The sequence below is a fragment of the Scophthalmus maximus genome, chromosome 18 (genome assembly GCF_022379125.1).
Source record: "Scophthalmus maximus strain ysfricsl-2021 chromosome 18, ASM2237912v1, whole genome shotgun sequence".
NCBI lineage: Eukaryota > Metazoa > Chordata > Actinopteri > Pleuronectiformes > Scophthalmidae > Scophthalmus > Scophthalmus maximus.
The window spans coordinates 4,201,628-4,311,485 of record NC_061532.1 but is presented as its reverse complement, the minus strand read 5'-3'; the positions used below and the strand labels follow the sequence as shown (position 1 = coordinate 4,311,485).

The window sequence follows — 109,858 nt, the reverse complement described above, 5'->3', positions numbered from 1 at the left end:
TTTGAGTTGAGTCATCCCTGAGTGAAAGGTTTGTTTTTGAGCCATGAATGCTCCACTATGTTCACAATCAGCTACTGTTTCCCCCCAACTTTGTCTCTCATTTGTTTTGGCACATGATGTGTTGTTTTTTTTACAGAAAGTACAGAAAACAGGGGCCGATTAACCAAACACCAAATCCGAAGACTGCTAAAAGCAAATCACTGAGCTCTGAGACGCTAAAATGCACTGGAGAGCCGAGAGCAACAAATGCATGAAAACAACTTTTGCTGACATCAGCAAGCAGCATCACACAGCTGTTAAAAAAGAAGGAAAAGAACGGCTGCAGTTTATGGGGGATTGAGCCGTACGAAGCATGATATTCGTATATGACGGTGCAAAAAGATTTGCAACCAGATGTAACCATATTTGGAGGAACGGGGGGTGGGCCTGACTGAAAGCTCGTCCACTGCACGTCCACCTACACCTGCAGCCGTGCACCTGTTGGACGGCACCAGCTGTCAATCACACCGCAAAAACATAACCAAACAGCAATTGAACAATGAAGATTACTGATTAATGTTTTTGCAGAACATTATTAAGGCACAGTAAAGTTGACCTTAAACCTTTTGGATATAAAATGTCATCATTTTTCGAATGGGATTAATCATTTTTGGAGCAGTTATATGGACCTATTTCAAAATATAACCTTATCAGGACTTGAGGGAAAACATTAAATTACATGGCCGCCTCAGGTGTTTGAAGTTTTAGGCGATGAACCATGAAACAATCCGGGTCACCTGTAATCGGCTCAGGTTTCTTCGGGACTAGTCCTTCATCCTGGCAGCAGCCACCAACGGTGGGATTGTGCCACTGTCCCATATGTGTCAGTGGAGCAAACCTGGAGGCCTGGAGCCAACAACTCAGTCATCTGCTCTGAGCAGTCAAGCTGTCGTCTATCCGGTTACCAAGCAGGTGTCGCGGAGATACCCAGACACAGCGCGAGCAGGGTTTTTTGGCCCGTCAGGCAGCCGTCGGTAAACAGTCTGCGTACGCACAAGCTTGCCCAGACGTTACCGCAAATAGCAGCAGCTGATGAAGGAGTGGAGCACCATCTGCCCTGCACGCGGCGTGGAAAAGGAGTGGACAAGGCGCGAGGGAGTGAGGGAGAGGGAGGAAGAGATATAGGGATGAAACGTGCTGGTGGGAGGGCGGGGGAGGGGAGCATAAGTGGGTCAGTGACTCAATCGGATAATGGGAGAGGAAATGAAAATCCATCAAAAGTTAAGAATGAATGCAAAATGACTGCTTTGGAGTGTTTGTCCACTAAATGTGTGTATCTGCTGTGACTGCCTGCCCACAAACTGTCAAAAAAAAAAAGACCACCCTGATGTTTTTTTTGTGAGCTGGCTAAACCCTACAGCATGGCTCTGAACCACTGGTTCAGATTTCTCTCCCACTCTCATGTCACAGTCGGACTCTTTCGGGGGTAACCCCGCCTACAATCGGAGAATCTCCACTTCTCTGGTGAAGGGGCGAGATATTTCCTTCACATTTTGAAAGCGGTTGACCAATCACACACAGACTGGGCCAGCCGGCCAATCATAGCAGACTGGGATTACCAGGAGGCGGGGCTACAAAAAAATCAAGGCGTTTTAGACAGAGGGTGAAAAGAGGAGCTGCAGGAATGGGCAGCATGAGAACACTGATGCCTTTTCTGAACATTAGAGCATGAGAACCTTTTTTCAAGCGGTAATCCAAATAAAAAGTGTGCACCTGAATATGAGCATAATATGTCACCTTTAAATATTAGGACCCACGTGCCACTGGGTGGACACTGTAATCACTGCAGTTGGAGTCTCCTTTTAAGGATAAGTCTGGTTTATTACAACTTGGGTCCATTAGACTTTTCCTACTGACACTAAAACAAGTTAGGGTTGTGCAGAAAAGGAGGTTCCCTGAGAGGTTTGTGCGTGAACTCGATTCTTTCCGCGTCTTGTTTTTATAAAATGCTCGACCTCCGCCTCCGACGACCCGCCACTCGAGCAGATGGCCAGGGCCAAGCTTCTGAAGTTTAGAAAGGCTTCAGCAGCAGCTGTCGCACGGAGTCTCCTGGTTACAGACCAAAACTCAAACTCCAAATGCCCAACGCAGGAGGCCCGGAGGTGGCCGAGAGGAGACGCCGGACAGACTCGTGTCTTTTGTGTTCACCAACCCCGGAACACAACACCACATTATGACTGTCCGTCTGCCTATACCCCGTTGCAACGGGGTATAGGCAAAGCAGGCCCAAGGAGAGTCGATAACGCGCCCCTCACTTACTCATGTTAATAGTGTAACCTTAGTCACAATGTCAGCAGCAGACATTTTCACTTGTCATTGTAGGAAAAAAGCCCAACTGCTACTATGTAACACAAACGGCGGCTCTGTTCTATTCAGATGTCCCGCTGAGTCAGGGCAGTGTGAGTATGAGTGAGCCAATGTGCACAACAGCAGGACACTGAACCGGAAGCAGCCAAATGGATTGCAGCCATTTTACATTTCATATTAAAAAAAACAACAACAAAAAAAACAACGGCGGGTTATCTAGCTGCCCATGCCCATCGCGATACTGTAAGGTTACATGTTGGTATTCCTTTTATTGCTGTTATGTATGAGAGAGCGAGATGGTTTGAGTACTAAAGAGAATGATCAATTTGAAACAATGATAGGCCTTCATTACGAGGCATTCATCAGTTTGTTTTTACGTTATCATCATTATTATCGTTATTATTATTATTATTATTAATAGATAAATTACAGGGTTCTACAAATGTGAGATGGAAAAGTCGATGTTCAAATCGATTAAGTGTCACAACAATAAAGCTGCAACAGTTAATCGATTAATAATCCCTACTAAATTAATCAACAGTTATTTTGATTATCGATTAATCGGTTTAATGTAGTTTCAAAATTCTCTGATTTCAGCTTCTTAAATTTGAATATTTTCTGGGGTTTTTTTTCTCCTCTGTGACAGTAAACTGAATACATTTGGCGTGTGGACAAAACAAAACTTGATGTTGGGGGTTTGGGGAAACACGATCAACATTTTAAACCATTTTATGGTCCGTGTCATGGACCAAACAACTAATCGATTAATCGAGAAAAAATCAGTCGACAGATTAATCGATGATGAAAACAACCATTAGTTGCAGCCTTACACAACAACAATACTGAGGTTAGCCTGAACTCTGCTGGAGAAACGTGGCTATTGCAACTACAATACGGCCCCAGTGTATTCTTCCCACAAATCTGGGTGTAGTCATGGGCTCAGACCTGAACTTCAACAGCCACATTCAAATGATCGCTTACTCAGCTTACTACCACCCGAAGAATATATCAAGGGTTAAAGGACTTATGTCTCAGCAGGATTTGGAAAACACTTGGCCATGCATTCATCTTCAGCAGACTCGACCACTGTAACAGTGTCCCTAAAAACGGCTGCAGTTAATTCAGAACGCTGCTGCTCGAGTCCCCACCAAGACCAAAAGAGTTGATCATATTACTCCAGTCCTCAGATCTTTACACTGGCTTCCTGTTTGTCAAAGAATTGACTTCAAAATACTGCCGTTGGTTTACAAAGCACTGAATGGTTTAGGGCCAGAATGTCTGATCTGCTGCTCTGCTACGAACCATCCAGACGTCTCAGATCATCTGCTCTCTGTCCCCAGAGTCAGAACTCAACATGGAGAGGCAGCGTTCGGTTTCTATGCTCCACAGATCTGGAACAAACTCCCAGAAAAACTGCAGGACCTGCTGCAACTCTCAGTTCTTTGAAATCAAGACCGGAGACTTTTCTGTTCGCCGCTGCCGTTCTGTTAAATAAACGATCTGTGCATTTCTTGTGCTGCACTGTAACTTGTATCACCTGTCTTATTCTGCTTTCAAATGTCTATATTTTCTTTTTTTTATACATTTTTTAGTGGTCACGATGTTTAGTTAAGTTTAATCAAGAACAAACAGCAATGCAGCCTTTTCTGATGATTTTCTTAGAAAAATTGAATACTGTTTGAGCTACTGCTTCAAAATGATGGGGACAGAAATGAAGCATGTTTATGCAAAAAAAAAAAACACCACCAAAGCAGTTATTAAATAAATGCACATCCTTTCTGATAAGTGTATATTCAGTAAACGCAGAAGTTTTTTTACACCTGGTAACAGCTTAATAACGTGTTTATGCTGTATTGAATACATTGTTTATAGGTTTGCACGTTATAATAGTTCTACGAAGATATCAGGTCATTTTAACGTACAGTATTTTTCCATAATTGGAGCTTTCCCTACTAAAACATATTAGATATCATTTAAACCGAGCAGCTATAGTCTTCACCTATTGCGTTTTATACCGATCAATGAAATGTTTTCATACGCATTATAAATGTTGAACGCTGTGCGTTGCCACCATTTTTTAAGGTCTCCTAATATCCACCGAGTGTTTATTAGCTCGGTTGAAACAACTGAACCGATTTGGAACCAATAAGAATCGCGATGTTTTGCCTTTCCTTTTCCCTATCGCCACTGAAAATCTTCAGCGTTGCAGGTCAGCCTGTCCGAGTGACCTCTGGATCAGTGAGGAGCATTTTTTGTTCTGCTGACCTCGCTATAAAAGCTCGGCTGTGCGTAAACAGCTCTGATGTATGAACGCAGAATAAAACTCAGTGAGCTGATGTGAAAGATTGATTGCAGTTTCACGTTTGAGCCACCAGGTGGCTCTGGATTACACAAACTGCACCGAGCCACCATGTGAGCAACAGGTGTTTGTTTTTACAGACACTTGAGTCTTAAACTTACAGCAGATGCTGCAGTCAACACATAATTCCTTGTTTCTCCACACTGCACCGCCGTTGTAAATTCCCCTGATCAAAGGCTCTTTGATAGTGACCTTTAACCTACGACCAGTCGCTGCAGTAATATTGCAGCGAGATCTATGGAAATGCACAAGTTGTTGGATTCAGTCGTACGGAAAAAAAATAGATGCTTCTTTGAAATGACGATGCACCCAAATAAATGATCAATCATTAAGCAAACTTCTCTCTATATACTGTATTTGGATCTGTATGCATTCATTGTAAATGTATAATTGGCCCAGTGTCTCATTACAGTCTTCTATTTGGGAAACTTGTCAGGGAATAAAAAAATAAAATGAAGAATTACCCAAGAATACAGTTTTAAAAACTAATAAATGAATAGTTCATAAGAATTAACGTGGCTTTTTAAGTAAGAAGTTCCTATTGTCTTTACGATTACAATAGCATTAAGCTGCACAGTCCTTGCAGAAAATGATGGAATAAATAAAATATGAATTGTATATCTCTCTATATAATATTCCTATCTGCAAGTGCACGTCAAGGGCTATCACATTCTCCCATTCGCACACATTGATGCAGAGAGTCTTGCCCAAGGACACTCGGGCATGCTGACCGGGGGAAGCGGGGATCGGACCACTGACCTTGGTTGGTGGAGGTCCGTCTGTATCTCCTGAGCCACAGCCGGTTTTGACCTGTTCTGTGTGTGTGTTGAATTTTCATTTCCACATTTCTTCATGTCAAGCTGACCGCTATGCCCCAAATGAGGAGGTCCAACGTGGGTTGGCTCTGTCGGTCCGGACCTCTTTCATTCGGACAATGTTTCTGAAATTATGAACCCATAGCACCGGGCATAAAACATACTACACAGTCACCATTGGTGAACTCAGCAGCTTTCAAAATATTATTAGGTGAAAGCAACATGCTTTTAGTCAACTCAAAACCTTAGTCAAAAACAGAAATCCCCAGATGTTTGGCTCACCCGTAATCCACTTGGACAACTTGTTTCCCACTGTGTCATTCATACTGACCAACAATGCACCGTGAGTGTGTGTGTGTGTGTGTGTGTGTGTGTGTCCGTGTGCGTTTGTTTGGCACGCGCTATGCGGTCAAAAACATTTGCATAGAATTTGTGTTCACGTTTCTCTGTTGACATTTTGCTTAAATGGCGGCTGTCAGGATGAACTTGGCCTCAATGACTTCCCCCTTTTTCTTCTTTTTTTCTCCTTTTTGTACAGTCCATTCTCTGGTGTCACTGCAGCATGGCACTGAGCCCACCGCGGCCGGAGGCGTCACGACCGCTGGCTTGGCTCTGAACAGCCGAGTGAAAAAAATCTACTTCGGAACGGGGCTAAACCAAGTCTCTCGTCACAAAATGACGAGAGACTGCGAAAGTATTTAGGCGAATAAACACAAAGGGAGGTTTGAAAAAAGGGTCGATACTCGTTTGAGGCTGATTATCGCAAGTCGCAATCATCAAAGTCACACTATGCGCCCAAAGCTTCTTTTTTTTTTTTTACAAAAACATGTTTTCGTCATATTCTGAAGTTGGTCAGGGACAACTTCGCACATGGCTCAGCTATATTCACTCCGCTTCCTTCCCGCGCAAAACCGCCAGCAGACAGGAAGGGGCCCTATTGTCCCTTTTCGTGCCAAACTGTTTTTGACGTTTCCAAAAAACTCATCTTGCATCAAGCAAGATTTAAATCAGAAATACTGAGGACAAGAGAGAGAGAGATACCAAGAGAGAATGAAGTCCACTAATGCCTTTTGGTTTTGTCATTAGCTTCTGTTTTTTTCATCGCATGGTAAAATAAACTGCGGCGTGCTCCTTTCGTTGACTGGTGACTCTCGCCCTGACCACCACAATCCTTCGCACCTATCTTCCTCTCAGACCTCATGACACTGTATAAGCCCTGCATGCGCTGTTATGTCATATTGTACTAGCAGACCATATTGTATTAGCAGACCTGTTTGTTCGGCCCTCGGATCCTTCCTTATTTTTCAACCTAGAAACTTCGCCAAAACATCAAAACGTTGAGCTCAAATTAGGACATTCCGGTTTGCATTCAGCTTCTTTCACAACTTTCCTACTTTCCGAAATATTCAACCTTTTCTCGATCGTTCCTCATCCAAATTCAAGCCAGCAATCCGGGGTGGCGTCGGCCTTTCCGCAGCCGGCATTCATGCCATTTACGAGTTATGTTTATCCTACATATTTTACCTAGTTGCTTCTGAAACAGTCCTGCCGTATATCGATCGCGAAGACGGGTGTTTTTCTATCATTTTGCTCGACCCATACAAATCAACGACGGCACGCTACACAACAGAATACAACTCCACAGCAACACATATCCATCCATACACAATGTGTCTTCACACTTGAATCGACAACTTTCTGAAAATTCTGATCTTTGTGAAGAAGAAACGTTGTATTAGAATAGGCCAGTATTAGGGAAAGAGAACACAAAGCCTTTACTGCAATTGCATTGTAAATTAAGAGTGCTACTTCTGGTTGGTGCAAAGAACATGTTGCGCACTAAATATTGAGCTCCCTGTATATTTCACATACTGTACAGTATTTCCTTTCCATTGCACATTTTCAATTTCTTTAGCTTTTCTATGCCTGTGCGGTTTTGCCTTACTCTTACTTTTGCGCTATTTAGAATTTATTTATTGCATATATCACTCATCTTATCTTTGTTTGTTTTTTGTTTTGTTTTGTACTGTTGCACCGTGGGTCCGAGATAAACGGGGTTTCAATTCCTCTGTATGTCTGGTACAATATTGCAGGCATTGACAATTAAGTTGACTTGACTTGAAAAAAACCCCAATTAGATATTAAGTGGTTATAATGAGTATTTTGTTAACTGTCAAATTTGAAGTGGATCCTCATTGCAGAATCCTGGAAATGAGTGAGCGATTAGAATGAACTCATAAAGTGTCAACAAGTAATTGGGAGGAGCCGGAGCGAGTGAAGTCTCACAGGCAGGCGCCTACAGGAGTTACTGTACTTGCTGAGTGGGCCAATAACAGGGGGGGGGGGGGGGGGGGGGGGCAACATTCCATCAAACATTCCTCTCTCTCTCTCTCTCACCCCCCTCTCTCTCCCTCTCTCTCACCCCCCCTCTCTCTCCCCCCTCTCTCTCTCTCTCTCTCACCCCCCCTCTCTCTCACCCCCCTCTCTCTCCCTCTCTCTCACCCCCCCTCTCTCTCTCTCCCTCTCTCACCCCCCTCTCTCTCCCTCTCTCTCACCCCCCCTCTCTCTCCCCCCCTCTCTCTCTCTCTCTCCCTCTCTCACCCCCCTCTCTCTCCCTCTCTCTCACCCCCCCTCTCTCTCCCCCTCTCTCTCTTTCTCTCCCTCTCCCTCTCTCCCCCTCTCTCTCTCTCTCTCCCCCCCTCCCTCTCTCCCCCTCTCTCTCTCTCATCCACCCCTCTCTCTCTCTCCCCCCTCTCTCTCTCGCGGGACCGTCCTGCCCCAAGCATCGCGAAGTTTCCTGCCCTCCAGTGTGATTCGGCGGCCGGGCAGCAGTCAGCAGTCAGCAGGCGGCGACCCGCGGAGCCGAGTCGAGTCCAAGAAAGGTGGAGACTCCTGGTCAACTTCCTGCACGATAATCGTGTGGCGCCGCCGAGAGAGGAGAAGAGGAAGAAGAAGGAGGAGGAGAAGAAGAAGAAGGAGAAGAAGAAGAAGAAGGAGAAGAAGAAGAAGAAGAAGAAGAAGACGACGACGTCGGGAGGCGGGCTGTGCTGCTGCTTCTGCCGCCGCCGGGCTCGAGACGAATGGATATACGGCTCCTGTGACTCCTCTGACCGGCGGAGAGAAGACACCTTAGCGGGTCGATCGCAGCAGCAGCGACCCGGCTAGCCGCGTAGCTAGCACGCGAGGGCGGCTCGGATACGACGTTCCCCAGCGGCCGACGGCGACGGGGCGTCGCGAAAGCGGGCAGGAATGGGTGAGTTTTCCATGATGTGGCGCTTGCGGGTTTGTTTTCATACGTTCCCCCCCAACACCACCTCCACCACCACCGACTCGACTCGACACACACGAAACAAAGTCCAAGTGACGCGCGGAGCGTTGGCGACCCGGTGTCGGCGCCTCTCTCGGCTCTTTTCTAATTTTTTTTCTCTTTGACAGCGAGCGGGTTTTTAAAGTTAGCCCCCCGGACGGTTAGCTAGCGGTTTAGCCTAGCCGGCTAGCTCGGGCGGTTAACCGGATAACGCCGCCACCGCTCCATCATCCATCCCTGGAGTCGGCTGCATGTTGTTTTCTTCTAGCTAACGCTAGCACGAAGCCGCCGCGCCCCCCCCGGACCGGAGCCGATGTCGTCACGGCCCCGACGCAGAACCGCGGCGCTGGTGTTTCCCCACTGCCCCAAAAAGTTAGGAGTCATCGGCGGACGTGTGTATTTGTTGGAACAGCCACTGACGAGCGACTCCTCCTGACACCAGGTTAGCTTCTCCTGGGCAGTGTACACCCCCCCCCCCTTTGCCAGTTGCTCAAAGCCTCATATATGTATGGAATATGTATTTGTTTATGAAACGCACTTGTGTCGTCACGCACATTCTGGATTCCATTTAAGCCCCCCCCCAAGGGCCCTGACTATGACCTGTGACCCTCCCTGAACCCGATCACATCCGGTGAGGGGAGTCACTTCTCTCTCTCTCGACGTCTTTGATGTCACGCGCACGACGTTTAACACCACAGGTGTGGTGCCAAAAAGTGGAGCGTCTGCCAGAAACTGATTTTACGTCCCCTTTTTTCGGCAGGCAAATACGCTTGTGTTCCATGGGTTGTATCATTGGCCCATGTAAAGGTATATTTTTTAACAGGGGTGACAAAGTGTATGGGTTATGACAGAGCGGGTGAAATATAATGCAGCCATAAGGATCATTTTATAAGGAGAAAAAAAAACCCAGTACTTTCTTTATTTTATACATTACCCATTACCATATATAATATTAATTTTATTACATATTCGAAATAAACATTTTAATCAATCAACCAGTTACAGTGTTGTAATAGTAGCCATACAAACCGTAAAAACAATAGGATCCTATTTCCCGATGGCGCTGTAAGCGGCAAACACCCCGGCCACAATTGTGATCATTCGGTTACAAGAGACGTCCAAGTGTCACAAAGACATATGGTTGATATTACTACGGACATTAAGTTGTGTCATGTGCCCGTTTTGAGAGTTTGGTCCAGATAAAAATTGCTTTTTGGCACACAATCACTTTTTTGGCAACACACCAGATGAGGCGGGCGGCTGTGATCTTCATGGCTGCCTGCAGATGTAGAGGAAACACTCTGTGTTACTGTATCAGGAAACCCGCCCATGGTGTCTCTGTGCAGTCTGCGGGTTGCGCGGTTATGTGGTAGGACTCGTTCGAGAGTCGTCCTCGCTATGTTGTAAAACAGGTTTCGACGGCACTGCTCGGCCCTCCTCGCATCGCATGGTGTGCAAGAGCTTTGCAGCGGTGTTGTTGCTCCCACGGTCTGGATGTCAGAGAACCGCCGAGGACCATTTTGCATGAACTCCTGTTAAACTGGTGCTTTAAGCCTGGTCGTCTGGAATACCAGAGTGCGGATGCAAAGAGAGGTGTGACACGTACACTAAATTGCACAGGGAAGAACAAAGCTGGGCGCTGTTCTTGAACAATGTAAAATAAATGAATAAATACATTTTAAAAAACCCTGGAGAAAAAGAAAACTGATCCAATCCACCACACATGCAGACTTCTAAACCAGAGTCAAGACACTGTGTTCACAGTGTGTAACGTGTCTCCCTCGTCTTTGGTATGTCTTTCTTCAGGTAGCACTTTGCTCAGGGTATGTCAGCTGTGTTTGAACATGTCCTCTGTGTGTGTGTGTGTGTGTGTGTGTGTGTGTGTGTGTGTGTGTGTGTGTGTGTGTGTGTGTGTGTGTGTGTGTGTGTGTGTGTGTGTGTGTGTGTGTGTGTGTGTGTGTGTGTGTGTGTGTGTGTGTGTGTGTGTGTGTGTGTGTGTGTGTGTGTGTGAGAGAGTGAGAGTGTGTGTGTGAGAGAGAGCCCCTCACACTCTGTGTTTGCTTTTCCCTTTGCTTAGGCTACACAGCCAATGAAGTAAAAATCCACAAACTGTGGGCGAGCCCCCCCCCTCACCTCTGTGCCTTTATTTTGACAGTGGAGAGCATTGACAGTAGAGCTGCAACAGTTAATTGATTAGCAATCAACTACTAAATTAATCTGCAAATATTTCGATAACCCATTAATCGGTTCATGTAGTTTTCAGCTCCTTAAATGTGAATAGTTTTTGTTTGCTCCTCTGTGACAGTCAACTGAATATCATTGGTGTGTGGACAAAACAAAACATCATCTTGGTTGTTCGGGAAACACGATTTACATTTTATGGACCATACAACTACTCAAATAATCAACAGATTAACCGATAATGAAAATGATCCTTTAGTGAGAGGGTATGAGGATACAGAGAGAGAGAGCTGGAGCTGACATAGATCAGACGTCCCTGGCTAGATTTGTCGTCGGAACATGGTGATCCCATCGACGACAACTACTCCCAGGACATCAGGACGCCACGGTTCCTCCTGTATTCTACCAGTCAACTTCACTGTAGCATTCCACAGAGTCGCCCACACAAAGGCTGGACACGTGCCACCGCGTCTGATTGAACATTAACCTCACAGGCCTCAGTCAACACTTACCAGAATGTGCCTCATGTTGATTCCCCACCTCGGTCAGTTTAACTAGCTCGGCGCTTAAATGTTCATTATTTACTATAAATACAACACAAAATACATTTTGACACTTTTTAAAGAGGACATCTGCATACTGTACTTACTGTAATTCAGTACATTGTTTCTGAGAAAAAAAGGCTTTGCTTAGCAAATCTGAACTGATCACTTAATAAATGGCCTGGTCTTCAAATGTGATTCGGCGCTGAGGGAAGTCGGGCGTTCGATTTGACGAACGACCCTGAACAAATTCATACATGAATTTGTCGTGCCTTGTCTGAATGACGACCACCCGCTCCTGACTTTTCCCTCTATGGTGAGCTCGGCGTCTTTCAGCTTCACCGCCACTTTCAGTTCGAGTGGCGACAACGTTAGGCCTTGCAACTGACATAATTGTCATTATTGATAAGAAGTAGATGGATAAATTGTCAGATATGAACCTTTTGCAGCTGTAAAGGCTCACACATCTGGATTACAGAAAGGGCAGACTAGGTTTGACGTAAATAAGCAGCAGTGTCAGAGCACTGACCAGCGTGAGGTTTTTTTTTGGTTGACAAAGAAATTATAGCAAAAAGTTGTGTATTTATGTTTTAAAACAACATTACTATCCATTAATACACCACTGTCAGATTTTTAAACCTCCCAAATATCAATATCAGTCACAGCGTCAAAATTCTACTATTGTTTCGGACCAACATTATCCATTAATCTGCCTGTTTGTGCTTTTGTAGCGATTTAAACAATGATTCACCTGTCAGAGTTGTTGACACTTGTATTTTCTGTTGATTGATAAACAATTTTTTTTAGTAATAAAAGAAGCAATTTGTCAGTATTTTACCTTTGTTCATTCATGAGGACAACAGAAGCCTTGTAGAAGTAGAAGTTTGTTTCATGGATACTTGGTTAATCTAGAAAAAGAAAAGTGCAGTCACAGTTGTAGTCCCTCTGTTTCCTCATAGAAGTCGTGGTTATGTAATCCTGTGAATCTGGACAGGTTTAATAACCTGAATAACAGTGATTGTCTAGTAGTGTGAGCGTAGCCCCCAGGCGCGCGCGTGTGTGTGGGCGTTGGTAAGCACATGTTGGTTATCATTATTACTACAGTAAATAAAGGTGAGCAGGAGAATTCAGAGGGTAGCAGCAGCTTTCTCTTCCTCCGCCTCACTCGATTTCTTCCAGCGGCACGTTGCCCTGCGTATCAACCACCTCTCAGACCGGTGCGAAGGAATGCAGTTATGGCTTTCCTCTCCTCTGATTGTGTGTGTGTGTGTGTGTGTGTGTGTGTGTGTGTGTGTGTGTGTGTGTGTGTGTGTGTGTGTGTGTGTGTGTGTGTGTGTGTGTGTGTGTGTGTGTGTGTGTGTGTGTGTGTGTGTGTGTGTGTGTGTGTGTGTGTGTGTGTGTGTGTGTGTGTGTGTGTGTGTGTGTGTGTGTGTGTGTGTGTGTGTGTGTGTGTGACTGAGAGAAGCACAGAGAGCACACTGATTTGGACAGCCTGCCTGGCAGTCGGCTTGCCTGCGTGGCCTTGAGCAACCCCCCCCCCCCCCCCCCCCAACATCCTCCTGTCTCTCACTAGCTTATATAACACCCACATTGTGCAAGCCGTTTACCTGGAAGCAGTGTGTGAGCAGAGGAAATCGATAACCTGGAAGCTGTTTTCTGTCTGCTGCACCTTGACCCCGCACAAAGAGAGGAAGTGTGATCGCTTAACTTTGAGGAGCTCCTACACTTGAAAGAAAAGATATCACAGACATGAATAGTGATAAAAAGTCTTATAAAGATATGAAATATATATGGTGGAGACGGCGGTACCGGCCATGACAGTGAGCAGTATCAGAGTCACAGTGTAAGTGTAGTTTATTGACACCGAGGCGAGAAGAAAGATGGATTGTGTCTGATAAGAGTAACACAACTTGAAGCAAGACCAGGCATGATGGAGCTATGCTGGAGAGGCAGTAGACACGCACGCACGGACGCACGCACACACACATACACACGCACACAAAAAAAAGCAGCATACGGGCACTAATACTCATTTTATACTTTTCACATTCCTTAGTTATGAAGTTATGTTTTATGAGTTTTGCAAATGTGTAAACTAACAACAGAGTTGACTAATAATTAAGTAATTAAGTACAGTAAGCGTGAGATATTATTATTACAGTGGATCCACTGTTATCTTTTCTGTCACATTTTCAGTGTAAGTTCTTCATTTGACTTAAAGAGCATTATTTTCTTTATTATAAATACAAACAACCACAACTTACTCTTACACTTACAGCTGAAACTGATGATGACGGTAAAAACCCATCTGAAGGCCTTATTAAGTTATTGTGAAAAGTGAAGAAATGCATCATTTAACTGTGGTGGGAAAAATTAGACCATGGTGGTCGGCCACAGTCTTAAGTTATTAGTGAAATACAAGCTGTTTGTGGGACCACTACAGGTTTTTCACTTTTAAAAAGTTTCAACAGTAGCCCAGAATGGACAATTCAAACACTGGCTCAAGAGAGGGCCTTTTGCATTTTTGTGTCACCTACAAGCAAAGTAATTTGAATATAGTTTTATGGAGTATTCAAAAAGAATGAACATAAATATAATGAAAATACAAATGAATGTCAAATGACATTAAGAGCCATTCAAATGTGTTTGGAGCATAGCACGGTTTCCGTTGGAATGGCGTCCACAACTTGGCAGCGAGTTGTGGACGGCGCGCACGTCTGCAGAGGAAACGCTGCATAAAAGACCGCAGAGTGAGCAATGTTTCAGCCCAAAGTGCCGTGGAGTGACTCCTTCAGCTGTTTGATCGTCCAACTCCTCCTCCCCCTCGCCCCGTGTCCTCGTCTCAGCCTTAAGCAGATATGTCCGGAATCCTCCTCCAACCACTCCCCAGAGCAGAGGTGTCGTGCCACACTGTCGATGAGAAACATTTCCTGCTGTGCGTGTCTTTGTCCCTCTCTCTTAGCGTCTTCTTGTCTTTTATCACTCACTTTTCTGCTCACATTGTCCACACAGGGGATAGTTGACTTTGCTCCCTCTCTATGTTGCCGGTGGCCCGTAAACCTGGAGGCCACAGCAAATAATGGGGAAGGAAGTGTGGTGGTTAGTGTTAATGTAATGATGTGGTTAATTTTCAATAGACATCCTCCCTGTGTAACAGCCAGGCCCTGTTCTTTATCTCCGTATCGTTCAGTCAAACAGCGTTTAGGCTCATGAATGGAAATCTAGTTTCTTCAACTCATATCTCAGTCCATATCTCATAACCACAAAGCAATCTCTGGAGGGAGGGAGGTATGGGGGCGGGGGGGGCAGGGGTTATAACACATGTCTGTATAATTTGTCATTTCTGTCTAGAAGCAGCAAGTCGCAGGCGGCCCGGCCTGCTGTTTTGTCTTGTAGATGTCTCACTGCTTATTTGAGAACTTTGACACATATTTTGCTCAGTGCTGCTAACAGTACCTTTTGTTAAAGGGGCAGTAGCCCCCCCCCCCCCCCCCCCCCCCCCTCCTCTTCATGTATATTCATCTCGTTCCCGGACAGTCTTTGGGCTCTTGCTCCACTCTCATCTTCTTGACAGCACACCATTTAGCGCATTCACTTTTGGCCGCAGCTCTTAGCCTTTTGACCCATTTCTGCATTTCTGCCAGGACGACTCTGCGGGAGCCGTGGCGGCTGCTGCTGGTTCCTTGTGATGTCGTTTGTAAAAAAAAATAGCTGTTCATGTCCCGATATATGCCATGTAAGCATCGCATCGTACTTCTGTGTAGTCTGACATGACGCACACACGAATGAGACAACAGCAGACCTGCTGACCCACATCCACACTGCTCCGCTAACACAAAGCTAACCAGGGAGACTTCCTGCTAAGGCACTGAACACTGGTGGCTTTAGCATTCCTTTAGCCTCTTAGCAACTTACAGTGAGTGCAACCTGCATGGACACTCAAAAAGACATGCCGTGTACTTACTTTGGTTGGAAAAGCTTAATGATAAGCCAGTATTAATTTCACAGTTTAATGCTCTGTAGCTTCTCCCGGGACAGTCGCCAGGAGTGGACGAACAAAGTCTTCCTCCAACCCAGAGGATAAACCCTGATTCAAGGCCCTTATGTGATTTGACCTTGGATAGTTGTTGTCCAGGTTACTCGGTTGTTATTGTTGTTTTTCCCCTCACTTTCATTTGTCAAGATACAGTCTCCGTTTTGCCCTTCGGGCCACTTCATAAGTCAATAGAACTATTTAGGCCAGAAATCCCCTGCTGCCGCCTGACTGCAGCAGACTGCCAGGAAGTTGGCTCCTTACAGACGCCCACGCAAACGCACACACACACACACACACACACACACACACACACACACACACACACACACACACACACACACACACACACCACCTGCATGCTGAGGGTTTTGGCTGTTTTAATGTATTTAGAAAGGCATTTCCTCTGTGGAACAAACCAAGAGGACTTTGTCCACTGTCCCGCTCCTGCTTTTTGACCGGCCCACACCTATCACTCACCGCACTCATTCAGGAGCAGAGGCCTCAAGTCGTAGTGGGAAAAAAAGTCCTTGACTTCTACAGAGATCGACTTTGCTCGGCCACACCCCCAAAAAGCTGAGAAACCAAAAGTCCCCACAGGAACACGAGTCAGGTCAGTCCCTCAAACGGACGTATCAGATACAGAAGAACCCAGCTTGCAGGTGAACGTAAACTACCCACATTTTCTGTGGTTACGCATATACCTGTGTAACAACACTATAATAAGGCTGCAGCCAACTGTCCTTTATCAGTTAATCTGCTTAAATTTTAGGTCGATAACGTAATAATCGTGACAGGCCTATATCAGAGGAGGATGAGGAAACCAGAAAAGGGCTACTTAAGATGCATGAAGCAAAGAATGTTGGCATTCTCAACAAAGCATCATCCAAATGATGGAAATATTGCTGTAAAGAGTGATTTTTGTGACACAAAGACATAGACAGACAGTGCGTAATGAAATGATAGATGTTGTTCGCTCATCACATGATATTAATCGTCACACCACGCAGCCCTGCTCCCAGGTTTTCATGCCAGCATGGCACTCTCATATCATATGACTGAGATTTTCTGACTGCAATCATAGAACCCACAGATGTCAGGCTTGATGAAGCCCACTTGTGGTCATTTAGTCGTGTTTGCCTTTTCAGTCGTCACCCATGTGAAAAAAGAATCGGACACACAGTGAGGAGACTTCCATATTTCATACGGAAAGAAACAATGTCAGCTAGAGCAGTGGCGAAATAAGGTTTCAAGAGCTAATGAAAGTCCCAGGACGAGACATTTTTTTTCAAAAACAGTGCCGCCTCAGTTTTACTAAATGTTATGCTTGTTGAAACACCAAATTATTGATTATAAAAATAACTGTTTGTTAAGAACCTTGTGATTTGTGTTAGGATTCAAACCTTAGTGGATATACTCCATGACATTCAAATGAGAAGGTACTCTGTTGAGTTTTCCTGCTAACAATGTGTATGTGTACTTGAGCTTTAACAAACATGTCTAATGTGTTTCCTTATTCATTCACAGAATAAAATTGATATATTGATGTTGCTCAATATATCTGATTTGACTTTATAGGTAAGGTGGAAAAAACCTTCCTGTATGTCAGTTTTGTGACGTCCTCCATATGAACTGGTTTTTCCCCCTAACCCTTTTCTCATAAACTCGTTTAAAGGCAGTTTAAAAATAAGAAATATGAAAAAATGACCTTAAACTGTTTCGTGATTCATATTTTGATGATGGTTTCCCCTCTATTCAAGATCATAATAACAACAATTTAAGTAACACATTATCGTCTGGTAACTTAAAGATAAGTCGAGTGGGACAAATCCAACACAAGTACGTCTATAGCAGCGTGTGTGTGTTTGTGTAGAAGTGATTTAATGGGCACTGAATTGTCTGGCCTGCGGTCCTCAGGCGGGGCGTGTTTGTGTCGTCGCTGAGACACTGTAATCTGTGCGGTCGCGCAAAAAACGTCCCTCTGCTCCACGTCCCATCCTCTGGACGGCGGAGAGCCGCCCCTGGTGTCGCGCGCTGCTCGGCAGAGTACGACTGCGCCCGCCAAGCACTGCCTCTTGTTTTGTTTACAGCGGCTGAGCAGACTGCATCTCTTCCTGTGGTTACACGGGCAGATAGTCCCTGATGGCTGTCAGGGGGCCCGGGCCTTAGCTGTTTATTGGTGTATTGCTCGGCCTGTGTGGTGTTTCACTCTCTCCGCCTCGTGTACTTAGACTGTCGTGCTTATAGCTGACTACTCTCCAAGCTTGCGTCGTCTTATCCGAGGCTCATGTGCAGTGCTGCTGGGTGAGAAAGAGAGCGCAGAGGGAGTTCGGGGTTGTAACCCACGACTGGGCAGCAGCTATACTCCTAACGTGTATCCTGAAGGAAGGGGAGTGTTACTCTCCTTGAATGGTAGTAAATAGTTTCCACTACCTGATCCATAAATGTCTGCCTGGTTTCCATAAAACCAGAGCTGAAGAAGTGATTCATACTGTCCTGCACCACACGTATACAGGATTCTTCTTATGACTGAGGCGGGACTCCCTGTGACCAACACCAGTTACTTTGTATGTGCCTTAACTTAACTTAAGCCCCTTTCACACTGGCCAAAAAACCCGTTTATAAACCCGCTAACACCCGGGATTTTCTGCAGTGTGAAAACCCCCGATTCAGTCCCGGGTCAAATGACTCAATAGACCCGGGTAATTATCGGCTTCACCTCTGATCGGCAATGATGTGAATGTCACACCCGGGCTGAACGCGCTAAATTGAGCGATGGCGGAGGCGACGAAGGCTCGACTCCTCCGTCGGTAACTTCTGCGACTCTTTGCCATCTCAGCCCCAAATTCCGTCCGTCTGCGTTCAATCAGCCCTCCAGCATGGTTCAGTCTGCGCTGAGTTTGTATACTTTAAAAGAGTGACAAAAGCACAAGATATGCCTTTGCAGCTCTAGTCTCTCGGCGACGTGAAGAATCACAGTAATCAACCCTATCCACGCTGTGGTTGACACTTTCATTTGTCTGTTAAGTGTGCGACCTCCGGTGGAGAATGAACCTGCTCAGAGGCTGCCAGTGTTCCAGTAAGACGGTGGAACTGGGAGCTGGGCTGCGCCGGCACATTTCACTCCCTCATCTGTCTGACCGCCCTTGAACTTCAGCGCTCTTCTCCTCCTCTCAAAGTCTTGAACACGGAGTACGACGCGGAGGGGGAAGCTCAGAACGCTGTGGTGTTTGGGCCAAGGTCAGTGAAGTCAGAGGCCTGCACCGATGCAAACACAAACACATGCTCCAGTCACGACTGAGCCAAGTTGTGCAGCCGTTGATCGTGTGTTGCCTGACCAGTGTAGTTTAGTGCTGCGTGACTCTGCCCAGGTTTTTCATTACTCTGTGTCTGCGCGTGTGTGTGTGTGTTTGTGTGTGTGTGTTTGTGTGCGTGTGTGTTGCAGCGTACCCTGCATCTTTTTGTTTTGGGTGTACGCGGTGTGAAGCCAGCCGTGCCAGCCTTTGTCAAAGGGCCGCGCCACAGAATAAAATCCCTCACTACCAGTTCGTCCTCTGCAGCCCGCTTATTTTTAGAGGCTGCTCAACCTGCTGCACTGGAAGCAGTCACCCTGCCTGCTCACCAACCTCTCTTGTGTACTGCCCGAGCCAAACACATTTTGTTTGGCCGTGTCTTCAAGTTTTGTGACACAGGATATATATTTATATCAGGTTTACTAGGTATGCACGATCATTTAATCCCAATTTTTAACACTATCAGTCGAGGTGTGTCGCGGTAGCAGTATAGCACATGCTGTTATTGTGATGATGCTTATACAGAATATTTGCAGTCTACAGTGGGATTTTTTTCTGTTATGTTGAATCAGTATTCATGTTCTTCTTTTCTAAAATTGTCTGATTCACAAAATTCAGCAGAGAAGAGCTTCACCAACCAGTGACGAGCTCCAGAAGCTTTTTATTGTTCGTTCAACTATTGTGGCTGTTGGAATCTTTTTCAACTGTTGGATTACTGACTGCAAACTAACCGGAGCCAGAAATACAAAAGGCAAAACAATATGACTTTAAACATGTTCTTTATCACATCATCAATATGATGTTTCGTTAAATCCTGTTATTGTTTCCCTTATCTCCCCTTTCTTTTCCTAAACTTCCTTATCTTCTCTCTCCCGTCCTATGGGCGTCCTCCGTCTGCCTCTCCTTTCTTCTGACTCTTCCTTGTTTCTCTCGTTTTTTCCTCCTTGGTTGGCTTCCTATCTTTCCCGCCCCATTCTTCCTTTTCCTTCCTCTTTCTTTTCCTCTTCTTCGGCCTTATCTTGAGCAGAGGTCGTGGTGGAGTACGAGTACGAGGCGCTCCACGAGGACGAGCTGACCCTGCGACCTGGCGAAGTCATCAAGAACGTGCGGTACATCGAGGAGGACGGCTGGATGGAGGGCGACCTCAACGGGAAAAGGGGGCTCTTCCCCGACAACTTTGTGAAGGTGAGAACTCAGAAGGTGGTGAAGTTTATCTCCATTTCAGAGTATGGCTGTTCTACCATGCCGCGTGCATCACGTGAGATACTGACTTGTGACGGAGTTAGCTTGTTGTGACCGTGCACATCCTCAGAGCTTTTAAATGCTCTTGTTGTACCATTCCTGGCGGCATCTGGTGGTTAAGTTGCAAACCGCAACCAACTGAGCAACCGACAGGGGGCACTTCCATTTCCGGTTTCCGGCAGTGCTGAAAATTCAACGCGAATGCCAAGTGTTCTGGACCGCTTCATGCAACAACCTTATCCAACACGACATAGTAAACAGGGCGACTTACACGGAGGTCAGGTCCACCTCATGTAACTATATTTAACTCATTCAAAGTTGACGAAAAGACATCAGTTCTTTGTTGCAGGTGATTAAGCATATATTAACACATAGTTATGGAAAATATTCAATTTCTGTGAATGAGTTCTTCTAAATATTACACACTGTAGCTTTAAGAATAATCCTCGACGCTGTGAGCATTATCAAAACCATAGCGGTGTGCGGAGTGAAAGGCAAAGGCTGCATCAGTTGGTCGTGGTCCACTCACAGATTTGTCAGTCAGCCACATCTGCGAGCGCCGTGAGTTTTACGTATTCCCTTGTGGAATTATGTGCGTGAACGCCATCTAGACAAAGTAAAGAAACTGATGAAATCCTGATGAAGTTTAAAGTGAGATGCAGAGCCGTTTATTCTCTCAGAGTTTGTGAATCTGTGAATCACTACAAAGTGATACGTCTGATGTGAGTTGTAGGGATGGATCGGTGTGCCGGTTTCACGGTAAACCAGGGTGAGATTCCTGACGGTTAGTTGTACCGTTGTAAATTTTTATTCTCATTAAACCGCGGGTGATTACCACGGAAAATACTCTCCAGCTCTCCCAGACGAATGTGTGCCAGCGCAGTGGTTTTTATTGTGAAGCAGAATCAAACACAGGCACATCTGTGCACTAAATGGAGAAAAAAGAATGAAAAGAGCAGTTGAAAGGCTTATGTAGCAGTACTTTTTGAACATTTTCATCATATTAAAAAAAAAACCTTGATAATACTTGATAATTTTGATCACTATAACCGTGATGTTAAATTTTCATACCGTTACTACTCCAGCCCTTATAGATATCATTTATTTATTATTTAAAATCAGCTCTTCACCTGCCCTGTGTTGTTCCCCTTTTGGCCTACAAACTATTGATAACACTGAGCTAAAAGCACAGGGTTGGTGCAGTGTGTGATGCTCGCCATGAATAATGACTCCACTGTCTCTGCTCTTGAAGAAAACTAGATTTTAGAATCACCCAGCTCTACACGATTGTCTTCCATTCATCATGACGAGGAGGAAGTGGTCAGAGGAACACCGTGGCTAAGCTGCAGATCAGTAGATGCACAGGATCTGTGTAGAGCCGAGCTCAGTCACAGTCATCTTTTGTTCCGACTCAGTCGAGCACTGGATGCACCCGAGGTGCTCCGCTGTAGAATCTCCCTCTTCTGTGCCGGGCTGTTTACAGAGCTAACACACTGTGAAATGAGTCACCACCGTGCCGTTGCCTCTCCACGCTCCTCGCTCCTCGCTCCTCTCCCCTGTTTTCCCCCGACCTGTAATCCTGTGTAGTGAGATAGGTAATCTGCTAAGTAGCCTGGCCCAGTCACTGAGCTCCGATAGCTAATCCTCTAAGGAGCCTGCCGGCTGTTTGAACTTTGCTCCCGACGACGTTACAGTCATCTGAGATGTTGCATTTCTGCTTCCTGCTGCCTTTTAATAGGCGTTGTAGCCGAACGATCAGGGGACATGAAACATGCAGCAGGCGGTAAGGATTATATGTTTGTTTCACTGTAAACTAGGATTAAATGACATAGGTTTATCTTGTTGATGGAGACTTTTTCAAATGATTGTATTTTCAGTGGAAGATTTCCATAAAGTTGTTGTACTTGTGTGCGTCCGTGTGTGTACAAGCATCCACTAAATCAATCGTTTTTACAAAACATAATTAAGAAAAAAAATGTTTGGGATAATCAAGAAACTGCGTCGCATTGTCACATTGTTTGTCCAGCAGAGTGCGCTCCGACGCCATTGTTTAAGAAGTACAGGGAGTACAAATTACAGCCGTGCAGACGGTGGGGCAGAGTGAAGCGCCGTCTAGTTGCCATCTAGGTTGTGAAATACATTGCTGGAACGTTAATAAAACGTCTGAGAGCATTAACAACTGAAACCCACCCATTAACACGCTGTAAGAATTGTGGGTAGAGCGATAATCGGCACCGACATTCACCATTTTTATGATTATCTGTATTTGTCATCGTGGCGAACATCCTCGCCGCCCTGGGTCACCCAACACACACCGGACCAACAGCCAACCGGTAACTCTTTTATTCAACACAAAACTCAAACATACATAAAGTGAAACTCAGTGTGACTGGCTTCTGGTCCAGTCATTATCAGGTTATCGTTCCTGCGGTAATAATTCATAAAAAACACTGTCTTTTTAATAATGCCTTCCCCTCCGCTCCTCTTCATACTCGCCCCCGTGTTAGTGATAGAAGGGGATTTTTCATTAGATGAAGTCATTAATATAACTGCTGCCTCCTGGTGGGTCTCGTGGTAATTATAAACTGTACAACTGCCACGTTAATACTGGTGTTGCCATGGAAATCTTCCGGTCCAAGCACACAACACATATCTACAGATTGATATAAAGTTTGCGAGGCTGTTGCATGGTGTGTCTTAGAAGTGAAATGTGTTGTTGTCGGCCATGTTCACTACTACAACCATAAGATTGTCATGAAGGACAAAAGGACCCATGACAAACGGAGAAGGCGTCTTTGTTATGAACACGCTGGAAGAAGAGACGATACCCATATTTAACATTCCTCACTGAATGTGCAGCCTAATTAACACCCTGGATGTATGACAACAGTGAGTGGAAAACAGTTGGTAGGCATTTTTTATATACAGTATGTGGTGGTGTGTGTGGTCCCGCTTAAGACCCCTTCACACACTCTTCAGCATTGTCAGTGCACTACACACAGATACCTTAGAGGGGGAGAAACTCTTCAGTGCCTTTTTATTCCAGTTAACACACACACACACACGCACACGCACTTCCTCTCCAGTGAAGTTGCAAAGTCAGCGTGTGTGGATCAGGAAGTGGATGGTGAACTTGGTTATTGTTCTGACACACACACACACACACACACACACACACACACACACACACACACACACACACAGCTGGAGATGAAAAATTGCTCCTAGGTTTTGTGTGAGTGGCTTGTTTGATATGCAAAACAGCTTTGAGTGCTCCATTTATTCATTAGTTCATTCATTCTCTGCTTTAATGATTCAATAGACTACGGTGCATTCTGCGACAGAAGCATTGAAGGGATACTGCTGTCCTGATGTCAATGGGGTGCTCGTTCCACCATTGAGGAACCAGGAAAACAGACAGGATTTATTTAAGCGGAGGCTGCCCACCACTCGCAGTGAGGGAGTAGCAAGCCGTTAAGCAGTAGCAGAGCAGAGAGGACGGGCTGGGGGTGTAAGATTTGACCATGTTCTGGATGTAGGAAGAGCCTGAGCCCCTTGCACCCTGATAGGCGAGTACCAGCGCCTATAATCGAATTCGAACCACCACCAGGACCCGGTGCAGCGGGGCGGTGTAGTGCGGGTGAAAGACCAGCCGGGCCGCTGCACTCTGGATGAGCTGGCACATGCCGGCAGACCAGCTAGGAGGGTGAAGCAGGATAGTCCAGAGTGACAGAGTTGGGAGAAGTCAAAAGATTATGTTTAAATGTGCAGTTTGGGTCGCTTGGTTTTAGTGGAAGGCGTATTTGGGAATTGTCTCCTTAAAAATGAAGAGAGGCATTGTGCATGTGTCATCAGCGCCAAGAGAAAAGAGATTACCAACATTTGTCTGTCGCTCTTCATTTGTCAGACATTTTATGCCATATTCGTGGTTATCACATAGCTTTACATCTTATTTGTATGCTCTCTAAACATTAGCCTTGGACACAATGCTACGTTACCACTCAGAGAGCGACCCCGTCCTCTGTTGCACTCGCATTCCCATCCGCTCCGAGAGCTCCGGCTTCGGGGCGTTACAGGGGCTGAAGCTGAGTTAAAGCTCAAGATTACCACGGCCCTCCAACACACTTCAGGGGAATCCGGAGGGGAAAAGTCCTCTACTTCTAAAGAGCCCGTCTGTGGCATAGGTGACACAACTCTACAGTTGATAGCAGCCTTTGAGGATGATGATCTCTTTTCCCTTCTTAGAATAATCTGTGAGCTGAGCACTTGGCGACGAGTTCAGCGCGAGGTCTTGGATTTTTTTTTTAAGCCCACGGGGGCCACTGTTGTGCCGGAATTTCCTCACTCTTGATGGTTGGTCCGACCGTGACAGGTTGTCACCAGCGTCGTTGTGTTTGCAAAGGGTGGTGGCAGCAGCAGCGCTGCACGCAGCTCCGCAGTGAAGCATCAGCACAAAACACTACGTTAGAGATCATCAATGTTATTATTAGAAGTGTAAAACAACATTTCGGATCATTCTGAAGCTTTGGTGGGCCGCTACAGTTGAGGCATTTAATGGCAAACACTGCTTCAGTCCTCCATGCTGTGTGACCACGCTGAAGATAACGAGGAACCTAAAATGGATGGATGGATCTTCACATTCAGGTTGACACCCCGACATGAACGCATATAACCGTATATACATCTGTGTGCTCTCCAGACCGTATGGAGTGAAGGTGTGACGTGGACTTTGTGCTGTTGTCAGGGAGTTTCCCAGGCTGCAAGAATGCGGCAGTGGTTTTCACCGCCTGACTGTGTGACGTGACAGGGATCGTTAGCGACAACTAGATTTAGCACGAGTGGGCTGTAACTATAGTGAACTGCTGCGCTGATGCACGTTTGTGATCAAGAACACCGATCATCCCACACATTTGACTTCCCCCTATGTTATGTGAAAATAGTAGACCGTGTCTCACATTCCTCTTTCCAGCCAACCAACGTCTTGATAATGTTTTGAATATGTCCTCAAAATAAATGCCGTCTTCTCAATTTTCTAAAAAGCTAGAAAGAATTAGATTTTGATGTAAAATTGTTTCATCTGTTATACACATTATTTAGATATTAAAAATGTTATTGTTCTTTATTGGCAGTATGCATTAAGTATATATGTGTACGTGAGATGTTAAGACTGGAAACCACATTTGTGAAATATGTTGTTTGACATCTTGTTGTTTTAATTGTCTTTTAGAAGTAGTGACACACTGCGTTGAAGCCGTTGTAAAAGAAAACACTACTCACTTAATGTGTCTCATTTAATTTCTTTCGTGCAGGAGGTGAAGAAAGAGTCCAAAGAGGTCAAGGAAACAAAGAGCGAGCCAAAAGAGGAGACGTCTCAGCCCCAGAGGAGAGAGAAGAGCGCCGGGAACGTGGCCAACCTGGTTCAGAGGATGAGCACCATCGGCATCCCCACTGGTGGCTTCCAGCTTCCACCACCACCACCACCAGCAGCTGCAAAGAGTAAGATTGTGTTTGTGTGGACAGTAATCATTTTTGGTGTGGTTGTTGGGACCAATGCCATTGAAAATTCTACAATACTCGCTACCAAAGTTGGTGCCTTTCGCGCACGCACCTCCATACAGTAGGTTCTAAGCACTAGTTTAAACTAACTAACATGGTGACAGACTAAAAGTGTTAAAAAAGTTTTTAAAAAATTGTTTTTGACAGACTGATCTCACTAACTTTATGACAACACCATGAGCTCAACAACATGTTAGCTTTCGTGAACGTTGTGTGTGGGGGAGCACACGACAACAGTAACTTTAAGAGATGCAATATCTACTCAGTTTGAGGTGTGTCCTCCTTTCGTTCGAAATGTCCCTGGATCATCTTCTTTTTTTCCCCACTGCAAGTCATGAGCTGTTGCTCCACGTGTTGTCGTTATTGATGTGTATCAGCTCTCCTTCTTTCCCTTTGCTCTTCACACTAGACTACGACACTTACGTGTAATGTTTCCCCCTGCAGACCCTGAAGAATCACATCTCCAGTACATCAAAAAACCTCTGGTGACTTCAGTGTCTGTGTTAGGAAAACCATGACCAGAATTTTAGCATCCATTTTCTATATTCAAGTATTTTTTCCTGTTCCTTTTTTACTGCGTGTGAGCTCATGCGTCTGTGTGTGTGTGTGTGTGTGTGTGTGTGTGTGTGTGTGTGTGTGTGTGTGTGTGTGTGTGTGTGTGTGTGTGTGTGTGTGTGTGTGTGTGTGTGTGTGTGTGTGCGTGCGTGCGTGCGTGCGTGCGTGCGTGCGTGCGTGCGTGCGTGCGTGCGTGCGTGCGTGCGTGCGTGCGTGCGTGCGTGCGTGCGTGCGTGCGTGCGTGCGTGCGTGCGTGCGTGCGTGCGTGCGTGCGTGCGTGCGTGCGTGCGTGCGTGCGTGCGTGCGTGCGTGCGTGTGTTGCAAACCTTCACCCTGTCTAGTCTTGTTCAAAGATCCTATCATGACAGCAGTCTTATCTTCGTCTTCTCCATCTTAACCACTGTAACTATGTTTGTATTGTTACAAAATGGCGCGCCCAAAGTACAGATCTCTTGAGTTGCGCAAACAAAAGCACCTGTTAAAATCTGCAAGAGATACACAGATACTCTGAAACATTAAGGCAGACACCTGATCTCATATTAACACCTACCGAGCATGGAATATTTTGATAAAAATGTAAAAGTCCAGGCTTGTGCCAGATCCGATCTTCTATTGAATCCTTCAGAGCCATGCGTGGCTCCCAAAAACACCAAATTCCTCCATTGCATCGAACTCAGCAGTGATCCTGTGCATAAAAGTGTTTGCTATGTAGATGCAGATCTTTTGAGACACTCTGGTTTGTTTTTTGCTTCAACAACAACAGAAAAAAAAGAGGAAAATGTTTTTTCTCCAGGCGTCATGCACACTAAATGTAATGATAGTGTAATCTAATTTTCTGTACTCTAGCTTGCACTCTGAAGTTTTTTTTCACACTCTTGTTTCTTTGGTTTTTAATCTCCCTCGGTAGCTGTGTTTGATCGGCAGGGCGTGTCTGCTGCCTGCCAAAGGAATCACCTTGTGGCGCAGTCCTGCGTTTGGGGGCGGGGCTCTCCATCTGCCCTCCCACTTCCTTGATTCATAGCCCGCTCGCCTGTCACCTGTCCCGGTTCCCACAGCACCCTCCCCCCCTCTGACATTCTAGCGGAGGCCACAGAGAGACGTGTACACACTCAACAGCCAGGCTTGATAAAAACAAAAACACAGACTGGCTCGCACATGCACACGCGCGCGTGCGCTCGTGAGACCACACAGCAGGTTGGTTGACTCACTCACCGGTGTTTCTCGGGCCTCTTTTGTTTTTCACAGAGCCCAAGAGGAGACAGTGCAAGGCGCTGTTTGATTACCAGCCGCAGAACGAGGATGAGCTGGAGCTGAAAAGCGGAGACATCATAGACGTCACCGAAGAGGTACTTTTAACTCTGTCGCCGACTGTTACGGTTCATAAAGGTTTGATGAATATGACCAGGTTAGTTTGGGTGCACCCTTCTGATCTAACTGGTTCCTTTTGGAAAGCAAATGTGAGTTAAAGTTCAAGTGGTATCTGCACTGCCGTTTGGCCTTTCTTTAATTGCCGGGCCTCAGTGTAATTTTTCATATACTGTACGTTCTGCTCCGGACCACTGAACATACACTCGACTGTCGACTGGTTATTTGCGGCGTTAGCAAGTCAGAACACGTGAGAGGTGTGAGCAGCGGGGGAACACTTTCAGCATTTGTACAGTTTAGAAGTGCGCGTGTGTCTGCAGGAAAAGTGAAAGTGTGGGTAGTGAACTTCCCAGAGCAGTAAAAACAGATCATACAGTGTGATTATTGTGGATCAGTAGGTTTTAAATGTCCTGATAAATTTCCTCAGGGTTTCAGTTTTTTTACTTTGTTATTGTCAGAGACAGATTTTTCTAATGCAGTTCAGCATGCTTTCTTTAATTTAATGTCATTTTTGATATTGAAGAGGGTTTGACTTAGAATCATATGGTGAGCAGAGTGGGGTTTGAATTAGTGTGACTGTTGACGATCTGAGGATAAGAGGGGAAAGAGAGACATGTTGACACAATACATCAATACATTTTCCTCCTCCCCGTTTGCAGGTCGAAGAGGGCTGGTGGAACGGCAACTTGAACGGCAAGTCGGGACTGTTCCCGTCCAACTTCGTCAAAGAGCTGGACGCCATGGGAGAGGACGGCGAGACCATGGACACCGCGGCAGACGAGACCGGTAAAGACAGAAACGGCAAAAAAAGACAAGCTGGACATCATTTCACGTGAAGGGTGCAGGGTTGGTTGGCAAAAAAACAAACCAGAGGAACACTGGAAGTGTTTCATGTTTATTCAGAGACGATGGCAAACAAAGCTCGAGGCTGCTGCAGATCGTTTTTCTTGTTCTGTAATTATACTGAAATTCAAAATGTGGTTGCCAGTCTGCGTGCGGTGCCTTTTAAAATGCCCTTAATGTTCAGGTACACTGTACAAGAACAAGAGTAGATGTTTTTTTACCAGTTGAGCCCAGTTAAAGGGGGTAGTAAGCGATCCTAAAGCAATACACGTTTTGCAAAAGAATCTGCGAATATTTCCTCATCGTCCGTTTTGTTTTGTCCACACACCAAAGATATTTAGTTTACTGTCATAGTGGAGCAAAGAAACCAGAAAATATTCACATTTAAGAAGCTGAAATCTGAGAATTTTGACGGTTTTTTCCATAAAAACTACTTGAAACGATTGATCAATTATCAAAACAGTTGACATTTAGTAATCGATTAACTGTTGCAGCTCTATTCACAACAATAAGAAAGAGAGAAACAAGCCTCAACAAGAAGGGTTGACTGAGGCTTCACTGCTTAATCCCCTGTCTGCGTGTCCTACAACCCGAGAGGGTTTTGCACCTGGGGCTGACATATTGTACGACTGCCTTTGAATGTGCTTAATGAATAGATATTTGTGCTCTAATGATATTTGTTATGGCACTGGAACTATGGTAAACTGCAGGCCTTCCTGAGAAGTGCTGCAGAGTTTTTATGGGTGGATCTTTTCCTACTGTAAATCTTTGGTTACACACAAACACACCAACAGCGCTGTCTGGTGGCCGAAAGAGGGATAACACGTGTCTCATCAAGGACAAATGTTGCATGTGTGCTGTGTATCATTGCAGCAGGAAGTAAAAAGCAATATGATGTGACACTGGTGGATGTGCAGCATTCAGCCTCTGTTGTCTCTCCTCCTCAGATGGAAGTGGAATGGAAAGCACCGCCGCCTCTACGTCGCCCCAGCCCGCCCCAGGGAACGGAGTCATCGCTCAGCCCAAGAAGATCCGAGGCGTCGGCTTCGGAGATATTTTCCGCGAGGGGTCGGTCAAACTCAAGGTCCGCCTTCCCAGCCCCGACACGGAGGAGAAGAAGGAAAGAGTAAGTGAGATGCAAACTAAAGAATCTACATGTAATACATAAACAGTACAGTCTGCAGAATTAAAGAAAGAAAAATGTGTGGATTATCACTGCACGTATACATAACATTGCAAAAAGTTGAACGTTCCCCAGTATGTCTGTTTAAAATGAACGATCACTTTGAAGATATTGACCATCAAATATTAAATAAGTTTTTTCTTAATATTTTCTTTAGAACAGTTTTATTGTATTTGAAGATGAAATAAACCAAGCCCTAACAGGTTTGTGCACATAAAAAAAAATAGATTACATGAAGTAGGACTCAGTAAGGTAATACATTGGAGGTTAGAACTGGTTTTGGCAGTTTATTAATATAATAGAGACAGATGAGAAAACGTCTGTAAGATTTTTTGATTTTGCTTCCTGGTAAGTTAATTCCAGTCATTGTCGTGACCGCAATAATCGTGACAGTAATTTGCTGCTGTCTTAAGTTAAACGTCTCTCTGAGTCTGTCTGTTAGTCCGACAAAAATTTATCTTTAAAGGTGTGTTGACACTGAGGGAACGAAACCCAGATTCACGTGAAGGTTCTATTTGTTGTGAATACACTTGTTGTTTGTTTTTCCTGCCATCAGCAAATGTAGATGATACAATTCAGATGGGGGAAATGCTAACATCACCTTACAAAGAACTTTACATTAAATCTTTCTTCTGTCAGGTCTCATTTCATCCGGTGTGGAACCAATCACTCTGAATGCTGAATATTGGATTTTAAGTTTTTTTGAACTCTTTGGCTTGCTCTTTTGATATTAAAGGAGACATATTATGCTGATATTCAGGTTCATAACTTTGATTGGGTTATTACTTGAAAAGGTTTCCATGCTGTAATGTTCAGTAAACACATCAGTTTCCTCAGATTGTCCACTCCTGCAGCTCCTCCCCAGCCTCTGTCTGAAACACTTGGTTTTAGCGCCGTCTCTTTAAGGACCCGAAGCCTGTAATCAAGAGGAGTTTATGGTTCAGTCTCTAGTTTCAAGTCTTCTTCAAAAGAGCATGGTGTTCATTTAGTAAATCGTGGTCTCATTTAGAGTAAAATAGACGACAAGGCACCGTAGCCTGGAAACAGCGTGATTGACAGCTGGTCCGTCCAATTGGTGCATGTTTGCAGGTGATGGTGGGTGCATAATAGACGAGGTCTCAGTCGAGAGGAGCTCCCTTTTACCGCACACCTTTGGCCTTTTTTAACTTTGCAGAGCTTTTATAAAAACCAAATAAACTATTTAACACACCAGAGCAAAGGGAAACACCGAAAAAGCATAATATGTCTCCTTTAACATAGAAGATACACGTGAGGATAGGTCCCTGGTGATGTGACCAAAACCCTAACGCCGGCTCACTGCTTTATTAGGTTAGCTCTGTTCTGAAATGCTCCCCTTGTTTTCCCCCCTCTCTCTCCTCTTCCCCCACAGCCCCTCACACCACCACCACGTCGCATGCTCTCCATTCGGCCTCGGCCATCTCACACTATCTACTTACCACTGTCCCTCTAGTCGTTATACCGAGGACATACGACATCCTTCTTGTCATTTTCATTGTGTGGACTAATATTTGTCTTTTCATATGTAGCCTCAAGTTGTAAGATCGAGCATTCCTCGCAGGAAAGGTGCAAGCCCCCTGCGTTTCGCTGTTTTGGTTGTTGTTTCAGTAATTGCTCTTATCACTAGAGCTCATACTTTGGCCAAGACCTTAAATTCAATCAAGCTGCACTAAATTTCACGCGCATGGGTTTATTCTTGACCCGTTTCCTGGAAATCTGTTGAGAAGTTTTTGCATAATCCTGGTGACAAACAACAAACAAACAGACATCTTTGATACCTCTTGGTGGAAGTAATTGGCGGCATTATTTTATCAGCAGTTATCTTCACTAACAACGAGAAATGGTGTCAGATGGTTCAGATGATTCCGTTACTCCTCCACATGAAGTCCATATTTCACACCCATGCCCAATGAGTCATTTCCATATGTATGGTTTGCTTCATTTTAGCCAGTCCCATCATTACCATCTGCCGCAAAGCCCGCCCACCCCAACATGACAGACTTGCAGCGAGCAGACGGAGACGGCAAATCCAAAGGTAAAAGGCTGCGAGAGCACTGGAAAGGAAACTTGTGAACAGCAGATCGTTGCTGAGAGAGAGAGAAACTGTTTTTCTGTTTGTCCTTTTCATGCTGTGTTAGCTTTTGTTAGCCCTTTTTACATCTACCATTAGTTCCAGCTCCAGATAGATAGGGGAAGAAAAATCTCTTTCAAATGATAAAAAAAACAAACATGTCAAAGCCAGCTTTCAATTGGAAACGCTGTGTTGTATATATCTTTGGGAGATATGATAGGATCTTTATATGCCTTTGAAATATACTGAATTTCATAGATCCCAGTTTCAAGATAAGCCAAGATCATTTGGCAACACCAATGTTTTTATAGTAGATACAGAAGCTGCATATAGAGTCCAGATGTTTTTCCTTATGTGCTTTGTGCATGTCAAAAATCCCCGAAGTCTGCGGCTCCACTGTAATAGATGCCAATATTTTCGGTTTCCTCAGCTAAGGAGTACTGCAAGGTCACGTATGCCTTCGAGGCCACGAACGAAGACGAGCTGAGCCTGAGAGAGGGCGAACTCATCCACATCCTGAGCAAGGTAAAAGCCTCCAGCCCTCTCGTGCACTAAAAACTGTGATATTACACAGCTGAACTGACATCGGGTGGGAAGGGCACGGGGTTCCCCTGGGTCACCACCAGATTTGAACCGGAGAAGATGAAGGACGCACCGAGGTCTACTCTCAGCTCGTCGTCTGTCGGCTACATGTTTCTCCTTGCTTCACCACGGCAGATTTGAATGTTAAGTTGGCTAAAAGTCGCCCTGAATCAACACTTTCGATCGAAGATTATTTTCCTCCACATGCTCTAGTTTTCTTACTTCTTTCTTTCTAGGTTGACTGGGAATAATAAGTGATGACGGCATGCCTTATTTTCTGAACTATAGTACAATATGCTGTTGTAACAACTGTGCCTTTTAAATGAATGTGTGTCTACACTATCAGCTGACTACTTACAAGTGGGAACAAGTGGCCACTACAAAGCACATTCAGGGAGAACACAACCACTAAAATGATGTCTGTAGCTGAGGGGAAATGGTGTCAAAGCATTTTAGACATTTAGCCAAGAATCTGCACCTACTTTTGAACTCACGACAACATCTGATGTAAACTTGAACACTTCATACAACCCCTTCCCCCAACAGTCCCTCCTCAAGCTTCTCCTGACAAAGACAAATGATGTTTCCTTTTCTCAGTGCTCCTTTTTAGTTATCTGTGATCTACAGATTCAAAAAATGGACTTATGATACAGACGGTACAAGCGCTTAGTTAGCTGTACGGATCAGAATATAAAGTTTGTAAGATAGCATCAGCTCTCTGACACACTGTGGGTCAAGTCAGGGCTTTTACCCAACGGGACCTCATGGTTGGATAAAAGGTCACATGTTAAATTTCAGGTAAACAGAACAGACTTGTGGCTCCTTTTGTACTGAAACAGAAAAAATATATGCTGGGTTCATGCGACTGATCATTCCAAATATTGAAGTTACTAACTAATACACAGCTTAACCTGTGCCACAGTAGCTTTACAGCTTGTTTCTCAGAGACGAGTAACAAGATTGTGTATAGTCTCTGGCTTAGTATCCATTTTTGCCGGCCACCTTAATCTGTCTCTGTTGACTGATGTAATCCAGAGGACTGGCTGTCTTCTCAGCTGACACAAAGACCAGAGACTCCGCTGGCTCAGCTCAGCAGCCTCACATATGTAGTAGAGGTGGGATGTCTCAGGGGCTGCCAATCAACCACGATTCCTTGTTCTTTTTTTTTCTTTTTTTTAAGCTTCTGCCATCTAGTGAAAACTGTACAGAAATGATTGTCGAATGAGCAGCAGTGCTTGTTAGGAGCAGTTTTTTACTGCACTGTACTGCACTGTACTAATAGAGCCTTCACCTGGACTTTTTTAAAGAAGATACAGTATGTATCTTGACATGTAAAACATTTTCCCTTCCTCCATTCCACGGTAGACTGGCATGGACATTATATATACAGAAAAAAACACACGTAAACAGGCAGAGACACAAGGCCACAAACTGATTCCTGAAGACCTTGTCTCCATTCACTCTTTTTTTTTTTCCCCTCCTGTTCGTTCTCTGACAGGACACAGGCGAGCCCGGCTGGTGGCGAGGGGAGATCGGAGGCAGAGAAGGCGTCTTCCCCGACAACTTTGTGTCCACGGTTTCTGAAGCAGAGAAAGAGGTGAGATCAGAGTCGGAGAAAATAACCAAAATGAACTACGGGCAGCTGCTTTGAGAGCTGATTCACTGTTAAATGCACATTTTCTGCTGCCTCTGGGGGGGGGGGGGTCTTGTCTTGTCTCCCCATCCAAACAGCAACAACCAAACATGGAGTTTGGTGACATGAAGTATTGGCAATGGGAACGTTTCTCTTTGCTCACCTTAAATCTCAGTGAAATAGTTTGTATAATTTGTGGCGGCACATGAAGTAGTCGTGGTCCAATATGCAAATTGTGGTATTCAAACGCTGTACTCATTGGACACTCACACAAAGTAGATAGATTTTCCATTGACGTAGGAATACGGTCTGGTGGCAAATATTTGCATATTATCCAAACGATTGCCTGAAGCGATAAAGAGTCTTTTTTTTTTTAAAAGGTTTAAATGTGTTTGAGGGGATGTTTAGATATTCTGTGCATCTGGAAATGGTGTGCGGCTGCAGTGGGTGTTTGTGACAGGGAAGGTGGGGCCTAGCACTGGATTATAAATCTAGCATAAGCACGTTAAGCTGTTTTTGCCTGTTTGATAAATGTTAATCTACTCTCTTGATTCTTGCACTTTTTGGGTAATATGTTCATGGTTGAAGGCGCTCTGGACAAAAGCGACTGCTAAATTAGGCAAGGCAAGTTTATTTGTACAGCACATTTCAACAACAAGCTAATTCAAAGTGCTTTACATAAAACATTAAAAGCATTGGGAAAAACGTATAAAATCACATTAAAATGCAATTATTAAAAAGAGAAAATAAAAACGTAAAAAAGTTCATAATATGTAAAATGCACTCTGTATGATGATTGCATATTGGCAGGTGATCAGTGTGAGACGAGAGAATGATCACAACGAAGCTGCTCATTTTTATTCAACTAATCTGACATCTGGTGTACTGTGCCTTACATCATCTAATTGATATTATGGAGCGATAAACACGGCTTAACTTTTTCACATAACAAACGCAGACATCCTGTCTGATTTGTCATGGGGTAATAAGGCCCGTTGATAATCAGCCAGATGCCTTTTAGGGTTAAGAGCTTATTGCTGGGGCGCTCTTTATTATTAAGTGAATCAGCTTTTGACGAGGATCTTCACGTGGCGTTGACGGTGTTTGAGCCGACTGTGGAAGTGTGCGTCTTTTGTTTGAAGACTGATGCGTCTAATTCCTCCTCACTGTTCATGTTAGGGACATTTTAAAGTGAGGAGAGGTATTTCATAGGTTTTTCCCTGTTTTCATTTTCAGTCTCCCTCGCCAAGAGGTTCGTTGAAGTCATCGCCCAAGCAAGAGCTGGACGAGGTAAGCTGCTTGCAGTGCCGCTGAAGAGAGCAGATAAGTAGGATGATGGTTGCTCTGCTGCTGTGGAGCAAAACTGTTTGATCACACTTTCAGTGAGTGCCCACGACACCTGGCACCACTTCACCAACAAATCCTCTGTTACCCCAGCGGATGGGCTCACTGATTCAGTTTGAGTATTATTGTATGGTTTTGGGGGTTATTTGGGGACAAAAATAGATTTGTTTCAATTCAATTTTAGTTTTAGTTCAGTTTTAGCCCAGAATTCCTTTTTACGTTTTCATTTTGTCTTTCATGTCCTCTAAGCATTTTGAGGCCACAATCACCACAGTAACAGGTGTTCGCATCTGTTGGAATTTTATTTTTTCCATGTCACTCTGCTCTGCAGTTAAAGTTCACCTTAATTTTCATTCACCCACTCATACAGCTGAACGAAAGCGTGCTGCTCATGCGCCAAAATGCAACTAAACACGCAACATAATAAATGTAAGATGCGACATGAAGACAGAACAAAACTACAAAAGTGCATGTCACACATGACTGCCGGTGATGAAGGTGCTTCTGGCACTCCAGAATGTAAACAGTTAAAAGACGCCACGATTGCCAAAATAAATAATGAATACTTAACAGATAAACAAAAGTTGTCAGCAATGAAGTTCTCCCCATATGGTATGTATTAGGAATTTAACAATTCATATATAGGTAGTGCAATTGCCACTGTGCCTGTGTGTATATAAATAAATTTTTAGTATATGTTTGTTATTGGAGTGGTAGTAAAATAGTCATAGTACAAATAGTACAAGTGTATTTAAAATAGTATAATATAAGTATAAGATAAAAACAATGATGGTTTAGTTGTTTTGTAATAGAATAATGACAACATAACAATGATGACAATAGTAATTGTAAATAATCATAATAGTTATGATGATGATTATTCATATATATGGTCTGTATTATGGTATATGGATATATGGCCACTGTTATTATACTTATTACAAATAGAGATCAGTTATACAGCAAACAGACAGACAGACAGACATCTCCTCAGTAAGATTAGGTATCATTTCTGTAATGACTCTTTTAGCAAGACCACTCGCACTCTGTCCTCCCCACAGCTGCCTGTTCTAGTAAGTCAACAAGAGGCTCGTTTATTAACTGTGGTTCTCTGTCTGGATTTGAGAGGGAACTCTAAAACATCAGATAACATAAACGTCCACGTGCTGCCTCGATGCTGTTGTTTTTTTAAAAATAGCTTTCCCAGCTGTTTTGATGCAGCTTTACCCTGTGGATTTGTACAAGACTCTGTTTCTTCAAAGAAGCAGCAGAACATCAGATAACATCATGGAACAGCGAGACAGAACGTCAGTGAATGCCACATGCTTCTTATCACTGCTTGTGCAGCAGGCCAGCAACATCGAGCAGTGTCCACCTGGTGTAATATAGGGTTTGGTTGATTTGCCCACATTATCTGCTAGTTGTCACAGTGTGGAAGGAAGGTCGAAGGGTTGTAATAGTGATGTGATCTATCGTCCTGATATTGTCGCTCACTGAGCAGCTCCTGTGGCTTGAATGCCCTAGGAACATTTACGTGTCACTGTGTTTACTGCTTTGCCTAAAGGAGTGTTCCACAGATTTAGCATTGCAATCTTAACATAACACAACATCAGACTCAGAACTGACACATGTAACAACCAGAAATATTGCCTTGTTTTATACGACAAATTCTTCTTCCTTCTCAAAACCTGTTGCCTACGTTACCAACGATGCTACGTGACAGTTCAGCCTGAGATTCTTTGTAACCTACCCAACCGTCACAACACACTGACAGACTCAGGTGACAAGTCTTGAAGCAGTGTATCATATACAACACAATGACAGAGGAACTCAGTTGCTGTGAGTGTGTCAGGCCGGACCCACTGGGCTCACATAATATGATTGGATTTTAAAATCACTTGATTATTTTCAAAAGTCAGCTAATCCTTGCTGCTTATTCACCCTGCAGGCTCTCTGACTATTCCCTGACAAAGGTGATTTACAGTATTTTTTAGGGATGTTCCTAACGACAAATATTCTGATTTATGAATTCAATAAAATTGTAATTGAGACCAGTCCTGACCTGCCCACATGTCCCTCTTTCTTTCTCGAATACAGCATCCGCGCATAGAGAGGGCACTCTGCTGTCAGCTGGGGATATAGCCCTGTCTCTTGGCTTATCTCTTAATGTCTTAGACACACTTATCCATAATATCCATATTGCACCACTAGTGGTTGAGGCCAATGTTTTTGGCCGTCTAGGCTAAAACCAATTCAAATTCAAACAAGGCAGGTGACACTTCTCTAAGTCTCAATTTCAGGGTCTTGAAAACACTGGAGGAGTGATAAATGTCTCCAATGTGATGCGTTGTCAAACTACATCTAATACTACTAACACACACCAGAAAGGCCAATATTTTATCATCGATGTTCATGTAGATGTTCTTTCGAGACCTTAAAAAAGAGCAGTCTCTGTGCTGTGGTGCGGTCTGATTGAAACCCCTGACTGTTCATGGCCAAGGAGGTCTTCAGCTATTGGAAAAAAAGCCTTTTTCATGGTTTTAACTTGACCTCGAAAGATCAACCGAGACAGGATTCTGTCATGAGGTACAGAAACAAAAATGTGTAATTCTACGAAGCAGAAGCAGCTGACTGAAAGGAACAGAATTTTTTGTTCTGAGACTGCAGACTCTGTGTCGCTGTTGCCACTAAACCAATGGATTAGTCTGGATAATAAATATATTACCCAGGAACTAAATTTAGACCCTGGTTCCTACTATAGTTCCTTGTTCCTGTGTGTAGTTCCTGCAGTGGATACGCGGCTTTAGTCTGGGACCTCTCTGTTCATTTTCGATTTCCAAGAGGCGTTACCAACGGACGCAGAGCAAAAGGCCTCCTGCCGCAATTGGATAGCAACAAATCATGTGACGTCTGTTGAGCGACGCGGAAATGTCAACAGACTAGAGCAGAGAGGAGATGCCTGTGATGATGATTCCACAATGTCTGTGAACGAGTGATACCTTGCCTTGGTTGTTAACAAGAGTCGCTTTCCCTCCACGTCGTGGTATAACCCCCGCCCAATTATCAGGTAATCGCTTGCGATTGGACCGTCAAGTGCTCTGCTGGAGAGAAATCACTTCCCAATGGAGGTGATCGAGACCGAGTCTGGCAGAGCAAATGAAATGAGCTCCCAGAAACAAAAAATGAGAAAATAAGACAAATTTAAATTACTGAATTGGCACAAATCACAAAGCAGGGTCAAAGGGATGTTTGTTTGCATGCATCATTTTGTCAATCTTGTAGTGAGATGATATTCATATAGTTTGTTTTTCCCTTGCCATAAACATTCCAGGTTTTCATTTCAGATATTATTAGATTTTCCTTTCTTTATTTTTTAGACCAAACCTTACTTGTTGTACATTTCTCCTTCCCTCCAGGTCAGGGTTTCAGTGTTTCAGATAGCAGTTGGCAGTGTGCGTTAATGAGTCGTTGTCCACTTAAACGTCACAGTGACCTACTTTTCTTCTCCCTCTCTTCTTCCCAGAAGCCGAAGAAGCCACCTCCACCATCAAAAAGCATAGGTAAGGAGCGCTTCACAGCCTCCACCTCATTACAGTGTGTGGGAAGTCCGCTACGTAGATGTGGAGGTGCACTGATGGAATCCGTAATTCTTGTACATGTTGCTGCTGCTGCATATAATTTAAGAGCCGATGCTGGTTTCACATATGAACTCTGGAAAAAGTCTAAAGACCCTTTCGTACGTGCAGCAAACAAGATGGACGTAGTCTGTGTGAGATGCCTTCGCACCCACTGGAAATATTCAGCGTGCTTCAGGAGAGGGGACAATGACCGGCACGTGGGTCAAAGTCCATTTGATGTTTAATGTCCGGTTCAACTGATCGGGACGTATTCGTTCACGCATACAGCTCCTCCGCATAATGTTTCTAAAAAGGTGGGGGCTGCAGTGCATGTGCGACAGCTGCTTAAGACTGAGAAATGGATACAAGAATAGTATGAGCAGTTATCCAAGAGCAGTGTCAATATAAACATAGCTCAGAGAGTCAACAAGGTCGGAAACCCCTGCCCCTAACTACACAAAGGAACCAGTGTATGTTGTTTGCGTCGGGTCAGAAATCAGTTTACTGCTGATAATAGTCAATAATCACATTACATAGGTGCATGTAAACACTCTAAAGAGAATTTCTTTTTTCTTTCTCTTACAACATCTCATGTGCAGGGACTAAAACTTAAATGCTAAGATTTGATTCAACCCGATTCTGGTCTAAAAAGAGAATCCCTGTTATAGATTACCATGCGTTGGTTAAACGCTTTCCCCGCCTACCAGACATGCAAGTCAAAGGCACCAGCGCCTTCATTTTTTTTTCATGGTGGTTCAAGTATATGTGTACATGCAGTGGTGCCTGGCATCGGCACGGACGAACCTACAGTGTGCAGAATGCACACTTGCATCATTGTTCTCCTGTCTGCACAGGAAGTACCACGGATGTTGCATTTGTGCCGCTTCCCGTCTGTGTTGAGATTCGTCAACATGTCTCCCACAAAACCACAAATGAATGCATAGTGGTGCACTTGAACATTACAGTGTGTGCGCGTGCCAGTCAGTGTCAGAGAGGCACGTTTTTTTGGGGGGCGGGGGCGGGTGGAAGTGTGTGTTCCTTGTTGTTGTTGAGTCTTGAACCGGTGGGGTCAGACGGATTATGTGACTCTCTGTGCACCATGTTTTGTTTCTCAGCTCTCAAACCGGAGGTTCCCAGTGCCGACAAGAAACCTCATTCCATCAGGACAGAGGACAGAGGTACGGTTGGACTCCCCTCTAATTTCATTCTTCTCCCTCTCAGTCTCCGCTCATCCTCTCGTTTCCTTACACACACAGCTTTGCCTTCTTTCGCACATTTCTCTCCAGGTTTGGAACACATCGTTCCTCATACCATTGGTCCTTGTCACCACTAACTACACTCTCCACCTTGCCCACATTTGCATTGTTAATTTCGTTCACGAAAACCATGACTACAAATGTTCATCAAAAATGATGATGAAATGTATGTTTTCATTTCCGTTGACGAGGCGAGATGGGACGGAAATGTTAAGTGTCAAGATTAAATTATATTTTTCCCCGCCGTGCATCTAGTCCAGCAGTGGCGAGCCTGCGGCTCATGTTACTTCTGCAGAGCAGCTCTAAGACTGCAGCTCTCGCACTGCACCAACGCTCTAACGCGCGGATAACATACTGTTTCGATGTATCTCGACTTGGTTTACAGAACCCTGAACCGGAGAATCAGTTGTTGTTGCTATTGCCGTGGTTATGGTGGACAATGTCTTTACTTATCTTATCTTAATTTCTTTGAAGAAGAAGACTAAGGTAATGAATCCAGATATTACACGACTGAAATGTGACTAATAAGCATTTTCGTCTAAAACTAAGACTTAATCTAAAATAGCTGGCAACATGAACACTGCACATTTGTTTCCCCAAAATGGCCTTTTTTTTAAGCCTTGTTTCTGCACTTTCTTCTGCTCCTTTCACCATATTCATCCTCCTCACGTTTGCTCCTCTAAGCTTCGGTCCTCATCTGTGCTAGCTCATGCTGCTCTCCCTCCAGATATTTTTTTTCTGCGAGGAGTAAAGCCCACAGTCACATTGAGACAGTACACAGATGTCTCTGATCCAAGACGCCGCTACATGTGCACTGCTCACAGTTAACTCCATCCACATTGCGTCTTGTGACTCCGGTAATGCTCTTTTGAAACTGGCTTAACTCTGCATTCTGGTGCAGAAATGACAAAGAATTAACACGTTTAAACCAAAGTCACATGAAGCACATTTTATATCCATGAGGAGGAAGCGTGTTAACTATAGTCTATCACCACAGGCTGCAGTGGAGTTACTCATAGATCATTTTCTCTAAGTCACCGCAAAGCCCTTAAACTGCAAACAGGTTAAGGATTTTTGGGGGCGATACCGATGTCAGGGAGTTAAAACAATTGTGTCGATGTCCAACAATATATATATTAATGGTAATGATTCCTAAGATGTTGTTTAAGTCAAAGAGATGTAATCGAGGCTCAATGTTTGACAGTTCAACCATAAACTTTATCATAAATAACTATAGATAAAAAGAACTATAAAGAAAAAATTAAACATACATTTAACCAAATATATAGTCCTATAATTCCTGCATTTTTTGATTCTGTAGAATCAGAAGTTTTCATGTCGGCAAACATGCAATGATGTCTGTGACAGGCTTGAATAAGTACGGGTGAAATATTTGTCGCCTGGGGGGACAACACTCGAACAGCCGCCTGACCAGTAAAATACTCAGCGATATGTCTATATATCTACATCCATACATTAATATCTATTTATCTATTATTGAGGTCTGCCGGTTTTTCTGATTTAAGCACATCACATGTTGAGGCGAGCTCTGTCAAGCACTTGTTGGTAAGGTAGACGGATGTGCTGTCAATGCAGTAGGCACTTTGTCTCGTCCTCACTTTGTGACACAACTTTAAAACTGTATGAGAGTTAAGACCTCAAAGGGTTGAAGGTTCGAGGTAGAATTGGGTTTTTGGAGTCGGGGTGCGTGAGTGGTTAGGATAAAATGTTCCAGATAACTTGTTTGTGTAAATAATGAATATGACATCTATTTTCCTAATTTCTCATTACTGACATCAGAACTGATAACGTTGGAGCTCACTACAGTCTTTTATAATTCAGTCCCGGTGCTCATTTAATACCGGGTGTCAGACTGTCCAATTATTTTGTCTAAAATAATGCGGGTAAGGTTCCAGTTACATAAAGTGTCTAAAGCTTCAAGCCTTAATCTTCAAACGTGTTTCTCATTTCCGTGGGTGCAGCCGTCAGTCACAGCAGAAAAAAAAACATCTCCCTTTTTATGTGTCTGCTAATTTGTGGTTAAGCCCCAGCAGCTGTTAGAGCACAGGGCCAATGAAGCAATGTAAAGCTTGATTTTCTTTTCTTTCTAATTTATGTAATTTTCTTCTTGCTGTGCACGTGATGTCACTCATTTCAGAAGAGTCGATCTCCACATGTGAAGAGTGCGCGCTGAGCCTCCCTTCCAGATACAAACTACACGCGGCATTTGGAGCATAACATCAAATCAGAATCTGATTTGACCAATTTGTTGAGTCTTAGATACAGCTGAGATACAGCTGAGTTGATTTAGACAACTTCTTTTATTGAGCAAAGGCGAATTAGATGTTTAAGACTTGTTAAGACTCCTAAAAACAGTAGCAGTGAATTTGTTTATTTGGGTTGAATAAGTGTCAATTCACTGAATTCCAGAAATTAGTCTTCACTAAATGCGATCTCAAAATTGAAAGTGAAATGTATTGACTCATTTGCTGTAATGCCTGCGTGGTGTTTTCTAGTCGTCAGTAATTTTTTGTTTTAGTAACAGGTAGATTTCACCACGGGCGAGCCGATCACTGGGGACAGAAACATGATGTGCCCACTCGCTCTCTGTTTCTCTCTCCGTCTTCCCTGTCACCTGAGTTAGCGGGTTCATCCACACTTGATGCCTCCGTGTCTCCGTCTTTGTAACATTTATTTTTCGTGCAGCTCTGTGGTTCCATTTGCTTTTTCTTCTGCTTCCTCTTTTCTCCCCCTCCGCTCGTTTCCCAGGACGTCCTCGGGGGATGTGAGATCTTTTCTTAGATTCCCACAGGACTCAATGGAACAGACTTAAGTTGAGTGTGAAGGGACCAGCAGATAAACAGGGAAGAAGACTTCACACCAAAGCTGTGCTCTAAAAAAGCAGCTAATTGCTGCATTTGCTGACTGTTACATTATTATATTATACAACAATAACAGCTGTTTTTGAATGAGGACTGCAGATGGGTTGTAAACAGGAATGGACTATATTTGGCATCAATCCAATTCATTATAGTGTCATATTTAATTAAGTAAAACACCTATATCAAGTGAGAAAAAAACAATAATTAAAGAATATAACCCTATCAAAGTAATCCTCCTTTAAAATGGAATTACTTAAACACTGCTATCTTTTCTAACTTCTTCTAATCCCCATAAGAATCTGTGAGTAATGAGTTATGGCAATAATGCATTTTTCATAACGATGAGGTATGATTGGGTAATCTAAACGAGCTGTAGATCGTGTCTCTAATCGTATTGGTTTCAGGTCGTCTATAGTCATATAGGATGCAGAGATGCCTCGAAGAATGCATATTTAAATGATGCATTATGTCATTTTATGACTTCTCTGATACTTTTTCATGGCGTCACTTATTATATGACATTGTTTGATGTCATCGTCATTGAATCATTCTCTGATCAATATAAACTTTAGGTTGTCTCTATTATTTGCGGAGAAATCTTAGAAAATGTGATTTTTGCTGACCATATTTTTATTGACTTTGACATTTGCTCCAAAATGTATAATCTGCAGAAATCCCACCAAATTTGGTCAAAATCCATCCATGCATTTAGTCTCTCCCAAGATGAAAAATTATATTTAGTCATGTCGGTTTAAATGCTTTCACGGAGATATGGTTCCTTTTGGCTGTCCAGAATTAGGTAATATTTCAATAACCACCTTCCCTCAACTCTTCCCTATCCGTTTGCAGTTGAAAGGCCCACGCCAGATCACAGACCATCCAAGCCTGCAGCGCCAGTGGTCCCGCCCAAGAAGCCGATCCCCCCTCCAGGGAAAGGTCGACAGGGAGGCGTCCCACCAAAGAGGCCCGACAAGCCTCTCACTCCATCGCCAAGCCTCAAGTAAGAGTTTTATCTGTGTGCGTCTCTGTCTGCCACCTCCTGTGTTTGTCGATCTATCTGAACACAGCTACATCTTTAGCGCTTTTCTGTCCACACAGCATTAGTTTATGTACTTTTACATGACAGTATTACAGGAAAGAGAAATTCTACAGAAAGGACATGAGTTCACTCATTTCGTGTGGTTTATTTTGCTTACAGTCCGGTTCTTTTCCATTTCCCCTCTTTAACTGTTAACTGCAGGCACAATGGAGAGGTGCCTTCCACGCGACCAAAGTCTGAGTTTGAGCTATTAATTCCCACCAAACCCAAAACGCTGTCTGGAGACTGGGGGGACAAGTCCTCCGATATGGGTATGTACCATACAGATTATTATATAATGGTGTTTGTTTGTCTTGTTCGCTCTTAGCTGCAGCAGACTCCGGGGATGAAATATTGTATCTGTGGTCTCTCTCATTCTAAGAGTGAGCTGCATCCAGATATAAAAGTAATTTTCTTCCCACCCTGTCTGCTGGAGGAGTTCTTCACCCTGTGTCTTTCGGCACACAGTCGATTTAACAAAAGTCAAAAATCATATTTTGCCGCTAAGGTCAGCCAACTCAAAACTCAACACACCTCTGGTCAGCAGAATAATAAATGTCTCTCCTCTGTGCTAACACTTGTAGCACACAGATTAGAAGCAGGCTTTTGTTTTGTTCCATCCTTTACTCAAGAACACGGATCAACCTCTGTTTTCATTTAACCAGTGATGCTGTTCTGTAAATTACACTATTATTCGTATGCAGACCCCTAATTGTAAGAGGGATTCAAATAAATGCAGATTATCCACCTTTATAAAAAGGAAATATATAATCTCATGAATTGCTCTGTATTTACTGGTGTAGTCAGACAGTGACCTTCCAGATTTTTTTGTCTGTAGATGTTCACTGTGTCAGATTAGATGATTGTAAAATCATAGCTTCTTGCCATGTTTTGTTAGCGAGACTTGACAGACTTCCTGTTGCTCTCTGACCGATCACCATTTGCTGTCTTTTACGTGCACAACGTTGCTGGGAAGGAAGCACCAGCATATCTCGTTTTTCTTTTTTTTCACTTGGTGAACCCTTCCTCTTTTTCTCAATTACACCTCCGGGCACCAACAAAATATTTTTTTTTCTATTCCGTCGCAATTTTTACATTTGTATGCACCTCCATCACCTCCTAGAGAGCGCAATCAGCTGTGCTCCTTTTGTTCAAGCTCACAGAGGTCACAGAGGTGATGAAATCCGTCGTGAAAGGTTAAAGAAAAAAAGATGCATCGTCAGTCATCGTGCAATGTGACAAACACTACACAAGATAAAATGATTGATTGTTGCGCCCAATGCCCATTGATTATTTCTGAACCCAGCCGACACTCTACCTCATCCGTGTCGGGCTATAATCAGGCTGATATTTTGTAATCTGAACACCGGCACTGATTAGCATTCATTTTAGCAGTGTAAAAACCTGAAGTATTTAAAAAAAAGATTTAATCAAGAGCCTTAATTAAGAGTATCACAAGTCGATTGAACTATATGATCTACTGTACGTGTAAATGAAATAAGAAATTAAAAAAAGATTCATAGGCTGGAGGTTGAGTGCTCACAGAGAAAAGACACAATATGGATTTCAACTTGAGGTCAAGGCATTCCACTGGAGAGTTGTGTGTTTGTGACAGACGTCTTTGTAGGTGGTGAACCGCTGAACCAAAAGCCACTCTGATGCACATGGAACATGAAAAGTCCATCAGACAAAATGCAATCACAGGCTCAGTGGTAGTTTGACACCTGGTTGGTGCAAAGTGCTGTTACATAGCAGCCGGCAAAGTTTTTCACTGTGAGGATGACTCATTCTTTCCTTTACGTGTGGGCTCCTGTGCACTCCCTCGTAAACAAACTTTGGCTTTACTTCAGCTTCGAAGTTCGATTTCCACGAGGCGTTACCGACGGACAGAGACGAATCATATGACGTCTGTTGAGTGACGCGAAAATGTCAACAGACTTGAGCAGAGATGCCTGTGTTGACGATGATTCGAGTGTTGCCGTTATTGTGGGAGAAATGTGAAAATATCCGGGACTTTTAGTCAAATGCTTGTTCATCAGCGGCAGCCTTGGTCGTTTACGAAAGTCGCTTCCCTCCGCATCATGGTATAAACCCCGCCCATTCTCAGATAATTGGTTGTGATTGGACCGGTGCGACTCTGGATGTGGGGGGAAAAAATCACCACCCCGACTTCCAGGGTCCGAGTTCAGAGCGGTTCCCCTGTCGGATGCTCAGTTGGTTGCGGTTTGAAACTTTACCACCAGATGCCGCCAGAAAAGTACAAAAATTACACAATTTAAAGAAAGAATACAAAATCTTGAATCTACCCCCTTTGTCCAGATCTGCGCAATAAAAAATGAATGGCTTCTTTCTCGGTCGATGTCTAGGGTTCCACTTAAAAATCGAAAAGACATGCATGTCCTTGGCGAAGCATTGCGATAATCCACTTGACCATGTTCACTTAATTGAAGAAATGTTCACATGATCCTGTATGTGTTCAAAGTTCATGCTGAAGCCAAGCATAAGGGCTAAGGACTAAAGAGAAAGAGTTGAAATGGTTGATGTAGGAGGCACTACAGGGACAAAGAGGAATCTCAGGTCTTCAGCAGACAAGTGGCCTAATCAGGGGGAAAAACTCTGCTCGGTTCATTCACAATCAGATTGGGTTTGTTTAGTGTGTCTACAGTGTCTATTTTTCTCAATGTGGCTGATTTAAAAGAAATGCAGAATTGTTTTTGTGTCAATTCCCTAAAATACTTCCCAACCACACTATTTTAACTGCAGCTGTTGTCTGCTTGAAGGACATATTTGAGAATCCATAGTCATGGCGTAATTTTTCTTCCTTCCTTCCTCATCTCTGTGGTTCTGTCGCCTGTCCTCAGCAGATCTGATGAGTTTCGATGAGCTGTCGTCTGCGTCGGAGAAGCTCTCTCACCCCACCGTTAACAGACCAAAGATGCCTGGCAGGAGGCTGCCTGCACAGTTTGGCGGAGGACAGTCGGTGAGGACACCTGAGCACTCTGCATTATTCACACAGACTTTCACCGGAGCATATGTCAGCTACAAATATCCATCCATTATCTATAACACTTATCCTTTGAGGGTCAGGGGTGGGGGGGGGGGGCTTGCCAGATAGACACAGTTGGTGGGATGTTTGGAACCCCCTAGAAAAAGTGCAATTTTTTTTTTTTTTCCCATTTTGCATTTTACTGCAGGCTTGTTTTAATGCACCATCTCTTAGTTTAGCCATAACATTCCTAACAGGCTGTTGACATGGCTAATGAAAATGAAAAATCTGGTGCGATCTCATCAAACAATATGTTTTCCAGACATTTCTGTTCAGACATTTTATGCCACCTTTTTTATATCCTTGATAGTACAGACACATTTGTGCGGTAACAAAAAGCACTGAAAGTGCCTCTCTGTGTTTAGTCTGCATCAGCCGTCAGCTCTCAGTTTTCTGAAAACCAGAGCCTCCCGCCCCGTCTGTCATGATTACTTTTACTCAAACCGACAAGGTTTTGTGAGGCGGCAGCAGCTTCTCTCATGTCTTCTACGGCAGCACAATTTGTCAGATCCCGGATCCACAATTTCTACTTTGACTGCCACTTCCTGACCATATTGGACGCGTTAAACGCCCACGCTGCCCTCCCACGCTGCCCTCGACACACAGGCGTCTCCCCGCCTACCTTCCTCTTTTCAAATCACCGCTCAGAGCAGTGACTTGTGATCAGAAATGTCAGCTGCACTGGTCCAAACAATTGTGCAAGGTCAGCTGTCAGGCATCACTGTGGATTGGCCTTGGCCGGTGGAAGACTATTATTTTACCTCTTTTTGTTAGGGTTAGGGTAATTGTTTGTTGTTGTTATTGATGTTTGTCAAGAACAGAAAATCAAATGAAAAAACTAATCCCTTGCAGCCCAACAAGGAAGTGAGTGTGGAAAAATCCTTTAAGGTCGATGAAGAGGATGCGGCCAAACCGAAGCTAACGGAAACCAGAAAGGTAACACACGTCTTTTGTGATTATCAGAAATGTTCAAACACTCGTTTACCGAGTTGAAAAGAACCGTTGGCTGTTTACTCTTAAGCATGCGTTGTAAACTGCTGTCCAGACACGCTGCCAAAGATTGTTTATTAGAGAGAGAGAGAGAGATGCCACTATGTAGCTTTTTCATATCTAACACGTCAGCAGTGGTTTAGTCTTTTTGCTGGTCAGAAAGATCGACAGTGAAAATTGCGCTCGTAGATGAACAACCCAACGTTAGCTTGACTGCATGCATCGTCTGTTTGCGCTGGAAAGGTTTAGCAAGATAGCAGTTGAACACTGACAAGCAGCTAATGCTAACGTCATCTGTTAGCATGAACTGTGGCGCGCTGACCAAAAGCAAAGTCTAGAAGGTAATAGAAAAATAATAGCCAAAATGATGCCTACAGTGAGACATACAGAAAAACAACTTCCCTCAAATAATTACACACACATATAAGAGCATTCAATGACCCTGTTCAGACCTGGGTCAACTGTCCTGAGTGGTCCGATCACAAGTGGACTGCTCTTTCTTCGGGTGTGAACGCACCCAAGGGCCTTTGAGGACCCGGTGGGAGTTGGCCTGGGACATGTGTGGCCACATTCTTTACGCTGTGAGAGCTCAAATGTGTACTGGGCCTCACTGAAGGACTGGCAAACATTTTTACTCTCCTATTTTCTTCATCTTTTCAAATAGGTCAAATCATACTTAATTGCAAAGTTCTGCACATTGATTCACTCAGCCCCTCCCGAGTAGGGAGGTGGTCTCAGGTGGAGACACGTTCAGGACTATTTTTGGAGTGAAGAGTCAAACTGACGGATGTTGATATCCGGTTCAAGCTGGGTCTAGACGCAGGTTTCCGCTTCTCATGTGAGAATTAGTAAAGCGACATACACCTCCTGCATGACCCCTGTGAGCACTCAATGAATCACAACTGTCAAAATCAATCAGTCGCCCGGAAAGTAAATTGCCGATAATTTTGTCACTTTGTGCAAAAGAGCACAACATAGTATGCGAGCCCTCTGGGTCAGGAGGAGTTGCGGCAATAGAATTGCTTGTTGATCCTGATTAACTGGAGCAGCGTTGGTAGAAATGAAGTGTCATAGTAACTTACATGTAGATCTTAAGCATCTCTTCTCAAATATGGGTATTAGCTGGTTTTCCTTGTAAACCTAATCACTGTCCCAGGGAATTATGATGAAAACAGACGACTTTTGCCATTTTGTATTTACAAAGAACAAATGACTACAATTAAGAAATCTAGGAAGACAAAAATAAAGCCAAATTAAAAAACGAGAAGCTAAAGTATGGGAAAAAATAAAATAAACAAATCTAAACAAGTAATTTAAAAAGAATGGGGGGGATTTAAAACCTAATAGTCCTTTCAACCTTAGGGGCTCACCACCCACATAATATATCGTGTCATCAGATTCAAGACACACTTTATCCATTTTATTTCTTTTTTTTGTTTGCATTTTGAAAGCCGAGTAGATCTTCAAGTTGTGCAGAGGCAGACGGATGAAGTCCCCTAACCCACTTTGTTATTCCACTGTGTAACGGAGTAACAGAGGACCCTGGAGTTCACACGGCCCTCCGGAGGGCAGAGGATGTAGTGTGTGCAATTTATTAGGGCAATATCAACAAGAAGAAAACGTTTTTTACCCACAGACTGTGCAGGTCAGTTAATTGGCACCTGAAGAACGTTGTTCGCAGCACGTGTGTTTGTTTGTGACGGAAGGCAGCCTGGAGCGAGGGAGATGGAGAGAAACCACCACCTGCCGTCCAGCCTTCCAGTTCAGCACTTCATTAATTGCCTTAGATGCTATCTCGTCCGGATTGGTCATGGTTTACCAACACTAATTGGACCTGAATGTTCGGCTGGGGGTACGCAGCATCAGTTAAAGATTTCTGTCCACACACACACACACACACACACAAACACACAAACATGCGCGCACACAGATGCAGACAGAGCAGTCAGAGTAAGCCGGTTTGGAGCTCTCATATCCCAACGGCTCAGACTAGCAGAGGTCAAACTAAGGGGCATGAACTCTGTGCGTCCTTCCCTTCGTCCTCTCGTATCGTCTCAAAATGAGAATCTGACCCTGGAAACCTTTTCACTGGTGGTGAAGGTGAAGGAAAGGGGAAAGTATGCGAGCCCCCCCCCCCCCCGGGCGGAGACGCACCAGCCACTGAACTCTTTGTTGAGACTGTCGAACTAAGATGGAATGAGAAATCTTCCGTGAAAAAGACATTTAAGCACATTTTCAAGTTTTTACACGAAGGCCTGCTTTTAACCTAACAAGGCAGCAATGGCAACGTTCAGCGTTCAAACAGAAACACAAGACGAGAGAACAACCGGACTGTAGGTTCAGAGTAATCGAGGAGCCGGATGATGCTCTGGCATTAGTGCAGCACAGACCAAAAAAAAACAGAGCAGGTGGTGGCAGATCAGCAGCATGGTCATCGGGATGTGATGGAGAGGGACAGAGAGCAATCAGTGCATAAACTCCGTAATGCTGCAGTGAGTTTGTCATGGTAGTGTGCCCCCGAGCAAAAAAGGTCACTGCAAAGCAATTATCTCCATTCTGAGTGATCGCCTTCATTCAATGATGAAACATCTCCTTCCTGATGGAAGTGATTGCCAGGTGAATGAGACTGGAAATCAGTCAGGGGGTCTGTTAACCAAAGAAAGGTTGTTGTGTTTTGAAAGAATGATTTTCATCCCACACTCACAAGATCTATAACTCTGTCTCAAATGTATTTTCCTTTTTCTTCTTTCTTTTTTCCCCCATCCACTCAGCCTGCAACAAACACATTATCCCAGTCGACGTATCTCCACAAGCCGAACGCGGCCAGCAGCGAGCCCAAGCCGAGCCCCGCGGCGGGAGCCCCAAGCTCAAACAGCATCGCCCACAGTGTCCGGGGCCGGCTGGAGCCCGAGGAGCCGAGCTCCCAGCTGGACGAGCTCAGGGGCCAGATGAAGGAGCTGCTGCTGTCCGTGGAGCTGCTCAAGGCCCAGCAAACGTAACACGACTCCATATTGCATGACAAGAGGGTTTGAATCGTAGACTACCTATGTATAAAGATGGACGACGCGTCTCCACTTCCTGCAAAAGAGGCTAAAATACCTCGGATACAGGAGCTGCCATCTTGCAGTCAGCCTCAGCTGTCAATCATGATGTTTCACCCCCACATTTATAGCATCATATAGCTTATTGAAACCAAACTTACCATAAACATGACCACTACCTGAAATGAGAGAAACCATCCTTCACAAAAAATATATATTTTGAGTGTACTTAGACTTTTTGTTTAATTCCCTGTCCCACATGGGAGGAGGCGGGGGCCAGCAGTTTAGGGCTATCCAGATGATTTGGCTTAACCTTTTGAGCGCTATCACGTCGTCCATCTTTCTTTTACGCTGCTCTATGGTTTGAATGTGTTACAGTGAAGAGGAAATAGAAAAGTGAGATTGCGGAAATATGTCGTTTCTTCTGGGTTTGGAGTTTCTGTTCACATTCGTACCAAACTCGCGTCACTCCGAGGCAGTGATAGAGCTCAGTTCTGCCAAGCACTTTCATTCCCTGAGGCATTTTTTTCTCCCCCTTTCTCATATTCCCTTGATTTTTCACATCAAAGTGATGTTGGTTGCTTAATGTTATTCTGTATCGTTATATATCAGAAAGCACTATATACAGTATAGGCTTGCTTGTGGGTCCCTGAGCATTCATCACACGTTCCGTTTAGGTGATTGGCAGTGAAACGGCGCTTCATGCTGATCTGTTTTCTCATAATTAGAATCACGCTCCCATTCGCTTTTGTTTGTGGAAATTTAGCACTGCGTGTTTAACAGATTAAGCTTCGTTTTATGTTCAAAGAAACGCAGCCCTGGCGCTTGTCTTTTTTAATCTTCAAGAGCAGACAGTGGTCAGAAGACAAATGACTGAGGCTTTTTAAATATGCTGCAACAAGTGTGCACATGCTAATGACTGCATGCGTGTGTGTGCGTGTGTGTGTGTGTGTGTGTGTGTGTGTGTGTGTGTGTGTGTGTGTGTGTGTGTGTGTGTGTGTGTGTGTGTGTGTGTGTGTGTGTGTGTGTGTGTGTGTGTGTGTGTGTGTGTGTGTGTGTGTGTGTGTGTGTGTGTGTGTGTTTTATTTCCAGGAAAGAGATAGCGGAGCTACGGCGAGAGCTGGATGAGGAGAGGATAAAGCGCGTGACCCTGCAGGTAACATTGATCCCCATAGAAACACACGCTGGGCTGTCGACATGCATTACTCTCATTAGTTCAGCCAAATATTGATGCTGGGTTTTTTTTCCTCACACGGAGACCAGAACGAGGATGTGGACTCAATTAATGCAGCACACGCACCAGCAGGCGCATACAGCATTGACTTTTTACGGCCGACCACCAGCAGTAAGAGGCTGATGAGACCTCGGTGGGGAGTCACTCAGGACTGCTGCAGTTCATAAGCCGTGCTGTCGGACATCGGACGGGTTTATAGTCTTCTCAAACAGCCACACTGGAAATTATATGATATTGTTTGAAACGGGAGAATGTCACACATCGTATCTCCCGTCACATGAAAAGTGCCACTTAAGTATTATAACAACCTGATACTTAAAGAAATCACCTTCAGTGAGGCTTTGTAGGTACAGTGAAATACAGAAACTGTAGCCTCTGTGCCTGCCCCTATATTAAAACTAGGGTCAAATTTGACCTCATCATTGTCTTTGCAGGAGGCACAGTTTTTGTTCTTTCGGTGCTTTGGGGCCCTCGAGGCCATGTGCTCCTGTTTTTCGGTCTGAGATTCTCAGCAGAGGATAAAATGCAGCGTCTGGAAGCATCCGGGCCTCGTGGTCCATCACAAATTGACTGTCCCTTTTTCAATGCCACGAGCAGATTTTTTTTTACAAAGCCCCAATAACAAACCAAACATTCCCAACTAAGTCTGATATCCAGTTATTAGAGTTTTCGACCTTCTGAAGTGTTTTGTTTTTTTTCTTCCTAAATACGTCACTTGCAGATTTGTCGAGACTTGTCCTTTTGTGGACATTTATCAGACTCCACACAGCTCTCTCTCTCTCTCTCTCTCTCTCTCTCTCTCTCTCTCTCTCTCTCTCTCTCTCTCCTGACTCAAATGCTTCATACAACCTTTTGGCTGGACAAGCCACGGTGCAGCGCTTCATCCACGAATGTCCATGACTGACTCAGTTAGTGAATGACCAGTCACACCACCGGTCAGCCGGCTGAGTGTTGGACTTTTCCCATTGTTGCTCAAACAAGGTTTTTGCGCAAACATTGACTACGTCATGACGGGGGTGTGACCCGTTTCTTTTGGCTGCTCCGATACTCGCGCCTCTGGTGTCATAACTGGGTCATGATCTGAACAGTGTAATGATTTGAGATTTGATGGTGGCAGAGAGTTCCAGCGTCGTGGTGCAGTGCAGCTGGAGCCTCTGGCAACCGATAGAGCTGAGTTTAAATGTGGGGATGAACTAAAGAGCAGCTGAGGAAGAGCATGGAGCTCGAGAAGGGCTGTAGGGATGCGACAGTTGTGGGGGAGCCAGGTTATAGAGGGCTTAGAAGGTAAGCGGTGGCTTTTTGTAGTTATCCTTTGTCAAACTGGAAACCAGTGGTGCTGTATGTGGAGTGGTGTGATTTGGTCAGCGGACGTGGTGCCAGCGATATCGGTCAAAAACAACTGGCGGCAGCCAAACATGCCAACTATGAAATTGCTGGAATGTGGAAATACACAGGTTTAAGTCAACTGGTGCGCTGATGAAGATCGTGTGTTGTGATTAAAAGCTCACCATCAGTAGCTATTTCTAAAAGGTGCAACACACCAAGGCCACGGTCGGACGTCTGTACGTCGATGAGTATTGTTAGTCCAATTCATGGTGGTGTGTTCCGCACCGTCGCAATCGCTGGCCCTCTATACTCGTCGATAGGCTGCGTTCAGAATCATCAGAATCACCCTGATTGGCTGTTCAGATACACAGGAAAAAGGTTCATCTTCATCTAACAACTTTGTTGGCCAGAGCACTGAGCAGTCACATCACGCTCACCTGAGCCGTCCCTCAGGGGTACCCTTCGCCGCAGTGCTCACGTCCAGCCTCCTCGTGTTGTGGCGTGACCTGGAGTTCTCCGGGGAGACGGCGCAAATGACATCATAGGAGGAGAGAGCCCCTGCAGAGAACCACACACACGATCACAGATCAGTTTAAACCCCCGCTATGATTAACTTTTTCCTCCGTGCGAACAGTATGTTGGAAGAGATTACAAAGCGGGACCATCTCACTCTTCAGTTCTGTCCTCTGGGCTCCAGCTAAGTGAAGCTGCATGTTTCTCACAGAATGTGTGATGCAGCGTGCAAAAGACACGTTCGGCTCCGGTCTTGCACATAGGCGGGGGGGCTAATGACTGATCTCCGACATCATGAGTGAATTGAGTGATATTGAAAAGGTGTAATCACCTTTTCAATATCAATTGAAATCATTTTGGAAATCATCCGCCGGTTTCATGAAAACATTGAGTCTGTTTTGTGTTTCTTTTCAACAACTTCCCGAGTCTGTATCTACATCACATAATCTAGAAGAGGTGGGTAGAAACTTGTTCCTGTCAACTGCCACTTCAATTTAAAAAAATATCCACACTAAATTATTGAACACATATCACACTCACCTCTCTGATGGGATGGCTGGAACTGCTTCTCTTTGGTGAGGCCCCTGATGTCCGATGGTAGTGATGGCGATGACGATGCTGTACGCAGCTGGATTTAGCCGAAACAACTCGCGTATGTCTGTTCAACACAGGCCAGAGGGAACAACAGGACATCTCTTCCAGTGTCCGTCGGGGTTTCTTCAGCATCCTGTACCACATTAGCAATCTGCTCTGCGATTGCTCTTTGTCACAAGCTGACACTTTGGTCCACTGTAGCAACATGGCTTCTTCACATATTCACCCTCTGAATGAGGCTTCAGCTTCTTCCCCGTAAAATCTGCCTGCAGAACATTGGGTCTCATGCAAGAAGAGCCGTTTAACTCATTCAAAGTTGACGAAAAGACACAAAACAAAAAGCCCTTTGTTGATACATATGAACACATAGTTATGGACAATAGATTCCATTTCTGTGAATTAGTTCTTCTAAATATTACACACTTTGGCTTTAACTAAAATGATAAGAATTTATACAAACATATAGATTTCCATTCAGTCTGTTGACATTATTCTGTTCAACTCTTCGAATTGTGATATAATTCTACATATACCTGTTAAACGTCATCTCGTAATGGCAAGGGGAGGGCACATCTTTGGCAGATGGCATGCGAGTTGCACACGGGCGCACGGAGTTGCAGGCTTGACATGTCAGTCGTTGATTGTCCTCATGCAAACTATTTTCCGATCATCTACCTAACAAATTGCTAACAAATTAGCTTGTGACATGTCTAGTCAACCTAATTTTTAACATCCTGCATATTGTATAATATTGCAATGATCAAGCGCCAGCAGAAAACCTGCCTGTGCAACATCACGTCAGTTATTGTTTCATCCATAACGGTGACAAAGTTTTCACCTCGACCTCCCTGCAGTCATCGATCGCCTCGCTGTGTTGTTCTTTTAAAAGTCATTTTCATATCGATGCATTTCATCTTAAATTCACTGACGTGTGACTCAGTATTAACTGCTAAAAGACATGTCCCCAACCTTCTGAATGTTAATGTTCAGTATGTGCCGTTTGAACATACTAAAGATTTGCTGCTCCAGCATGTGGCTCTATTGTCAATCCAGTCCTAATCCCTTTCGCAGCGGGGAAACGTCCACCAGTGAGCTTCACAGTCGGGGACGGTGTTGGCTAAACCATGAACACATCCTGCTGTGGCAGATTGAGCGCCGCATATTATTTCACGTTTTCTTTTTTTTTTCTTCGCTTCTGAGTGTATGTTGTGCTTTTGTGTCCCCAACAGATGGAGATAGAAAAACTCAAGCGGACGGTCCACTCGACGTGAAGCTGGCAAGCTTCGAGGTCAGCTGCTGGTCTGTCGACCAACCAGAGAGCAGGAGGGCGGTGACGGGACAGACGGAGCGGACGGAGAGAGGGTGGGGGGGGGGGGGGGGGGGGGGGGGGGTTGGGGGGAGTCTCATGAACCACCTGGAGCACAATCCTTTTTTTTCCAGTGATCTACAATAATAAACTCTCCCCTTATTTGTAAGATTTACATTTTGCACATATAAATTTTTTTTCAAGCTAGATGTAATTAAGTTACAGATGTATATGTTTCTCTTTTTCCGTTTTTAAAAAAGCATTTTTTTGCCAACACAAGAAAACTGAGGCCTTACTTCAAACTACTGCGCTGGACTCTGTAACTGTTCCGTTCGCGCTCTCCCTCTCCCCCTCACTCCGGCGTTCCTGGAACTCCTCAGGGAGGAGCTTCACTCTCAGTACTACTGACTTTGTATAAAGCAGGGGGCGTTCATTTTCTTTCTCCCAATTCTTTTTTTTTACAATGCACAAATGGTTGATTTTTTTTAAAAAACATGAGAAAATGTTTGATTTCAGTTAAGGACCTTGGATCCTCACCGCAGATCATTTTTTTTCCCCGTTCTCGTAGTCCACTCCACGGCCGCAGGTGCTTCAGAGAGAACACTGCGGCCTTTTTTTATTGTTTTTTTTGTCTTTTATATGTTTTCTATCATTCCTATCCAGGGTAACACAACTGTGCCTGTTAAAAAAAAACTAAATTCTATTACGTGTTTGTACCGGGAACTTATATTTACCACAATGGGGTCTGGAACATGTGCAGCATGATGATATTATATATCTATATTTTTTAAGTCTACTGACACGCCTAGTCAAATGCTATATATATATATATATATATATATATATATATATAGAACGGCCTCTTCTGGGCCGGTCTCTTCTATTTTTGTGAGGATTGCGTTGGGAAATGTTCTCCGAACTTTATCCAGAAAAGTCTGCGGCTGATGCAGACACATTCAGAAAAAGAGGAGCTGTTACTGCATTCTTCCATTATCGAGGTCGCCGACCGGCGTGTTGGCCGGTGGATTATAAAAGGCCGCCTCGCGTGTTTTTAATCTGGCCCTCATCCCTGTGGTCCCCGTGGCGGTCCACCTCACCTCTTCCTCTCCTTCCTCCCGTTCCCTCTCCGACTCCCCGTGTGTGATGTGTGTTAATGCACAAGCCTGCACGGCTCCTCGTACATGCGTCTGCCTGTACACAAGTTAAGCTAACTGGAAGCGCACGTTAAGAGTGTAGTGATTAAGATGAAATAACCTCACTAACTCTCCTAATCCTAACTCTTGTGAGAGGAGCAAATAGTAAGTACTTTTTTTTTTTGTTGTTGTGTATACAATCCAATGTAAGACATTCAAAAACAATCACATCGATGCAATCTACGTGCCTGCCCGAAAGGTCTTCTTAGCCAGGCCGGCCTCACAGCGGTGGAGGCGGCCGTCACTGTTCGCTGCTTTGGTCCAATTTGAAATATGTATAATATCCAATATCGATAAATACGCAGAAGTGCGACGGGTTGAAGGAAAACCCATCATTAGATCTCTGAGGTGTGGAGCCCTCGGGTCGGCTCCTTCAGTGCTCCTCCACATTGACTTCTGATGAAAACCGTTGGAGGGATGAACGGCTTCCATGTGTCGTTTGGATGATGGCCGTGGAGACCCCTGTCGAACACTACGCTCGGAGTGTTCGACAGCTCGGATCAGTTTTTTTTTCCGGCTCAGCCCCGGCTCTTTGAACTGAAAAACAAATAAAAACTGTGTGCAGTTTGTAAACATCTCTCCTCGACACCTTAAGAGACGTGCCAGTGACAGACACCACGACTGCGGCTTTGGCCTCGTGGTTAGCGCGTCGGTGTCCAGTGTCCGAGGCTGCGGGTTCGAGCCCCCGACCAGAGCGGTCCAAAAAAACCCCCCAAAGCAACGACAATCGATCTGTCTCCAAAATCGCTTCCTGCCCCTTTTAACATCCTGTCTCTCTGCTCATTCTATTCTGCATCTTTTTTCCCCCCCCCCTTTCATGTCTCGCCCACTCCGCCGGACGGATCGCCAACAAGTTTTGTACCGCTGATAATCGTCCTTTTAACTCGGGAGGCCTCCGGGGGCTGTGGCGCGGCCCCCGGGGGGCTGCAGAGATGCGGAGCGCGGTGTGAGTGGAACCAAAGCGATGCGGGAATGCGAGTTTCCCCTCAGTAGCATCTGACCTGCAGCCCTGAGCCTCTGAGCGTATATATATACTGTGTACAGCTCCGTGCTGATAAGCAGCTCATGCCGGTGCTGGGACGCTTGTGAGAATGTGTTACTCCCTCTGGCCTCAGTGCGGGTTGCAGTCATATTTCAGCCCCAGTTACTGATCAAAATATTGACGGCAGCCTCCTGTTCCAAGTCAAAAATGTTTGTGTACCACGAACACATATACTGCTTGTTTAAAAAAAAAAAAAAAAAGTGTTACTTTACTTTTGAATCATCCTCAGGCTTGAGCTCAATGTGTCCGGTGCGTGCGTGCGTACTTGCGTGTGAGTGTGTGTGAGATTCTTTTGTAAGTCCCTGGCTGCGAGGGTTGAGCCCGTATATCTCTGACCTTCAATGAGCACGGCCCTCACGCGCAAAAGCATAAGTTCTCTCGGCGCACGACTCTTTCACAATGTGGCCGGGCGATGAAATAATTACAATGTGGGAAAAAGAGGGACCGGGGGTGGGGGGGTGGGGTTTGGGGTGACAACTTCCTGTGTAATATCTGTAATGCAGCTTAACTTCCACATATTGTACATTCCAGAGTTTGACACCAATAAAACTAAAGAAATCTGTGCACATTTATAACATATTTTCAAGTGATTTTGTTTACAAGAGCTGTATCCTTGCATGAGCTGAGATTCTTTCCAAAAAAAAAGAATAAATATCTTAATTTACTGTCACAGACTACTCTCTTTTTTTCCCCCCTTTTGTTTTTATTGAATAGTACGTCAGTCATCGCTCAAGTTTTCACAGCCTCATAACGGCCTCAAGGCTCTTTCATGCCTGAGTCCTCGAAAAAAAGCATTCTTGGAATTATTGAGTTGGAAATATTGACTGTTCAAAGCAGAGCACGAGTTTCTGAGGAAGTGCGGCCCACTGAAATCAGCCCTGGGATATGTGTTCCGTCTATTATTGTATCTGACATGCGTCTGTCTCGCCCGCTGTTCGTGTGCATACAAGTGTGCACTAAGGGAACGAGATACAAGCTAAAAGTTCACCTGTGCCGTTTATTTCACAAGAAAAATTATAAACCATGTATAGAAATCTGGTCTGAGACATCCAGTCTGATCCACGCTTGACTCTTGAAGGTGGTGTTCGGCATCTGTAGGACATTTTGATACAGTTTCAATGACTGTAAATGAATATGGACGATGCAACTGAACAATATGTACATATATATATATGTCAAGTTGCTCAGCACATCATTTCTTTCTTTCGTTCTCCAGAGGCTGTCAGAGGTCTTTCCTGACATGAGGGGAATGTGAATTAGAAAATAATGGGTGTCCTGGAAGTCAAGTCTTCTCATTCTATTTTTTCTTAAGAGCCTGAATCAAGCTTGTGCGCGTGATTTGTGGCATGTTGCAAACCAGGAATTCCAATCCTTTTGAATCCCAAAAAGACTTCCCGGAATATCTCCGTTCTGCCACTTTCTTTCCCGTAATTCAATTTCCCGTCGCTTTGGCTTCTTATCAACACCATGTGTCATTTGGGACTTTCATCGGCCTCTTTTGGTTTTGTGTCCCCACATGCTGGACTGACTGGTCGCAGCTTCAAAACAACAACCCCCCCCCCCCGCTGGCAGCTCGTTTGGTAATTGATAATAATTCAGATAGCTATATGTGTGATATTGTTGTTAAGACTAATAATCAGAGTAATAATGACAGCGGAGCTGCAGAGCCAGGTCTGGATCCTGCAGAATGAAGACAGTGAGGAAACAGGACGGAAAAGACATGGAGTAAATGAGTGTGATATATTATTATGGGGGAAAGGGAGAGAGAGGGGAGTGCTCAGTGCATCATGGGAACCCGCCCCCCCCCCCCCCACAGCAGCCCCTGGCCCTAAAGCAGCATAAACAAGCGATTGGATTCACTCCTGACTGACCTTTGTTTCTCACTCACGGCCTGTTAACGTGGGGCGGCAGCAGCCTGCACGAGGACATTGGCTGTGCGCAGGGAAATGCTTCATGTCAGGGGTTTCATCGCACAGGGCGAGTGGAAAAATTGTCCAGATTGGAATGATTAACGTGGCGATGTAAAGACTTTGCCTTCACCTAAGCCGGGTTTTAAGGGATAACATGAAGGAATTTGGCTTCATACTGTAAAGTCCATACACAGCTCGTCTCTTCCTCTGCCGCTGCTTGCAGGAGGGACGGGGGGTCGAGTCGAGCATTCCTGTGCACAACGCTGCCAATGTTTATTTCGCTGCACAAAGTAACAGTTGTTTTGTGCAGTTGCTGATTTTCATACCAACAATTTCACAAATGGCAATGTGAGAGCTGCGTGACAGTGTGCAGGGGCTGCTGAGCCTGCAGATGTTGAAGCGTTGAGGTTCGAAGAAGAGTCGACAGAGGTCTGAGATATGTACTTATACATATTTATACCGTATCCTCCATCGGCGAATACGTGCAGCGCCACACGCAGCTTGGAACGTAACACCAATAATGACGCGAGTTATGATGTCTCGCGATGTTTTTGCGGAACATTTTAGTTTTCCCCGAAGTGTTAGACGCGGTTATCGTCGGCCCAAAGTCTTGGCCAAGAGTCTAACTGACCGCCGAGACCTTCCATCACATCTACATTCTTCTTCATGAGGTCCTATACTCTCACAGACAGGTCAACATCATATCCTCCCACAGACGACTTGGGAGCTTTTCTAGTGAGTTGTAGCTCGTAGTGCAAAAAAAAAAGGAAAAGCTAAATTACTTAATGCAAGTGAAATGATCCGTCCGAGAACAGACTGCTGCAAATCTCCTTTTTTATTTTAATTTTATACTGCCGCTGCTTTAAAAAATAAACTCATATAAAGACAATTTTAAAACCGAGCCAAATATGTGAGTATCAAGCCTGGGGATAAAAAAAAAGTACCTGAGTGTCCACTTTGAGACAAATATACCGTGAATTCAAAGATAGAAACAAGTAAATCAACATTTAAAATAAGACAATTCATATTTTCAAAACCTGAGATTTTAAATCTTGGCAGGCACCGAACAATTTGCAGTGATGACTGTTTGACCTTACAGCTCGACTCAACTCCTGTTATCTATCACTTTTTGCCTTTTGCCAAATCGTCAACAAACAATTTTTCAAGACATCTTATAGTCAGCTGTCCACAAATGGCTCAACACGTACTCATTGCTCCACATTACAGCGTGCCGGCACACCCGGCGGCATTACCACAGTTAGCAATATCACCTGGAAGTGTATCTCCACATGATTTAATGATGGAGCTAATAGGTCAACAAAAAAAATTGTTCCCATAAAAACACAATTTCACAAGACATCTCCACAAATAATACACACTCATCAGAAATTATTCCCGTTCATATGATGATATATTATGTCATGAAGAAGTCAGAAAATCGCATCATGTATAGAAATTGCTCTGCATCCTTTAGGACTATAGACACGACCTAAAGCATATTTAGATCAAATTAGTTTTTTTCATATGGTAGGATTGATGTCATCATAATCACTAGTCACTATGAAGGCAGACAATTATGTCATATTATTGGCAGACCAATAAGATTAGAGATGAGCAGTCATTCATCGTCAAACCATGTCATTATGAAATTGTCACTGCACCAGGAACCCCCCGACATATTGATGCACTTGCACCTAATGTCACCTCGGTCATGTCGGATCGGCTGTGACCAATCGCAGGCGAGCACACGTCACAGTAATTGCTCATGGGATGATTACACTGAAACAGAGTGACATTCCATGATGGAAGCGCAACAGGTACTGACACTCGGAGTCTATTATCATAATAGATGTGAAAAGGTCAACGCGGGCAGACCTCAATGCGTCTCTGGGGACGATTATATCATTTAATTTACCGCATGCATACAGCATTCGCATGCTGTTCGAAATGAAGCACGTGTGCCGTTAAGCTCAGAAATGACAGCCGAGGATTACGCAAAAAGGACTCCATGAAATTATGGGGAGGGGTGGGCTGTGACCCAAGAAGGGAGCCTTTGGATTTATTTTTTTTTGTAGCAGATCTGGATAAACAGGCGGATGCAGGAATTTTTCCCAGGGAACATGGGCATTAGCCTTGGTGGAGGTATGTGTTTTACATGTAATGTTGCTCAATGGCCTTCATTGACATAGTCCAAATAACCCTCCAATGGCAAACCACATACATCTGCAAACACAGTGGAGCAGCTCAGCCATTTCGAGGCGGCCGGGGGCTTTTAGATCCTTGCCGCATGCATCTCGGTGTGAGTCACTCCGTCTCTTTGCCTGCCCTTAAGCACATTATTCCTATTCAAGGACGGCCTCTTTTGGTGGTCCCTGCCACCTCAAAGAGACATCCGCCTTTGTGAGAACTAAGAATATGTCCTCTTACGCTGCACTCTTTCCTTTGTGGAGTACACCATTTTTAGAAAAGACATTATCTCCCGTCGTCGCTACGCAGACGACACCCAACTGTGTCTCCTGCTGAGACCTTCGGGATCTATGCACTGAGAATATCGAATCGTCCCGGGCCAAAAAAAGCTTCCTTTACCTGCGCCGTGGATGAAATCAAGACCTAAACACAACCAATACTCTCGGGCCCCTGTCATTGAATGGCATCTCCCGTGTGGGGGGAAACCTTGTCATTATCTTTGATTCGCGTTTTAAAATTTGACTAACGGATCGGCTCCATTGTCCGCGAGGGCTTCTTCCATGTGAGACCACTCCCAAGGACACTAGAGTTCATGCTTCTATTTCCTCTCGCCCCAGCTGCTACAGTTCTCTCTTAGTCGGAGTCGGTCAGTCAGGCGCACTTTATCTCACCTCCCGCGGTGACACTCCTCCCAGGTCCCAAGGCCCCCTCTCTTCACTGGTTACTGATGAGGTGCGGAATTGTTTTTTGTTTTTTTCATTTCTTTTTTCAAACACAGCATGGATTGATACCAGGTTACAGCCTTGAACCCCTGGTACCCTTCTCTGCTTCCAGACCCCTTCCAACCCCCCCCGACCCGCTCTTCACCCCGTGCACCCCATTAAAAAAAGATGATGGAGCATCCTCAGTTCATGACCCTAAATTGGGGTTTTTCACTCACTATTATATCTTCCATTGACTTACTTTAGATCCACAGCTTTTCCTAAACTTTTAATAGTCATCTTGAAGACATGACAGACTGCTCTTTATCTTTCCTTTGTATCTTATATGTTTTTTTTGGTTCTTTATTTGATCGTGATCATCATAATCAATCAAATATTGCCATCATTTATTTCCCTGTATTCCATAAATGCATTGACTAATTGTGAGACTAATCCGAATCCCCATCATCTGGGGACCTTGAATACTAAGCAAATGAGGGCCGTTGGGAGACAACGGGGTCTGTCCCCGACCCGACTTGTTGTCAAACTCATTCCCAGGCATTTTGTGTATGTGTGTGTGTGTGTGTGTGTTTGTGTGCGTGCATGCGCATGCGCTTCACATTAAGACACGAACACATGGGCGGCTGTGGCTCACGCGGGAGAGTCGTTCCTCCGATCCCAGCGTCCGCCAGTCCACAATGCAGATGTGTCCTTGGGCAAGACACTTAAAAAAGCAATAAGTTGTGTTAAGTAAGTTGCCTCTGGCGGCTCTTCCGGCAGTGCATGAAAAAAGCGTGTTGAATAGCAGCGCTGTGTGAATGGGCCTTCCCTGTGAAGGACCTTGACTGGTCAATATGACTAGAAAAGTGCTAAGTAAATACAGTCCGTTGCACATCCCCATGTTTTTCATTTCTATGTAGCTCTCGGCACAGAGGTCATGGGGCTAATAGGACCCACTTTTCTGCCCCACGGGTATAAGCAGTGTCCGTCACGTAACCATGAAGCTCTGTTCAGTTGCGTGCGCCCCGCCTCAAGCACTGGGAGTAAACGCGTCGGATTCGACTGCGGCTCCAAGCTCCAGTCGGCATCTTTTTAAACTCACAGATATATTGTTCGTTCACAACCACGAAGCAGCCATCGGCAACTGGACTCTTAGTGTACATGCCCATACATTTGTCAGGCGAGACACTTCAAACATGTATTATCACTTACAGTTACTTCTATCAAAAGAAGAGCAAAGTAAGAGTCACTTCACCAATTAGTGCATTACAAAGTAGTTACTCGAGAAGGTAACTTGTGAGTTTCTTTTTGAGTGACGTGTCATCGATCATTGATCACCCATTATCAATTTGATAAAGTAAGTTGTGGAGCGAATTGACATCTTGGTGGATGGATTCATTTCTCGTGGCCTCGACAAGTCCCGAAATGTAATGACAACTGTTTTCTCAGACGTGTGTGTGTGCGGCCGAGGATTCGAAATCACTGTGTGGAGGAAGTCCAGTTTGTCTTGGTCCTTGAGGCCCTTTGGCCCATTGTGTGGGGGGGAATGCCGGTCGATCCGTTCATCGTTCTGTGACTGCGTGAAGTCGGGCGACAGCAGCGTGTGTCTGCCGTCGCCTGAGGTCTGTCCATTTCCTGGCGGACGGGTAACGGGTGAAGAGCTTGTTTTGAATCAAGCAATCGTAGTTTGAATCGGGACATTTGCGACTCCTGAGCGCGTGCTGCCATGTCACACGCCGGCCCCCCGCACTGCAGGCGCGCCTGTCCTCTGGTTCCAAGCGAGACCCCTGACCTCGACGCGACCCTCGGCAGTGATTCAGGCCACAGCACGTCGGCGCGTACCAATCGCGAGGCCAGATCCTGCCACGTCGCTCTCAAGAGCGTCCTTGAGTGATGCCACGCTTTCGCCGGTTTGCATTGAACCGGGCGAGCGTGTCGTCGCCAGTGTGTGAGGTTTTCAAACGGCGCGCCAGGAGGAGCGGAGTCTCCCTTTTACACAGACAAAGGTCCGGCTGTGTGACTGAAAACTAAAAACCTTTTCGGGAAGAACAACCAGCGTTGGTTTGGACTGGAGTATGTCAAATGCTCTTGTGAGGACATTGACAGACCTTCGAGGACGAAGCCTGATGACTTGGGTGAGCCTTGACTTTTCCTCCAGTAGCTCAATGTTACAACTCAGCGCTGTACGAATGTGTGTGAATGGGACTTGTGGTGTACTGCGAAGCGCTTTGGGTGGTTGATAAGCCTAGAGAAGCGCTATATAAATACAGTCCATTTCCCATTGCAGATAGATATGTCTCATCATCGTTGCTCCACAAGAGGCCTGCCGCTGTTGTGTCGTCAGCAGACCGGATCTACAATGTAGCGCGGCTGTATGTGAGCAGCGTGGAACGGGAGTGGGCCGTGCACACACGGCCCCGGGGGACTGTTGGCTGGAGTCGGCGGTGTGGCGCCGGGCCCGGAGCGACTGTGTTGACGCTCAACTCAACAGCCTCGCGCTCACGTGCTGCCGGGAACAGCGCTGCATCAGGACCGGCCTCTTGCAGCGCTGTGCCGAGACAGATGTGAGTGGTGAGTGACGGTGGATGATGGTGGTTGACTTGGGACATGGGGAGTCATGGGTCAGAGGTGGGGCTCCTTTAATCTTTTCCTCATCAATAATAAAAAATGGCAATAATATGCAATACCCAGTAGGTGGCATAGAGATAATTCTTTTTTGAATGTGCTGTTTCCTGATCTTTGACAAAGTTAAGCTGATTTGGTGTCTTACGTGCAAAGGCCTATGTCACGGAGGAGTAGCCACAGGTCGTAAAGCTGATAAATGGCACTTTGAGTCGGTGTCACTTTACGGTCAGGTTAACCCCCCTCCCACGAACCTGGATTATGGAAATGTTCGTAATAAAGTCGAGATGTCAAGAATGGAGTCAAAATGGTGAGAGTAAAATTTTGCCAAATCAGAGGATTATTATTTTTTTCCTTTCTCTGGTTCATCAAATCCGGTCGGCGGAGCGACTGACAGGCGTGTCCATCTTTCCAAGATTGCGAGGTTTCTCCTGAACTGACAGCACAACGTGATTACCACGCCGATTGTGGGGTGAAACGGAAAGAATTTCCTTATCATCAAAACCGCCTCTGACATCCACTCTGACCAATTGATCTGCGCATGACATTTTGGAGAGGCAGTCATATGAGCCAAAGTTAGCAGTTATCCACATAAATTCACTTTCATCTTAAACGTTCAAGTTTATTCTGGACATTTCGATAGTCAACATTTATATTCTTAATATGTAAAATTGGAAGAAAATGAAAAAATACTTGAAATGAAATGCAAAATACTAAATAAATACTCATTGCTCCTAATACTCTTTTCTTCAATGGGTGTGTATGGGGAAAAACACATATTTGGGGTCCGTGGGCACTACACAAAAATCACTTCACAAAAATCTGAGCTCCGCTGGAGAACTGGGCGTAATGAACACAGTCAAAATGTGCAGATCACGTGAAATGCATTCTGTATGGCTTTTTTTCCCCATATGCCAAAATGGCCGTATGCCTGAACGTCAAGCTTTTCCCCTCACGTGGAGATATTTCACCGCGGGGGGCTGCGATCTTTGATCTGCGATGAACTCCAAGCGTCTTGCTTTCGCGCTAAGTGATGAAAAAAAAAAAATGCTTATGGCAGTGATCTATAGGGTGAAAACAGTAATTACTCTCACCTCTTACACCCGCACGATAGCATATTTGTACTCTGCATCTGCTCTGGCCGAATCATGTTGATTTGGTCTTATATTCTGCAGATTTAATGTTCAACTTGTGCACTTCCCTGTCTCTGGCACAGAGACGCTCTCTCAACGAGGAGGCCGCTCAATCGGACACACCGCTGTGGTGCAATTTACGTACAAAGCATCACCCCGGGAAGAGGAGAAATTAGTGTTCGAGCAACTGCAAATCCCTGCTGGGAGCCTCAAACCCACCGTGGCACGGCTGCTATATCGAGGGGCCGAAGAAGAGAAAAGAGAAAAGATCTATCTCCTGAGTCGTCCTCTGATGTTTTCAGTCAGCTGACAGCCAGTGTGCAGCTGACCGATGCCTCTCATGTCGTCGTGCCACGGAGCACCATTTGCCACGCGTGGGTGAAAATTAAAAAAAAAGTCAGGTCACGCCACGGTGAACGCTGTAAGTGCAAACAAGAAGCCGATGCTGGGTCCACATTGGGCCGAGACAATGGGTCTCCGTTTGGATTCAACCGCATCCTTTGTCTCAAGATTCAACTGATCATCTTTACGAAATGGTATGAACAAGTACACCAGACTACACGAGATCAATTGTTAACATGGAGGAGGAAATTTAAAAAAAAAATGAAACCTTTCCAGACCCACTGCCACCGTGACTCCGGGGGGGGGGGGCCGTGTCTGCAGCCTCTCCTCTTGAAGAACACGGGGTGCCGACGTGGGAGCGAGGTCACGTAGCCGCACGGATGGGCGGAGAGATGAGCAGACGGTCAGCGGCAGGCTCCCCGCCGCCCCCTGGACGTTGTCAGGCCCCAGATGGATGCTCACAGCTCAGTCAACAACGGATCAGACAAACACCGAGTCGCCCGAGTGAATGTTTTCTTTGGCTCGTGTCTCGGCCCTGGAGCGGGCGCGCGTCCCGACGGCTGGTTTATGTAATCCCCGCGGCCGTTGCCATGCAAGCCGAGTCTCTGCCGTGAGCACGTGGACGCATGTTTTCGAGAATGTGCCGCGTTTCATCTCCGCTTCACGGGCGGCTGGAAGGGTGCGGGCGATTGGCTGGGAGCCAGCAGGGTGTCCGGCTCCTCATGTGAGCGCACCGGAACCTTCACCTCATCCCGTGACCGTGAGCTGCTTTTGAAATGATTTTTTTCTTTAAGAAAGGGTCTTCACCCGGAGTGGTGGGGTTTTAAAAAAGGCACTCAATTACACAACAGGAATTTCCTGACTTCGGGGATTACTGCATGTGTGAAACCACCGCCTGACACCAAGTGTCAAATCAAATGATCCAGGTTTTTCCTCACTAATTCAGTCCCATAAAAGTAACGGAGGGAGATTCAACTCAACGGCGTCAGGAGACTCGTGAACCGCGAACCTTCAAGGCCAGTGAGGAGTAGATTTGTGATATATGGAAAAGGAAGTCGCTGTATAGCTGAGATCTTTAGCTAAATATTAAAAGTTATCACTCTCCTTGGCTTGTGGCGCTGTTACATAAGAGTTTAGCAATATGCAATCGTCCGGACAAGAGGTTGTCAACGTGTGACACGTGGCCCTGGCAGCACATCACCCCCCGCCCTCACTCACCTTCCCTGGCTCACCCACAAAATCCTCCTCCTCACCCATAAATCCCTCCGTGCTCTTGCCCCCCGAAATTCCTTCTGGACCCTTCTCCATCCCTACACCGGACTGCGGACTGTTGCAGCCCCCCCACCCTCTGGAGCTCAAAAGACTCCTCGAAAAACCCATCTGTTCACCGAGGCCTTTACAATCCCCCATGACTTTTGTCCGCTTTTGTGAATCGTAAAGCGACCATGGGTCCCCCGAAAGGCGCTATATAGAATTGAGTTACTATTATTATAATAGTTATTATGCTCTCACCTGGGAATATTTCAACTCTGGTGAGCATTCGGATTTTCCAATTGTGGAAAACTCCCCTCGGAGCCACAGGGAGGAATTAACAAACGGACAGTGACAGGGTGCCGTGGTGAGATCAGCCCGGTCTCGGTGGAAGGCTTTTCTGGGTCATTTACTCTCGGAAAAAAAAAATCACAAAATACATCAAGTGACAGCTCTAATGCGGCATATGGATGATTAACCTGTAGGATTTGAGCTTGCACCTCAGTAAATGGAAATGTGTTTCCATGTCTGCTCGCTGGCCACACACTCCTCTTGATTGCTCCGCGGATGTCTCGGAAGCAGCTTAACATCTGGCGCCACCTGAGCCTCGGTGCCGCTGAGCTGGTTGGCCGGGGAGCAGCTCGTGGGGACTGAAGCCCACACGGATGATGTGCAGCGGGTTCACAATCTGTCGTCACGCACGCACGCACACGGGCGGGCCATGTGGATTCGTTCTGGCCTTCGCAGTCGCGCCGCGTATTGCTTTCTTGACAGCGCGCTGAAGTGCAAATCCAGAGGCGCACCTGTTGGTTCCATTCTGGGCCCCTGTCGGAGCCGCCACAGTGTTGATTAAGATAGGTGCAACCCGCGGATGAAACGAGGGTGCAAGGTTTGTAGAAGCGGGGAGGGAGCGGAGGAGCACAACATCTGTGCATATGGGAATGTGAGAGAGGGAGAGACTGTGTCCCACCAGTCCTCGGTGGGACACATGAGGAACTTTTGACTGCTGGCTTTTTTTTCTGTCCGCCTTCGGGTGTGGCCCTTTTTGGGGATCTGGTATGAACCATTTTGATTTTCCTACTTTGGTTGGACAGCACATCTTGAGGACTGGATCTGACAGACCCTAACCCAGCAACCCTTCCCTCCATGCCATCCATTACAAATGCAGAATATACATTTTGCAGGGTGTATAATGTGCCATGTGACATAATAAAATAGCAAATAAAAAATCCGAATTCCCGCTGCTTGTGCTGCTGGAACACATCCAGCTTAAACTGTGACAGGATCTGACTGACAAACTGGTTCACACAAATACAGTATGAATGCAGTTTTCTGCACACCGGGCAAGACAAATTCCTTGGAAAGTGTGACACAACCACAAACTGCGTATGAAAAAAAAAACATAGTCACCGGGTCCGGGAAAAAAAAAGAAGTCTGTTTCCATAGAAGTCTATGAGAAAAAGGACTCCTCGCTTGATTTTTGAACAGTAAGCGACGATAGTGTGTGTGATTGACAGCTGGTCCGTCTAATCACTGACTGGCTGCAGGTGTAAGGTGGACGCGCAGTGGACGAGCTCTCGGTCAGACCCCCCCCCCCCCCCCCCCCCCCCCGATTCTATGTCGGGTTGAAAAGAAACAACAACATGGGGCTGGGTCAAAATGCGAAACTCGAGGCTTCGAAAACGGCAGTTCACACTTGGACACAACTCTCTGTCACTCTCAGCCTCTGATTGTGAAAAAATCGAAATACAATTTTGGGGCAAAAAAAACCCCCCTACAGGTACTGTAGTCAACCCTCTTTCACTATACCATCCCTATAGCAGTAAAGTAGTATAGCCAGCAAAAATAAGAATCAAAAAGCAAATGAATCTTATTTGGTTCTGCCCAGTTTGGAAATCTGCCCAGGATTTGAAGGAAGAAAAAACAACAAGCCTGTGATCTTAACTCAGCTTTTTCCGGAGGGTGTTTTGTGATTGTGTCTCATCTTCAACTGCTCTTCTCTGCGCTTGCAATCCCAAGGATGGCTGGATTTCGAACGAGACCTTCATCCGGCACTCTATCTCGGCTCTTTTTGCCAATTTTTCCCAAAGTCGAGCGGTGCTCTCCCACAGTTCACAGAGCCGGTGAGAAAGCGCAAAGCCCGTGGCGCTGACCCGAGACCGAAAAACCCCTGCAAGTGTCCATTTAAAGGTGTTAAAGCATCGATGGTGCACACGGAGCCGAATGGCCCCATCCGCGGCGCGCCAGGTCTCCTGTGTATTCATGGGGTAAAAAGACATTCGGCCAGTTAATGGCACCTCGAGACGGAAGAAGTGACTCACAGCGTGACAGAGAGGTACACTAGGAATCTTTTTTTTCCAGAAGCAAGTTGCCGTCAAGATATAAAGCGGCTTACAAATGTATTATGGAGCATACCCACTGCACCCTTAGTTGTGTCCATTGGGATGAATGGCATGCACTTGAAATAGAGTGGTCACACTGTGTCTCTGCATTTTATATATATCTATATATATAGATATATATAAACAACCGCTAAATGTTTGGTATCACTGGAGAAGAATGGTACTCCAAATTCGGCGGCGTGTTGGCCGGGAAGTACATCCCTGTGCCGTTTGCGGAGTCTAATTTCTGAGTTTACTTTTGAGCCGGAGAGCACCGGGGAGCACTTCAGCCATCCCTCCCTTTAATCGGCCCGACTGTCTGCACAGCCTGTGCAAAGTCTCCCGCTCGTAAACAAGGCCTGAAACGCTGCCAAATCTGAGAGCGCTGGCAAGCTGACTAAATACTTTGCTGAGATAAAAATGTTTGAAATGCGAAAGTACGATGTAAAACTTGCCCCCGAGATACACTCAGTGGCTCCTCTATTATGGACACCTGTGCAACCTGCAATAAATTCACTTTGAGATCAAAGTGGACTGTATTACATTTCTTTCTTCTCTCAAAAGTCACATAGGTTTACATTAAAGGTCTCATTATTCGGAAAGTTCTAAAATACACCCTAAATTGGGATTGACCCCTGGAGAGGGTCTGTTTTTTCGAACCCCTAAGTGGGTCAGCATTTTTATTACTTGAGGCCCCGATGCAAACTTATAATGTAGTAATTGAAACAGTGACAACCAGCAAGGTCACATGCTGAGTCGGTCCACAGTTATCACGGTCACGACACAGTTCTCTGGTCCCTCTGTCCAGGGGTTTGTCAACAGGAATGCTAAAATCGACGACAGCAACTACACAGTCAAAGTCAATGCGGATTATTGACAGTATAGTTCAGCAAAAAGGTTGCACGGCAATGAGGTGGCCTGCGCATATTGCGGGACATGCCTCTGGAGGGGGAATCCAACTGGAGAGCCACACATAGGCAAAAGGTTTCCTTGAGATGTCTGCTTGCAAAGGACCCAAACCATAATTCGATTCCCGGCCAACAAACAAACCTCGGAGCGGTCACTGCAATAGCCTTCACGCTGTCAAAAGGCATTCTTATCTGCAGCTTCTTGGCAGCCTGTTATGTCTGGAGTGGTCCAGACACTCAGAGCCTCATTTCACACCACAAGACTGTGATCACAAAAGACTGTGATCACAAAATGATGTCATTTTGAACCAGTCTGACCGGGTAAATGGTAAATGGTCTGTATATATATACGGTGGACCAGATGGCTGTGTGTGTGTGTGTGTGTGTGTGTGAAAATAAGAAAATAGGGCAGAGGTCGCAAACAAAATCGGTGAATGGGAAACAAAATTTATCGAAAATATGTCGAGGACGTCCTCACATTCCAAATGTGGTCTGAGTGGTCTCAAATGAGTCCTCGATGAACGTCGGCCGCGTCGAAGCCCATTCCAGCAGCAGCTATCGATTATTTTAGTAATCGCGTATTCTACCGATTATTGAATTGCATGGTGCGCTGTGGAACCGACGCGTTGGCTGCATTAATTATAGGACACCAGCTGTGACATTTACTGCACATAGCATGCACACCGCTCACAACAGGAGCCATGCCACTCGGGACAACACAGCGCGCGTTACAACGTCAAGGAACATTGATCAAACAAAGCCCCGAGGCAACAATAATTATTTTAGCTTCGATGATTTTTAGTAATCGAATTATTGGAATTACTCGAGGAATCGCTTCAGCCCCTAGTCCGGACAGAGGTGTCCCGACGGATGTGCGCAGCTTCAGCGTCAATGAGCAGTGCACCAGTGGGTGCTGCCGTTCAGTAAGAGTTACTCACAGCTTCTCTGGAACCGATAATGCAGAGAAAAGGCGAGAAATATTTAGAAGATCTTGAAATTGAATATATTATTATATAATATATAATATATATATATATTGAACATAACTATGTGTTCACATAGGTATAATCAGCCGCAACAAAGAACCAATGTTTTTTTCCTCGACTGTGGATGAGTTAAATATGCTAACATGAGGTGGACCCGACCTCCGTGTAAGTCGCCATGTTTGCTACGTGGTGTCGAACACGGTTGTCGCACAAAGTGGCTTCCGAATGCGTCGCATTCGCGTTGAATTTTCAGAAGCTGCCAGAAACCGTGAATGGAATCAGCGGTGCGCCGCCATAAAGGTTCCCCTGTCGGTTGCTCCGTTGGTTGCCGTTTTCAACTTTACCGCCAGATGCCGGCAGAAAACTACAAAAATGGCCACACTGGGGCTTTAAGTACTCGTATAGGAGCTCGGTGTCGGCAGGTACCCAAATGTGAGTACTTGTACTTGTGCTCGGTCTGCAAAAAAGTGGTATCGGTGCGTCCCTATATGCACAGCCCTATAAAGCAGGGAATTAAAGATGGAACAAATGCCATAAATGAAACCTATGTTGTGAAATACCAGCTGTCCGTCAAAAGTTGTAAGACTGGTGGCCGGGTCGGCTCAGTGGATGGAGCAGGCACACGTATACCTCGACGCAGAGGTCCAGAGTCCGAATCTGACCTAGCCCCAAAAGCCCCAAAAAGATAATCTTCAAAAAAAAAAAATAAGTCATAAGACTGGGACAGAGAACGCGCTTTCTCATAAAAGGTGGCTATACATTTAATAGGGTTTTTGGCCTAGGAAACATATATACATAACATAATGTGTGCATTTTGACTTCTGGGATTCTACTCAAAGACTGCTAGATTAACTGAGTATATTTACTTTTCTGATATTGGCCTTTTTTTGTTTAACTGTCTACAAATAGCACTTGAAGCTGTTTTTTGTTTTTTTGGCCTATTTGATCAATGTTTATGCACTTAATTAATTCTTGCACTTTTAAGCAATATCTTTAATGGTCGAACGCACTTATTGTAAGTCGCTTTGGACAAAAGCGTCTGCTAAAATGAATGTAATGTAATAATCAAAACATGCAGATGTTTTGGCAAAAAAAAGACAGACTTTTTTTAACCTTTAATAACCTGTGAAACACTTCCCCGAAGAGGAAAGCCCTGATCTTCATGAAGCCATTCATCTGTTTCATTACCCCATCTGTCTATGTATCTGTCCTGTTAGTCCATATCAATAGAGGTCCATCCATCGGCGGAAGAAGAAGTAGTTCCAGTCCACCCGGTGTATTATTTAGCGCGGTTGCTTTGCGCCGTGCGCCCGTCGGTGATGAGATGCACGTTGGGCAAATATCCTGACTGAGTTTGAACGTCGAACCTGTTTCCTTTGAGAGTGTCGACCGTCCGGCGGCGACGTATCGGTCCGCGCGCTTCTGCCGCTATATAAGACGCAGAGGAAGAGGCGCGCGGAGTGGATGCGGAGCGCGTCTGCGGCACGGCGCTCGAGTTGGACAGCGCGCACGGACTACCGCCCCTGGCTCGTCGTCGGGACCCCGAGTGCTGAAGTCGTTCGTTCCCTTTGATTTATCTCCTTCTTCTTCTGCTTTTCTTTCTAACGGTGGAACAGGTCATCGTTAGTTTCTTCTTTGGAAGGGGGAATATACTGACTGCGCCCGCGAGGACCGATGAGCGCCGGTCGAAAGGTGAGCGACGAAGATGATGCTGCGCCCTGACGCTGCGCCATTTGGCCAGATCGTGTGTCTGCGTAATGTCTCCTCATTGTCCTGTCGCGCCTTCACACACCCGAACCGACATGGGGTTAAATAAACACTGGCACCACCGATTTTTCCCTCAACAACAATTCAGTCATTTGTTTATTGCACAGGTATCAGAGTATACTTTTATCAGCCTCTCCTTTTGTGTGTGTGTGTGTGTGTGTATATATATACAACTTGCAATAACAATTTGCACAGTCAAAATGTTTTGGATTACCCATTGGTCCAATAAGTAATCCATTATTAATCCAAGTGTTAAAAGTGACAGACACACACACACACACACACACACAATTATTGAAATAGTTTGTGTTTTATGGGCTATTATATGTAGGGACTTTGTTTGCCAGATTGTCATTTGCAGAGCAACATTGTGCACTATATAGAATGTAATTCTGCAGAGTGATGTTGTTTCAGTAAGAGCCTTGGGGAAGTCCAGCTCCCTCTCGAACCTCTAATAGATACATTGTAAACTAAACTAGAGACCTCCTCTTGATTTATTTGCCTTCTGGGAGGGTGGGGGGGGTCATGGTTTGTTTCACAGACTCTTGTCTGAGTTGTCTGTCATGTTCTGTGGCAGGCTTCCAAATCATGTCCTCAGGCTAAAAACATTTAAAGGCGATCCTCTTAAAATCAGGGGAAGTTCTTCTTGTATAAACCGTCTAACACGACGCAACGTGTGATGTTTGTCCCCGGATGCAGCACCTGGGTTAAAGTAATAAAAGAAGACGTTACAGTTGAACATCAGTGTAACCTAAGGCGATGGAAAGACTATATATTCAAAGCCTCGGCTATTTGCTGGTAATTCTCATTGGAGCTACAAAAAAAAAACTGGCACTGGGGAGAGCCCTAATCCAGATACAGTATCTCAGGCCACATTTGAAATTCTTCCAGGAGATTTAATGTGCTTTCCATCTCAACAAAGTGGACCATTTCTATCAGTTAATGTCGTATATGAAAATACATAATATAGAATGTTACAACACCTCAGTCCTCCACCCAACTCCTCGGCCCTACAGATGATTTACAGTAGCTCTCTTCTTTTTTTCTATAGAGTCTTCAAGGCTCACGATTGTGTCTGAGGCGTGTACTTGAAAAGGAATGATAAGTGTCCTCAAAATGCACCTGATGACTCTAATGGTGCATGATTTTTATGTATGGATCATATGTAACAGGGGAAGAAGGAGCAGACCAATTGCCACTTTGAGTGGTACAAGAAGATGTCAGCCTTGTTATCTTGAAAAGAAATCCGTCGGCGCTGTGAGAAGACTGCATTCAACCAGCTCTCACTACCTCCGCCGGGGCTCGACCTCGGTTTGTTATTTGGAGGAGTATCACTCCAAAGAGTTATTGTCTCGGGTAAAAGGTGGCTACATTTTTCGGATGGTTACAGCCGGGAGTCCTGTGAAGGGTTGCAAGACGGGGCACAACCGCTCGGCCTCGGTGGAGGGCTGCGCTCTCTGAGTTGCTCGAGTTTCATACCATCTTGTGTGAAAGGGGCCTTAAAAAGTTGTTTAAGAGATGAGGAAATGAATTTGTATTAAGGGCCGAGAAGGATAAGAAGGGACATTCATATTCTAGAAGGAGATCACGCTTTGTTGGAAAAATCACAGTTGTCATATGGACGAGAGTGAAGAGCGCAGTGTACTCCCCTGGAATGTAGTGGAGTGTGAAGTGGCGTCAAACAGAAATACTCTAGTAAATTCAATTTTTACTTCAGTACAGTACTTGAGTCACTTACTACTACTGCGTGAAGGCTCTGAAATTCACTGTGACGCAGCAGCTCCCGAGGAGGACTCTGTGTCTGATTCGGACCCGCGCGCGTCACATCTTATTTAGAAGGGGGGCAGGTGGGAATCCTTGAATTTTTTTGTATTAAGGAGGCTTCCATTCGTTTTCACTGACTCCATTCATGTGAGCTACAAGTCTTTTTTGTTTTCTTTCCTTGCTTTTGGTTCGAGTTCTGAGATGTCATCACCGGAGCGGGTACTTTCACTTGCGAGGCGGCACAATGACGCCGCTTCATTCTTCTGCGAGCTTGAATAGTTAGTCTGCATTGAAAATGGCGCTGGGAATGAAACCTCTTTCGGTGGTTTCAAGCATGAAATGTTTGGATTCGGAAACTATAGCAGGCGCGTCGCACCCGCGGGTGTCATGGGTGCAGCGACACCCACACTTTGACAGTTTTAAGTGTTTGGGCATTTGGGCATTCAATTTCTCATATTCATTTGGCACTTGCACTTCCATAATTTCGCTATTTATTTGCACTAAATTTTTTACACATCATCCACCCTCTCATGCCTGTTACTGCTTTGTTCTGCTTGTTTAGGATAGGGAATCACATCAGGCATCAACTTCATTGGGAGAGGATGAAGGTCACTTTGCACGGGTGAGCAGTCTGATCGAATTAGTTTTAGTGAGGTGTGAATTATCTCCTTAGAATTAGAAGAAGAAAGAAACTTACCTGAACCCCAAAGGGATACTGTGTTTGAATAATAAAGAGGTATGAAAAAAATCTGTGTAAAAATAAAAATATGGTGTCTTGGAGTAAACTCAGTTTATTTGCACAAAGAAAACATAGAAATTGATGGCAGTCATTTTTATTGGATCTTTTTTTGATGATTTCATTAGTATATGATTGATGTTTGACTAATTTGAAATATACATTTCAAATCACAACAATTTAACATTTCAAGAAAAGCACCTCCTGCTCGGTATTTCAGTCTCTCAACGTACAGCAGAGTTCAAGGAGAGTCGGTGTGATGTGCAAAGTAAGTAGATATAATTAAGATTGATCGGGTGTACTTAAACATGAAGTTCTGAACTCAAGTAATAAAGTTCGTCAACACCAGGTCACGTAACCAAAGGCCCGCTAGACTGTGTGACCAGACACACGCACCAAAAAACAAATCTGTAAAACATTCTTAACCACATTGGTTACTTAACGTTTTGATTTGATATGTCGGTAAATGATATCGTCTGTCAAATTGAATCACTTGGACGAAGATATACACCCCTTGGCTTCGTTTAAAGCCCCCTCCACACCGCACCGCAGAGGAAGACAGAGTTCCTTCTGAAGGAAAAGTGGTCGACTCAAACGTGAGTCTATTGACTTAAAATGTCCTGGAATCATACGATTGCAAAAATCGCAGAATGAAAACATCCCCCAGGTGAAATTCCCCAGTTCCCCCAATAAGGTTTCTTTTTTTTCTTTTTTTTAAAAAGGGAAAAAAATGGAGATAAAGCTTGCCCTGGTATGTTATTAATTTGATTATTCTAATTAACTCTGCATGGAACTGGCATTGTGCTAAGTTTGTGCTCTTTCTGTGTTTGTGTTTGTGTGTGTGTGTGTGTGGGTGTGTGTGTGTGTGTGTATTTAGTCTAGCTTCATTGTTAAAAATGCTGAATCCCAAAACAGCAGGGAAGGGCTATTTATTCCTTTTTTTCTCTCACACATTTGATCTTGCAGCCGAGGTGCTACAAATCGCGTGCATTGTTCGTAATTGCATTTGAAAAATGTTGCGATTCAGCATCACCTTCCTTGTTTTTCACCGTCGCGTCATATCACTGTGTTTTTTAATCAGTTCCTGTTTCGGCAACATTCGCCGTTTGACCACACCGAACAAACTGTGTGAAACAACAATCGACTTGATCTCCTGGTTGAATAATCGGCTCGATTCCCTGGAAAGACCTGGAGGAAATCATGTGACAAATTCTCACAAATGATGGATAACTGTACAAGAACCGTTGCTTTATTCAGCTTAAGTCAACAAATGAGGGGTAACGTGAGTTTCATTAGTGCTACTGGGCGTTGCTAAGGCTGCGCATGTAATACTGTGTGTGGAAATAAGGCTCAGGCAATGGCCGGACCACTGACAGAGGATCAGAGTCAGTTGTCCGCTGGGCGGTCGTCCGGAGATCAGGAGCAGTTGTCGATTGGTTGGCCGGGACCCCTGGGGCAAGATTAGAAGGAAGGTCAGCGGGGACGGCCAACGCTGGCTCGGGTCCGAGGCGCGTGCTGGCCGCTGGGAACCTGGGGCGGAAGCTTTTGGACATTTCCTCGCCAGCGTTGCTTGATGAGTGCCAGATCGGATTCCAGGGGGTGACTACGGGCCGCAGCTATCGGTCATTTGAGCAGTATCCCGCCCGTCGTCGGGGCCGCAGTCGGGGGACTATTGTCCCTCCCACAGACACACACGGGGGGCACGCGGAGACTTTCGCGGTGGAGCCGAAGGCACGGCTGCGTTTATTGTTGGACATCAGCGGTGACATTTACTGCACATCTGCTGCACGCCGCGCACGCCGCGCACGGCCCCATTCACAACAGGAGTCCCTCCCCTCGTACAACAGGAGCAAAAGTAAATATACAAGAGAGTGCTTTCCTTTTTCCCGGGAAAAAGCAACATTCTTATTGCTTGAAACCGCCGGCTTTTCATCAGCTTGAATTGATGGCAAACTTTGGACAACTTTCTGTCGCTTTCTTCCGCCCATTCCGTTGTTCTTTTTCGCTCTCCTCATCCGTTTTGTATTCCGCGCCGACCGTGTCAACATTAGAAGGCCGCTGTGCGACGGTAATGCGGAGGTGAGCGGTACGACGTCAGTAACATTGATTGAAACGAAGCTTTCGAGGCAAATTGTTTTAGGAAGGATTTGCTAGTAATCAAACGGTTTCGAATTATCCGAGCGATCGTGTCAGCCCTAGAGGTCACGGTATCTGGGAGTGGTATTCTTCAAAATACAACCTCTTTTGCCGCAGCCTTGTTGAAGAATCCCCGTCTTGGTAAAAGTTAGAGAAGGCATACATCAACAACTTGCGCGTCAAGGAAATCGGTCTCTTTTCGATGTACCGTGCGGTCGTGACGGAGCCTCGCATGAAAAGGAAAACGATCACGTTCATGTCCTTCTCTTTGGGGAAATCAGAGCGAGGTGGACACTTTACGACAGGCACCGACAGTGCCCTCCTCACCGTCCATTTCACGGGAATTAGAGAATGCACGCTGCCCACGGTGGTGGGTCGCTTGCAGTGCCTGCATTTTGCTGGCAACATTTCATCTCAACAGTGTCTGCCTCCGAGCAAGGGAAAAAAACAAAGTGGACAACCGACGAGATTAATTGAAAACCCGCTATATGGCCCGGGGCCGTGTGCGAATGTGAGCAAAATGAGTCAAACGGCAGCGCATGACATTTGTGTGCAGCAACAACACATCCTGGCGCAGGCGAACGGCTCGAGCGGGAGCGGCGGAGATTTGCGCGCGAGCAGAGGCTATTTGAGAGAGGGCGGGTCCTCCTGAAGGAAGCGAATACGAATAACTGAGCATGAGATGAAGAAATAATGCGCTCAAAATGAGGCACCATGCTCTTGAATGAGGATCAGAAAGGACTTCCATACACATGCTATTATGCATTGTTCTCCGAAAAACAGTTGCACAGGGGGAACTGGGATAAGTGGTAAACATCATTCACTGACATAACCATGACTTATGTCCCCGTTGCAAAAGAGATTTGTGTCCTTGTTCTTCAGCGTAACATAATAACCCCTTGTGCTGTGATTTACGAATGTCACTTGACACCTTGCCCCGGGCGGCGTGCATGGGAAACATTTATGCTGCAAATAATACTCGAAAGGTCTTTTGCTTAAGATACCAACACAAGGAGGATTTATTGTGCTACTACCTGAGGCCTGGTTTGCGTGAACTGCAGAGAGTACAAGTGGTTGTTAAGTTGGTTTGGAATGAGTTGGCAGCTCCGACATCATTTTTTTTGAACCAGGAAAAGATTCACAGTATGCGCCTACTGTACGTTCAAGCACTTGCCCTTCATCTAAATCTACCCCGTTCATAGTTGTTCAGTGTCTTGCCTACCGAGATTAACTGCTTAGGAACCTGCCACTTGACTGTGAGGAAAGTAATGTGACGATGCTCTGTATTTACTTCTGGATCAAGAAGAGACCTCTGGAGACTTCAGAAATGCGGATTCACACAGCCAACGTCAACCGCGCAATTTAAGACAAAAGGGCTCGGCTCGGCTCGGCGCCATCACCGGCAACTGATGAATAACCGCCTAACAGTGGATGTGGACTGTGATCGCACTCAGAGCCTCCTCCAACGTCAGCCGCGCACAATTACGTGAGCTGAAAGACTGATGCGCGTCGGTCTCGTGATCTCTCCGAGTCCCTTTCGTTCGGCGTGCGCGGGATGCCAAAGGCTCGTACTTCCGGCTTGGTCATCAACTTCTTCAATTCGATCAAGGCAGATCTTGTTCAGTACACCAGCCATCGGATTCCTGAAACCTGCAATGACCACTTGGACACAACACTGACATGCTCGCCCCTTTAAACTCGACATGCCAAGCTTGTACACCCCCAGACAAAGAGCGGCATTAGCATTCAACTGAAGTCATTTCTTAGGCCAAGTTCAACGTTCATGCTCCTCTCAGCTCTGTATTGTCTGTACTTAATTGCTAGAGTGCATCACATACATTGTCTCGCTCGCGTAAAGTGCGAGTGTGTGTTCTTTGAGCTCTGTTTGTGGTCGACACTGCCTCCCGAGTACAAGTATTGGTATTGATTGACAGCGAGCGTATTCGATTTAAGTGGTATTTGCCTTGTACTTCACGCAGCTAATGGTTTGTTAGCCGGGGCATTAGTTGTTAGGGGAAAACAGGAGGCCTGGTAACGTAACATTACTCCCCCTGAACCGCGTTATGTCAGACGTGGTAACCAGAGGCCATTACGTACACTCCGAATGCCCTGCGTGTTGTGCAAGGGCCTTGCAGTTGGAATCTGTCTGATGGAGGTGATAAAATGAATTATAGTATTGCTGTCGATACTTTACAGGTGCTATGCTCATGATTGTGATAGATATCGGGACTATCAGCAAGTAATAACTGCCAGGCAGCAGAGCCAGAGATCAGTGTTGTCTTTCATTATTTTCCACATTTCCTGTTTAGTACACCTCTCATTTATGTTTATAGTGACGTTCACTTATCTCGAGATTATCCGTTCTGTAAGTTGCTCTATTCAATCGATGTTGTGTGTTTATGCGTCATTCGGTTCTGTATGGATTTGTTCTCTATCCCGGACATGATGGAGGGAGCATAGGGTTTTTAAGGGAGGGGTGGGTTGTAGTGGGATCTCTGGGGACTGGGCTTAAGGGGGTCAGGGCCGGCTCTGGTGGTAACAGCACTCCCAGTAACCTGGTTGACAAAGCATGGTATGTTTTCAAAAACAGCATTTAGGTGTCTAAGATGGGTTTCTTCGTTGTCATGGATGCAAGCTGTGCACTGGACCAATTGACTTGAACATTTCTCAGGGGGGGCGGACCGCATTCTAATTTCATTATTGGATCAGTCTGATTCTTATTTCAAAATTGACTTCTATAAAACATGTAGCAAAGCACACCAACGAAACACTCCTACATCTTTGTTCTGTTAATGCCCTGATACTATTTCCAATGTTGCCCACATCAGTATTCATTACACAAGTGTCTAGAATACATGAGGGCAATATAGCTGAGAACAATATGGCGGAAACAAGCGGTGTTGTGCACAAGCTTCAAAATAATGTGCCCAAAATAAAAAGGGTTTCCAACATTTTTGAGAGGAAAAAACAAGCAAAAGTAAGACTGAGAATAATAAGACAAACATCCTGACAACAAATATTATTATCACGTCGGAGCCATAGTCATTTGGTGGGAGCCAACTCTGCAGCTGCGGCAGTGATGTCTGTTCTTTGCACAGATAGAAATAGGGGATTTGGAGCTTTCAAAGAATGTGTAATTTGTCAAGATTGTGTGAACACGGCGAACGTCAAAAGGATTCATTGATATTTAAATATCATAACACATTTCTACCGTACAGCACATCCTGTTACCTTGTGTATACATGAGGAAGGAAGGGTTGATTCCATCTGCATCCTGTAATTTTTTAAATGCGCCACAGTCACACACATCCTCTGGTATAAACTGTGTGGACTCGAATGCTGAAATGCTTCCCGCGATAGCACGCTCCATAGGAACCTCTGCTTATACACGTCAGTTGTGCGGCACACGACGAGAGTCGTAACGTTCGGCGCCAACGCAGAAAGTGGTGCATCCTTTACGGATTGAGGTGAAGGGGAAGATCAGGCCCGACGCCAGAGACCCCAACGACTCTGACATTCACCACACATTAGGTGGTCAAGCTGTAGTTACAAATGCAAATGTATTGAAATTATTTTTTTAAAGTCATTTGTAGTTTGGAGCTGAATCGGCCAACATCACTCCAATGATGGGGTTGCCTGTTTTATCTTTCCAGAGTCTTGTTAACAGCTTCATGATATTATTGCCTTGATTAATGTGCAGAAAAACAACGTTTATCCTGTTAATAAACAACAAAACTGTAGGCTACTGTTGCCAGCTCAAATTTTGACAATGTGGCAGCGTGTTCTATGTGAGTTAAAGGCTTTGACCACAGACTGCGAAAGACACATTTGCAATCACAGCGCGTTACAAGCTGCGTGCTGCATCTGCTGCTGCTTCTGAGTCGGACTATTCTTACATGAGAAGGACAGATGAGAACGAACATATGCCGTCAGCCGCTGAACTCACCTGCATCAAAAACCGCGTCGAAATCCATAGGGACCAGTGTGTATCTGCGCTGGATACGACTACAGCCCCCTACACTACCAGGCCCCTCTCCTCAGCCTACTCTCGTGCCCGGATCAGGGACAGTACTCGACTGCCTTAAATGGAATCCAGAGGAGTGGAGGGCAGATGGAAGAAAACTAGCCTCACGGTCCGTCTCCACCGCCTAAAGGGATTGATGTGCAGGCTCAACCAAAACAAAGGACATGTAAAATCTTTTTAAAAAAAAAATAATAATAATAATTTGAAACGTTATATATCAAGATTGTTTGATTAGGTTTTGTGCTATATTGGTGGCAGATTAAAAAGAATAAATCCATAAGCTGTTGGACTGTACTAGTTTTGAACTCATCTAAACAGTTTGTCTATTTGTTTAATTACTTATTTATCCATCTCTCCTATGGCCAGACTGACACACACACACACACACACACACACACACACACATCCGCATACACCCGCATACAACCGCATGTTGATTTTTTTTGTTTTTGCTGTCCTGTCACTGTTCTCTCATTTGTCTCGCCAAAAAAAATAAAATAATTAAAATGCCAAAGATACATACTGTGATCAGTGACTAGGAATCTTTCACCTGAACTGTGAAACTCCGTTCACTTCTCGGAGGGAGGACACATATTGATTCTTAACTGAGAGAGAGAGAGAGAGAGCTCACTGGACAACAGGACATGAAACCGGTCAGACGGACGGTGCCTTTTTGGGGAATACAAAGCGTGGCCCATTGTGTCGACAATTACAGATCGAACATATTTGACATTTAATCACATTCAGGTAGTTTAGAGCTCAATTGTAAAGCAAATCATCAAATCAATCGTCGAGGTCATTGATCCGGGCAATCAGCATGATTGCTGCCAAATGTCCCGTCCACAGACACGGCCCCGCTCCTGCCGTCAGCAGCCTCGCCGCGCGGCTCTCGTAACCACACTGCGGGTGACCTCATCGCTGTTTCTGGGATGCACCGGGAATTGCAGCGATATTTCATCACGTCGCATGTAGATGCAACGCCGAACATGCTGTCGCGTGCCGGCCCCCTTCCTTCTTCCGACCACTGGGAGAGGCGAGGGGTTTGCCGTGGGGCGACTCCCTGATTGCGTCGGCGCCTCCGTAAACAAAGCTCTTACACCAAGTGCTATCGTGTTTGCCACAAAAGGTAAACCCGAAAGGCGGCGTTCCTGACAAAAAATTTAATTTTCCGCTGTTCTGTAAGCCATGCACGGGGTGTTATCTGTGGGTGTTTTTCTTCGGTTGTCCACTTGGTCATTTTTAGATATGGGTGTGTGTATGTACTCTAGTGTGTGTTTATTGTCCATAAGTAGGGATGATTCCATTACTATATCCTCTTCGATTGCCTGTCACAGACGTTTATCATAGGGATAATACACGAGTTATTACTTTAGCAAGAAGGTTTTTTGAACTGTACCTCAAGTGTTATTGTGTGCAACAAGTGACTAAAATATACCCTTTAGCTAAACATGTCAAATTACGAATTCAGTCAGCTGCGCAAAACCCTTCAGCGACCTGACCTTTGGCCGAAGACTAAACATTCTCACAGCCAGGGCAGATTTTTCCCCAACAACACACCCTCGCTCTTCCTATCGTGGACAAAAAGGCCTAGGCGGGTTTCTTGAAGCTGCCCAACTGAGTCAGACCTGAACGCGGGAGCACGTTCTCGCACCCATCTCCTCACCGGTCGGGAGAGCTGCAAAATGTGACGTTGGATCTGTGTCAAAGCCTCTCACGGGAGTGACGCAAGGCGACCTCCTGTTGCAGCCCGCGACATCCGATTCTGATCGCCGGCTCGGGGGGACGCCGTGGTACGGAGCATGCAGGTTTGTGAAATGTGTAGGAGGCTGGCTCATGGATAAATGGGCGCATATTTGTGTTCGCATTTCACGCGCCGCACGTATAGGCGGGTTCATGCGGTTGTGCGTCCTGTTTGTGTGACGACTGTGCGTGAACGTGAGTGTGTGTAGAATTTGACGGAGCCGCCTGATTGTTTCAGCCTTTCCCTGCACTTCACAGGACATTCCCCACTGACGGCGGTGATGGAGAACGCGACCTGGCCCGCATACGCCTCCCATCATCGGCTCCGCGGTGACCCTTTCGCTTCCAGACTCTCCAGAGAGGCGGATATCGTTGCAGCGTTTTACATCTGTATTATAGGTTAGTCTCTTGCTGTATGAAAAAAATTGCTCCATCTCCATCACTTCATGAATAGCGATCTAATCTTTTCTGTGTTGATGCAATCGGACTTAATGTCGACCCCTTGATGCCCTTCAAGCTGCCTCTTGAGTCTCCCGTCAAAACGAATTTCCCTGTTTGATTTTCCTTTCTCACGAGCCGCGTATGCTCCATTAGCCCACTCTTGGCAGACGGCCTCTCTTTCCTGTTATTACTTATATTCATTCTCATAAGAATGTGTGGAAATGAGGAGTTGCACAACATGCATATTATGTTATACATTCATTACATTTGCCAATTTTACTTCAACTGTCCTCACATATAATTGGAGTGAATCATGTTTACTTAGCAGTGAAATGAGATGCCCGTGCAGATCAAACAGGCTGAATGAGAGGCGGCGTACAGGGCGGCACCTTTATGACTGAAAGTTTGATTGTTGTTAAAGCCGTGACCAAGATTTATTTCATTTTGAAACGTGCAAGAACGTGAAAAAAGGAGAAGAGATGTTTTTCTCTGCTGCTGCTGAGCTGGTCAGTGGACACACACTGATGGTGACAGTGCTCTCGCGTGGGAAGCTCCTGGATAAAACAAGAATGCACCTGCGTTAAATGTCCTCAAGACTTAAAGGGGCAGTAAGCAGTTTTGGAGAAAGCTCGTCTCCCTGTTGTTGTTGTTGTGATTTTGCCGCAGCGAACCCGGGACTTGGGCTATGGGAGGCCGACGCGCCAATCACAAGGCCAAAACCGCAGAGTTGTGGCGGCACCCGCTGGCAGGTCTCTCAAGGTGTCGGCGAGTGACGTTTACAAACTGCACACACAGTGCTGGGTGGTGCGGACCGCACCATCCGTTCGCTTTCGTGTGCGTCTTGAAATTGTGCACAAACGTTGACTTACATTCAAGGAACGCGGTAGATTCCAGTGGTCAAAGGTCAAGGGTTCGGTAAGTATGACTCAGAACAGCCCACTTTATCTCGCATCCGATCAAACTGTATGCGTACTGTGTGAATGTGCGCGTGTGTTTCTTTCACCCCCGTGGGGGGGGGGGGGGGGGTTCGGTTCTCTGAGGCCTGGTGGGACCAGAGTCGTGCACAGCAGCTAAGCCGTTTCTAGGACTGAGCTCTTCTGGAGAAACACTACGGGTGTTGCACCTGGTATATCTGCTGGAGCCACTCTCCCAGTTTGGGGTGTAACAGGCCCTAATGATCCTATTACCGTAAGGGACCACTTTGGACTTCACCTCCCACATCTATCCAGTTTTTTCAGCCCCCGGCTCTTCTCCTCTTGCTCCTTCTCCCTGATGTTCTTGTCGGCTGGGATTGTCACATCTTATGACCGCTGCCCTCGAATGCTCCTTGTCAACCACTGCTATGTTTGGTTTGGTAAGCCAGCAGCTGTTTTGTCAGGCTGAAACATCTTTGCTCTGTTCTCAACCACTTGGGACTTGGGGACTTCCGATCCATACTCGGCTAAGAAGTCCCTGTACACTGTCCCAGCCACTTGGTTATGCCTGTCAGTGAACACTGTCCCAGTTTTTCATCTTATCTTCTGCTACTATGTGCTGGACTGTCTCTTTGGCTTCTTTGCAAAGCCTCTACCTTTGGTCTTGTTTGTTGCGGTAGACCGCAATCTCTAGAGATCTTGTGCTTAGGGCCTGTTCTTTTGTTATATATACACACACACATACACACGTACACACGTAAACACAAACTGTTGCATTAATAGACGCAGACGGGAATGCCAATGGGAAAGCCAAGCCCTCTCCTTCTTCTTCCGGTCACGATACAAATAGCAACTTGTGTCAGAAAGCTCTGGGTGCCCAGACCCCCCATTTCTGACACGCCGTCAAGGCATCATGCAAATATTAGTTCGGAACATTCCAATATTTTGACTGGAGTGAAGCGAATGGCACGCATTTCGTGTCCACTAGCATCTTTGCATTGACTTTGTATGTAATCACACCATTACACCGCCACGCCCGCTGAGGAACAACTCCCATGAAAGAAAAACAAATGGTAGAAGCCTTGCGCATGTATCATCTCGCTCATTTTTATTGTGTTTATCAAGGTTATTAAGCAATAATATTTAAAGATTGTTTTCCACATTCAGCTTCCGTTTCTTAATTAGACCTATAGGAGTCAACTCTCACTCTGGATCACAGTCAGGACAGGGGGCCAACTGTTCCTCTGGTGGTCCATCACAAGCTTAATGGTTTTGCTGATAATGAGCTGATTGCAGTTGCACCATGTGACAAAGACTTCTATCAGTCCTCTGTACTCCTCTGTAAAAAAAATAGTAAGTAAAGACAGCATGTTCCTCTGAATACCTTCTTTTGAAAGTCTCCACTATATCTACGAGTCTGGTAAGATTTGGATGCAAACTGCAACTGCAACAGGCTGGCAGATTCACACAACCATGTTTTTTTCTTTTGCAGGTGCAACTACTTCTTGCAAGTACTGCAGAGGATGAATATGCCCATGGTTGTGGCTTTGTAGCATTTCAAGAAATTCAGCAGCGCTTTGTAGCATCGGGTAGTCTTGGCAACCATTCAATTGTTTGCAAATCACTTTTTTTTTTTTCATTCACACTTCCCTTCTCCAATTTTCAAAGTCCAATTTTACACTTCATTTGTTCAATCGGGCTAAACCCCGTCGGGTTCACTGTGTCAGTCCACATTAGCAGTGTGGATGCATAATGGGGATGAGGTGGGGGAAATCATGCTGTCATACTTCTCTCCCTCGCCACTCTCCTTTTTCTCTCGCTCATTATCACTCAGAGTCTCTTGTGCGCTGGAAATGTCAGGACCTTTTCCATATTTTCCCCCTGTTCAGTGATGATTATGCTGCTGCCTGTGGTTGTTGGCTGTCTGGTTTGAATGGTGAAGCCTGAAGCTTTGACTTGTCATGTTTCAATCATGCTGGTTTTTTTGGACAGAACAGGACAATCTGTCTCGGTTTATTTGCATTTCATTTTCTCGATTATAACATTGCCGAGCTAGTTTCAGACATCAAAATTGCTTCCACTAGTTTAGAAAAGAGATAATAATAATAATAATAATAATAATAATAATAATAATAATAATAAATTTCATTTATAGAGGGGAATTCAGTGGCCAGTGTGCTCCACCTGAACTGCTTGTTGGATACACACTCCCACACACATGTACCCTTCTTGATGATGCAACAGTCACAGGCACTTCACACTGTCATTGGCCAGCAGTTTGGAGGCTCAAAAGTATGATGCTGGGTCAGGGCTTTTCATTTTGTGTTCAAGTGTTCCTTTAAGTGTACAGACAAGGCATGAACACTTTTGATTTCAGAATGGTCCACATGTCGCTCACAACGCACCTCTTTTCTGGTGTAACCCAGTCCTTATTCTGCAACAGCTACACCTACTGTGCACACGTCTTCAGTTAAAACCACTGCTCCGGTGGAATTTGAATGGAGTAAAGTGACTAAAAACCTGACTTTAAAGTCCATTTAAACGTAACAATTCAGATGCAACTAGAATCCACTAAGTTGAGCAAATACCTCTGCCAAGGCACAACAGTCCCCTTTATGAAACCACTTTTAAATCTGCTAGATCCAGATTTTAAATTTCCAAATTGCACACACTCACACACATCAGTCCCTTAAATATGCCTATTTTGTTTTTTAGCACCAGAATAGAGTGAATGGACCGTCTGTGTTTCACTTATGAAGGGTAAGATGTTTAAATAATTTGATTTTATATTATCAGCACATCTGAATCAAATCAACATACGCATTAAAGCATTCAATTATTAATTACATTTTTCTTTAAAAAAACCGTATTGACTAACTACATAGACAAATCACATGGGCATGTCGGTCTACTATATTGTAAATCGATACATTTATTGATAACTAATTACCAAAAATCGCAGTTCTGTCGCTCTGAAGAATGGATTCGAATTGTGCGCCAAGAACTTCCGGGAACTATCTGAAGGCTACGTGAGTCACGTGACGTGCAAACATTTTCGACTTCCTTTGTGGCTACTCTGTCTCGCATCGCCTCTGGCTATTGTTATTCACATCTTGGGAGCAGATCTAAGCTACAATTCACGCTCTAACTGAATACTTGTTTATCGCCGAGGTACAGCTGTCTAAAACATAGATAAAGCATTGAATTTGAGATTTACAGGTAGCTATGTGGGGGGTGGTGTGTTGTTTGGGAGGTCGGTTGCGATTGTGCAGGCAGTGAGAGGGATCAGCTGATGCTGGCAGTTGTCTCCTTTGGATACGCAAAGCGCACTCTGTGAATACAGGCCGTCTGTTTACTCTAACTGCAAGTTAAAGACTTGTGGCCTCGGTCTACAATTTAGGTTTTAAATGTTCAAGTAGTAGTTGAGCTTTGGCAGCCAAGGTCACAAAGAGAAGCCTGGAGGTACTGCAGCAGGTACCGGATGGGAGGATGGGAGCAGGTCTGTCACCTGGGTTAGGTTGGGTCTCATCTCGTGAGTTCGAATTCGCACACAGGTGAGATTGCTGGTGTTTGACGGGGTTTTGTGCCGTCTTACTAAGCTTGAAGATTTCCTTGAGACATTCATTACGGTTCTGTAACGACTGCAAAAAATGTCCTTGGATTTGGTTTGTATGCACTGTGACTGGAGCACCAACGTTCACCTAGTGTTGTTTTTTTATTTGTATCAAAGTAGTTCACCTGATAGACTGATCTGCACAGAGAAGAAAACCAACAGATTGATCTACCCCCCATGTTGACGTCTTGCGATAGAACAGCACCTGCACCGACATCACTTGCATCAACATGCTTGTCAAACAGCGGGGAAGCCAAAACTGGGGAAATGCTCAGGAGAGGCCCGTTAGGGTTAGGAATTCTAACTGACACTAAGCAGCCCAGACAAATTGGACCTGAGCATTAAATAAGCTTGTTTGTGGAGGTACAACAGTGGAAAAAGTATTGTTCAGATTATGACCAAGAGATTACATCTGCGAGCCCCTCCCTGTGAGACTGATATGGGGCTACACACAGCACGGCAAGGCTGCAATAAATAAATTCAAAAGCACACATTTGCCAACCAAAACGTCTCACCAGACTAGGCCAGGCATTTCTGTAACAATGCCAAACACCGACCAGCACAATTTGAAAGACAAAAACAAAGTAGCACTAATAAATCAAGCAATATCTGTCTGTCTTCCCATCTGTCTGTCTGTCTTTCTCCACACCCCATTAAAATATAAGCAGAGGCAATTGTGAGTATAGTGTCTCAGGTGTAAATTGTATCTCCTCAAACTTCCTCTCTCTTTCTCTCTTGCAGGGATATTGTCTGCAACAGGGAATGGCTACGTCATTTATATGACCATCAAACGCAAGACCAAGTTAAAGCCTCCTGAGCTCATGACTGTTAATCTAGCCATTTTCGACTTTGGCATTTCAGGTACTGTAATACAATTTATAAGCACAAGACTACCATTGTTTCACTGTCAAGTACAAACGGCACCAATGTACTTAGTATTACATGATTTGTATTGCATGATGAATATCAGTACAAGTGTTTTTTTTAATAAAATGGTCTGTCATCCTTTTTGCTGAGACATGATTTATAGCAAAGTTATTTGGTAACTGCCAAAACCACCACATGAACAATACCTTAACTTTAAGTTACAACGGTATGGACCTTGACAGCGTCTAAATGGGCTCGTGTTCTTGTTGCTTGGTCACCAGTGTGAATCAACACTGTCTCAGCCTCAAAGATGTGTCAAAGATGGAGCTGATTAGATCTCAGATAAATGGTACAACAGCTTGGTTCACATTCTGTTTGATCATACGAGTTGAATTTGCTGGAGAGTGCTTTCTTCCTGAGAGAAGGAGTGATATGGCCAGGTATGATTTCAACGTGATAAGCTGTTGGGAAGAACAGACAATCAGATCCATCCATCCATCCATTTTCTGCTGATTCAAATTTGGCTCACGGCGGCAACAACTTAAGCAGACGTCCCTCTGCCCTTATATGTAGATTAAGGTGGGAATGGTAATATGTAAATATGTTCTTTGATAAAAAACAGTTTGATCTGGTGCCTTTCTGATGATTTTTGTATCTACGTTGATGAGAGTGATGAGAGGGTAACAAGATGGTAGGGTTGTGTCTTTGTTAGGTTTTTGGAGAAGTCACAGGCTGCGTTCATGTTTGCTAGATGTCCTGCGATTTGTTTTGAACTGCCACAGAAAGTTCTTCTTGTGTTATTGATGGATCATCCATGTGGATTTGGTCTTTACTACGTTGAGGCTAGTCGATACTGTTGAGAAATGAATTGATATCGTCTTTACTTGAGTGTTTTTCTGTTGATCATCTGCTGTAAGAACTTCAGTACGTTGTAATGGTTTCTTGAGGTCAGTGTTTGTGCTTCCTTGAAGGTTGAGAGGGTTGTTTTGTTCTTTGCTTCATATCATTTTTTCCAGTGTAGTTCTCCTTTTTTATACGTTAGATGAGGTTACTCTTTGCATTTTCTTTTTTATCCATTTATTCACTCGCCACTAGAAAAGAGGCTCTCTGTGGAATTCAAATCATTTTCATTTCCATAGTTGTTTCCTTTATAAAATGGGGCTGTAATATGTTGGCTGCCCTTCCTTTAACCCATGCATTGTTCTTCGATTTGACCAACTGTACTCATTCTCTAGCATTGCATCTTGAAATGTTGTCGTCCCCATTTAATTCAAACCCTTAATGCCTGTGATTCACTGGCCCGGGATCTATATAAATTGCTTTTAAGTTGATGTTCTCCTTTCATAACTTTGGCAAAGTGATGTCTTTCTTTGACTCATTGGTTACTTCACACTTCTAGCCTCAGGAATGCTCTGACATTAAGATTTATATATTGTCCCCTGCCATCACTGGACACTGTCACATTGTGGAGACCGTTGCTTAACATGTTTTTCCTTCAGCTACAAAAGTATTCTGCATGCAAAGGTCACTTGTTGCCAGGGGGAGCATTGAGTGAAAAGAGTTGAATAATATTTCTTGTGGCTCAGTAGGAGCTTCTTTAAGCCCACTGTGGGCCTGGAAACAAGTGAGTAGCAACTATACAGCAAAGTTACGTGGGATATAGCGCAGGATCCTGGGCTCTGTTTTTCTGAGCGGTGCTGTGACCACTGCAAGGAAGGCTTAAACAGTTTTGTACTTTCCTGACCTGAAAAAACCCGCCCTGCTTGTCCACCTGTTGAAAGGACAGACACCAACAGGTAGGAGGCTCATTCAGACGAGGAAGAGCAAAACGAGTGGAGATGGCAGGACAGATGTGGCACCACTTGGTTTTGCCATAGTGTTCGATCATAAACCAAGTAACTCAACCAGCCGAACGTTTGACTCCATGATGGTGCAGAAGGGGAATTCTGGAAAACAGAATGTGCCTAATTTCGCAGCAATTCATTCGTTCCGCTTGTAAGTATAGCGCAAGTGGTAGTCTGGCAAACCAACGGACGGCAGTGAGCCGCGTTGCTATTGTGGATAGTGAAAAATTCAGCCAAACAGTCGCCGTGACCAGATACATAGAAAGTAAGGATCCATTCGCCTCATCTGTCATATTGTAAACTTTGAGGGAAAAGGGATAATGTTTTTCGCAAGTGTGTAAGCCAGCATGATATTTGTTTAGAACCTCTCATTCATAAGTTGTAGCTCAAAGGCTGTTACATTCCATCACAACAAATCAACCAGTGGTGAGAGAAGGGGGGCAAAAAAGTCACCAACATAGGATGTGGTTTCTGTTATACTCTTGGCTGACGAGGTGACCGCTATACATATGAGGGTTAAACTCAGTAGACACAAATAAGATGAAATACAGAATGTCAATTGAGTTATTTTCAGTGTACTTGTGATCAATGTGTGCTACATCTAGTTCGGATTAGCCATGTACCCTTTTCTAAAGTAAATAAATCTTAACTTCATTCGAGTAGGCTTGACATATTTTTTAAGGTAATGGTTGAAGAAAAAGGTTTTCCACCTTAAATTGTTCCCTGTCAAAAGACAGTTTATCAAAATGCAGTGAAGGAGGCCGTGCCGGACAAGCTCTCAGAGTCGTCCAAGTCGAGCGCACAGCGGCACTCACATCTGTAAATCCCTGTGAACTTCAGAGCACTTCATCGACAAACTGCTGCGAACCATCTATGTCATTTGATGATCTCTTTGGTCCGTATCTATCCCGGTGTTAGTGCAGTTCAGCGCGGGATGATGACCTGTGTTTACCCTCTGTGCGCAGACAGAGCCACTCAGTTAAAGAAGAGTCATAGAAGTGATGTCATGTGCGTGTCCTGAAATCGAGCTAAGCTGAGTTATCTGCCCATGTGTTTCCCCCCTAGCTACTTGAGCAGTTGACCTCGGTCACAATAAATGCTATCATAAAAAAGTCTGCTTGTTATGTGAATGATGAAATGGGCATATTGAAAATAAGTCAAGAGATAAATTTCAAAATGCGTCATCCACCACTTAAGCACTGGCATCAAGGTCCCAGCCATCCTGGTACGCTGGTGTTTCTAAAATTGTCCGGGACAGTCGGAGTCACGCTGTGTTGTTTTAAAGGGGTGTAATGACTTATGTGAGTGGACATTTTCATTTTGCTGCAGATTGTTTCATTGCCCATGGTTTGAAAGGAAAAGTTCAACAGCGCTGAAACGGGTCAGATCCTTCACAGGATCAGTGAAAGTCGTAGCTGAGGATAACATTATTCTGTCCATTCGTGGCACAGATCAATCCAGAACTGACTGTCCCGATCAAGAGAGGGGCCAAAATACATTATCATCGTGATAATCTCCATTATTGATATTAGTTGTCATTGCTGATGAGGTTTTTCCGCTGGTTGACGGAGCTGAGTTTTTCCATCAACACTTTTGTCAATTGCAAAATGCATGCTCATTTTAATGAAATTCATTTTGAATATTGATGATCATTAGAGGTTTTCATAATCCTATCATTGGTTTGGAGGCAACGGGCATTTCCCCTGGGGCACCAGCAGGCAAAACATTTAACACGAGATTACGAAAGCCCGTCGCCCCATCGAGTGGCTCCGAGTCTAATTATTCCCATGCTCTTGGTGTCTGCCATTGTTACTTCTTGGTTCTGTTGTACAAAGTGACAGCTTCTGACTGCACCATTCACCCTTTTATGCTTTTGTGGTCCAAGGACAAGGCTGTACGGAGGTGGAGCCTAAATTTCCGGCTGCTTTAGTCAGTGCAGTGCTGTTAGCTTCACACTGTGTTTTTTACTCATCTTAAACATTTGAAATATGTTGATACACATATACTGCTTAAAAAGAAGAACAACAATTGAACACTTCAATCTCACTTCAAATCTTAATGAAGGGAGATTTCAAGTTGAAAATCTTGACTGGTGTACATTGTTTGATTTACTGAGAACAAAATGACGGCCAATGGAAACCACTGGATTCAAAATCACATATAATTCAGATCACAGGCTGATCTCAACTTGCGTGAATTTTATCAGGGCAACTCATAGTGTGACTCAGCAGTGTGTATGGCCCCCGCGGGCCTGTATGCACTCCTGACAACGTCTGGGCCACTGGTGAGGCGGCGGATAGTGTCCTGGGGGAGCTCCTCCCTGACCTGGATCAGCTGAGCCCCTGGACAGCCTGCGTCGGTACTTGGCGGCGTCGGATGCACGATAACGTCCCATAGGTGCTCCATTGGATTTAGGTCAGGGTAAGAGGGAGGGGCAGGCAACGGTCAACTGTTTCTGACACTTTGGTCCGAAAGCAGCATGACGTTCACCACGCCGTCTCCAGACTCTTTCACGCCTGTCACATCTCATCTGTGAAGAAAACAGGGCAACAATGGCGGACCCGTGCAACACATGCACACCAGAAGTCTGCTGGAGGTCATTTTGTTGGTCTCTGGCAGTCTTCGTCCTGTTCCCCCTTGTGCAAAGTGGCAGATACCGATCCTGCTGCTGGGATGATAGCCTTCTACGGCCCTGTCCCACTCCCCTCGTGTAACGTCCCGTCTCCTGGTATCTCCTCCATGCTCGGGAGACACAGCAAACCTTGTTGTGACCGCACGGATGGATTGTGCTTCCTAAATGGTCAGACTGATACCCCTGAAGTTTAACTGACTTGGTCTTATACTTTGACCATTAAATGTTCAATTGATTCTTTTGAGCAGTGTATATAATCAACGATAAATCGGTCACGCTCAAAAAGATTGATTGTGTATCCAAAGCCTGATACAGCTCTGTATCATACCTACTAAATCTAGGGCTGAAAGTTGTCCATTACAGATGCAGTAATTTGTTTCTATTTGAGTAACTTTCGCTAAAGTTTATAGTAGATTTAGCCTTAATTTAATGAAACTATATATTTGTGATCTATTTTTAAACATCTACATTTTCAGTGGGGGCAGAAGTGGCTGGGACTGAAAGCTATAGACCAAGTAGAGGAGTCAGAACTGAAGTGAGCTACAGTTATACATACATACGTCATCACCATCACGGACACTTAAAATTGCATGTGGGGACAAAATATTTGGCACCACATGCACAATCTAGCTTAAAATTAAATGTATCTGTTGAATCCTACCCCTACCTTTAACAAATCCGTCTCAGGTGAAAAAGAGGACTGTATGCATGCAAGTTTTTGTAATAATGTATTTTATTGTTAACTACACCGTTGCACTGATGTGTGTAATTTATTTCCCCACAGTATTACAGAAAAGATTTGCCTACTGACCTAATTAGAGAAACCATTTAACTCAGTGTAAACTTTTTCTGGGAGTGACAGAGTCAGAACCTACAGTAAATGCCTGTAGGCATCGTGTAATAATCTTCCACATGAGCTGGAACAACAATAACAGAGGCTATCAACCCTCCGAGCATGTGAGCAACCATAAGTCCATGCCCCACTTGGTTTTCAGTGATTCCAAGAAAACTTTTGACTCATCGGGTCTCATGCAGTCCCGCCTCCAGAGTTTTGGATGCTTATCTCTTTAATGCTTCTCGGGCTCGATATTCCACGTGGCTCTCGGCCTGTCTCGCTCTCCAGGAAGATGGCCCACATTTGAAACACACGGCGCTGTCTCACACACAGGGGAGCCTTGTGCAGAGCTCATTAAGCCCCGTTGCGTTTGGATGGTTTTCCCACCTTGGAAGATAAGGCTGGCCAGCAAAGCTACAGTACCACAGCACTCCCTCCTTTAGAGCCATTACCTTTACTACAAGGGTTGCTACTATAACTTGGTCCAGAGTCAGGGGTCTCTCCGTTGTTACCCCGCTTTATGCTGTTCAGTAATGAGGCGCTCTTGTCAGAGCGCGTTCTCAGAGCTGTCACATGTATTTATGCATTTTTTATCTTCTGATCTGAAATACTTGCAAAAGAGAAAGAGGCTTTTGTCAGCAGAACTATAAAATCCTGATTACTTGTATATTACTTGAATCTCACAGCCAGCAAGGGGAATTTTCATGCCATTTCAACAGACCTGCCTTAACTTGCAACGCTCTATTGATGTAGATGCAGCTAGAGGTTAATGTATAGTGTGCTTATATATTTCATAAGGTTTCTTGTTGAGAGGTGGTATTCTTCCTCAGAGTAATAACGGAGTAATGCGTTTGGTGGCCAACAGCAATTATTGATGGACTATGTGTACTACGAGTGTGATGTCTTTCATGACGTGGCTCGACCAGCTTCTTGGAATGGGAGCAGTTTACTTAGTCGTTTACTTAGTCTCAACCAAAATTCATCCTGATTTCTCCAGCATTATGTTTTGTTCTAAATCTGAAAATTTGCTTTTTCTAAATCGGTTTTCTTCGGGGGGGTTTTCCCCATTCTACATTTGGAATACATGCATTTGCACACTTATACTGTACACCCTTTATTCATTTATTCAGAAAATACAGTTTCGTGGCTCACAAGAAAATTGAGACAATGTTGACGATAGGTTGCCATTTGAATTGAATAATTTGAATGTGAATTAACTTGCATGTGGCTGATTTCAAGTATTTCTTGTCACAGTGTTTTCGGACATACTTGACCTGATACTAGTGTTGTATCTTATATTGTATATACCCCTTCCTCTCCGTCCCCCAACCCCACTCTACCTCTCTATTCACTCCGTCCTTCTCGTTCCCTTCATCCTCCTTCTCTTACCACTAATTCTCCTTTTCCTTCCTATGTCTACTTCACACATGTTGTTCGTTTTTTTTCTTCTCCTTCATTTTCCGTCCTTCTCCTTTTCTCCCATTGCAGTGACGGGAAAGCCCTTTTTCGTTGTATCTAGTTTTTCCCACCGCTGGTTGTTCGGCTGGGAGGGCTGCCGTTTCTACGGCTGGGCAGGCTTCTTCTTCGGTTGCGGGAGCCTCATCACCATGACCATGGTGAGCCTGGACCGGTATCTCAAAATCTGCCATCACAGATACGGTATGTCACAGTATGTCAGTAAGCGTCTCGTAAACATTTGAGTGCCATGCGCACCTATGTAGACATGTATTTTTTTGAGAGAAATACCCAAATCTGGATGGACCATTGTCCTGAACCTTTCGGGAGTGTCTGTATGTGAGAACGCAAATGTCAGAGGATGTTGCTCCGGACATTCTGCAGAGTTTCTCCTGCCAGAGCCCTTGTTTAATCTCCGGGGAGATTGTCCGAGTGAGCCCATGAGAGAGTACAGCGGGAGAATCTCTCAAGAACTCGCAGCGAGCAAGTGGGCGTGTTGATGACTGTGACAAAAAAGCCCTACTTTCCACAGCAGAGTTATCGGAGCCTCCTGCTGCTCTACACAGACGCCGCAATTTATTATCTGGAGATCCCCCTGCTGTTGTGACCGGACAATCTCCTGCTGCGTTCGTCATATGCGAACAACAAACTCTGGAGAAAGCCCTGGCACAATTGTGCAGACATTTCCCGGAGTTGATGTCTGAAAAACAGCTTCAGATGCCTGGAACATTAATTCCACAAACTGTGGAATTGTTACACTCCCCCCAGTAAATCAGTTGTTATCACAGTTTGGTTGAAAAGGGTACGTTTTGGTCTCACAATTACCGAGCAATTTATTAGGAACGTACCGAAGGTTAGGGTAGGGCTAGTGTAAGTCAAAGACTGCATGTACAGCTGCAGCCCCCCACAAAATGCCCATGTCTAGTATAGATTGACATTGTCAACCAGCCTGAATGAAGGCCTGTTTGAAAAAATGTCATTATCATGAGCATGTGCTGTTTTACGTTGAAAACACATGATTTGCTACCCTTTGATGCGGTGATGCTATGTGTGGTGTTTGGTTGTGAGTGAGTTTGTGGTACTCTCACTTCATTGTGAGCGCAGAAAACCGGGTCAGAGAATCAGGATTTATATTAACCACACACTGTGGCCGAGGTTAAGGTTAGAAAATGAGGTCAGAGTGAGAAATTTTCACTATCTCCTCATCCTTCCTCTCTTTTCTTTCAGGCACATGGCTCAAACGCCACCACACCTTCCTCGGCCTGGCCTTTGTGTGGGCGTATGTAGCCTTCTGGGCCACCATGCCCTTAATCGGTTGGGGAAACTACGCCCCGGAGCCCTTCGGCACTTCCTGCACATTGGACTGGTGGCTGGCACAGGCCTCCGTGTCCGGCCAGACCTTCGTCGTGTCCATTCTGTTTTTCTGTCTCATCCTCCCCACCGGCATTATCGTCTTCTCCTACGTCATGATCATCTTCAAGGTCAAGTCCTCTGCAAAGGAGATCTCGAACTTTGACGCCCGCATCAAAAACAGCCACAGCCTTGAGATGAAACTCACAAAGGTGGGTGAGAGGCTGGGGGGAAAGTGTCCGAGAGAGAAGGAGAAGGGCAAATGAAGTCCGCTAGGGACCGGAAGTAGAGGGAAAATAAATCTTTGAGTACTGCTGTGATATGAATATTGTTTTGTATCCTCTCCCAGGTGGCAATGCTGATCTGTGCAGGCTTCTTGATAGCCTGGATCCCTTATGCAGTGGTGTCAGTGGTTTCTGCGTTTGGTGAGCCAGACTCGATTCCCATCTCCGTGTCTGTCATTCCCACCTTGCTGGCCAAGTCGTCAGCCATGTACAACCCCATCATCTACCAGGTGGTGGACCTGAAAAACTCCTGCGTGAAATCCTCCTGTTTTCAGGCCCTGAAGAAACGCAGGCACTTTAGAAAGTCAAGGTAAAACTGATTGTAATATTTCATTGAATATTAATTTGACGTTCAAGCATAGCTATCTCTTTGCTAATACGCTCATGCCAATGCTCCACCACCCTCACCTCCTCCTTATCTGCCAAGCTTCAGTATTGTTGTTGTTAACAAAAATTCAATATTGACGTTTATTGATGCGTAATTAGTTCTCCCGGCAGAATCCTTGTTTCGGCACAGATTCTTATGAGAGCTTCGTCAAACCCTAAAGCCATGAGAAGAAATATGCTATAAAGGGTCAATTCCTTGATGAAATTATGTTTCTTTAGTTAAAGACTCCCTCTATTGAAAATCGAATGTTTAACATTGTTATCGTGCCCATATGCTGTTTTTCATTAACACAAGTCTTATCTTGTGCGAAAACATACTGTCAACGCCATGGCTGAGTATTTCCCCCCCGAGAAACTGTTATGAACCAAAAACATTCTGAAACCAATAATTTGCAACACATCATTAGTTTGATAACGCAGTCAAGCTTATGTTATCTATTACTGATACATGTCTAGTGTTGTGGAGAGCAATACATAATGTTAAGGCGACCCCGTAGGTGCACTTCTTCTTTTTTGTTTCCAGTTCTAACTATCACCACTTGCGATTGTGTAACATAGAAAACAATCAAATGAGCTGCTGATGGGTGATAGAGGTGGGTCTATTTTACATATTCATAAACCTGTGGATATTGAATAGGAAAAAGATGCAGGGTTATATCCAAGCCAATTTAAGGCCATGAGGGGATTTTTTAGGTTCTCTGAAATAAAAAAAATCGTGTAATTTTGAGGAACAGGGATTAGGTTTCACGGGTTGTAATCAGTGCCAGAAGGCTTACACGATAACACGATGCTCCCTGCAGGGCCAAGACATATTGTGCTCAAATGGAAATCACAATCCTTAAAAATGTCGTTGACACTGTGTACAATTTTTCACATTGATAGTGCCCGTAATACCCCGTTATTATTGTTTTTATATCTGTGGACATATGAAACATTTTTGGTACCCATAAAATTGAACAGGCCAAATTATGGTTATTCCTGTATTGCTGTGAAAATGACACTGGAAATAATGAATGGCACAAACAGGGTCAAATGTACTGTGGCTGCTGAAATGAAAAGTTCAGTGTCTAAAAATTTACATTGTGAGGGTTTTTTTTACAATTATTAGTTTTTGTCTGCACCTACTATACATAGTTCCACGATGGCTTGAGAATTATTTTTCAAACTAAAATGATCAAGTTTTGAATCAAAAGGGCTTTAAACTTTAAGCTGATCAAAAATTATCAATAACTGAAAATATGAATATTCCTCTTTGTATTTACAAAATAATAGCTTAATATTGTAGCTTAATCAAGGCTTCAGTACTTAAGATAAGGCTAAAATAGGGGAAGTGAACAAACAACAAATAGAACAATTCGTACGCTATGACAATGCTGGGCTCTACTCATGTGTTGCTGCTGTCGACAGAAACATAATTCAGGGCGTTTCATTGAAAACCTCAAATCAGTCTCATTATCATGGGCATCATGTGAGATCTTAGCAGGCCTCTAGCAAATAATGTAATCATTTGCTGATAATGTAAATACCAATAATGTAATAAAAATGGCATGTAACTTCCCGTTACTTCAACAGGAGGTTATTGCATTATTCGGTTGAGCCTATTTTTTCAGAACCCGATAATGTAATAATTTCCCAATATTGTAATGACTGGGTCGATTTTGTAGTAGCATGCCACCAATGATGAGTTAATGTTTCGGTTTGTGTTTTGTAAATTAGTCATTATTCTCAAATTAGCAAAGCTATTTGATTCATCTGACTCCTATGTTCAGTGTGTGTGTGTGTGTGTGTGTGTGTGTGTGTGTGCGTGTGTTTGTGTTTGTGACTCCTGCTTGTTGCACTCGTTTCCTTTTTTTCCCTTATAAAAGAAATGGTTCGAGGAAAATGTTCATGTGCCAAAATAGAAACAAACATTGAGAAAAGATATTCTTCTCCTGAAGCCTCTGTTTCCATGTGTCCGCAGGTTCTGCACCATCTCTGGCTCCTTAAAGGACACAGCGCCAGCCAAAGAAGCTCACATCGAAATGTGAGCAACGTGCTCGAGACTGTGTAACCTCCTTACCTCTTCTACGTTGGACAGTTTTGCCTTGTTTCCTGACCTCTGTGTCGTGCACTTACCCAGTCACATGCTGCCTCTCATGTTCTATGACGTCATCAGCTGCTTGCTTTGTACAACCGAGCTGGATTTCCCCCGCCTCCTTGTACTCCGAAACACATCTTTCCCACAAGGTTTCCCTTCAACTGTGGAGCGGTGGGTCTTTACAGTGGGCACAACATCCAAGTGGCGTGTGTGAACTACTTTCTGATTCTGTTGTTTTCCAGTATTAAAGACACAGTGTCACTTATGCTTTGAAAAAAGAAAAAAATCGTGCTACTGGCCGACTTACGGCTCGACTCAGGTTTCCGAAATTGAGGCTTTTCAGCAATTCATATCAGGATCTATAACTGTCTGTGAATCCAAACCTTGCAAAGAGAGTATATATGCTTTAAAAGTGTAATTGTTTTTATTTTTGACTGCAAATTAAAATGGAAAAAAAAACACATGATGTGAGCTATGTCAAATTGGGTTTGGGCAAAACTGTCAAGCTTAAAGTTTTATTTTTACTATACAGGCTATTGTGTTTTGTATTCCACCCCTATGGCTTGTGTACAGTGGAAATATTCTGACCAGCACTTTATTAGGAACACTGAATGTGGCAATGTGGATCTCAGTGTCTGGACCATGGCGTGATTGTTGGCGTCTGACTGGTCGGAGTATTTGCGAAACTTCTGTGGATGGAAACATCTTGTTGATCACAGAGAAGGAAGGAGAACGGACAATGAATAACTCACCCAACCTTGAGAGGGATGGTTACAACTGCAGAAGATGCCTTCAGGTTCCACTTGTGTCAGTTCTGCTCAGGCTGCAGGCGTTAGGATCATAATTTGGAGTCAACCTCATGATCTGTTGCTTGTGTAGTGGTTTGGAGTATTTTCTTGGCACACTTTGAACCTTCGATACAAATCAATCATGGTTTGAATGCCACTGTGTATCTGAGTATTGTTGCTGACCACCCTCTTCCCTTCATGGACACAGTCTGCAATCTTCCATCAGGATAATATTCCATGGCACAAAGCAGTAGGAATGTGAAACTGGTTTCATGAAAAGAGAGTTCCGTGAACTTTATTGTCCTCCCCTGTGGAACCTTTCAGATGTGGTAGAACAGGAGATTGGCAGCATCAATGTGCAGCTGACAAAGCTGCAGAGATGACGTGACACGGTCATGTCAACGTGAAGCAGAAGCTCAAAGAAAAGTTTCAAACATGTTGTGGAATCCATGCAACAAAGAACTGAGGCGGAGGAACTATCCAGTGCTAGAAGGTTGTTCCCAATTAATTGTTATGTGAGTGCATTTCAAAAGTCACTAAATCTCATCAGCTCCTAAACTGTGCACAAGGAGACAATCAATGATTGAAATCAGTGAAACTGAGATTTTGACATTACATTTACAAAGGATTGCCATTCTACTAAGGAGGTTATGTTTTCATTGCATTTTGTTTGTCTGTCCTTCAGCAGGATTACAAAAAAAAGCTTTCAACCGATTGAAGGAAATTCTTTGGAGGGGTGGGGTATGGGGTGGATCCAGATAAACGGGCGCATCCAGGATTTTTTTTTTTCTTTATCACAACATGCAATATGGTGATGAAGTGGCCGATCAGCCTTGGCAGACATATGCACTCTCCGAGTCCCCTCTTTTCTATTTATTCCTAAGATAAGATAAGATAAACCTTTATTTGTCCCACAATGAGGACATTTGGGCATTACAGCAGTAAAGTGTATAGAAGAATATAGAAAGAAATTTACAAAAAGGGTTAATATGTACAAAATATAAGAAAATAACAACATTAAATAAAAACGGTATATAAATACTATATACAGAGCAGTAGCAATAGTTGCACATGGTGACTAAATATAAATATTGCACAATTTGTCATTGCAACTTTAAGTGTATCACTGAATTATTTTCAAAATTATTATTACGTTTTCCCGAAATGAGTGCTCAAAATTAAGCTTCACCATTCATGGTTTAACACTTCACATGAAAACAGACACAGAATTAGTCCCCCTTCTGTGGAAAACCATTCAATATGCACTGTTTAAAGTTTAGTGTTACACATAGTCAGATACGGCTATCTGCGACTTCCTGGACAAAACCTGGAGGGCTGCCGTCTCCGAATACATGAGAGTGATTACTTCAGAGCAGAGCCCCTTGAGAGAGAGCGTAACGAAACCTCCCTTCACTTCAATGGACCAGTTTTTTCCCCAGCAATGGCGGGAAATGGAGCCTCTCAATAGTTCCCGGAAGTGAGCAGCAGCGCATTAGAGTGGCCAGTTAAGTTCATTTTTCATTGAATGGTATGATATTTTGTAACTTTAGTTCCATAAAGTGTTGTTTTTGGGGGAATTGAACAATGCATTCTGATGTTATATTCCAAATGGCCTCATCTTTTCCCCTTTGTCATTCCGCATTTCCTGCATAACGTTACCCACCTCCTTGTGTGCTAAATAGGTGTCCTCTGTGGCCTATAGTCAAAGCGGCATCTTTGTCACGACTGAATCACTTGAACACCAAGCATACCGTGCTATCACCTGCAGCATAAGTACTACAGGAGCTTGTTGAAAAGATGATCAGAAGCTAGTGAACATGTGGTTTAGACGGAGCAGGGATCGGAAGGCATTGCCAGGCGAACCCACGCTCACTTAAAGATAGACAAATTCAAACTTGGAGCAATCGACATTCACAAGGACTGGGAAAACAGCAGGATCACAAGGGCGTTAGGTAGAGGCAAAGGCGACACCTTACCAAGCTGTTGTAAAGGACGTCTGTACATTGCTGGTGGAAGTAATTCCCTGGGCAGTGGATGCAAACATTGGAGGGAAAATTCCGTGTTAATGGAACTTAAATACTGGAGGTTTTAGAAGGAATGTTGTGTTAAGTGCCACCTTCTTCTACAGTCCAAGTAAACAAGCTTGCTGTTCTAGCTAGCGAAACATGGCCTACTGACACTATCACACAACCCTTAATTGCAGGTCCTAGCAGTCGCTAGGACATGGCCCAGAAGATTTCCTCATCTAACTTCAGTAGATGAATGCATCTTACACAAATCTGTCTCATGCACACTCCCGTCATGAATGGTGAAGGGGCACTAATTTGAAAGTACTCTCTTAAGCTTTCAAATGCCATTCAGTGGGTTGACTATTCAAAACCATCATAAACACTTTTACCTTCAAACATGATTGGACAACATCTCGTATGAACTAGTCCTGTTTCAGGACAACATGACCCTTAGTCAACTAGAACACTTATCCGTGGTCAAGGGATGAATATGGTTGCGGTTAATAAATATGTTACAGTTAAGTGCATATGTCTGTTACGGGAGGGAATCTCTGGAAAGTCACATGCTGTACACCCGTCCACCACCCAGACTTCTATACCCTTACCACCCCCATTGCTACATAAAGGACACACCGCTTCCTCTAGTGGCACTGATTGTTGGTATTGGATACAAGTCCTGATTTGCAGAAATGTCCAGTATGGAGATAATTTATTTGGCCATTGGGGTCGAAATGTATTATTCATACATTAAAAGCATACATTAGAATATGATTGGTCACTTATAACAATGGAGATATTTATGCCATTTCTCTTTAGTATCTCTGCTCTGTTACAAATCCATAATTATGTAATCTTTATGGCAATAATGAACTAGGATATTTGCATCAATGAAGAGTTTTGTTTGTCCAGGATCGTAATTGCATGAACCATACATTCAACCCATAGTTGTATGTGTTGTGATTAATACCCTTTCCAGGATAACATATTTAATTCATATCATAATGGCTGAAATGAAATGAATTTTCCTTATTTGTGAGACCGATTTTTTCTGAATTTGCACAGTGTGTGCTTTCAAACAAATGTCCTTCCACATTCAAGTGCTGTGTACCGCTACATGAAAGGATGGCATAGGTTCGTTGAGGTGATCTATTCCCAGAAAACATTGAATTTACTCTATTTTCATGTTTGGACCTTCCTCCGATACTGTGATAGATGATGTGAAAGCAATTCAATTCAATTCAATTCAATTTTATTTGTATAAATGAATGCAGTCTGTAGTATTTCCTGGTTCTATGGGCCCTCTTCTTGGAGGGCGATGCTCCACTTGCTGCAGAAGCTTGTGTGCCATTGTCTTTCGCAGCCTTTTGTAAACATGCCGCATTGACCCTCTTCTGTTTTCCTCTGTGTGTCAGCTCTCAGCGCTGTGCAGGTGCTGAGGCCTAAGTGTTTGGACATGTCTTAAACACCTGACTGGCTTCGATAATGACTGCAACCCAAGTAAGTCAGACACTCCATGGTGCCACTTGTTCAACTCCAAATGTATCCTCTACATTCACACACTGTGTCTTCCCATTAGTTCTGCAGTGTGGTTTGTATGGTTATAAATTTTGTTTTTCTCCCCTTCTTCTGAACCCGCATGGGAATATCACAGAAGTAATCGATAAGTACCCCTTGCACACATGCACAGTTCTCACCTCCACCCTTGACACCATTTCCTGTATATGTCTGATTACCTACAGAAAAAAAACATGGTTTGGGATCTGGTTAAAAATATTCAAAAGGTCAGCTGAGCTTTGGCCAGATTAATTTGCTTTGAGAAGCACTCTTACATATTCCTGCTCAATTCTATTGTCCATCTGGACGGTTTGAAAACATTTTTACAAAACCTGCTTTTGCGAGCTAGTCTTTTGTTTTCTTCGTGTGTTTGTTTGTACATTTATTTTTCCCAAGTGGGACAGAAGTGGCTTCAAATGATCTTGAATTATGATGCCAATAATTGTTTAAAAGAACGACTCTGTAATGTCTGTGGTCATCATAGGTCATCGGAACGCTCCAATCTGTGTTCTCTATCGCTCTGTATATTTTCCAGGCATGACATAACCGTTTCCGCCTTTGCTGACTATTGTCCTACCTATTGGCTGGGGCATTTGATGCTCCACACAAAGGACAGTCAATCCCAGTGTGTTGCACTTATAAAACAAGCCACAATTCATGAATGGAAGGTTCAATACACCTTGTGTGCATCATCAGATTTGACAATCTTGATTATAGAGTAACTCCAGAGCCACAGATTGAGTGGTTGTAGTCTAGAGCCAGTCAAATTCCAGAAGCTCTTACACAGTTTAACAGAAACAGTATGAGCATTTGTACAATCTTATGTTACTGGACAAAGGTGACCAAAAAGTAGTCACATTACACTGTAAAGATGTTTTTGTGTGGCGGCCACTGGGAAATGTTTTGTCAAGCGGATTTGCATGACTCCGAGAAAATGCTGTTCTTGGACCTCCTGTATAAAACTGCTGCACCATACCCTCTGCACCAGCTCAGCACTGTTTTAGTCCTGCACTGTCTGCATTGTCCCAATATGTCTCTCCTCTTTGGACCCTCTTTGAACTTGCTGCTTAAATCTAGATGCTTTGGCTTTACTTATCAATGTACAAAAATTGTGTCACATAATATTCTTTGAAAAAATCTTTTCTATCATGCATCCTATTTTGGTGGGTCAAGGAATGTTGTATTACTTAAGTCAGGTCTGTACGGGGCCGATGTCAATGCAAAAGCAACATGGAAACTGATGTTTAGTTTTCCAGGAAGCACACTGTGCTGTATACTGTGAACCAGGACTGATACACCCGAACATTATGCACAAAGAAAATCATTATAATAGGCTGCGGTGAGTTTGCTCTCAGTTCATATGAAAAATCTAAATTTTTGTAATAATCATGAGCAGGAATTTAAGGTTTTAAAGAATAAATATAAGAAACCCAACTGAGGTGAGCTGGCCTGCTGTTGGATGGTGAAGACTGAACAGATGTCTTTATTTGGCATCAAACTGAATCTCAGGTATTAGTTGTTAGTTGTTTGTAGGCTGCTGGGCAAGGAGGAGTTTCCTGAGTTGTTTTTTTTCTTTTTCTTTTTTGGCTTGTTCCAAAAAGTTATTGCACATACTGAAAATACGGTTTTCAGAATTTACAATAGAGCTAATGCTGTTTTTCATCCTAGTTTACACTTTGAATTGCTGTTGCACATTGTTTGGACTCTGCAACTCTTGTCAGGCTGCATCCCCTTAATCCTTCAAAATGTCCTCATGATAAAAACCCCTTCAAACCCCCCCCACAAGATTTGACAAAAATGTGTCCGTCAGCAACAATGGGAACTGTTTAAAACCACGGTGATATTGTGATTTGTCTATAATCATTGAAACTGTTGCTCTCGTTACTAATTGACTGCTCAAAGGAATGAGTTTGGATATCTGGTGTTGAACTAAACCGGGTTTCCTCTTATCTAACTATAATTCACTTTCTGTTCCTTTGACTTGTGGGGTGCATCAGGGGTCAACTCTTGGACCAATTTTATTTGAACTATATTCTGTATGCTCCCCTTGATCTGACAATTTGGTTGCATGCATTGGCATTGCCATGCTCCTCCAGATCTCTCAAATATAGGCACATGTGTCTGGTCAGTCCTGATGGTTTTTTTCACACAGGCATGCAATTCAATTTAAGATTCAATTCCTCGACGTCTTCTATAAGGCCTTGGGTAGTAGAAAAAAACAGTGAAATATTAATGCCTGTGTTGGCTGTCCCGGGCCCCAGGCGGTGTAACAGTCTGACCCTGTGTGTCTCCTGTTTTATAGCTGCTTTTATTCTATTCTTTCATTCTTTTATAAAGCACTTTGCGACCTAAGTTTTGAAATAAGATATATAAATAAATAAAAATGTACTTAATTTACTCAAGAACATAATTCCTGTTCCACTCAGTCTATGAACTACAGCAACAGTATAACTTCTTTTGACTGAGTTATAATGTAAATGCGTGTATTTATTGATTTACTTTGATCCATTAATTCACACTGACATAAAAATAGTATAGCGTTATTCAAACGTGAAGCTGGATTTGCTGTTTTGTATTATATAAACATACAATTTAACCTTCTCGCATTGACATCATCAGAGGGGCTGTTGATGTCTCTCCGCGGTCATGAGGTGTGACTGGATGTGAAACTGCCAAGGAAGGGATGTGAGGACAGAATGGTTAAGAGCCAATGAGAGGATCTTATTTATTTGTCAATTTATTATCATGTGACGTCCATGCAGTTCACTAGGACTAAAAGTCATGCAGTCAAAAATCGTGACGCATGATTTGATATAAAAAAAAATGTTTTTGCTTCAGAATCAAGTTAGCGACAGTGCACTCGATAATTCTCCTCAGTTCATTTGGCTGTGTGACAATTTTCGGATCCATGTGAATGTGAACAATAATCTTTTCAGGCAGAAAGGTGAACTCAGAGCAAGCTCTCACTCCTGACACAGACGGCCTGGCTACTACTCACCGTTTTGTTATAATTTTGACATGAAATGATTCAAACCTGTTTTGACCAGTTGCAACATGTACAACAATCGGCATAAATCTTCTGGGGAAGAGGAATTTGTTCTGTAGTTTCAATGTTTGGCTAATGAGGTAAAGATAAATAAAATATGAAGAATATGTGTGGGCAGCAATATTTATGAGAAATCTTAACATTTTTTGAATTTTCATAAGATACACTGGTGCAAAAAAAAAAAAAAACACATTTCAAACTCTCAACTATTACATCTTTGCTGACTATACTATCAATATAACAACCACAGTGGAAAAATAAATCAGTCAATAAAATCCGGAATTTTATGTGATTTGTGCAACAACACCCTCACGCATCAATGAGACTATGCTGCAAATGTGCGTCCACTGTTGTGTATCATTCCAGTGAGGTCTTGTCGTGTTTCTGAAGTACCACATATCGCACACTGACTGTACTCTTTAATCACCTGTTTTGCGTTGAAAAACTTACTCACAGATTTTGTCCTTTTCTTGAACGAAAGTTCGAATAAACCTGCGACAATGTGCAAATACTGAGTAAGTGGGTGAAATGTGTTGTTTTTCCAGCTTCTTGTTTCGCGCCAGCATTCCCCGTTGACAGAGTGATGACTCACACTTTGAGTTCTGAAAATGATATAGTGGTATAATGATATAGAGCACACAAGGAATAGTAAGGACTTTTAAAGGCCCCTGTCTGTATTATCACCCACCTCCCACAATTTTGATATGAATACAAAAATTTGAATATTTTCTGTTATAGATGAATACTAAATTTGAAACCAAGTTTTCAGGAGCTTGGCTGTCCTCTTT

The 109,858-nt window shown here is 44.4% G+C and overlaps 2 protein-coding genes across 8 annotated transcripts; both read left to right on the top strand.

Moving 5' to 3' along the window:
• Positions 1–8,308: 8,308 nt before the first annotated feature.
• On the top strand, positions 8,309–59,051 carry LOC118290041 (CD2-associated protein). 6 transcript variants are annotated; one of them, XM_047328511.1, is made up of 20 exons: positions 8,311–8,773; positions 18,612–18,823; positions 19,904–20,061; positions 25,428–25,614; positions 27,475–27,575; positions 28,254–28,380; positions 29,385–29,563; positions 31,586–31,673; positions 32,140–32,234; positions 33,790–33,888; positions 35,161–35,214; positions 38,792–38,828; positions 40,001–40,063; positions 43,873–44,023; positions 44,264–44,373; positions 46,963–47,081; positions 48,000–48,083; positions 50,909–51,132; positions 52,271–52,334; positions 56,075–59,051. In XM_047328511.1, the coding sequence occupies exons 3-20, from the start codon at positions 20,008–20,010 to the stop codon at positions 56,114–56,116; spliced, it is 1,878 nt and encodes a 625-aa protein (XP_047184467.1). In that variant the 5' UTR covers positions 8,311–8,773; positions 18,612–18,823; positions 19,904–20,007; the 3' UTR covers positions 56,117–59,051. The 6 variants fall into 6 exon arrangements, with proteins under 6 accessions (XP_047184465.1, XP_047184467.1, XP_047184466.1 ...); XM_047328510.1 differs by lacking the exon at positions 18,612–18,823 and adding an exon at positions 8,956–9,269; XM_047328509.1 differs by lacking the exon at positions 18,612–18,823 and having other exon boundaries at positions 8,309–8,773; positions 38,795–38,828.
• Positions 59,052–74,064: 15,013 nt separating this feature from the next.
• On the top strand, positions 74,065–109,586 carry opn5 (opsin 5). 2 transcript variants are annotated; one of them, XM_035618263.2, is made up of 8 exons: positions 74,065–74,499; positions 85,233–85,373; positions 90,684–90,803; positions 97,609–97,779; positions 98,803–99,137; positions 99,275–99,519; positions 101,557–101,619; positions 105,883–109,586. In XM_035618263.2, the coding sequence occupies exons 2-8, from the start codon at positions 85,256–85,258 to the stop codon at positions 105,911–105,913; spliced, it is 1,083 nt and encodes a 360-aa protein (XP_035474156.1). In that variant the 5' UTR covers positions 74,065–74,499; positions 85,233–85,255; the 3' UTR covers positions 105,914–109,586. The 2 variants fall into 2 exon arrangements, with proteins under 2 accessions (XP_035474156.1, XP_035474158.1); XM_035618265.2 differs by lacking the exon at positions 85,233–85,373 and having other exon boundaries at positions 74,066–74,499.
• Positions 109,587–109,858: the final 272 nt, after the last annotated feature.

Excerpts from the sequence above, each read along its gene's own strand:
- LOC118290041 (XM_035617365.2), top strand. Across the intron at positions 40,064-43,872 it reads CATCAGGACAGAGGACAGAG|TTGAAAGGCCCACGCCAGAT; the intron begins GTACGGTTGGAC and ends ATCCGTTTGCAG. Across the intron at positions 47,082-47,999 it reads AGTTTGGCGGAGGACAGTCG|CCCAACAAGGAAGTGAGTGT; the intron begins GTGAGGACACCT and ends AATCCCTTGCAG.
- opn5 (XM_035618263.2), top strand. The coding sequence starts at position 85,256 with ATGGAGAACGCGACCTGGCCCGCATACGCCTCCCATCATCGGCTCCGC. Across the intron at positions 97,780-98,802 it reads AATCTGCCATCACAGATACG|GCACATGGCTCAAACGCCAC; the intron begins GTATGTCACAGT and ends CTTTTCTTTCAG. Across the intron at positions 99,520-101,556 it reads AGGCACTTTAGAAAGTCAAG|GTTCTGCACCATCTCTGGCT; the intron begins GTAAAACTGATT and ends ATGTGTCCGCAG.